This window comes from Siphateles boraxobius, unplaced genomic scaffold, assembly GCF_051911475.1.
Source record: "Siphateles boraxobius isolate OS27281-9 unplaced genomic scaffold, OSU_SipBor_1 6, whole genome shotgun sequence".
Lineage (NCBI taxonomy): Eukaryota > Metazoa > Chordata > Actinopteri > Cypriniformes > Leuciscidae > Siphateles > Siphateles boraxobius.
In genome coordinates, this window is record NW_027509186.1 from 22,586,009 (window position 1) to 22,703,466 (window position 117,458).

Genomic DNA, 117,458 nt, shown 5'->3' on the forward strand with positions numbered 1-117,458 from the left:
GAAGCCCCGCGGGGGCAACCATTGTAGCAGACCGTCAACTGCTGTTAGCATTCATTGACACCCATTCACTTTGACGTCACTTTGACAGCGAATAACTTTACATCTGAGGCGTCCAAAGACTTCATTTGTCCATTATTTATTTCTAAAGAAACACGACAATGTATAAAGGGCTCCATTACTTTGTATCTTAAGCTATGGCCCCGTAGAAGCCGTTTTTGTAAAAATAGGTACAAAAATTTGCAAAGATATTTGACATGAGGGTGAGTAATTTATTTTTTTATTTTTATTTTTGGGTGAACTAACCCTTTAAGAAAGCACTTGCGATGCACAAAAAATGTCTGTAGATACAAAATAAAAACCTCAAGAACCCACTTACTTTATGCACTTGTGTAATCTGCGCATTAAAAGTCTTGCAGTATGATTTAACGTTATTTGCTTGCTGTTGGGTGTTGGTAATCAGCAGAGCAAATTGGGAGGCAAAGCCCTTATTTTCCACAAGAGATTCTCTCTCACTTACTGACATCCTCATGAGGAATACTACAGCAAAGAGGACCGAAGCAGACACATTTCCAGCAATAAAACATGTAATTGGTTGAGTGTCATTTAAATTGCAAGAGAACGGCTGAAGTGGTGATGCATTTTTTAAACACTGTGGTGTTGAGGATTGGATGTCTCGCCAACATACTGTGGCACTTTAAATGCATGAGGCCTGGCTTATGTTGTTATAAAAAGCGTAAGATGATGTATTCTGAGAAAAGGCATCAGTGTGTAGGCCTACAAAGAGAATTTTTTTTCTTTTCATATTCATGCTTGAAAAGCTGAGAACTATAATCAAAATTTGTTTCACTGCACTTTAAACAATGGTAAAGTGATTTTTTGGGGGACTTTCTATCATGGCTCACTGATTTGACCTTGTGTCCATCAGCTGTGTTGTGTGTAGGCTAATAGACCGAACTCAATCTGCCTCATACTGTAACAGGTTAAATTGCATTGTATCTGTATGTGTGTGTGTGTGTGTGTGTGTGTGTGTGTGTGTGTGTGTGTGTGTGTGTGTGTGTGTGTGTGTGTGTGTGTGTGTGTGTGTGTGTGTGTGTGTGTGTGTGTGTGTGTGTGTGTGTGTGTGTGTGTGTGTGTGTGTGTGTGTGTGTGTGTGTGTGCGTGTGTGTGCGTGTGTGTGTATAATATTAATTTAAATACTATCTATTTTTAAGTTATATATACCATTAAAAATGTAGGGGTCAGTAAGATTGAACGAAAGACATTTATAATGCAATTAAAAATCTGTTCATATGAACTTTCATGGTTTCCACAAAAATATTATGGAGCACAACTGTCTACATCATTATAGGAAATGTTTCTTGAGCAGCAAATCTGCGTATTAGAATGATTTCTGAAGGATCATGTGACACTGAAGACTGGAGTAATGATACTGAAAATTCAGCTTTACCCAGGAAGAAATTATTAAAATAGAAAAAAAGTTATTTTAAAAAATCACAATACTACTGTTTTTTGTGTATTTTTTGATCAAATAAATGCAGCCTTGGTGAGCATAAGAGGTGTCTTTCAAAAAGATTACAAAATCTTGGCGCAGTGGAGGCGCAGTGGATAAGACACATGCCTTTGGTGTGAGAGACCCGGGTTCGAATCCACTGTGAGACACCTATGTGTTCCTGAGCAAGACACTTAACCCCTAGTTGCTCCAGAGGCGTGCGACCTCTGACATATAGCAATTGTAAGTTGCTTTGGATAAAAGCGTCAGCTAAATGGATAAAAAATAAGTACACTATTAATAATCATTTATTATTGTATAACAATGTCTGACACAAGGAATATAATTTCTGCCCTCTCTACCATGTGTTGAGAATCAAACACCTCATAGTGAGGGGATCGGGGTGGTTTGAGGACGCGAGGTGCAAGATAACCTAGCAGGCCTCGTCTGCTGTAATGCTGATGTCATGGCGTCTGCTGGGGGTCCAGGACGAGACCGAGGGTCAGTGGAATGACGCGCTCCCAGTTGACTGGACTGCTGTGGGTCCAGAGGGATGGAGGAAGCGAGGCGGGATGTGGTTGATTTTCCCATGTTCCCATCCCCTAAGTGAATAACCCCTTGTAAGAGCAACACCAACTCAAGATGTGCTTGTGCTGATGGGAAGTAACCACAGACCAAGCACCTCGTCGTCTGGCTGTGCTTCCCAGTTTAGATAATGTCAGAATGTTCCAGTTCTCACTGGAATCGAGGTCCTAAATGTTCTACTTCAAGTCTGGTTTGGCATTACATTGTCATTAATTTAAAACATGAATGGATTATATATATATATATATATATTGGTTTGACTGTGTATATATATAGCCTGTATATAGTCAAACCAAAAAATATTCAGACACCAGAAATATACCAGAATTCAAACCAAAAATATATATATGATGAGTAGGGATTTACCCACCACACACCTCGTGGCTTCACATATAACATAAATATATCAACTCATGTTTTAAATGAATGGCAATGTTCAATGTTTTTGAAAGAAGTCTCAAGCTCATCAAGGCTGCATTTATTTGATCAAAAATACAGAAAAAACTGTAATATTGTGAAATATTATTACAATTTAAAATAATGGTTTTCTATTTTAATATACTTCATATTAACATTAATATATATATATATATATATATATATATATATATATATATATATATATATATATATATAAATAATTTATTTCTGTGATGCAAGGCTAAATTTTCATCAGCTATTACTCCATATCACATTTTATTCAGCAGGTTTAAAATTAAATTTATCACAGAAAAAGGTATCACAGGTTCCAAAAAAATATTAAGCAGTACAACTGTTTCCAGCATTGATAATAACTGAGTATCAAATCAGCATATTCGATTATTTCTTAAGGATCATGTGACACTTGAGATGATGGCTGATGAAAATTCATCACAGAAATAAATGTTAAAGTATGATGTATATTCTACAACATTTGGATGCATTGAGGGGAAAAAAAAGGAAAATTAATATAAATAAATTTCTTTGCCTCATTATGCAATGCACAACCAAAAATGAGAAGGCTCTTATTTTGTTTACATTCATTTTTGCTGATCATTCATTTATTTACTTTTCATGTGTGCTCTAAAATTAAACTAGGACAACATAATATGCTCGGACCCGCCAAAACACACACTACAACATCAACTCAATTTACAGATCTACCTCTCAATCTTGACCCTCCGACTATATGGACTCTACGACCTGCTCAGTGACCTGCTATAAATGATATTGTTGTAAGGATCTTGTTCACTGGAGGAGGCTTTGCGTCTTCACGAGGAGCATCTCCGATTACAAAATACATCTACTGTGCTCTGTTGCATGGGGAGCTTTCCCACAGTATCGAACCTGAGATGAACTTGGTAAAATAAACGTAGAAGGGTAAGAGAATACCAAGCCCATGCCTTCCAACAAAATAGACTGATATGTCACTATAATGAATAATAATAATTACATTTAAAAATAAATGTATATATACGTTTAAAATGTAATATTTTATGTAGATCTTTTCTTATTTTCTAAAAAAATAAAATAAATACTAGGCAGTAGGCACATACATCAAAGTTTACTGCAATTGAATATCTCTACCAATGTTGCCAAGGAAAAATATCCATTTGATAGGCATTGACTTTTTGTGAAACATAATAGTAGCGGGACTGTTGTCACAATGGGAACTATTACAGGTCTTTCAGCAAAATGTATTATATTTCTCTTTGATAAATTATGAACTGTAATTTAGTTTACTAACGTATAAATTGCAGCATATTAAACGTGACAACTTGCCCCGACTGACATTCATGAAAAAATACCTCTAGCCTGTTCCTGTCAAATTATCACAGAGTCCCATAGAAAAGCTGTATAAGTGCACCCTCTGCTGACACAAACATGTATTACAGACAAGAGTTCTCCAACAAACTGCGACTTAGAAGTCTTTCCGGGTCAAGGTTGATTCCGTTCCATCCATTCCACATGAGTATCACGTGTTAACATGGACACTTGGATTTGTAGCAAATTATTGGTGACACTGGCATAAGAATACGTTTATTTTATACTGTTATAGTAAAAGCAGAGTGCAGCTATGTCGCAAAATGAAGACGAAGCTTTTGAACAGACTTCAGTAGCACAGAAGAAAGGTAACTAGCTAAGACGTTCAGTATGTTCATTACATACAGTAGTAAACTCGAACATGTAAAATAGAATGTATCTAACTTTATTTTCTAATTACTTTTTTTCACAGTTTCAAAGTACCAGTGTCCGGATGATTTTGTGGCAGTTTCATATGATGCCTCTGTAAATAACTCATGGGACGGAGATGAACAGAAGGAATTATGGCTCATCAAAGCTCCAGCTCGTTTTGATCCTAAAAGGTACAAAATAACTCTGAAATTAACGCACAGGTTTGCTAATCTTCTGTCATAATTTGGAACCAATCCTGATGATAGTGCCTAACAATATGATTTTAGTAATGAGTAAAACATATAGAACACTTATGGATATAAAATTAGAATTTTAATTGTAATTATTTTAGAATACAATAATAATAATAGTATATTCCTTCAAAATTTAGACATTGGTATTTAAAAAATGAATGATAATTAAATATTGACAATTTATCTTTGTAAATTCTCCTATGGACTAAAATAAAAACATAGCAAAATTATAATTTCAATCTGTCGATTGAGGGTAACTGCCTGTGGGATTCAGAAGTTACTGGCTTAATGGTTTAAATGTATTTAACTTCAATATATCTCTTCTCTACAATATTATTTGTAAAATGTATATTTTAAAACAAAACAAAAACTCTGTATTAAGCTTTGCATAATTAAAAAATAGCTGTAATATGGGGATGATCAATTCAATAATTGTTGTTTTGTGTCCTCTGCAGCTTTAAAGACCTCAAACTTCCCATATCAGGGCTGAAAAGGGTCCAGTCTTGTGGAACGGCACCTCAGATCTACAGCGTCCTCAGTGGCAGGACGGCACCATCAGACCTCCATCTGCTTGTTACCAAAGGGAAAAAACAGAAGACTTCTCTCTGTTCCTCCGGCTTCAGTGGTGTCCTCAAGATCTCTGAGAGCTACGGAAACTGCAGTGAGAACCAAGACCCCATTCCCATCCCGGCCACTCCAGCTCCGCGCATCCCAGCTGGTCTCAAGCAACGTTTCCAGCCTTTTGGTAGTTCCATTGCAGCTCACATGAAAGATGCAATCACTGTTGTTTCTCCATCTACACCCAAGAGAACCAGACAGGATCCGAATGAGGGCGAGGAGCGAAAAAAGAAGAAAAAGAAAGACAAGAGGCAAGAGGACAGTGAAACTCTTTTTATAAAGCAAGAACAAACACAAATGGACTGTGATCAGTTAGAGTCATCTGAACTTATGGAGGAAGAGTCAATGGAGGAGAGGAGGAGGAAGAAGAAAAAGATTAAGAAAGAGAAGGAAAGACCGAGTGAAGACATGGTTGATGAAAGTTTAATATCCAAAACAGAGCCACTGGATCCTTATGATTATAATGACATCCCAGGGAAAACTAAGAAGAAGAAAAAGAAGACTAGTCGAGATGAGTAGACTGTCAAAAGAACTTGAAATGCATTTTTTCTGTCATGTTCACACATGCTAACTGATATTTTACTGTCAAAATACAACTAAGAAATCAGTATCTTTTACTGTGTCTCTCATAAATTAATTCAACGTTTCTGTACAACACTCAATATTAACTAAAAGCATTGTTTCTTCTGATTAAAATCATTATTTTGGTCTCTTTTGTTTTATTGTACTGCCATATAAGCAACTGCACATTGCAGTGAGTGCTATGTGATGGACATGAAAGGGAAAATTCACCCCCCCCAAAAAAAATATCCTGTCATTTATACAACATTATGTCTTTCTAAACAATGGCTTTCTTCTGTGGAACATAAAAGAGTATATCTAAGAAGTGTTTGTCCGAAAGTGTTTTGAAAGAATGACAGAAAATGTAATTATCTATTCAAGGTGAACTGTGCTAAGTGTTTTTTTAAAAATACTTTCTTTCATGCTCCACAAAAAAAAAATAGCAGAGTGTGTGTTTTGGGGTGAACTGTCCCATTAAATACTGCGTTCCTGCAGTACGTGCAGTTCACCGGTAGGTGGCGGAAAATCTCCCTCTGCTGGTGGAAGCGGTGAAGGTCCTCCGCTTGTTCTGCACTGAGGTATGGCCATGATTTCTAATGAGCACAGGCACGTTTGCCGCTTGCAAAATGAGTTTCTCTGCCCCTCCCACTGCGCACATGCAGGTACTGCTGAACATCCCAGAGTCCAGTGGGATCACATGAGGAATTTCATGTACTCGCTTCTTCTTTGGTCAGGTATTTAAAAAATGTTGCACCTGCTGATTCTGTAATGGAGACGTTTTTGTGAACTGAACATTATCACAAACTCCCTCTCTATATATAGCCTAGATAAGTTAGTGCCGTCAAATCGATGAATCGCATCTAACATTAAAGTTTTTGTTTATATAATGTGTGTATTATATTTGTGTTCGTGTACACTTATGCATATGTACATAGCCTAATAATATACACATAAACTTCCTATTAACAAAAGCTATGTTAGAAGCGATTCATCGATTTGACAGCACTTATATATAGGCCTATATATATTAGAGCAAATCGATTAACCGCGATTTATATAGCATATATATATATATATATATATATATATATATATATATATATATATATATATATATATATATATATATATATATTTATGCATTTAGCCTACATGATGCACATAAAGAACTCCGAGACTGCGTGGGTTATGTTCAAATGTGCACCTGTTTACAGCACTCACATCGTTTGGCATTTATTTTCTGAGTTTGAGTCACAGAAAGACAAGTGGTTTGTCATCACCTATGATTTTATCACAGAGGCGGAGACGCTAATCACGTCCGTGCACGCGCCTGTAACTTGTTTGCCTTGTTGTTTTTTTTGTCTTTTTCTATACACCCGTCAGTTAAAAAAAAAAAATCCCGCGGAATGCCATAGGCGTTATGAGATGCTTGAACATTGCTGGGTGTCTGGTGAGGCAGATAAATAATTGAATGCAGTCTGAAGTTTGGAAGCAACGTGCCCAGACTGTAAAGCACAGCGCGGGGCCCCTGTGTGCCCTAAACTGATGCAAACGATAAGGTTCGGGTGGGGGTGTAATGTTTTTTATTTTTATTTTTGAGCCAATCTCATTTGTGCACACCCTCCCCCTCTTTACTGCAGCAATTCTTGTCTCTCTCTCTCTCTCTCTCTCTCTCTCTCTCTCTCTCTCTTTCTTTCTCTCTCTCGCTCGTGCTCCATGCGGCCTGCAGCTTTTGGGGAGGGGGGTTGGGGAGTTACCATATCAACGCGCACTTGCCAAGGACTACGGAGCCTCACATCTATAGGGACCTTTCCTTTCTCCAATTTCAATATAGTACTAGTACCCACCAAGACATATAGGCTTACATCATTTTCTTCTTGTCAAGAGGCGGAAGTCAATATTTCTTCTTGATAATTCCTATTGAAGTGTTTGTTTGGGATGAATTACCGCGCCAGGAACTTTTTTGCATAACTTACTAATAGGTTGACGTGACTCACTCAAAGCAATCTATTCCAAAATGTGTCATTGAGCCTCCTCTGCAGCAGCAAGGGATTCTGGGAGCTTTTCAGCACAGCATCACTTCATAAGCCTCCTTTACATTTCAGTATAAGATGGTGTCAGAAATACAGGATTGTTTATTATTTGATTTATCATGACAGCAAGAGTGCAATTGGATTTGGCTCTTGCGTTACATAGAAGAAAAAGAAAGTATTACATTAAGTGTGATCCTATTGTTGCTATGCGCACACTCAAGTCAAGTCAGACATATGTTATAAAAGCAGCAGGTCTTTCATCTGGTTGTCATGACAACCCCAATACCGTTTTTTTCCCTCATTGTTTCCTTACCCTCCTCTATGACTGTGTTCGTGCTCAAGGACTTGGTTTTCTGTCAAGGTCCAAGATGTGTTGCATGAATTTTTATTTATTTATCTTTATAAAAGACCAGCCTTTCAACTCACCTTTTGGCTGAGATGATAAAGCCAGTGGAGTCGAGATCTTCCAAACTCAACAGATGCCTGTGCTTATTGTGCCCAATTTAACTAGCTAACTTGCCCAATCTATTATCTGTGTATGTATGTATGTATGTGTGTATGTATATATATATTATATATATATATATATATATATATATATATATATATATAGCCTACCTTATAAGTACTGTCAATTAATCACTGTCAAAAAATAACTAATCAAATTTTTTTTGTAATTAATCGTGATTAATCTCACCTTACATTAAAGTTTTGAATATATTTTTATTTTATAATAGCCCTACTTTCACATTGAATCTCCAAATTAATTTGTAAACAACATAAAGACAGTAGCCTATATTTAAATTTTTTGTTTAATGGCATCTTTTTATGAATGAAGGCCAGTATCACTGATATACCAATAATGATACTGATGTCTCAATTTTAGCCATTAATTGTAGCCATTTAACGTTACAGTATAATTGAAACAAAGCTATCAATTTTAACATTTAATAGGCTTTACATTTTGAATATAACAAATTTTAATTTAAGTGAACTTAAAACAGTCTTCACATAAATCCATTATAAAGAGATAGTTCACCCAAAAATGAAAATTCTGTCAGTATTTACTCACCCTCATGTTGTTCCAACCCGCAAGACCTTCGTTCATCTTAAGAACACAAATTAATATATTTTTGATGAAATCTGAGAGCTGGATCACTCCTCAATAGACTTCTAAGGGATTGACACTTGCCAGCCCCGAAAAGTTATTAAAGACATCGTTAAAATAGTCCAAGTGGCTACAGTGGCTCAATCTACAGTGGCTCAATCTTAAGTTTATCAAGCGACGAGAATACTTTTTGTGCGCAAAAACAAACAAAAATAACTTTATTTCAACTATTAATTTCCTTCTTTGTAGGCCTCGAGTCAGTTAAACTAGTGTGATTGCGTAGTAATACGTCACACGTAGGGTCACTATTGGCCGACGCTGGTCATGTGTGTGATGCCTGTGACGTACAACAACAGAAGCGTACGCTATTATACTAGTGAAGTGACTTCGAGGAGCTGCCGTTGCTGCACATGACGCTGATCTGACACACATCTAATTCGGCTATATTGTGATGTGGCAAGGCAATACACTCAATTTAGCTTAATAAAAACCATTACATTTGTTGAAAATATGCCATTTTCTCTTACAGCCTAAACTAAAACCCAACTAGCCTTATTTAGTCTAGGGCCAGGGTTTGTGGTAGCGACTGCATGACCCATTAGGACAGGCCGGCACTGTCTCTGCTAGACATGCTGTGTATCCATCTGTCCAAGGGTCACTTACTCCCCATCGGTGCCAAACGCACGCTTCCCTCTGCGCGGCTCTGACATCTTCTCTGTTTCTGCCTCTTTTGGCTTGTCGAGATAAAAGGGGGGAGTGCAGATGGAAACTGGGTCACTTGAGCTTTTTATAACCGCATGGAATTGTTGTTAGATTTAACCTTCAGATGCTAGCTGTTGTAGCTAAAACTGTGGAAATACGAGGGGAAGATGTTAGTAAAGTAGGCTAATTGGAAGTCAAATTTGTGATTCAAATCAAATTGACAGGGTTTCCCTCTCTGTGTATAGAAATGTTGCTTAGAGAGTGTGATTATTTTGTACTTTTTCTGTCATTTGTGTGAATTGGGATATATATCTGGACAGTATTTTCCAAAAGTAAGTAAATTGGAGAAACCACTGGCACCAAAACCATTGGCACTAATGATCTACTTATGATTGTTTTGGCAAACTCGGCCCTGTAGTTATTTGCATGGCAGAATGGTATAGTGTTTCAAAATAAAAACATTTTTACAAAGTATTGTAGAATAAAACTACTAAATTTGCTTCATTTATTCACCTTTTTAGGTATTATCAAACCTGTTTTGTTTCCAAAATTTGACATTTGGGCCTATCAGAGTTAAACAAGATATTCAAGTAGAATTCTAATTTATCATTTAGAAACAGTTTTTGAATTGTGAAAATGCATGGATTTATCACATTAAAGTTACAGTGAGCTATTGCTATTGTAGAAAGGCTCCGATGTATAGCCTAAATAAAAATAAAGTCACATCTGATGAACATTAACTCTTTCTCTGCCAGCGGGTTTTATTTTATTTTATTTTATTTTTATTTTATTTTTTAAAGTTGCCTGCCACCCCCAGCATTTTTGATAGTTTTCACAAAACTTGCATGTCCCCAGAATATTTTAGTTGTATAAATATCTGAACATGCAATATATCAAAAGAAAGAACAGAGCCTCTGTTTTTTTTTAGTTTTTTAGTTTTTTTTAAATGTACGTTTTATTCTTGCTTCACACATTGCTTGCTCCACTTGAATATGGGCAAGTTTCATAAAAAAAGTAACAAAAAACTGAGAAAGACAACAACGTGCATATGCTTTAACGCTTGTTTCTTCTCAGATTCTGTACTCTTTTAGAAGATATGTAATAGCGCCCCCTACCATACAACAGTGAAAACACGGGAAATTCCGTCAATAGAGGGGAAAGAGTTAATAGGCTGCACAGTATGGTAATGTCAAATGAAAGTCAATGCGTTCTGTTCTATGCGCATGCTGCAGGTTTGTCGTCTGCCGCTTTAAATGCTCGAGCTCTTTAAAGGAGGCTGGATTCTGATTGGCTTTCAATGTTTTTATTGTTTATCAGCTGGAAAAATCTTTCTAAAAGTGATGCCAACGATTTTGTTTCTCTTTGCAGTAATCCATAAAGTTGTGGTGTTGCTATTCTTTTATACTTAGAATGATTTTTAGAACTATATCTTTATCATTGTCGTTATAGTTATCATCCTTGGTGTTAACAGCCTCAAGACCAAAAAGGTGTGTTAAGAAAATAAATGGGGTCAATTTTGATTATATGTTGACTTTAAAAACGAGTAGGCTATAAGGCTGGAAGTTTGCTTTTAAAGGGATAGTTCACCCAAAAATGAAAATTCTGTCAGTATTTACTCACCCTCATGTTGTTCCAACCCGTAAGAACTTCGTTCATCTTAAGAACACAAATTAAGATATTTTTGATGAAATCTGAGAGCTGGATCACTCCTCCATAGGCTTCTACGGGATTGACACTTGCCAGCCCCGAAAAGTTATTAAAGACATCGTTAAAATAGTCCAAGTGACTACAGTGGCTCAATCTACAGTGGCTCAAAGTTTATCAAGCGACGAGAATACTTTTTGTGCGCAAAAACAAACAAAAATAACAACTTTATTTCAACTATTAATTTCCTTCTCTGTGGGCCTCGAGTCAGTTAACGTAGTGTGATAGCGTAGAGCTACGTCACACGTAGGCTCACTATTGGCCGATGCTGGTCATGTGTGTGATGCGTGTGACGTATAACAACAGAAGCTTACGCTATCATACTAGTGAAGTGACTCGAGGCCCAAAGAGAAGGAAATGAATAGTTGAAATAAAGTCGTTATTTTTGGGGGGTTTTGCGCACAAAAAGTATTCTCGTCGTTTGATAAATTTAGGATTGAGCCACTGTAGTCACTTGGACTATTTTAACGATGTCTTTAATAACTTTTCGGGGAACAAGTGTCAATCCCTGAAGAAGCCTATGGAGGAGTGATCCAGCTCTCAGATTTAATCAAAAATATCTTAATCCGTGTTCAGAAGATGAACGAAGCTCTTACTGTGCGTTCACACCGGACGCGAATAGCACGTCAAATTCGCGTCTACCGCGTCTAGTTTGACGCTTGACCACTTTGTGTTAATTCGCGCGTCAAGAGTGAAACTGATAAGCGTAAAAACAAAAGTTTGAAGCGAAATTTACGCGCGTCAGAGGCGAAAGTTTCAAAAGTTTCGAACCCCGTTGGCGGCCATCTTTTCACAAGATGTCTGTTGTTGATGGGTCATTTATCGAGAGAGTCACCACTCTGTATTTGCTCTGGAGAGCAGAACAGCGGCGTAGGGATCATCATCGCCGTATTTGGGTCCACCAGACCCTTCGGAGGCGAATCCAGTTCGGCGAGTTTCACCATTTGCTCCAGAAGCTGCGCCTGAATGACGGCCTCTTTCAGCGGTACATCCGCCTGTCCCGCGCCCAGTTCAATGACCTGCTGTCCCGCATCGGAGCGGGGATCACCCTCGCCCTCACCCACCTAATCTGTAATTTATTTTTGTTTTGATGATAAATGGAGCCAGCCTAGGCTACTACAAAAGTGATTAAACTGTCCTGTGTTTTTTCCCCCTCACACAACACTGTCCAGACACGAACTATGTTCTTGCACTAAAGTATGTTGGTTCTCTTTACATTAGAATAATAATAATGTTTCATATAATCTAGATTAGATATGGAATAAATAGCATACAAAATGAATGTCTAATATATTAAAACCAAGTTTTTATGTGGTAAAATATTTACTTCACCATGTGACAGCAGCAAGCTGGCTCCTGATTGGTTAACGCGGCGTGAATTTGGCGCAGAAGTTCAGATTTTTCAACTTGGGCGGCAGACGCGAATTCGCGTCAAACACGTGAATGCACAAAAAGCACTAAACAAATAATTCGTGCGTAACGCGGTATACGCTCAATTCGCGCCATACGCGTGAACTTGGCGCGCGAATGAGGCGAATTCGCGTCTACCGCGCCCTACGCCTCATTCGCGCCGCAGGAATTTTTTGCGCGCGTAACGCGTCTTTGCATTGACTTGACATTGAAATCCCTCGCGCTAGATGCTCTATTCGCGTCCAGTGTGAACGCACCATTACGGGGTTGGAACAACATGAGGGTGAGTAAATACTGACAGAATTTTCATTTATGGGTGAACTAACCCTTTAAGGTATGGCCTACTTGCATAAAGCTTATGCAGTCAATACTGATTGTACGCACTTATAGACTACTAGTGTTTTTTTTATCAGCAAGCTGTGATAGGCCTACTGTTCTTTGGATTTCTACAGCCTACTCTGGCACTTAAATTCACCATAAAGGGCTACGGGACACACATACATTCACAGATTCAAGGGCGATTTCCTCCTTACAACTCACCATAAAATGTTCCTTCTTTATATGGTCTTTCAAAGTGCTGCAGTGAGTTGCTTTGAAAGGTCACAAGAAATGTATTTTGTCCCCTTGTGGCCAAGTAAAAGAGATAAAAGGTTCCCCTCTGCATTCGGCCTGTCTTCAGTGGGTGTCACCCTTCTGGGGGACAGGAGTTGGGGAGGCAGAGCGTAGAGCAGCATTTCACCTCAGTGTCAGAAATGTGGTTATGTTTTTTTAAAGCAACTCTCTTTTAAATAGGTGTTTAAAAGCTTAGTTTATTTAAATGAGCTTTTATGAAAATGAGACAGATGCTGGAAGAGATTCAGTGCTGGAGCTTTGTCAGTGAGCCTTGGCTAAAATTACTGTAGGCCACTTACCAGAGACTTGAGTGTCCACAATGAGAGTTTATCATCAGAGGACATATTGTGCTCAGTCAGAAGGCTTCAACCAGTTTCTATGGTGATTATAAAAAATAGCTTGCTGCGTTACTGATGCACGCTGTTTACTGCATTTATGGCTTTATTATGAATCTATACTTTTATTTCAGCCCTACAGTATAGTTTAGCTTGCAGATCTGGAAATGGCTGTGTTGCTTGTCCAAATATCGTTCTTTTTACTCCACTAAATTTCTGTCAAGGTCCTTGAGTAGAAAGAAGTAACGTCAGTCATCCGACTTTTCATTTTCAACCACAATACAACCTTTGAAAACCTTTGGAATATCATAAACCTGAATTTTGATAAGTCATACAAGTCTTCCAACGAAGCTCAACTTCGGGAAGAACAGGATTAAAAAGAAGTTAACCACGACACTTGCACAAGGTTTCGTAAGTCAGTTCCCAGGAGAATTATTAATAATAAAATATTAATAACTGATTACATTGTATTCTGTCAATCTATGCTTTATTTCCTGCATGTGAGTTTTTTGTTGTTCTAAGCATTTTTTGCATAATACAATAAAACCTTTTGTTAACTACTGTATGTGCTGGTGTTTGCCTTTTTTGCCAAATAATTTTGTCATTTTAAAACCTTTCTTCTTCCCAATATAACACCCTGAAAAGCAAATTGGCCTTTTGGCCACTACTTGTTATTTTGTTTGGTATGCACTTTGATTTCAATTTAAAGTTTTCCATCTAGTTAGTTCCAGAAAGTCTTTTATCACAAAGACCCTCCTCCACAGGCGTGTAGGTTTATCATTGCGTGCCGGGTGTCTCTCACCGTCAACCTACAAAGAAAGCGTGGAGAGATTTATTCAAGAACTAAGACGTTTCTTATTTTATCTTGCGTCTTGGGAGCATAAGTTGTTGTCTTCATTGTACTAGTCATATCTGTGGCAAGCAGTGACCCAATTAAGACTCGAACTTGTGCATTTATATCCCTCATTAGCCCAGCAGGGTTCATCAGTGCTAACGTACATCACCTATGAAAGACTTTTGAGATAAACTTCCATATACGACAGCACCAAAAGCTAATTACAGATATAAGCAAGTATTCATGGATAATTAGAAAAAATACACACTGGATATAGATAAGGAAAGCATGACCTATATGCAGGTTGCTTTGTAAGTTCACTCACTCTACTGTAATTTATCATAAGAATGGCTTGGGCCTCAGCAATATACTGTAAAAAACATATTTATTAAAGCATATGCTCATGAACATAAAGAGAAGAAACAACAACTGCAGAAATGCAGAACATATCATATGTACCATAAAATTGATAAAAACAAATCACTGTACACGCTACAGTGCTTTAAAATCACAGCTTTGCATTGCAACTTCCTTAATTTATTTCTTTATCTTATGTACATATAGTCATAAAACACTGATGTTAAAAGTTATTCCTTATATTACGAACGATCTCTAGGATAATTTATCAGCTTCATTTGTTAGAAATATTACAACATCAAGAAACAAAAAACCATACAAAACTATTACAATCATTTTTAGTGTTTTCCATGAAATTCCCACTTTATGAAATGTTGTACTCTTTAAATAAAGAAAACGGGGAGCAAAATTAAATCAGAATTTAGAGTTTTTTTTTTAAATACCAATGATGATGTCTTTTAGGAAGCCTGCAGTTTTCTTTCACAGTAGAATAAAGAAAGCATTTTCTTGCTTTTCAAATTGCACTTGTTTAAAAACAAACAAGCTGATGAAAAAAATGTGTTAGAAATGTAGATTAATTGGAGTGATTAATCAATTGTTTTGTCACTTTAGAACTATTTTGTCAAAATACATGTTGCAACATTCAAATAAATATATCAAAGCCATAAAAAGGTAGCTTATAAAGTTTCGAACATTATTGCTGATAAAAGGACATATTCTTATGGACCACAGTTAGTTTACCACCATCTGATTTGGTTTTGTCTTAGAAACAGTATACAAGGTCAGATTTGTACATTGAAAAAGGAATATATATATATATATATATATATATATATATATATATATATATATATTGTATATTCAGTTGATATATTTTCATACACAAAGTAATGGGGAAAACAAGGACAAAGTGCTTTTCTACTGTGACTCAGATTGCTGACTTTAGTTTTATAGTCTTTGAGAGGGCCAGACCTCGCTTTGACGTGACAGCTACTCTCTATATCAGCACAAGCCTTCATGTATCCGAGACACACTAGCTTTAAATTGATTAGACTGCGTCACACTGACTGATTCTGTATCCTAGCTGTTTTTAAGGAGTCAGCCCTATTAAAAAGACAGATTTCCTGCTGAATTCATGCTGTTGACTTCAGCTCCACCGCACAGGCAGAAACCTGTTGTGAAGTCGAGGAAACAAGAGGGACAACTTTGTTTGTGTAGATCTGCGGCTCATGCTCACACAAGGCCTGTTTGCAGCCAGAAAGCTGTTGCTCAGATTGCAAATCAAAATGATTTACTCTTACACATTTGTAGAGACAGATGTCTTCAAAAAGTCTTCAACTTTTTTTTCTGCACATAATTTCATTTTATAATAATGCATCTGTAGAAATGTGGTACTTCAGACATTTTGATGTCATACAAATCTATAAACACTGAACAGTGGCCCCACAAAGTATTTGGACACTTAGGCCCAGTTAAAATGATGAAAAATATAAATGATAATTTATGATGAATATAAAAATATAAACATTTCAAAAAAGTTTTCATTTATTAAAGAAAAAATATGATATTTATATATATAATATTAATATAATATATAAGCTGAATTTTCAGCATCATTACTTCACTACTTCACAGTGTCACATGATCCTTCAGAAATCATTCTAATATGGTGACTTGCTGCTCAAGAAACATTTCTGATTATTATCAATGCCGAAAACAGTTGTGTACAATTATTTTTCAGGATTCTTTGATGAATAGAAAGTTTTAAAAAAAGCATTTATCCGAAATAGAAAGCTTTTGTAACATTATACTACCGTTCAATAGTTTGAGCTCAGTACAAATTTTTAATTTATTTTGGGGACAGTAAATACATTTATAATGTCACAAAATCTTTCTATTTTATATAAATACTGTTCTTTTGAACTCTCCATTTATCAAAAATGTTTCTTGAGTATAAAATCAGCATATTCGAATGATTCGAATTATTTCTGAAGGATCATGTGACACTGAAGACTACAGCAATGATGTGTGTGTGTGAATATATATATATATATATATTAGTGATGTCAAATTCATTAATCTAACATAAAATTTTTTGTTTATATAATATGTGTGTGTAGAAATTCATGTATTTTAAGTGTGTTTTAAATGTCCAAATGCTTTTTAGGGTCACTAGAAATAATCTTAACTTAAAAAATTTGCAACAGATATCATTCAACAAATACACATACAGGTAAATGCAAAGACAGTCCACCTTATTAAAAATAGCTGAGAGAGGACGAAATGATCTCCGGACAGAGTACTACGTGTTCTCCCTTGAAAAACGCTGGACTAAGGACTGGAGATCTTTGCACATGTTCCACAGGTCTGCTTTCCAACTCTAGGGATTTATGAGAGCTGAGAGCATTTTCTTGTCTGCTTCGTGCTCTCTCTCTTTCTCTCTTTCTCCCCCTCCGCGAAAAGCAGGGGAGCAGAAACAATTAGGTTTGCTTTCTGGAACAGCTGGGCTGCAACGAGCCTGTTGGGTTTGAGGTGAGGGGAAGGAACCGAGCTGGAGCGGGGAAAATCAATCATGGCCTAAGGCTGGTAAAGGTGCACAATTTGCGAGATTGGATACATTTGAAATGATGGAGCTTCGGCTACACCAGCTCACCATTCCCAGTGGATACAGCGAGAGGGAGTGATGATTCCACTTGAAAGACCTAATTATTCATCATGACAGTTTCCATGTTTAAAAAGGAGCTCGGAGCTTTGGGCCGAGTTACGGATGCAGATATAGATATCATAGGATCGTGGCTAGATTATGAAATCACTAGGCCTACTTATGCATGACGACTGGTGCAGAAACATTCCTACGTTTTATTTTTTTTTTAATCAGAGCGAGACATCTAGAATATGCCTGTAAACACTTTTAAATCCCTCAACGTGCATCATAATTTTGCAAAACCCTATTAGAATTGAACGCTGTCTAAAAGACCATCACTAATAAATAACAATCAAGTTGAGCCGTTTTGTCTGAACACTGGAGATACTTCTTTAGTTTATGGTTGGTTTGGTGAGACAGGTTTTAATCATGCGGTGAATGTTAATTTCCCTGGGGTCTCCACCACAGATCAATGTGCTGGAAGCCAACATGAAACCAGTCAAGCCCGCTGACCGATGACTATATTGGGATTTTCCACGGTGCTTTTAGCTGGTGTTGGCTTTGGAGACATGTTGGGAAGGTGAAGGTGGTTTTTGCAGGTTGGATGAATTAGTGCACAGAAAAAGTGGGTGAATGACAATGATCAAGAGACTTTATCATGTTTTTGAGATCATCTTGAATTGACTTCAACCTGAAACCACATGCATTATGAGCAAAACGACCAGTGGCTTTGCTTTATCAAGCATGTAATGGCAAATTACATTGGATTATATCACAAATGCTGCATTTGCATATCAGTCACACTCAAGACACCCATACGAAAAACTATTTTGTCAGGCTTATTTCACTGATACACTGTTTAAAATGTTGAAGTGTAAAACTTGATTTTTTTTACTTTATTTAACATGTAGATGGCAGTTCCTTTAAAGCTTCTATATCATGTATTTCATATTCATATACTGTTTTAAATAAAGGTTTAATGAAAATCTGTAAAAATAAAAACCAAAATTGATACTGTTCCCCCCTCATGTAACTTACCTCATGACTGCGAGCTTTACAGTCAGTGGCCCTTCAAACTCTACCCACGTGCCCCTGATACTTCCAGTATATCCTTTATTTCACTGCCACCATATACAAATATAAGCAAATTCTATACAATGACGCAAATTTTTTTTGGACCACATTCCAGTACCTTTCTCCAAAATATGTGAGATGAACACTGACATCAATGTAGTTTATTATTAGCAACTAAACGTAGCTCTAACTTTACACTGTACCAGCCATTCTGACATTTAAAAAAAATTATGTAAGTCATTGCAAAAAAGAGAAACATGCAATGTTTCCAAAATGCCTCAGTTAACACATAACTCCATATTACATAGAAATGATCAATTAAAATGAAGTCACTTCGAAAAGGACGTAATTATTAAAGAATTGTCTTTGAACTCCTACACATTCTTTCAACAGCGTTGGTCTCGTTAAGGTTGTAAACATTACAGCATTTTGCTTGCTCCTTTAACTGGGTGCATATCATTCTGTTGTTGTTGTTGTTTTTTTCTTGAAGAAGACTTGATAAGCAATCATACATGGTAAATTGTCTTTGGGCTCCTTAAAAAGCTTGAGAGAGAGCTGGGTTGCGGTTCTGTGAGATCACAGAGTAAGGTAGACTACGTAAACACCCTGAGAGTCACTTGTCTGTATTTTCTTGATTTTTTTTTTCTTTCTCATTTTAAAAAACATTATAATTATTTTACTAATTTGGGCCTGGCCCCGGCAGCCGGTAAGGGATGGTGGCGGATCATGAGTGGAGGGTGAGTTGACTGGCGACCGCCTCATTTGCAGGCATGAGAACAGTGTTAATGTGGGTCTGGTCGAGTAGTATGTTATCGATGGAGTACATCACATGGCGTGGTGTGGCGAGGGAATGGCTCGTAAGGGAGGGGAGGGGGTAGTGGTGGAAAGAGGTTGGCAAACGGAGGAAGGGGAGTTATGGACGATCAAAATCAACTAGGTTTACATGATGGGATTCAGCTATAACATCAGCAGGTTCCATTGGTAAATGGAAACCCAACAGGTTTTAGCTTTAGGTGGACAGAAGACATAACACCCACCCGGCCAAGCCTCTCGCAAGCAGTCGCATTCGTTCATTCGCTCGCCCACTCACTCACGCAGCATGGCCCCTCCCCCAAGACCGAGCACATGGTTTCAGGCACGAACTTGCAATGTGTTATTTGATGAAACTGAGTGTAGTGGGAGGTGAAGAATAAGACAACAGAAGACAGGTGATGGTAAAATGAACATTTATAATGACTGCTGTTGCTGTCGGAAAATAATAACCCTTAAATAAAAAAAGTAAAGAGAAAAAGAAAAGGAACGACTTAATAGATATTAGCACTAAATTGCTGACTTCACTGGTAATCCACAAGTCAAGAAACACAACTCACTATTTCTTGTACAAACACAATGCTACAGTTACATTAAATATTTAATACTTTTTTTAAGTCAGTTAATGGATGATGTTAAAACACTAAAATACTAAAAACAAAACAGTAATTCATCTTTCCAGTCATTCCCTTTTGTCTAGTTTCTTGATGCCATTTATTAATAATGTATAGTAGTTTGAAAATAAATAAGCTCATGAAGGGTTATCAGAAAACAAAGCTGGCAGCATAGAAACATTAGATGTGGAGCTCAAGCATGGTTGAGACGCATGAAAATGATCGTTCGGCATCACAGAGAAACATTTTCGTCTCGTGAACAGATGCTGCAATGGTCAAGACACCTAATCGACACGTATCACAATTTACACTCAACACGTCTGATATGTACAATGAGATTAGCGACTAGCATCAGTTCAAGCTAATCTTTATCTACTTTAGTGGTTAGTGGTGATTATGCATTATTTGGAGGGGCTGGATCCGGATTTCAGTCTCAGTACTGTGTATGTGGCTCTATAATCATCTTCAACAAGACTAAATAATTCTAAAAAAAAGGAGCTGCTTTAGTTTAGTTTAGTTCAACTTCACATCGCCGGCTCATAAGAGCACTCCACAAAAGCGAATTTATGCTGCCAGCCCCATTACGATGAACATGTTTCTGGTTACAGTTCAACCAAATCTGACAGATATTTACAATGAGAGAAAATAATGAAATCGTGGAGGAAACAGTTTGGATCTTACTGATGTTTGTGTGTGTGTCTTTTTTATTATTATTATTTTTCGTCCCCAATGATGACTTAAAAAAAAAAAAGAAGAAAGAAAAGTAAATCCAATCATCTCAACTAGAATTGCACAGTCTCAAAAAGGTTTGGAGATGGAATGGAGATTTTAAGTCCAAACATTTGATGAACATAGAAGGGGAGGAAGAAGGTCAATAAAGTTCATGAGGGGTGAGAAGTTCAAAGTTCAGAAGACAGAAGATGGCTGCACGGCTGACGTTTACACACTCCTCAGCTTTTTTGAGCATGTTTTTATGTTAAAGGAACAAAAAGAAACCTGCCGTTAAAATGGATTTATTTTCTTTGCTTGCGCTTAATGTTTTCCATCGAGAAAATCAAATGGAGAGACTCGGGGGTGAGGAGAGTGACAGTGCCCCCCAACATTATGGCACACAATCAGTGATGTCCTGGAGGTTGAAGAGATGACAGAGAATTAGGAAAAGCAGTTTATGAGAGGTAGCCAGCTGTGTTTTTACCGTGTTAATCCAGGTCTTGCTTTTACTGCTCGCTTTTTGGGTAATGTTGAGGCGTCATGACTGACATCATGTTATGGAGAAACATGCTGGCTTCATGGGTGCGTCCAATGGATGTCCAACATACAAGAGAACTCAAAAAGTTTGGAATGGTACTGTTTTTGTTTGGCACTCAGGAGAAAGTCTGGGAGGGTGTGAGGGGGAGGTCGGCAGAAGAGTGGGGAGTGGTTGGAAAAAAGGGGAGCAGTGAAAGTGCAAAAGGGAGAAAAAGGGAGAGTAAACAGGATACATATGAATGACATTTTTGTTATACTTGGTCTAGGTTAGAGAGTGTCGTACAAATAAAAACAGGAAAATAAAAAAGAGAACAGAACAGTGATATGACAAATGTATTCTAACATTGCTGGTGCTTCAATGGGTTCGAGCTCAAAAGTGACCCGGGTTGTCATCTTCTGATGGCGTGGGGGGCGGGGCGAGGGGGGCGGGCTTGGACTGGGGGGCGTGTGGGGTTTGGGAAGAGCGACGAGCTCTAGCCATGCGCCCACATATAATCAATGACCTCCACGACATCATCTAAACCATAAGTTTGCATTCATCTCGACTTAACAGCGTGTGACAAACCCAGTGACCTGGGAGAGGAACGTGGGCGCGAAAATGCTAGACGCATGCACAAAAACACAACTGCGCACAGGAACGTAGCTTAAAAAGCAACCATGACTAAGCACAATGCAATTTTGATAGGCCTTAAAGAGAGAGAGAGTGGGAAAAAAACTATATTCATCATATCAGACATGCCCTTTTTGGCACTTATTAACATTAATATTATTAATAAAAAAAACACTGTCAAAATAACAACATTTCCAATTCCTGTAAAAACTATTCTGCCGTTTTTGGTCAGCTTCGAACATCTGGCCAATCCTTTATCATGCAAACAGTAGTGCCGCATCATTGCATTGTGACGTCATCGGAAAGTCCCGTCCCTTTCCTTTATTTGTGGTGATCTGAGGTAAAGGATTCAAGCAGTTTAGCAGTGTCATTGCATTTGTTGTCATTCGGAAACGGGGCTGTTCTTATCTGGGGTGGCGTGAAGCGCAAGAGAATTATAAAGTGCATATTCTCGTGATAATGAGTCAAGCTTTATGTGCAGTGATGGCAGAACAAGCTAAAGAACAGAAGCCTAATGATGTTGTTAGAACTGACAGCAAACACAAGCCCTAAAATCATGATCGAAAGAGTGATATGCAAACTTATGTAGTGGTGAATACATTCACGACCATGTTTGAATGTTAATGTCGCTGAATTAACCCTCCGTTTCCAACTTTTCTCTTTGTTTTTCTTACAAATTATCACAAAACATTGATAAGTCTGTACAAAATGAGTGCTCATATTATGACGCTGAATATGACCATGGCTATGAATGATTTTGGTTTCTGTGGCCTAGTTTTCACAGGACAACAAAACTCCAGCTTGGTCTTAGCAAAACTAAAAAATAATGTGAAAAATGTGAAAAAGCTAATTTAATAGCTCGAACTGTTGTTGCCATGCAAAGATTTGTCCTTAAAATGAATGCACATTGCCTAATTGTTTTTTTTTGTATGATTTTTTTGTCTTCACATTTTTTTTTTAAATCCACGCCTCACTTGTTATCATGCAAATATCAACGTGCAAAAAAGATAACATCTATCTTCACAAAATACATTTTCAGAACTATAAAAGGCTGACTTAAGAATGCTGATAACTTATAAAACTTTAACCATGCTAAGCTAACTCGGCAGTCTTCTAGCCCCGGGGATGTGTGTTAATGGCCACATGGCACCCTGCTTTTGTTTGGCCTGCGAGATGAATCCATCCCTTCTTTTTAACAAGGACTAGTTTGTTTAAGGGGCAGAAAACTCTCAACCTTATAGTGCTAATGTCTATTTTTTGCTTCTCTAGTCACTTTACCTCCACTAGTTATATCTTAACTGTGGCTTGTTTGGCACTTTTCACATTTTTTTTCCCTCTCACTTTTTTTAAATTACAAAAGTATGTCTGCTCTTAACTAATGGTGTTTAAATCACATTTAAATCTGTAAAGATCTATTTTGGCACAGGTTTATTTAATCCATTGATATAGCAATTATTTCATTATCAATGTAGCATTTAGTTACACCTCTTAAAACTACCACATCCTGCTAAATTACTGATCAGATATGTTTTTAATCTTAAATTTTAGTACATCACTTATTCAATAGCAGCATCTTCACAACTTAAAAAATAGTATATGCAAATCTACTCAACATCTAGGTAAATCCAAAGCTCCTACACAGACAGAATAAAAGGACAAGACATGGCGACATGCTACTACGTATATTGCTTTCAGTACTCATCACATTTGATCTATTTTCCCAGTTACTTAAAAAAAAAAAACACATGTACTTTCAGTACTGAATACAAAAACAACAAAACAGAAAGCTGCTCCTTGACACTATGTTGGCACCATTTTATAGTTTTCACATTGAATTGTCACAGTAATATCTTGCTTTTTGTGTGTCTTAATCAAATTGAACGGTCATGTTACGATTCTTAACATAAAAATGATCTGGGGGATCTACCAAGACTGTTTCCACTCGATCAAGCTCTGAAGTGTCTGATGAAGTACTGCATCATAGGTAAAACCGAATGCACAGATGCACTCTAAAATGCGGAGGCGCTCGATTGCCATCGCTTTCTCGTCTTGATCTTCAAGTCTGAACAATAGTATCCCTTCATTTGAAAAGAAACACTCATTGCACCTCAAAAACGTGCAACTATCTTTCGGAGTACTTGGAGTCATTGCTGTTTCAAACGCTTGTTAGACCTCCTCACCTAGGGCACAACTGCTTGACAAATTCATATCTATGCAAACGCATCAAATTTACACGCATATACACACAAGTTCACACCATACAAACATTGATGGCTCGTAGTAAGTCCCTTGTTGAAGGTGTGATGTGCTCGAACATGATCTACGGCAATCTTCTAGTTCTACTCTGTAGGAGCATCTTCCCTTTCGCAATGTCAGTTTTGTCTAAGGGCAAGCAGACATGCACTGTTACACCAGTCATCGCCACCCATGGAGAGATGTGAGAGAAAAGAGGGTCTCTGGGTTGATGTGTCAGAATGGGGGTGCACAAAGGTAAAAAGGGGGGTTGAGAAGAGGTGAGGGGAGGTGATGGTTTTTAGATGAGAATAAAGAAGCCTCCTTACCAAACGGTTCAGATTTACTCTCCTTGGCGCTCCAATAGCAAAGGAGAGGAAAGAATCATAACTTTAGTCAGGGGGAGAGAGAGCACAGTTCTGTCTTTTTCTGTTGGTCTAATTCTTCTTTGGAAAATGCTCTCTGTGCTAACGTATACAAGTCTTGTGGTTAATGATGATCAGTTTGGTATTTTTAAGCTCATTCCAGCCGGTAAAGAATCAATATGTTGTTATAGCAGTCGTTTAGACACAGAATAGAATCGGAGGACACATAGTTTAAACATACAAAATATACCATCCTCTGCCCCTTCACGATAAATATACATGGTCGGCTGGCGGTTAGTTAGTGCACAATTGGAAAGTTAAGGTTGGATACTGCAACATGATGCCAAAAAACTGCTCAGAAGAGTCTGACCTCAACCTAACAAACCATCCAGGCTTCCTTTCCGCCCTACACTCTTATAAATAAAGGTTCAATGTTGGCATCAATGGTTCCATAAAGAACCTTTATCTTCCAAGGAACATTCCCATTGTACAAAAGGTTCTTTACGGTGGAAAAAGTTTCTTTTGGTTATTAAAATGTTCTTCACACTAAGGAAAAAAAATGGTTCTGTTCAGAACTGCTCAATGAAAGGTTCTTTGAGGAACCAAAACTGGTTCTTCTATGGCATCGCTGCAAAAACTCCCCTTTTCGAACCTTTATTTTTAAGAGTGTACGGTAAGTGAAACATTGACTCCATGGAGGCTGTTTTAAATATGAGACGTTCCACTTGAGTACATTCCATCATGGTGATGCATCAACACGATAACAATATAGAAACCCTGACTTTTTTTGGCCTTCCATCACGGCCTCCACACTTCACAGTGCATTAAGACGAAATTCAGTGTACTCAGAAAATAGAAAAAGAAAATAGGACCTTATTAGCAGCACATAAGTCACACATGGGTAGTTCTGAACTGCACAGGAAGATCTTCACATGGGCGGCCTGTTCAGTATAATGCAACCAGAACCAAATTGGAACTGGTAACTTGGGACGTTTATTAAAAAATGTGGAGGCTATCACATTAGCCACATTAGTGCAGACAACCTGGGACTTCCAGTGCAGACCATGTTACTAAGCAGCCTGTGCCGATCAGAATTTGTTCGTAGTCGTTCAGTAGTATGTGTTCATGAAACGCCTCAGAGCTCTGAGGGCCAGTTTCTGATTTGATAAGGAATATCTACGCACATTTTCCAGCACATTTGTGCAGATATTCAACTGCAGCGGCTCAAAGTGCACAATGTCTCGCACTGCAGAAGGGCAGCATAGAGTAAAGACGGGGGATATGTTTTGGGACGTTACAGAAAGAGGTTGGCTTTTATATAAAGTCGTATTCTGATACACTCCCTTGGACTTGTGCAAAGACCTACATTCTCATTCAGTAGATATGTGAATAAATTGTCTAGTCCCCACTGTGATTTCAAGTCTGTGTATGTTTAGTTGTATTTTCAGCATTTAAATCTGGTAATAGTCTGGTGAGGCTGTGTTTGTTTTGTTGTATTAATATCACTGTACAGTACATCTGCCCCTATTCTCTCTGTTGGTGCCGACGGTGCAGTTATCACTGGACGTTAAATAAGACATATATTAATGGACACACGATTCAATCTACTTAAATAAAAAACTAAATCCAAAATTTTGTCTTTACATTCATGTCAACCTGAATTCACAGATTAAGAAAAACAAAAAAAGGAAATACCTCATTTTTTATGGGTGAAATCATATTAATAAATAACGTTGATGGTGATGATAATTTGTAATAATAATAATAGTAGTAGTAATAATAATAATGATAATAGTATTTGTATAAACACCAGACCTCGAATCCCATAGAGAAATGCCACAAACTCTAGAAGCTCTGGTACGAAAGTTTCAGGTGCATTTAGCATTCTGGCCTATGTCCGCAACATGATCTACAAGCTTCCCTTATGCTAACAACATCTTTAGTGGCAATGGACCTGGTCGAACTGGAACCCCAGGTCAATGTCTAGTGACGCTGGGACCCCTTCAGCAGCCTCGGACCCCTTGCCCTATCCTGCCCAGCACGGGGAAGGGTCAGGCCGGCTGGGATCGTGAGGGCTGAGGTGAGGGGGGCTGGGGTGGGGTGGGATTTGGAGTGTCACAGACTGGGGGGATATATAATCAGTCTCAGACCCTCATGGGGCATGGGCGAAAGGGAGGGAGTTAAACTAAAGACTAAAAATAAAGAACAAAAATCTGTCAGCTAGGAGGGGATGGGGGTGGGGAAAGGGCCGTTTCCTGGGATTTTTCCACCCCATTGTCCCCCATCCGACCACCTTGCCCACCTGCTGGGAACTGCAGCGCGGCAGCATGCCAGGTTGAAATGCCATTCACTGCTGTCCAGAAAAATGCACAAAAAAACCCAAACAAACAAAAAGAAAGAAAAACAAAAGAAAATCAACCAATAAAAATTCCAAAAAGATTCAAACTTAAGAAATAAACCCATATTTACATTTTACACATTTTTCTTTTTTCAAATTTTCCACGTCGAGAGGAATTTTTTCCCTCTTTTTTTTAATACTGAGATTTTTCCCACAAAGAATGTGGCTGATTTTCGTCGTTTTTCGCGCCCTCCATCTTTCTCTGTATCTTCCCCATCCCCCACTCTTTCTCTCTCCTTTTTTCATACTCCCTGTTTTTAGCCCAACTTCTGCGGATTGGTGGCCCTCACACCCTGCTCGTATGTGATTCGCTGGCTGATAAGATATTGGGCTGCCTGTGTAGCGGCTGGCGATCCGGTAATGGTAACTTTACGATTTCTGGTGCCAGGAACAAACTCTCCCTTTTTTGAGATCTGAATGCGGGCTCCCGTCAGTTCTTGGTACTCCACAAGCGTTTTGCCTCCCTTCCCCAAAATGGCGCCCACCAAGTTCTCCGGCACTGCAATCTCCACCACATCTTTAGCCCCCTCTGTCAGCTTCTCAGTGGCCAGTAGGGAGCTCGCCACCAGCGGGGAAGCGGCACTCAGGTAGCCATTGGTGGCTCCAGTGGCGGCGGCGAGCGAGCCTAGTGTGAAACCTCCCAGGCTGGCCGCCGGATGGCCGGCGCCGGTGGACGCATCATTGGCGTAGGAGGCTAGCAGGTTGGCGGCCGCGGCAGCAGCAGGGTTAGCGCTTGCAGCCACAGCGGCGAGGACTCCAGAGGCAGCTGCAGGGTTTAGCCCCAGACCCAGGGAGTTGGTATTGTATCCATAGCTGGCTAATGTGTTTAGTGCGGACGTGATAGCCAGCAGGTCATTCCCTGAGAAGCTGGACATGGTGGTGGGGAAAGCACCCACTCCAGCCAGACTGGCCTGCCCCAGGAGACTGGAGGCCGTGGCCGCCGCCGCCGCGGCAGCAGCCGGCATTACCTCTGCAGAGTTGGCGTACGGAGAACCAGTGGGGTTGGAGTTGGCCACGGGGCCGGAGATGTTGGAGTAGCTGATGTTCAGACAGCTGCTGCTCTGCGGGTCCTCCTGGATCTTCTGGACGATGATCTCGACGGCCTTGCGGTTCTGCTCGGGCTCTCCGCTGATGGTGACAACGCGTTCCTGCAGGTTAATACCTTCGGGTTTCTGAGAGAGCTGGACCCAGGCACCGGACTGCTCCATGACGGCCTTCACGGTGGCTCCACCCTTGCCGATGATCAGCCCTGCCGTACTGTTGGGGACTATCAGCTTGGCCTGAAGGAAACATAAGCAGAGAGGCTGGTGTCAGTTAATGAGTCACTCTAGAAGTCTAGGAAGTGCCATTTCTCAGTTTTGGGATTTAAAAGTAGAAAGTGTGAATTTATTTTTTATCCACTGGGAGCCCATTAGTTGCAGACCAACCAATGTCTTTGAACACAAACAACTACTTTTGCGGAAACTGTGCCTGTATCTGTTTAAACCAAGCCTGGCTTTTAGACTTTACAGTGATTACTTTGCTTCAAGTTGCCATTTCATCAATTGCTGTATCATTAAAGCATTAATCAAGTTGCATTTGACAGAAGAGCTTCATCTTGTAATTTATTGCAACAGTGTTCTCAGTGAGTATGTTTTTGATAATGTCTGCGAAAACAATTTCCTCTTTAATAGAGGGGGGGGGGGTGTAAACAGTGGTTACCATGGTTTCTTCCCTACCTTAGAAAGGCTTGCGCCTCTGATCAAGCAGTGACTCACGCTGGTACTTTTTACCAAAGCTTTACACAGTGCATACCGATCTTGTTAAAATGTTGCTAAAAGCACCCTTGATAAATGTGGTGGTTAAAATGATTTGGGATTTCTTGCCTAAAAAATATATGAATTTGTTTCTATGTTCCATTTTAGGTGCTGTTAACTGCGTGCGTAGTAACCAAAAAATGAAAAACAGTATAAAAGGATTAGAAACATTTTGTTTAAAAGAGTTTAAAAAAAGAAGTCTAGCCAAATTAGATTTTTTAAACTATTTTATTACACTCACTCAAAATATTTAAAAAAGTTTTTTTTACGCAATTTAAATAATAGTAAAATGCCATCAAATTGAAATGAATAATCCTTACGTATTTTAATTGAATAATTGAACAAACCTCAATCAATTACTTTTATTTTTCAGTGTAGACTGCTATATATCATATTAAAATACAAAATCTGAAAAACAAGTTTAGCTGAGTGTTGGTGTTGTTAACTATAAAACTATTAAAAATATGTTTCACTAATTGAAATAAAGCTAAAATAAAATATAAATATTAGATAATACACTTTAAAAACGATAAGAAATGTAAATAACTAAATTAAATAAGTTGAAGTACTAAAATTACTAAAACTAAAAGTTAAATAAAAAACATACCAAAATTATACTTTTTTTTTACTAAAATTAAAATGAATTGATTGAATAATAAAAAAAAAGCTTATTCAAATTATTAATAAATACTATATTAGTATATAAATAATACTGAATTGACACTGGTTTATCTGAAATATATAAGAAAATATAAATATTATTATATTAGTTAACATTACAAAAGAAGAAAATACTGCAGCACTGATGAGACCAGAAAATGATGTATTAGAAGATAAATATAAAGATGTGTTTTGTTCTTGTACTTCCTGAGCAGTGAATCACTAGGTAAAAACAGGCTCCTCCTGAAAAGCATCGACTCCCAGGGGTCAGTGTTTCCATGGAAACTCAACTCCAGCATTCAAGAGGGACTGAAAGGGAGTCGGAATGATGCATAGCAACCAACCAACCACCCTTCCACCCCCCACCTCACATGCTCGCAACCATTCACTTAAAAACACCAGCTACTTGTGCCATAACAGTGCGTATGCTCATACACTACCAACAATTCTGCAAGAAAACATCACACACTTTTTGATTTTCACTTGTGTAACTTGACATATTCACTTATTAATTGAACTGACAAATTAGCGATTGATCTCTTTGATCATTGCCGGATACATCTTACTGTAGCATTGTGAGAAAACAAAATATGCGGTGTGGTGTTCGCTTTGACAGTTAATTACTCTGTATAATGAAAAGCCCCAGTCCTCCGAGAGCGCTTTGACAATGCTGGATTCAGAATATTTGCACTGTCAAAATGACAGATCGAGAGATGAAAATTGTAAAAAGGGGAGACGAGAGGAGCGGGTAGATGTGAGTGAAGAAGGATGTGTGTTTGTGGGGGCGTGTTTTTGTATGTGTGTGTGTGTGTGTGTGTGTTTGTGGGGGCGTGTTTTTGTGTGTGTGTGTGTGTGTGTGTGTGTGTGTGTGTGTGTGTGTGTGTGTGTGTGTGTGTGTGTGTGTGTGTGTTTACGAACAAAGCCAAGGAGAGACTAGAGGAAAGGAGAGAGAGGTTGGGGAGGGGTGGTGATCGGCTCAGCCTTTACGTTTGTTTCTTTTGTGAGTCGCTTCGTTCTTTTCACTCTTTGCCTCAAGGTCTGCTGAAGCTCGCTGCCTACAGACATGTCTTTCAGAGGCTGTGTAGCCTTGCCACTGTAGCTCCAACTCTCATTCAGCTCAACTGAATTAGCATAGAAATGAAAAACTGCCGACAGGTAATTTCATGGACTCCTACATTCACCTTTTATCTTGCTAGAATACACAGAACCTTGTTTAGAGAACATTTTGAGCAAAATCATATTCACAATTATCGTGCATTGGAAAACAGATTGTTTTTGGCACTAGAGATGTACTGTGTTTGATCAGTTCATATACAGTACAGTCCAAAAGTGAAGTTAGCAGATCTATTAGCAGATTCAAAATTGAGACCTTTTGTATAAAAGAGTTCACATGATGTCACAAATAATTTAGTGAACCCGAAATCTGAAATATAATTTTTTTGCTTTTACATCGTTTCTTTTGTCACTTTGTCAAAATCCTAAAACTTTTTGCCAGGCTTAAATTGGATTTTGTATTCATGTGGTCTTTTAAAAAAAAATCACTAATAAAAATCATTAATATATTAATAATTACACTTCTAAACTCCAGATCTTGATCTCAAATGTTCATATATTAACATTTTTATTAAATACGTATACTGTGCGTATACTATTCATTAATATTAATTAATAAATATTGAACATAATAAATAATGAAATTAATAAATATTAAATTCTTCCAAATAAAAAGACTGATAATAATGCCTATATACACACTTCGTTTAAAAGTTTGGGCTCGGTATCATTTTGTAAAATGTTTTTGAAAGTCTCTTTGCTCACTAAAAACACTGTGAAATATTTTTTAATACACTTTAAAAGTTAATTGTAAATCTAAATCTTTTGTAACATTATAAATGTTTTTACTGTCAATGTCCTTGCTGAATAAAAGTGTTTTTTATTTGAAAAAGTCGGTAACACTTTTTTCACAGTGTCATTATTACGTTACACTTAGTTACTATAGTAATAACTATAAATTATGCATAATTACACGTAACTAACCCTAAACCAAACCAAACCCAAATCCTAACCCTATAGTAAGTACATGTAGTTACTTAATATTACTTAAATGTATATTTTCAGTGTATCAAAGACACCTAAAAACCAGAAAAGGCTTAAATGAAAAGAAAATGTATCTGAAAATAATTAATAGAAAATAAAATAAAATAATAGTTTAATTACTTTATCTGATCAATACATCCATATATTCCAAAAATATTATTACCAACACTCTTATACTAAATATCCACAATATGACACAGATGACTATTAGCATCATTAAGTGGCATTTGTTGCTACTTTTAGCAGATCCAGCTCCTTCCTCTTCCTTCTCCACCTCTTTCTTTATGATGCCATCATTTGCTATGATGGCATTTGGCAGTAGAAGTGCTGATAGAATCGAGCCTGTTGGGTAGGAACTGAGCAGTGTCAACACATATTCAAGTTAATTTGACTGAATGCATCCAAGTGCTGAGCTAGAGGAGGTGGATGCCCGCTTCGTCTATCTATAAAAGAGTAAACGGAAGAGGAGGCTGAGACAGAGAAATAAAGAGTGCAAGACAGAGAGAGAGAGAGAGAGAGAGAGAGAGAGAGAGCCTGCTGCTGCTGCGCCACCAGTCATCTGGGACTAGAAGCCTTTGATGAATTGTCGGGAGGATGCTGCAGGGGGTTGTGGGTAATGGGCAATGAAAGATTGGTCAGCCATGAAGGACATGTATGCACTCCTTATGCAGACTGTGTTACTTTGTTCTATTCCTGCTAAAAAAAAAAATTAAATAAAAAATAATGAGAGCAACATCTGAGGCTAGCACAAATTAATCAAAGGATATAGTCTCGTTCTGTGTGTGTTTTTGCTGAACGGGCAGATAAGGCCCCGGGAGTCTTCGTATCCGGCTGCACATTATAAAAAACCTTCTGCCACTGAAAAAAGCAGTTCAAACTTCCTCTAAACTCTTTCAACTAGGTGCTACATGTTATTGGAAAAAAACTTTGCGATATTTACTTTTTTCGGCTATATGTATATTGCAATATGAATAAATGCAAATTTGAAAAGCTGGAAAATTCTTGTTTGATCCTGAAGACATTTTTAGTGCAAACCATACTTTTATGGCTGAACGATTTGGGATTTTAATATAATAGATAATATATTATTATATATTATATTATATTATTAAATAATATATTAAACTAAATAAGAAAGATACTGTAATATTGTAACTGTTGTACTGTTAAATGAAAAATTAAGTACTTCATAAAATAACATTTGTGATTTTTATTATAATTCTTATTAAATAACATTAAACAAAATAAGAAATATATTGTAATATTGTACCTGTTGTACCATAAACTAATAAAATCTAATATTTCGTAAAAAGTATTTTATGAAACTTGGTACTTTGCACATGGGCAGCTCGTGGATCAGTGAAGTACTGCATCATGGATGAGCAGTGCCATATATTTATTTAAATTAAATTGCAGTCTGCACGATTTGATAATCACACTAAGATATATTTCGGTATATCGTGGAGTCCTATTTTCTACTGATGTGCCAGCAATATGTACCCAGTCCTGAAGGTGACAAGGGGTCTCAAACAATGACCCCTGGCGCATCCCACCCGACTTGGCCACACAGCAACTGTTTCCCCCCTCCCAACCTCGGTCTCCGAAACAGTGCCTGACTCTAGAGCCGTAGCTGTTTGCACTTTGAAGTCTTAAGCGCTTGCCTTTGGGTTAATCGCCTGTCTCCTGATCCCGGGCTTAGCCGCCCATCTCTGTACAGCATCTGCCTGTGTGCTCTGGCTGCTGGCATTGACAAAGAAAAGAAAAAAGACTCCATACGAGTTAAAAATAACACTCTGTCCTCCTCCTCCTTCTCACCTTGGTCTTATGACTGTCGTGAGAGGTTGTTGTTTGCTAGCGAGGGTCCTCTATGAGTGGTCACACTCTCAATTTTCACTCCCAATAATTCTTTCTGTCAGGCTCAGGCACAGCAAGTGGTTTTATATTTTGAGCACAAGAGCAAAATGCAACGGCCGAGGGATTACGCCATTTGAGCTTCTCAATGAATTTGTAGTGCCAAGGAAAACAAATCATTTTAACTCTCAGCTCTTTAGACTGCATTAAAAAGCCCCAAATCACACGAGTGATGCTCACAAAAATTACAGTCTATCCCGTAATGGCCAAGCTCATAGTAAACTAAAATAAGGTCCTTGGCCTCTCCAAAATCCAGTGTGCTGCTCTCTTCAACATTAAACATTAATATTTACAGTCTCAGAATGTAACAAACATTCTGAAATCTTATTTAAGGGATAATTTACCCAAAAATGAGAATACTGCCATCATGTACTTTTTTTCAAACCTGCATGACTTTCTTTCTTTCTTCTCTATACAATAAAGATTTCTATACAATAAAAATGTGTCTATACGATAAAGTCACCGAGGTCCTAAACAACATTGGATCCCATTAACTTGCCATTTTATAAAACAAAAAAAACCCTTGAAACATTCAAAACCTTTAATGTGTTCCACAGAAAAAAGAAAGTCTTACAGGAATTAAATGAGTTGAGGTCGACCGATTGATTGGTTTCGCCGATTGATTGGTACAGATAACCGAATGCTGGAACCATCGGTTATCGGCAAAAATCCATTCCGATAGTTTTTCCGCGTTGCGTCCATTGCTGGAGCGGCTGAGAAGGTTCTGCTGTCATTATACAGTACGAGAGCGGCTTCTAGAAGCAAAACAAAAACTATCACTGACACCTCGTGGTGTTTGTTTTGACACATGAGGCTGCATGCTGCACAAAGACAGACACTTCCAATGTGGATTTAAAACAGACAATGAAACAGTATATACAGTACACTACAGTACATGTACAGTGCATGAACTGATGTACACTTCATATCATTATAAATTAATTAATTTGTTGATTAGATGCTGCCTTAGTGGTGAACAGCAATATGTTTGCCGTTGAGGCGGAGAGGAGGCTAACATTAGCAGTACCTCAAGCGGTTAAAACAATGTGACAAAAACACACGCAAGCCCTACCCAAATGATTAAGGTCACTATTGTTACCAACTATTTGCATTAGTTTATACCCAGCTGATTGCTTTTATGCATTCGTTATGCAGCGAAGTTGTATATTTAAAGCTAGTGTCATGAGAAAGCAAACTGTATCGTCATGCAGCCAACAGAAACAAATAAATAAATCAGGAATGCATTGATTTCGGGGGTTTTTTTTATCATCACTGTAATACATATTTTGTTATTTTGATAATATAATCATCAAGTGTTCTAAAATAGAGGTAAATGAAGTGTTAAAGTATACATATAATACACATTTATCTAATTTCAATGCTATGGCTTTTGTGTAGATATAAAGATGACCATCTTTATGCATGATTGACAATAAGAGTCCATTAGTAACATTAACTAAGGTTAATACAAAGTACTGTTCATTGTTAATTTAAACATTTATCAATACATTAAAGTTGAATCTCTTAACATTAGTTGATGCACTATGAACTAATATGAATGATCAAGGTATAATTTATATATTTATATTTTTTATATTTAAAAAGTACAGTACATTTTCATGATTCAGTACTGTTTTAAATTTTTTGTAATAAATTTCAGCACTATGTTATGTGTTATGTTTGGTTTCATTCAGAATTCATTTTAAAAACTATTGGTTGATTAATCGACTATAGGCCAGTGCAGTCCAACTTTAAAATCCACAATCGGGCGACCTCTAGAAATGATGACAGAATTTGGTAAACTATACCTTGAAGCTCATATATCACTTATTTGCATGTTTAAATATGTTTCGATTTTTAAATAAGGATATCTACATAAAAATAAACTTGCATCAGAAAATATCCATCTGAACATTATGATCTAGTCTTGACACAGAAACATCACAGATCTCTTCAGAACTCAAACGCAGAGCAACACCAAATGAAGTATGCATTACAAATGCATATTTAATGAAGATTTATTATTGATTTTTATGCCATTTCGGACAGCTCAAGTCCTGCATCCATCAAAGAATGTTACAACTCATATCTCCAGGGGTCTGGCTCAGGATTAGAGATGTGCGAGCTTCGGATAGAGAACATCCTCTCACACATAGACAATATGAGATCACCACAGTCCAATATCAACGGGACGACCTGTTTTTAAGGTAGGTGTGACACTTGCTGTGAGACTTGATATAGACATGTCAATTCTTCTGAAATAGCCAATATGATCCCTGATAATAATGCTCAACATTCTGAATTATTAATATCCTCTTGTATCATCCATCGGACATGTGATTTCAGAGCTTTATTTTGCATATATTGTAGATTGACAAGAGTATTTTTATGAATTTTTAGTGGTTTCTGGTTATAAAATAATGTTTTGAAATGATTAGATCACAAACTAAGACATTATTATAGTGAATATATATTTGGGTTTGTATTTGAGTGCAATTTGTAGTACAATAACTATAAAATTATGTCTTGAAATTAGTTAAAAAATTTGTTAGACCATTTTAAAGCTGAGAAAGCTGTGAAATTTAAATATTTCACTCACAAAAAAAGGCATTTCAGCCAATTAAATATTTTATTTTATATAATAAAAAAAAGAAGATTTTTCAAGACCTGGTTAAAAAAGGCATAAAATATTTTAGCCAGTCATCATCTCTCCAGAGACCGGAGCAGGGAGGGGAGGGAAGGTTGGGCTATCGGGCGGGAGATTTTTTTTCTTCTTCTTCAATTTTAGACGTTATAGCAATTTTCCTGATGTCGCTTTTAATTTAGAAGATGAGCCGGGAACAGCAGTGTTTCGCTTGGCTGTCTCTATGTGTGTGTGCGGGCGTATTGCTCCAATGAGAACTTTTATTAGATTCATGATGCAGGATAATTAAATAGGCTGGCTTTAGTGGTGTCATGAAGGGAAAGGATGGTTTGAAACAGCACAGCCACTTAAGGCAATCCCACTGATCAATATAATAGAAGTAAAGCTGTGGGTTATTATGAAAAAGGCCAGTGATGCATGTAGAAAATCATTCTTTTCTCTTTGATGTAGAAATAGAGAATACAGAGAAATTGTTCCATTTTTCAAAGTCATAAGCGAAGCAGGAGGAACCGTTGATGGTGTTCCTGTGCCAAATCAAAATGTTCATGAATACTATGTGAATAAGCTTCAAAATTAATTTCATAGCTTTAATGAAAGTCCAGAATATGCGTTTCTTTTCTCTTTATTGCTTAGCGAATTATTATAATTGCCATATGCAGTACTGTAGATTTTCAGTTGAATAAATTACATTGGGATTGATTTGTTTGGGTATGCAGTAAGTGCATTATTTTGCTCACATATACAGCATTTGCCAGCTCTTCAGTGACGAAAATGGCCAACTGCATTGATTCACTGTGTCTACCTATAGACAACATTAGGAACTCTTACATTCCTCTGCATTAATGGTCCATTTCCTTTGTAGATAGGAAAAACAGGATGTGGGAAGCAGGCAGAGGAAAGGATCAGAGGAAACCTGTGCTGTCAAGAAGAAGCCACTGAAGGCTGGCACTTCAACATTTGAGTTTAGTCAAACTCTGTTGGAAACAATGAGGCGTCTATAACAATGAGCCATCTAGATGACCAGATTGATTTCCTGTGCTGATGGGTGTGTGGATTAAGTTAGGTGTCAGCCGCACTCCTGCCCTGACCATTTGGTTGCAGGCTCAGCGGTTGACGTTCCTGACCCTAAATCAGCAGCTGTCGCTTAATATGACTTTAATTCTTGCCATCTATCTCTCAATCAGTGTGCACTGCAATGAGATACATGCCACGACAGCCGCACGTGTGGTGACAATTGGAAAAGAACGCAAAGGCAATGCATGATCAAATGACATCAATCACAACTCAATGTGGCCAAAACCGGACTGGCATTGGCAAAATTCTGACCAGCGAAAAGTAAGATAGATCATCTAGTACCAAACGAACTAAAATATAAACAAAAAATAGACATAAAATATAAAAATGACTTTAATGACTTAATATTATGTGTATGTGTATATGTGTTTGTGTGTATATATATATATATATATATATATATATGGAATCTTTTAATTTACTATATATATATATATATATATATATATATATATATATGGAATCTTTAAATTTAATATATATATTTAATTAAAATATATTTAATTATATGACTAAAAAAATATTTAAACGATATGGTGAAGTACCAATGCCTATTGATCAGTCTATCTTTAAGATCTGATCAACTTTTTCAAGGACAGTTAGTTATGACTCAACTGTACATCCTCATATAGAACCTTTTTAATATATCACCAACATCTAAACTCTGTATGTATATATATCATACTCATACAAAATTATAAACAGTTTGTCATATTGCAGAGTGCGGAAGAATGCAGTGATGCTGTCCCAGCAGAGACAAGAGTGTGCACTAAACTGAGATGTGTTGCTCCACTGATAAGCCCTATAATTACATGCATAAATAATTAGGTCGACAACTCTGCAGGGCTAAGCATCTTGGACTTATGTTCTAAGAATTCAGGTTATGGCCCTGTCTTCACAGAAACTGCTCAATAAGCACAAAGAAGAAGCTTCCTTAATGCACAGGCTTAACTAAAAATTAAGAACAGAAAACGGTAGCATGTCATAAATTATTCATGAATACAGCCAACTCTGTCTCTTTGTCCTAAGGGTGATTTAATTAAGCAAATGATAAATAAAGGAGAAGAATCATTGATGTGGATGACAACAATGCAGGAGCCCAGCAGATCAATGGACCATAATGATGAAGTGACCGGTGGCGATAATCTCCTAAACAGATAGCCGGTACACAATCAATGACTTGCCTAATTGGAACACACTCAGAATCTTCGAGAGTTTGTTTGCTTGTATAATGCAAAGGCCAATCCAAGTGGGGATTGTTTGACTGAGTTAACAGTTTATTAGAAAGGATGATATAATAAAAATGTCCTTCCTCACACTTAATTTCATTCTGTGGCTATATTCATGGGTCTGTTTACTTGTGCTTTATCACAACCTATCAAATGGGAATCAGATCAAAACAGAAGTGCGATTTTTTTTAAAAATTTTAACACATAGAATGAATAAAAAGGAAGTTCACAATCTTGTGCATGTGCTCTGCAATTCTGCAAGGATAGAGAGGAAACTGGAAATGAAAAGAAACAGGAAATGGGGCGAGTTAAAGGAAGTGATGCCTCACCTGTTTGACACGGTCAGGGTTGACTGTGGTCTGTGGCTGAAGTATACTAACTGGCTCTGTTTTTTGAGCGCTCTGCGGCATTTCCCGCACCTTCTCCGCGATGAAGTCATGGACGCTATTCAGCGCCTCTACAGTGCCCTGGATCAAGCAGACGCGCTCTGTTGTTCCTGAAGGACACACACAAAGAGAACTCCAGGTTAACCTCAGTGTAATTTACAGATGTTGTCCAAAGTGTGCTGTAAAATGAATAAGAAAATTGCAGTGCTGTGATGAGATGAGGGCAAAATGAGCATGTTTTTCCTCATTATAAAATGTTTTACATGTGAATAAATGAATAATTGTTTTTAAAATGATTTTTTGAAAGTAAACATTCATTCAGGTTACCTCATGGGGGCAGCCATATTTAGATCACATGACCAGCCAAAAAATACTTATTCTCAAATGCGTTCTCTTCCAGATTAAATTAGTAATGTCAGTATAGGTCAGTGCGTAACAAGTCGTCCAAGACGATTGCCATGTCATCAAATAAAATATAATATAATAAACCACCCCAATAGAATTATTGCACATTGAAATATACACATGTAAACATAACATTTTATATATTAGTGCTGTTAAATCGATAAATTGCAATTAATCGCATCTAACATAAACGTTATTTGTTTATATAATATGTGTGTATATATATTGTTATATTTATCTAATATATGTGTGTGTGCGTGCGTGTCTGTGTATGCATAAATATACATATACACAAACATTCATACATACATATATATATATATATATATATATTATGCATACATAAATGGGTGTGTACACACAGACATACATACTACATATGATATATATATATATATATATAATATTTATACGAACATATATTACATAAACAGAAACTTTTATTTAATATGCGATTAATTGATTTGACATCACTAATATAAATATAATATATAAATATGTAAACAATTATTCTAAATTAAAATGAATTATTCTAAATTTAATTTAATTAAAACTGACATTGGTCAAATCTTTTGAAATTCTGACTAGTGAAGAGTCAGATGACCAATGAATAATACACAACTGTTCAAAATTTGGGGTCAGTAAGATATCTTATTCAGCAAGGCCAAGGATGCAAGGTTTCAACAAACATATTACACAGCACAACTGTATTTAAAGAGCAACATGCAGGTTGGACACCCCTATATAGCATAGTGTATGTTGATGATAGAACAACTAGATTTCCTTAACTGGAGTAATATATATTTAGCCATTAACGATATTTTGAGATAAATTGTGATAAAATAACTTCCGCGTCTGTAAAGCACTAACCGGAAGTGACGATCGGCGAGGGAGTCTGGTCAAATTCAAGCTCAGATTACAATGGATGCGAATGAAGAAACCGAGTTCTCCGATGTGGACGAACATGCTTATGATGGCCCACAGGCCTATAATTATGACCCTCCTAGGCGAGATAGTAGTCAGGGGGATTTCAGGGGGAGGAACAATGGGCAGAGGAGAGAAGTAGAGTTGTGGTGTCAAGAAAACTAGTGGCGAATAGAGCAGGTGACTTGGTGAGTTCATGTAAGTTAGCACCGTGGCTAATGCTGGTTCATCTACTGTATGGCTAGTACCTTGGCATTTTGCAATAAATCTGCTTTAGCAAACATACGTTCGACCTTGTTCTTGATTAAACATCCATTTAGATTGTCTTAATTTAAGCCAGCAACGTTTTGTTTTCTCATATTCTACGCTAACAGTGATTATGCAGTCCATCCAAGCTGGTTAGCAGTATCTACATTGACTAAATACCATGCCATAACAACAAATTAATAATGACAATACCTAAGCTACAATAGCAACAGTCTAATGGCGCTTTTCCACTGCATGGTATGGCTCAGTACGGTTCTGCTCCCTTCGCTTTTCCACTCCGTGGTACGACTCAGCTTTATCTCGGTTTGCTTTTCAACTGCAGTTAGTGATTCCATTTAAAGCAAGCCGTACCGTACCATGCAGTGGAAAAGCGCCATAACAGTCATATCCCATCCGCGACTCCATCAAATCTCCAGGTCGATAATTCTCCGGAGTGAAATGTGCGCCACAAACGACCGAGTGTGTGGTAACAGACGAGGCAGTGAAGTCTGCTCTCTTCACCTGCACAAAACGCACCCAAGACCGAAAAGCCTTGTTTTTCCTAGAAGGAAAATGATGGACACGATGCCCTGACAGGCTGGAATTCGTGCAACTAGCACAAACACAATAATTTACCATTATGGCTTCTCTAAAACTCGATCTACACCAACTACACCAACACCCAACAATGAGAAAGCTGACCGCGAGCTCTTTTATTTACCTCGGCCTACGTCATATGACGCGTTGCTATAGCGGGAAAGGCGTATTCCAGAGCCTAGTACATTTTCATCAAAATCTCAATATCAAATGAGATCTCATTAGTAATTTCTACATATGTGTTTTTAAAATACCTCTGCAGACAATTTAAAGTATTAATTCAGAAATAAATTCAACCCTGCATGTTGCTCTTTAACATTGATAAATAATAATAAGAAAAGTTTCTTGAGCACCAAATTCTGAAGGATAATGTGCACTGAAGACTTAAAGAAATAGCACTTTAAAATGTATTTGTCACCTTTTTCAAGCTCCCTAGTACTTTTTTTTAAGCATGTTATGTCCCATGTCCCATTTCTATAGTAACCCATAGTTTTTTTTTTACAGCTGCTGGTGTAAGACTGAGGTTGTACAGCATGTTTTTGCAATTGATGGTGTTTGGAACTGAAACGGGGATGGAATGCTTTTTTCCTTACATAGAAGTAGCATAAAATATCACCAGCTGACAAAATCAGAAATGGCTGATAAGACTTACTTTCTGTTTTTACTCAACTAAATGATATAATATTATAGTGCACTGTTTTTATGACAGGCATGTACAGAGTATCAGAGTAGTATGTGTTATCAGAGAGTGAATCCGTCAGTCAATAGGTTATCAATCACATTACACGAGAGACTACAGACATTGTGTTAGGAGGCAAACAAGCAGCATTAAAGCATCTGCCCATGTAAATACCATGGATCTATGTACATGCAGACTGAAGTTATGGGAGCAGCTGCAATAACTGTCGCCTGGCAAAGCTACTATTTTTGGCAGCCTATTCACAGAAAGCCTTCCATTAGACGCCCCAAAGTCTCCACTTTCAATTAATTCTGATACAATATTGGCAATTCGACTCCAGCAGTTCCACCATCTCTCCTACAAAACATGAGGAAGTTCAGTGCATGCACACACATACAATCACCATTGATTAACTGTGTTTTGGTGCAGACTCTAAAGGAATTAGCCGACTGCAGTTCTCTGATTGGTTACTAATCCTTCTACATTATAACAATTTGCCTGAAAGCGTGCTTCTGGGATATTTATCATACAAAACCCACACAAAATCACATTGCACCATAAGTGAGGCAGTCAAACGTTGCCATTCAGATACAGAAATAAAAACAAAAGCCTAAAGTAGAAGGGAAGAGGGGGAAAAAACGCAACCAGACTGATCCGAAGCCAGGATCTCTTGGCTCCCGAGAGGCTGGGAAGAGAATCGGCCCTTATCGGCACAGTGCAGTTGGGTTTTCCGGTTTCCTTTAACCTTCTATTGTTTACAAGCATGAAAATAATTGGGTTTGGTCCCAGACTAGCTATATGAAGCCGTGTTAATACGCTCAAATTGAGGAATCTCAGGATCATGGATGGGATCCTACAAAAAGAAAAGGAAAAAAAGCTTTGCTGAGCTCCCGACAGCTGGTGGCCCAAGAGTAATCTTTGACGGACCAATCGGGGTGGTAGATTATTAGAGCAGAGATCACCATTGTTTTGGCAGGGAGACGGGGGGGGGGGGGGTAGGGTGTGTACCACACCAGTCAAACAACTGTCAGAGATGGAGGACTAGTTTTGAAACACTACTTATGTTTATGGTGTGTATATATATATATATATATACGGTATACACAAACAATGACCATTAGTTGAACTCAACATGCACAGGCGAGGTTATAGCATACAAGCAGAAAGCTTATGTGATGTGTTGACTGTCTGGATGAAGAGTTCCTGGAGAGGTTGTGATGTGTCTGTTGTGAGATACTCAGCGGGATATAAGAAAGGGGTGGGGTGGGAGAGTGTTTAGAAAGAGGTCACTGAGGATCTTCTTTCCTCTTGCAAATGGACGGGACACTTTATGACACACGTTTAAGTTTCTGCTCATGGAGCTTATTGAAAGTGATGGGCAGTTTGCTTTACCACCCATCCAAACACATAAACACCCCCCTCAACAGCGCTCTGCCTCCTCATTAAGACACAGCAAATAGTAAGGCTGGGCAATATTATATGTATACACAATATATTTTATATTATTTGGTTGACAATATAAAATTAACCAAAATTTACTTATTTAAATGAGAGAGAATTGATCAAACAAAAACTGGAATGGAACGTATAATACATACAACTACTACTGTTCAAATGTTTGTAATTTTTCTTTTAATAATTGTTGATTTTTCAGCAAGGACGCATTACATTGATCAAAGTGAGAGTAAAGAATTTCACAGTAATACAAAAGATTCTATTTCAAATAAATGGTTCTTGTTCATCAAAGAATCTTAAAAAAATGATCAAAGTTTGCAAAAAAATATTAAGTCGTATATAACAGAATATTATAATAAGATAATAATAAAGGTTTCTTGAGCATAATTCAGCATATTAGAATGATTTCTGAAGGACCACTGTGAGTCTCTTTGAGATTGTAGTATATGTGTGAGCTTTGTGCTAGTAGCGTTTATGGAAACACAATAAGCTTCAATACAGACCAAGAATTAAAACTAAGAAAAGGTATTGGGCAGTGCGGAGGTGTTTTATATAGTTGCCTAGGGAATGCCTACTTGGCTGTTCACTCTTGTACTAAATTGTTTTTATACAGTTGTTAAGTCGATGAGTCATTCATTCCTTGTTCTTGTTGCTAGATGGAGCTCCTCTTTGGTGATTTAGCTACTGAGAACATCATTACTATTATTGTTGCATGGGCTATCCTATCTTTCTTCACAGGAATGCCAATCTTTTTCCCAAAAGCATGTAAAACAGAGGAGGGGCCTGTTTTCTGTAGTTGCATGAATGATGGAGTGTATGGAAGACTTTTCTAAAGAATAACTCTAACATGACTTCAAAACAGACAATGCAAGTCTATAAGGGCCACTAAACAAAACCACATGAGCATGTACAAAACATTAACATGTAGCCTACTATATGGAATGGAATGTTAGCTCATTAAAAAAAAGAAGAGCCAATTAAACGTGAGGTATGTGAGGTAATGCAGAGATCCTGCAAATTATTTTGAGAGAGAACAAAAACATGGTGGCTCATAGCAAGGGTGAATATTTTGGTACTAGACAGATAAATCTTATGTGTACCCAAGGACAGCAGAAAGAGGCGTATAGATCTGCATTATTTTGTTGGTCTATGTACAGACGTCTATAGCCAGACGTTGTTTTTAAGGTGTGTCAGGTTAAAAATAGTCTAGCAGAAATGTGTCACAATGTGTCGAGCTCTGTCTAGCTGTTTGAAAAGGAGAAAGCGTCCTGTGTGAACGCCCTCTTATCTCTGCTGCTGCTGCTGCTACGGATGGAGAATCAGTATTGGTGCAATTTGCTGTTACATACTGTAGAAAATGACGCCATAATCAATCCCCCCAAAAAATTTTAGGTTTAGGTTTAAAAAAAAAAAAGGTTTGCATGTAGTCTGATTCCTTGTTTCCAAAATTATAAAAAATATATGGTTATGATAATAAATCAAAATAATCATGTTTGATTATTTGTGCTAGTATTTGTGCTTTTGATTATCAAAATAATCAAAATAAAAAAGTTTTTTGACAAAATTATAAAAAGTGATTAAAATTAATTAGGCTTCAGAGATGTAGAATATGGTCATGCGGAATAAGGCATTAATATGTGCTTTATAAGTACTAATAAACAGCCAATATCCTAGTCATATGCATGCTAATAAGCAACTAGTTAATAGTGAGAATTGGACCGTAAACCAAAGTGTTACCAAAAATTCATGAGCAGGTAGATGTTTCCTAAACTAGATGCCGAGAGCTTGTCCACTGGAAGAATAGTGCACTGTCATGTAGATCACAAATGCTGATCACAAGTCCCACAACACCAAAAGCTGCTAGACGGATTGACCCATTGATTGACAAGATTCAGATTGGGCTCTGAACCTATAGAAATGCCCACAGCAGGCTCAATAACCAATTAAACTTCTGCGTACCACATGACAAATGAGACCAGCTGCCGGGACACATGGAGAATCTTTCAGAATATACATAGTATGGGCTTGTCCAAGAAACATCTCTACGCCGTATCTCAATACGAGCAAATTTTGTCAAGCTTCCTGATTGCCTCCCTCTAAAGAGTCCAACAGCGGCCCTTAGAGATTTCATGAACATCCAGCCCTGCCTGTGGACGAGGTTACAGATGTTTCCTGGCTTTGGTGTTAGAAGAAAGAAAAAAACGGGGGAGAAAACGAGAGCGAGAGGAAGAATGACTTGGGGAAGTGGGGGGAATAAAAAAACTAGCCATCTCCCTTCCTCGGTGACTCGTATTTTCCTGTCCGCCCAAAGGGCGGCTGATTGCAGCCTCCACGTATGAGTCCCACAGGAGCACAAGGGCCATTGTTTTAGCATGGAGCACCCACTACAAGATGAAGTGTTCACTGCAGAGATGAGAAAATTAAAACAGGGGACACCTGGGTCCTGTTGGTGTCAGTGTGCACCATTATGTTAATAACTACATGAATGTTTGGGATGAGGCCAGTCCAGACATATGACATAAGACACATCACCACAGCAACTGGCAGACCCTGAAAATATTGTGGGGCAGCTGCTAATGACGTAATGTGTTTTTATTTTAAAACAGAAAGGACCGGGTGTTGCATGTGCTTTTGTAATCATGAATAGTAAAAAGGACGAAGAAAGATGGGGATTGGAGATTCGGAATGAGTTTCCATTCAAATCTCTTTATGCTGTTTGAACCGGTATTATTTAGTCTGTCAAGCTGGATGGACGCTCCAAATCCAGACGTTTCTTTATGGGCCTAAACTAACCCATGTCAGCAGTCACTGGGGCAGATGGCAATCTCACTTTCCAAGTCTTCTTAAAGGGATAGTTCCCCCAACAAACCTTTGTTCCAAACCTTTATGACTTTCTTTTTTTTTTTTTGTGGAACACAACAAAAGTTATTTCGAAGAATTCTTCAACTGTTTTTGTCCGTATAATGAAAGTCCAAAACAACATTGTGCCCTATTGACTTTCATTGTATGTACAAATAATCTTTTCAATGTATCTTCTTTTGTTTCACAGAAACAAGCAAGTTATACAGATTTAGAACAACACGAGGGTGAGTAAACGATGACAGAATTTTAATTTTTAAGTGAACTTGAATCAGTTCGACTTTGCCTTTCCAATGCAACAAGCCTCTCTAAACAGCAGAGGAAGGATAGAAGGGTCTCCAAAGAATAACAAAGGACCTGGAAGAAAGAGTGAATTCCTCTTCAGTGATGTCACTCTTATTGAGAAGTGCTGGGTTTGTCCACCCCTTTTCCTCAGTTTGACCTAAGCCGTCCCCAGCCCCCCACATCTATAGTGACGTCGCCATGGACACGGGGCCCATGTCGTGCAAACAGCTGAAGAGATGCCTGGCCTGGGCTGAGATCCTGTCCTCATCTTTTCCCTAATGTTCTCTCTCACCCTCTCAAGACCTTCCTGCACACCCCTCCAAGACCTCACAGAAGGACAAAGAGAGAGCAAGAGACAAAACAACATGCAGTGAGTGAGAAAGAAACACAGTGAGGAAGGGAACGCGATTAAAGGGAAAGCAAAATAAATTCTTTATCCAATATGTCCAATCCACCAATAAAGAGAGGAAAGTGGGGGTAACATTACTCACAGAGAAACTAAACTCTCTAAAAAGAAAGATGAAGAATGCAAAAAGAGGTAGGAGATGGGAAGGGGGGGGGGGGGGGTGTCTAAACTTTACTGCCAGGTGCCTAACACGGTTTCAAAGGCTCTGGGAAGCTTTTCCACTTTGGCTTAAAATAGGATATTTTCCTCAACTGTTGTAATCTGTGCATTTTAGATGTGATGTGATATATTTAGGGCTTTCAATTTAAGAAATGTAATAAAAAATGAATTAGTCACGCCCCCCTGTCCATTCCATAAAATTCATTATTGGAGTAATACAAGCTTGAAAATCCTCCGTAATGTTCTTGAGTCATACACAGCATGCATTCTTGCATTTAAGAGCAGCTGGGAAGAATAGAACAGAATAAAAAAAAGAGAGAGCAAGGATCTCTAGACACGTTCTTCAAAGTGGTGCTCAAGTGCGAGATGCTGAAAAACAAAGCATATGGCAAAACATAAATAATTAAAAACAACAACAAAAATTATTTGAAAAAAATCTGTGAAAAAACTCACAAATGTGTAACCTACCTACATTACTGTTCAAGCATTTGGAGTCGGTAAGATTTTTTAAATGTTATGTTATGATCACCAAGGCTGCGTTTATTTGATCAAAACTCTAATATTGTGAAATTGATGACAACTTGAAAACTAGCTATTCTTTATTTTAATTATATTTTAGAATGGAATTTATTCCTGTGATGGCAAAGTTGAATTTTCAGCATTATTAATCCAGTCTTCAGTGTCACATGATCCTTCAGAAATCATTCTAATATGTTCATTTGATGCTCAAGAAACATTTCTTATTATTATTATCACTGTTGAAAACTGTCGTGCTGCTTTGGAACAGAATTTTTAATTCTTTGAAATATATATATTTTGTAACAATGGAAAAGTACTTTCCAAAAAAAACAAAAAAGCAATACTATCCCCAACTTTTGATTAACCTCAAACCTTTGAATGGTAGTGTTTATCTATTAACATCTAAAATAAATGTGTAATGTTATGTAATGTCTTTGAATTATCTTCATTTGTGTGCAAATACTTACGTATATATATATATATATATATATATATATATATATATATATATATATGACATCTTGTGATCATTCAGAATAATTAATTTCCATTTCATGTTACTAATTCCTTTAAAAAATGTAACCGAGTGACTTCCCGTATATATTTCTTACATTTCACATATGAAACGAATAAAAATAAAGACTGGGTCCATGAGCTTAGACACTGACTCACGGTTGATGAGGAAATGACTCGAGAGGCAACCGAGGCCAACTCCACGGGTGTGTTATGCAGATTTCTGAAGAGGGAACTGCATTCGGAGATGGCTAATCTCAAGGGACAGAAGAAAGAAAGAGACACGACTGCCAAAAAGGGTCGTTTCAAAAGACATTTCAGTCTGTAATCCTATGTGACTTGGTTCTTAAACTCAGATTTCGCAAAACTAAGCACTGAAGATCACAACCAACTATTTACTGTCATAAATCTGTTGCATACAAACCTTCAAGTCAAATAAGAATGTGATGTTATTTCTGGACGAATACCTCACATTCTGATTCGCAACTCGCAAACTAAAAGTTTAACAAACTAGCCTGAGCAGCGTCTCACTTAACACTCACGAATGTGGCGTTTGCATCATCGATAGCTGCATGAGTTATGTCTTCTAATAAAAATATCAAAAGGTATTTTCAGCAGATCTTTTTTCGAAAGAGTTACAGCCCCTGATTTACGACTGCTGATGCTTAAACAGACCAGTTGCCTTTGCCTTGCAGGGGAATGGAGAGAAGGTGTAAAATCCATAGATGCTTTAGTGTTTGCTCCTTGTTAGAGCCGACCCTGCTTTGCAGCCAATGAATTTACTGCTGAAATGATTTCAAGTGTTACACAGACTATGGTTTCAGTCAGACCTTCCACACACTTGAGAGGGATTTTAATTGTTTCTTGTCATGTGCATTTAACACTGGGACTGAGACTCCATTACAAATCTGGATCTGTGTTTTCTGAAGATTTATCAAAACCATTTATCCTCAGGAGGATCTTGTGGATTTTAAGTTAGCACTTTGGTCCAGCTTACTTATTGTAACGAGCAACCAAACTGCTCAGCCAGATCCAACACGTCTGAATGTACACTAACCAGCGCACAATGCCTGACTCACGTGTCAACATGCGCATGCAGTAATACACTGTTTGCCTGTCGCACACCTACATAACAACTCTTCATTTTTCACCATGTATCAATTCACTTCAAAAGGTGCTTGAATTAACCCATAATAGCAGGAATTTTATCACGCACAAACTCACACATGTACACTGCCTGGTAATCCATAGTGCATTTCCAATCTCTAAAGGCCGGTAACTGGAGCTGGTGTGAATTCCAGGCTTGCACAAATGATTCAAACAGTGACTGATGGTCATCTACATTAGGGTCTAGAGAAAAGAGTAACCCACTGGCCCCCATAATTCAGTACATAGTATGTGGACGACACAATTAAGATCCCTGCTCTACTTCTTTCCTTCCTTTAAAATGAATAATGAAGCTGTAAGAAAGCTGTAGAGAGGAGAAAACTGAGCAAGATGATAGAGAGGTTGTGTCACAATGCTTTTGTCATCACATTCCATTTAGCCCCATAACAGGCCCGAAACTCTCGGGACGCTTGGTAAATGTCCATCAGTCCCTCTGTTTTGTCTACTAACAGATTTTTGTGCCTTTCAAATATTTCAAATTTGCAATGTTGCCATAATCATGTACGTGATCAGCTAAGGACAAAAGTTGGAAGGAAAACCAACTAGTTGTATGCTGCTAACGAGTAACTGGGACTGTTACTTGGAAAATTAACACTGTGCCTTATAATATAAGAGAGACTATATGAAAGCACCAAACAAAGAGAGCTCTGTTTGCAAAATTAGTTGAATTTTTAACCAAGTATCTTAGTAAAAACTCTTAGCAGTGCACTACCAACATTAGCCTATTTTGATAACCAAGGTACTGCAAGGTAATGAGAGTGGAGGAGGATTAAGTTTACGGCATCAGAACAATCCTATTAGAAAAGCTGATAGAGTAAGATTATGGTGAGCATCAGGAAAACGTGGCATTAATATTACAATATCAGAATGCTAACGTAGCATAGCCTGTTTGCGACTCTCAAAACACTTCCTTCTTAAATCTGCATTTAAATGCTTTTCCCGTCCACATACTCTGTGTCCTCAACTCGTTGAGCGCATCTCCCTGTGGAGGTATTGGGTTCCACACAAGTGCTCGGAGCCCAACACGCACCTGTCTCGGCTTGCCTGCTGTCCATCAAAGATGTCTAAACATTGCCCGCCTGAACGATAGGCAGATCGAGTCAGCTGGCATGGCTGCCCCATACAACCTACAACAAGACCATCCAAACCTGCTGCCTCATTCCCCCAACGCTTTTATGTCAAAGCACTGCTAATTGCTATGAGTCCTCTCCGGTCTGGGCCTCTTCCACTGGCCTGTGAGTCATCTCTTCCGAGCCGATTGAGCTGCCGAGGCCTGAAGGTCCAGGGCCAGCTTTCTGCTCTGCTTCTTTATCAGCGCTTTCAGTGTCTCCGAACTATGAGCCAAGATTCAGTTTCCAGCCCACTCCTTATCGCAACCCTTTACCACTAACTTCTTTTATTTATTTTTTTGTCTGCTACAAGAGACCACTAGAAGAGCTTTCTGTTTTTATTCTTCAGTGCCATGTTTTCAGTTTTCTAATTTTCATAATGTGTATTAATCTGCTTGAGTTTACTCAACAGTTGACCTTATCCATAGCAACGGGAGAATGCCAGTCGCTTTACATCATGCACACAATCTGTTCCTCATTTCGTACAGCTGGAATTCAAGTGAGGCAATGGGGTTGAGGAGCCAAGCAAGGCCGGAGAAGTCAACCTGAAAATGAGAAACCCCCACCACCTTTTAAGACTCTCAGCACCATGAGAATTTACTGACAGGCGCACAGAAATACAGAGTGCTTGAAATTAACATGCACTGAATGCAATTGCCAACATATGAATGGATCTCGCATGTGCATGCAGATGTGCCGACAGAAGGCGTTTGTGTAATACAGAGCTGGCGGTCCAAGAAGCAGCCACATCACTTCTCAAATGTCGGTTGGGTTGAATTGAAGAATTGGCTCCTTTTCAAATCAAAGTCTAAAAATGAATTGAATTGGCTACACCGCACAAGACGTTGAACTGAAATTTGACCTGGAATGACCAGAAGAGAACAGAACAGTTCCAGAACAGAACAGTTCCGGTATTCTTTACATTACATTTCCCCATAGGGATTTAGAAAAAAATCTTTGTTAAGGACATAAGGTCGTGAACCAAACCTTCCAGTTACGAGGTGAATCGCAACTAGGGTTGTAACGGTATACCGGTATGGCGGTTTATCGCGATATTGACTTGTACGATTATCATATCGTGAACATTTGCTTATCCACGGTTTTGGAAAAAAAATTAAAGCAGATCTCAAATGCGCATATGCAACTTATTTCCACTTGACTACTCCACCTATACATGTGCACTGGAGAAAATGTCTGAGACTGAGGCTGTGAATTCTTCGGAAAAAAAGTTAAAATCTGCAGTGTGGGTATACTTTGGGTATCCGAAAAACGAACGTGGGTTTTTCCTTGAAGATTGATATCCAGTTGTGTCCAGAAATATGGACGAAGAGTGGCTGCAAAATGAGGAAATATGTCAAATATGTTCTCCCATATTCGCGAACACCTTCCCTCCCTGCAGATAAAGTTCCATTTATAACTTAAGTCCATATTATTTACGTGTTGCTGAGGGAATTTACAATATAACGCAGATGTCACGTAAAATGCGCGATTTGATAGATGGATGAATAAATCTAAAATATAGCTGTGCAATAAATAAAATCGCTATATGAGTGTGTCTATTAAACAGCGCAAAAAACTGTAGATCTATATTCTGCTTGTTCAGCGTGTCTGTGTGAATGAGCAGCACCGTTTCACCTAGTATATACTCAAGTATGTGGGACGCTCATGGTGTTTAAAGCGTCTGCCGTCTCACTCACTATATAAGGACGTGAACACGAACATATCCAGAGCTGCTCTGAGAGAACTAAATGAGCATTTCATAATTTTGTTGAAAATAATCATTGTCAAATACACTCTGACTGAAACTCATAGGAGTTCAGTACAACCTGTCAAAATAAAAATTATCTTAAATAATAATTAATAAATTAAGAATTTTATTAATTCAATTGATCAAACATGTTTGTTCAAATGGGAGATCTGCAGCTTTATTTTTTCTTTCTTATTTTTTCAAAAGGTAGATTAAAAAAGTTTGTTTTAATAAACCATATGTTCAACCAAAAAACCCTATCAGTTTTCATTAATTTAAGGTTCATTGCAGCTGATAATAATAATCATTGTTTAATACCGTAAACCGTGAAACCGTGATATTTTCTGAGACTATTATCATACCGTGAAAATCTCATACCGTTACAACCCTAATCGCAACACAACAAACTTTGATTTTAAGCAAAAAAGTAATTGAAGAGACAAAGGTACAAGAATGTGTATTTAACACCTTAAATGAGGGAAAGAACTATAATCCCATGAAGCATTGCAAATGACAATCAAATAAAAAATGATGGATAAATATAAAACTGTTAATTTATAGAAACAATATACTTAACATTTATTGCAAAATATTCCTATATATATATATATATATATATATATATATTTACTGACTTGAAGAAGCAGATCATCCGGGTACTTTCTGCCAACTCTGTTGTGAGTACTGTGAATTCGGACATCCTTGTTTTATCATATACTGTTTTTCACCTACTATATAAGTAAGCGATTTCTGATCTAGCCTTGGTGTGATTTGATCTATTCTCTGATTGGAAGAGATTTCTTTGCAGAAACATGGGTTATGTAGTTTCTCACCAGGATGCCAGCTGTAAAAACAATTATTTCAACAATACATGACTTCAACAAAAGCGTACGTCGATTATCAACCTCGTAACTCATAGTGGGTCTGTCTTTAATAGTTTAAAAGTTATAGTAAAATATCGATTCCCCTTTGGAAAAAAATAATGGCATTTTTACTTCCGGAACCCAGCTGTTGCACTCTATTTCAGTTCAAAATTGATATTTATCCCAATTGTCTCATTTTGCATTTCTCCTTAAAAATTTGTTATATGAATTTCTTTCAATTTCAGTTCTTTTTAAATCTACTTCCTTACATTTGGATTCGAACTGCAATTGTGCATCCTGTTTGCTACCTCAATTAAAAGTCAATTCAAATTTCAATTCAAAGTAAACAAGAATTTAAAAGACATTCTCAAATTAATTGTGAACAATACACAACCCTGCAGCACAGACAATCATGACACTGCCTCAGGTCTCCACTACAGCAGTCAGCTAGTGCAGCTCTACAGACACAACCGAGGGTTACTTTACTTGCTGTACAATTAGGATTCAGCTCCAAAGCCATTTTAGGCCGCCTTAGGTAAACCTACAGCTCATGTCTAAAAGGACGTGATCAGCACTGCCTGTCAGGAGAAGTTTCATTTAGCTGCGGCTGCCAAAATGCGTATGTAACCAGAACCATTATTAAGATCTGCTGTGGGATTTTCAGGAGTTAGCAAACGCCACTCCGAATGAAGAAGCTCCCCGTTAGGAACACAGAAACATTACGCTTGTTTCTTCGGTTAAAGGGTGTGGGTGTCTTCACAATTGACTTGGCTTTCATCCTCCTTCCTGAAATTTGGCATAGAGCTCCTGGCACTGGCCAGCAAAACCCTGTGCAGTAAAGTGCTAACATTTCATGACAAAGGAGGCTCTGAAACGCTGCCCCCTTTGCCTGCACCTGCCCTGCGTGGGCAAGGGAGATGAAACAGTGGGTACGAAGGTTGAAAGCACTGATTGTGAAGTCTTCAGTGCACGTGTGGTTCTTCTCCTCTGCTTCCAGTTTTTCCTTAAAACTGAGAGGTTAGTAGTTAAAGACAAACAGAAATCTTTTTAATGCGTTTAATCCATGCTTATTTGCTTGAAGTTTTTTAGGGAAAGCCTAAGTGGTGCATCAACTAAATGTTTTGGGGAACATTTGGCTTTGGCGATAGCTGAGAAGCAAATAGCAATTAGCAATCAGCAAATAGCAATTAGCAATCTCCTTTGTGTCTGCGGTCGAAGGTTTCATGTGACTGAAAAGGCAACATCATACAGCCTGGTTGCAACAAGAATAGCAAACTATAATCTGCATCTTTGTTTCACTTGACTAGTCTAGAAATTACAACAACAAAAAAGAAAAAAAAAACACTGATACATTTGCATATATATTTTTGTCACTGATTTTAAATATACATAAATATCTATCTATCTATATATATATATCATTGACAAAAGTAAAAAAAGGGAAAATATATTTAATTGTATATATACTTTTTTTCTTGTCAATGATAAAATAATATTAATATGTAAAATACTTTATTCATATATAGTTTGAATTGTATTATATAAAACAATATACATTCATATATATTCAATATTTTAACTATATAATTATATAACTATATATGATTTACTTCTTTTTTATGATTTTGTTGATGGCAAAAATTACAGGCACAGCTTTATATTCAGAAACAACAAAAGGTATCAAATCAAAGTGACAATTGGTTGAGATCAATAGGCAGCACCCCTCCCAGTCCTCATGCTATATTAATTCTAGAAGACCATGGTCACATGACCATCTCAAGAGGTCCCCTTGAGGAACAACTGTTCTCCCCAGATCCCAGCTGACCCACAAACAGCTCTAGCAACCTATGCTTTAGTGCCAAAGATGATCAAATAGGCTGTACAATATCTCTGGACATATATCAAACAGCAGTCTTGCATTTAGATATCTGCGCATGCAAATTCCCAATTGTATACTCTCTAACCCATAGTTGACGCATAGACACACACTACTTCTACAAGGCTAACGGGGTCAAAGATAATTAGCCGTGGCCGATCTGGTGCAATTAATACGAGCATACAGCCGCTGTGTTGAAGGGAACGTTTGGACAGCTGACGGGGGACGAAGGAGAAATGAATCACTAGTCTGGTGGGCTCAAGGTGGTAGTGAGTGTATGAGAGAGGGAAAGGGAGTTTGGGGGGTCATTCAGTGGGGATTAGAGATTTTGGGAGGCAAATGGGCGGAGCGGGAGGCAGCTGCGGAACTCAGTGCCTTTAGAGGCTCTGTTGAGGCACAGAGGGGGAGCTTTGTCCCCTCTGCGAAGAGGCTGGATCTGCTCCAAAAAGAAACCCACCGCCAACACTCAATACTCTTCTTTGTCATCCCTCACCACCTTCCGTTTTAGAGGAAAGGTGCCCCCCTATTCTACACAATGCAGCTTTCCATTGTCCTAATCTTATGTAAGGGGCTTTTCTTATTTAAGCCCCAAATGTCTCAGCACAAATGCTAAATTGCCCCAAATGCAGGACACAGGCATTAAATGATTTTGCACTTATAACCTCATTATGCAACGGGAGGGCAAGCCAGGTGTCATGATGGTGGATCTACGATTAAAAAAATGTGCTGGAGGCTTTTGTGTCTTTTGATTGTGCTTCAGTGAAAAAAATGATTATTAATCAAATGGCTTTATTAACATGGTGATGTTTGAATTTTAATTAAAGATTGCTTCTGAATAATAATACTGTTGATTAAGAGTCAGAATATTTTTTTATTATTAATGATATATTAATCTAAATGTTACTCAAAATTATTTGCATATTTATAATTATTTTACTGGCAATTTTGAGAATATCTATTTTATTTTAGTTCAGAAATCTAACGAGAACCTTGTTGAATATAGTATTTTTGGTCAAGTAAATTTCAATTTTCAATTTCATTTTCTGTTTATTTAATATATCTTTTACATAACATTTACTATATATATATATCAATGCTACAACAAAAATGATTAAAATCAGAAGGTATGGTTGGTGTTTGCGTTACGCTTTAATCGGCCAGTGAGAGCAGCAGGACATCTGCCACCGCTTTTTTTCCTTCGCGGGAACTTTAAAATGGAGGCCATGCCATTATGCGATTGGCTGTCGGAGTCTAAGGCCTCTCTACGTGACTGGACTGCATGAGCATCCATCCTTACTGCGGCTGACTCTCTCTCTCTCAGACCACGCATCTGTCTCGCCCTAAGCCCAGAGGCAAACATCAGCAGAGAAGCGAGAGACATCTTTGTCGCCTGTCTACCTGCCTGCTGTAGCTGGGAAACAGAGAAAGACGGCTATAATGATGATGGTGGAGGGGAACCTCTTGCCTCTAGAGCCGTCACTTTAATTCCCATTTCTGAGGCAACCAAGTGTAGAGACTAACAAAGCATGCTTTGTCTCTAAGGGGGGAGTGAGAACCCGTAGGGAGGAGGGCGTGTCTGTGACAAAGGGGGATGGGGTGTGTTGGCCCCGTCAGCTCTGCACCAAACCCCAGGAGAGGTCCCACCTTCGTGGACAGATCCTGTGCACCTTGCGTACAGCTATAAGACATGAGACTCACAATCTAGACAAGGATGGAAAATCTGCTGTTTTAAGATCGTTTATAATTTATTTGAATAATTTAAAACTTTTGTTTACAATAACAAAGGAGGGACTTGTTTACCAATGTAAAGCAAAAAAAAATGGATGGTATTAAAAAAATGAAAGTATTACAAATTTAAGAAAACAAATGAAAATTTACATCATTAAATCAATTCCTGTACTCGTGCCAAAAAATATATCCACTTATCCAAATTGATATACATTTACTTTACATTTATAAATTATTTTATTCACGAGCGACTCACTTTTACCAAAAGTTGCACGTAAGCTTATCTCAGCAAAAGTATGTAAATATCCATGCATATAGATAAAATCTGTTAAGCTCCTGCTTTGCTGAGCTTTGAGCGTGGGGGGTTGGTTTTTACTGATGAGCTCATCATAAAATGTGCAGCAGATGACAGAGTGAACGCAGCGAGAGAAGAGGATGGCTGTCTCCCACTGACACATTCATCATCTCTACACCACTGACAGACTCAGACAAAAGCACAGAGACAGGCCCACTTATGTAACACGTCACAGGACTCCCACTGACACCCTGGATGCATTTCTACATAAAAAGGGACTTGTTCGATACAACTACTACCACTACTATGAGTTAACAGATATTTGCTACTCATTATGATTGATAATTATTTATTTCACAGCATTAGTCAGTTTTCAGAGACGGATATCTAAAGAGCTTGCTGGTCGATTTCTGATAAGATGCTGATGTATGCATAATCATTTATTTTATGGCAATTATATGTTGAGTAATATAAAGTATAATTTGTATTCTGAAATGAATTATATATTATATTATAATTATCTAATAAATATATTTATATATAAATAAACTACATGGATATATACTATAAATAACATTTATTATACAATTTAAGGCTCTGAACAATAATAATGCTGCTAATCTCAAAATCAGCAATTAAAAACTGCTATATGTACATAGTGTTAAATAAATTCAGTCAACTGAGATTTACACGGTGCAAAGCACTCTCACTTTTGCCAGTCTCCTATTCACTCTTGTTTTTTTGTCTCTGCATCATCACACACACACACACACACACACACACACTAACACCTCCTCAGCCAGATGGGAGACCAGCCTGCGCCTGCACCTCCCCCCACACTTGAGGAGCTGTGTCGTCAACAATGTCAAAAGCTTCTATTGTCATTATGAGTGGCCTACCACTCTTTGTCCTACACAGTTTAGACCCATCATTGATCATTCAAACAATTAGATATTCAATCACTCCTCCCCCTTCACTGTCATTCCCCTCTCAACTTCTTTCCATGTCTGCATCTTTTTGTCCTAGTGTTTCGCAGGGACCAGACATAACTGCACCGTCATAAATATATCAAATCCCTTGAAATTCTCTGACAGAGACACAAACACTTCGAGTCTAATATGAGAGATGACAGGAGTGTCAGGCGGTAAGCTCAGTGTCAGAGGTTATTATATAGACCATGGGAAGGACTAACAGATGGGTCAAACATTTGGAGGAATATTTTTGGCTCTCAAATCCAAGATCCTCCTTGTCAGAATCCAATATTCTGCACATCGCCCAAGCATGGGACTGTTATTGAGGTCCTAAGCTTTGTGCCCATAAGCTCTCGCCCACTCGGTGCCTGGTCTAATGATGCACAGTCTGAGGGATGACAGACAGGGAACGCCGCTCAGAACTACAGGAATGCTGGATTAAAGGCTCTCAGATCTACAAAATGGTTTACCATTATCTCATAACTGGCTTCAGTTTCTAGGACTGACATCAGCTCATTTGTTTTTACAGTTTCCATGAGAGACTATTAAAAACAATCCAAACATGTTGCATGATGAGAATGTGTATTATAACAAGCACTATGCGAAATACTGGTTCCGGACGAGCAGGACCATATGCAAACGCTGCCCGTTGGAGGATCTGAATCGAACAATATTCAGAAAGCTGTGTGTATTTCTTTCATATATTTTGACTGATTTGATCATTCTAACATATTTTAAACAAAGTTTAAGTCAATTCAGCAGTCAATGAGTCTAAATTGGTGCTGAAATTCAGAAGAAAAAAGAAAGATTAAAGTAATAGTTTCCCAAAAATAAAAATTCTGTCATGTTGTCCCAAACCTGTATATTAATATCAGTATTAATCAACCAATATGGGTTTTTTAAGTAATATGCCGATATGATACGATATGATCTATATCATATCGGCCATCCGATATATATGATATCACATGATTAAATATAAAGATAGTAAATAACAAATGCTGCAACTAAATGTATATTTATTTTACATTATATTTACAAAATTAGAAATCATTTGAAAATGAATATTTTGATATTTTTTTTTAAACTCAATAAAATAGATAAGATTTACATTTTAGATAGTAACTTCTTTATTCTAGTAAACTAATGAAGACGGAGAATGGAGAATCCTGTGCATCTTATTAGCTCTGTCAAAATAAAAGTCTCAGTTCATACATACAAATGTATTGGCCAATGTGATAAAAATGTGGTAAAAATATCGGTAAGCTATATGACTGCCTTTCTTCTGTGGAACACAAAAGAAGATATTTTCAAGAACGTATCTGTGTTTTTTGTCCATAAAATCAAAGTCAATAGGTTTTTTTTACTTCCCAATGTTCATTCAATTATCTTTTTTTGTGTTCCTCAGAGGAAAGAACATCATACAGGTTTGGAATGACATGAGGGTAGGTAAATAATGACAGGGTTTTCATTTTTTTAAGTGTGGGTCTGCAGGTAAGCCTCAGTGTTTCTGAACCAGTAATGCGAAAGATCGCACTTTAATGTTCTGTTACTCACATCCCCTCTCGGCGCTATTGAATCGAGGTGAAAATTATCAAAATGATTTAGTCAGTGTACTTCCTGGGTGGAAGGAGATTGGCTTTTCAAAATTGAAGGGAAGGCACCTGCTATTCTCTTCAGTTCTCATGGTGAATTTTATCCTTTATCCTGTCTATTTGCAGTGCAAGGATCGATCAATAGTATTTATACTAAGCCTCATAGAGATCCACTAGAGATGTTGGCCGACGGAGGGGGAGGGCTGGAGATAAAGGACACGGCACCACTCCCATGATGCAAAAATTGATCCATGGAATAAATTTGCAGTTTTCTATTAATGGCAAGTCCCTCTGAGGTTTTTTATTACATCTGACGGAAAAGCCGCACATTACAGAAGCAAAAGTACAACACCCAAGAGGAAAGAGAAATGAAAGAGAGGGGGTAACCAGGAAGATACCTTTGTGAAAAAGATCTACACATTAGCTTTTTCTAGAAAGAGTACTTAAATAACATACCTTAAAGAATATACTTTTCGGGCACTTCATTATAATGTGCAATTTAATAAAAGTGTGTTAGAATTTTCATATATATTAAATGCAGTTAGTTGTATGTCTTGTATTTAAATATGTTTGTACTATTATGTTTGTTATGACGAAGTTTAAATGAAAGAAAGAAAGAAAGAAAGAAAGAAAGAAAGAAGTCACATTCTAAAGATCTTCCTGATGATCACTGAAAAAGGTCTAGTCATACCTAATTGGAAGCGTCAGCAGGCTAAGTGGGCAACATGCTAATTATATCACAAATGTACTTTGATGTCCTAGCATCTTCATCATTTTCAAGATCACTGTCTGCAGCCATCACTCCCATCATCCCCCTCGCTAAGTGTTTCTCTTTATATCGCTCTGTCTATGATGAGACTCTGGTCAAACTGGCTCTGGAAAGCAAGGCTCTTTTGTATAAGACGGTTTGACTGTGTGAGTCTCAGGCACTGGCTGGCACTGAGGGCTAGCGGCCACAGAAGATGACGTCACATGCCTGAAAAAGAAAACAAAGCCACAGGGATTAAGGGTACCTCGTCTCTCCTCCACAACCCAGATGCCGACTATCCCGCCGCCTCTCTGACAATGGCTCTTTTACATGCTAAAGATAATTAGCATGTAGGCTAGCACATAACACTAATGGAGTTTACAGACAGACTGATTAACTGACTGTTATTAAGCACCGAAATGTGTTGAATCATTAATTAGAACGTGCAAGCTTTAAGACATAGGCCTATTGACATTTTAGGAGTTGACAATTTCAAGTAGAATACTGAACAACTAGCAACTTCACCTTGAAAACATAACACTCCTCGAGTGTGAATTTTTTAAGTTTATCCGACTTCCACAGGCCGAATCCAAGACACAAACAAGTCACATAATTACTTGCTAACATTTTCTAATTTAGTAGAAATAAAGGCTAACTCTTTCATAAATCTTAAGTGTTAGCAATCTCTTACAAAAAACATTCTGTGGTGGTATACGCAGTGATGATAATTACTAGGCACTTTGATATGGTATTTACATGAAACATTGTAGAAACACCATCCAAAAAACATAAATGCCCAGTACGTCCTTGCAAATAATAAATATTAATTATACTTTGTAAAGATGTCAAATTAAAAGATTTACTCTAAAGTACATTGTTTTAATAATCTTTTATCGTACTTTAAAGTGCACTGATTTTTATCCGTTGAATAACATACTAAAACACACGTAAAGTACATGATTTTAATTTTAATTGTAGTGTGTTATTTAATATTACATTTAAAGTAAAAATTTTAAATTTACTAGGCAGCAACATCTTTAAACAAATTGTTTATAACAAAAAATACATGACTACACTACAGTGTATTTTAGTTTACTATGAATACTTGGCAGTACACTTTAACCATATTTCAAAGACAATTATTTCAAAAATAATTATGACTGTATGTCTGTAAACATTACATTCAGTTTTCACTTGGGTAAATTATTTTAAAGTACATTATATCCGTACTAAGTACTCTTTATAAAAGAATGCTAAAGTTTACTTCTTTTTCACAAGATGGCTCAGCTTAGCAACACTAAGGTCATCGTAAATAAAAATGTGAGTGAAAGAGGCTGAAGAAAGGGAGCAAAAACAAATAATATAAACACACAGAAATCTAATTTCTACTCCTAGATTTGTAATATTGCGGCTTTTCATCTTTTGGCCACAAAGCTTAGGTCTTAAGCAGATTACACAGCAGCGAAATCAGTAATGTTGATAATGTGTGGGGGAGGGCAGCATGGCTCTCTGGGTATTAAACACTGAAAACTGCAATCACGGTGCAAGATTAGGAGCGAGCTTTAATATTGTGCTACATACTGCTGAAAGGGACAGAGGCTGGATGGGGATCAGTGACTTGAACAAGGAAAAGTCAGAGTGTACACACACAGTCAGGAAACCTGAGAGGAAGAGCGCTGGCCAATCATAAAGGAAAAAAGGATGATGCAACTCTCTAGACTCATATCTGAAAATGCTGTGAGAAAAAACGAGCGAGTCTTGTGCGTTAAAATGTGACTTTTAGAGCAGTTTTTTTTCATGCAAATGTTTGTGGAACATAAGCCTTTAAATTCAAAGTATTTTTTGAGCAATTTACCCAAAAAGTAAAATTCTGTGATCATTTGTTGACCCTCATGCTGTTTTTTCTGTAACCTGTATGACTTTTTTTTCTGTGGATAACAAAAGAACATATTTTGAGGAATGTTTTTAACTGTTTTTCTCCATACAATGAAGGCCAGTAGGGTCCAAAATATCATTGATGTTTTTTTGTATGGACAAATTTTAATAAAATATATCTTTCAATGTTCCACAGAAAAAAGAAAGTCATACAGGTTGGGATGAAAATAAGGCTAAGTAAATGACTGAATTTTCATTGTTGTGTGAACTATCCTTTTAAGTAGTGGATACCTAGTCTAACATTTCGTTCATGCATTTGCCTAAATTTGCATGCTATTTAATAAAATGACAACATAATACATTTAGCGTAACATCATTCAAATTGGTAATTTACCAAAAAAAATGAATTCTGTCATCATTTGTTCACCATCACGTTGTTCCAAACCTGAATGATTTTCTTTCCTCAATGGAACACAAAAATATATATATTTTGACCATATAATGGATGTCTCTGGCCAGCGCTATTTTGTCCAAAATTAAATGCCAGTGCGGCTTCTATCACAGATGATGTCTTCAGAGATGTGATGTGCTTACTAAAACAGTTTAGAGATTTAGTTATACCGGACACTTCTCTCTTGAAAAGAGATAGAGTTCCCTCCTTCCCCACCCTGAGAGCAGCACAGCAGGTGGATCTTTTGACTCGCACCCAAGGAAAAGCTCAAGCTAATTTCCATACAGATGCCCCCTTCACTGGAGAGGAAGAACTCCCCCCCCCCCCCCCATTAAGCACTCAAACAACCTAGAACAGCACCGGCAACTTCTCGCCTACGTTCCTCTCCCTTAATTCAGTAGCCATCACAACTCCCCGCTCTAGACATTGGAGCACTCAAGGTTGCCAAAACCAATGAAAAAAAATAGGGGGGGGTAGGAGGTTTCTTGCATTTGGCATCTGCCATGGCTGGCCATTGCTCTGTGCTTTGCATCCCAAGGGAAAAGGGACAGAGGTGCCCTGTTGGACATGCCAACGATGGGAGGAAGAGCAAATCGCACAAAGCCCTTTTAACTAAGAGCCCAGAAGCCCCCCACCACTTCTCGTTTCTTCTGTCACCCTATCCCTAAAAACATCTGAAAGAATTCCAACACACACAGACACAAAACATCTCTCTTCTTCTCTCTAAATATTAATAGTGCTAGAAAAGGAGTGTTCAAACAATGTATCGGCATTCATTTGAGCACTGAACTTCATACTGAGTCTCTCAGCTCATTGTCCTCACTTGATCTGGCACTATGTGCAACCTGAGCTCTGATAAAGGCCATATGGTGTGGCCGCAAGCCTAAAGGTGACAGCGCCCCATATGATTCTCATTAAGCACAAGTCGCAGAGACTTTGGGAACGAGGTACCTTTGGTAATGTATTAGCATAGACTAATAGCATAGATTAATTAAGATATAAAGCAATCCAGGTGCTTTAAAATGTGTACTGTTTAATGACTGGATGGTAGAGTAGAGCAGTAAATAAGAGGAGGTTGATGAGGGTTCCCTTCAAGGCTTTCTGGAATTAGGAGACTTACCTGGGTAGAAGTCTTTGGATTTGGACAGCTTGATGGTGGCCCCTGTCTCTTTCTGTAGCTGGACAATAGTCTGACCACCCTTGCCAATGATGGAGCCTGCAGCGTAGCTTGGAATCAGCACCTTTAAGAAATATTCGCCTTCCTCTGGAAAAAGAGAAAGAGAAAAAAATTAACTCCGCAAAAGATAACCAAAATCTGGCATGTACAATAATAATAAACAAACAAGTATACAAAACAAACAAATATAAATTTGCAACAGATTTTAAAAACATATATAAAACCATATACTGTAATCTAACATTAACAATACTTAATACTACTACTACTACTAATACTAATAATAATAATAATAATAAATATTTGCAATAGATTTTAGCATTTTTTAAACATTAATCTGACATTTACAATAATAATAAATATTTGCAATGGATTTAAACTTTTTAATGTAATCTGACATTTACTTTTAAATTTGAGATTTACAAAATCCATGCAATCAGTTTTGTAGACAAATATAAATTACAACCTAATATTTTAATGACTTTTTTTAATGGATGAATTTTAGCAGGGAGAGTGAAGGGAAAGGCCGTCAACAAGTGCCTGGGATACATGGGAACTTCTTTAATAATATATACAGTTTAAAAAGCAACCCAGGTGGCACTTCATGAATTTGGTTGAATGCCCAGAGTGTGCAGAGCTGTAATCTATGCAAAGGGTGGCTACTTTAAAGAAGCTAAAATAAGATCGTTTTGATTTTTTTTTTTTTTTTTTTGGCCACTACATAATTCACATGCTTCCATTTGTGCTACATCATAGATTTAATGACTTTACTGTTATTATTCTGACATTTAGCTGGTAGTGAATTTTTAAATAGCTTTATTTCCTATGGCCTAAAGCATCGAATTGTTATCTGAAAAAAATAAAATATGACATAAAGCTTTACCATATGCTGATCAGAAATATCCAACAATTACCAAGTTGGCAAACTGAAGTGAAGACTTAATGGAGATAAAATACGGCTGCAGAGAGCAGATTCACATTTTTGCTAGACACTTTAATGCCTGACTTATGAGAAAAAGCACATCTTGCCTAAGTGGCAATCAGACAAGGTAGCTATAAATAAAAGTCAAGCTGAAATACTAGACCAGGAAAGAACTACAAGACTACTATAATAAGATAAGTGGACTTAACGGGTTGTAATTAAAGCTGAACCACAAGTATTAATGCTTAAGTTAAGCAGGGCTGCTAACAGTCAAACGCAGAACAAAAACTCCAGTGCAGGTACAAGAACATTAAAAGTTATGCAAGTTAGGAAAGGGATGAGGGTACATTTTGTTAAACATGTCAATCAAAATAAATGCAACAGAGGGTGAATTTCAAAAGACGTATTAGTAGACTCAACGATTTAGTAGATTTCAATGTAGACATTGTAATGTGTAAAAGTAGCTATTTATAGCAAGTGAAGAGCATGGCACAATAAAATATAGCACAAGACATCCTGATTTCCCTTCCCTCTAGAGGAAGGTCAGCGAAGGTTTTCTTGAAAGTGGAGCAGCGGTGGGGCAGTTAAGCGCTTCATCTATTGTTGGGCTCTACCTGGATGCAGCATATCCAGGTCAGCAGAAGCACAGTACATGGTCCCTACACCGTGACTTTAACATGACATTGTATCCCTCTGCCTGGGTCGCTTGGGTATGCGCTTAATATTCCACCACAATTAATCTGTGTCGGCTCCCAGAAGACGGCCGCTTTAGATTAGATTGTTATTCTGGAGAAGCAGTTTATCTTGTCAAGCTAGGCTGATGGCTAGGCTAAACTACATGCAGTTGCAGCCTAATACTGATGATTGGGTAAAAGTTATATAGACTATGGAGTATTAATCTCAGAGTGCAGCTGGACAAGCAAACAAGCTAACAACAGCAACGACGGCAGGGATGCGTGGCATGCTTTGGTCGAAGGCCCGACTTAACCGCATCACTGACAAAGTAATGACAACATGTCTGTAGTTACGTGTGAGCCAAATTAAGAGAAGAGTAGGTGTTCTGTTAACAAGATGGACGTCACAGATAAGATAGTTTTGAGCTGGAAATCATAGAGAGGATTAGTATTAGTACAGGAGATTTGTTTTAGTTATAGATTTTGATTTGTTTGGTTAAAGAGACAGTTCAGGCAAAAATAAAAATTCTGTCATTATTTACTCACCTAATTACGGAGCCATGCACATGAAATGTGGACAAATATATAGATGTATATCATGGCCACGAATTAAGAATTAATTCCCACGATTTATTAATTCATTTAAAAAAAAAAACTTTACTCATATGTCATGTGCGGGACCCCGTAAATGATTTTTTATTTTTTATTTCATGGAACACAATGGAGTAAATTTGAACAATGTACTGATCTTTCTTTTTCATGTAAATTACAATGAATGGGGACCGGAGATATATCGAGCTTGAAAAAAGATGCACTATAAAAGTAGTCCATATGATTTGTGTGCAGGTTCGTGTGGCGAACGGACTGAAATTGAATTTGTAATTCACTGACAGTTGACGCCTCCACTGAGCTGGTAATCGATGAGGCTGCATCAGTGATTCAGTGAATTGAACTAAAGAACTGAATTCGAATCTGATTCGTGAATGAATCACTCAGAATGGTTTTGTGAACTTGATCTACCGATTAATTGAAAATATTTGTCTTTGACAATGATTCTTAACGATTCTGACATAATTTAAACAAGCAAAATCCATTTTCAATGAATAATGACTTAATGTCTGTTTCTCATACAAAGCTTTTATGACTTCAGAAGACTTCAAAGATAGTGCACAAGTTATATGGACCACTTTTATGATACTTTCATGGTGCTTTTTTGTCATTTTGGAACTTGACAATCACAGTCCTCATTTACTTTTATTATATTTAACATAGTGGCCTGGAAATTCTTCAAAACATCACATTTTGTGTTTCATTGAAGAAAATATGTCATACAGGATTGGAACGACATGAGGCTGAGTAAATGATGTCAGAATTTTCTTTTATCTATGGGTGAACTATCCCTTTAAGTTAACAGTAGGCAATGGGATGATTTGAACAATCGTCTTGAGATAATCTTGTTAGAATCACATGCCAATGGATCTGGATGTGCAATGAAGCGGATCTCTACCTAAAGAAGTATAGTCTCATATTTAGCCACACTAGTGCTGGATGCCACCAGATTATGAGTTACATAAACAACAAGGGAATAATGGAGGTTTACTGCGACATAAATAAATGTACTCAGAACTAGGCTCATGAACGGCTCTAAATGACAAGTCCATATTTTTCACTCATGTACTAAAAATTGCTGTTGTTTTCACACATTATGAATAGGCGGTTCAAACTGTGTCTACAGAACACTACAGATACATGCTTTTCTGCAATGACCCAGATTTCTCATAGAGCTAAGACTGTCCTCCTTTTGATTTGGATGAGTCTAAATTTAACCTTGATTAATATGGCGTGGGGTTCATAAATAATGTGTATCATGCATACATAAGTATTCTCTCTTCAAAAAGCATCTAACAAAAGTCTGTCATAAATTGGATCACGGATGCATCCAGACCGGCTATAATTGACATTATCTACTCTAATTAATGTAACACATTAGACACAAGATATTATGTCAAGCATCACATTTTCATAACAATATTAGGCTGTTTTAAAGGTTACATATTTTACTTTAATTATGAGCAGCAAAATATTACAAAGCATTGTGGCGGTTATGCAGTGAAAAAAAAAATAAAGAAAGAAACATTATAGAGTTAAAGGTAGACTCTGGTTTGCAGATAACAAGATCTGTACGTAATTTGGGCAGAAAATTAAACATTACCGTGAAATCCGACAAAATCTGATGAAAATGGAGGATCATGGATGGCCGGTTGGTTGCATCTCTCTAAAAGAATGTGAATGAGAAAATTAATCTTTGAGGAAATGTCAGATAGAAAAACAAAACAAAGTGAAACATGACAGAATCAATGACAGAGTCTACCTTAAAACCTCCTGCTCTAATTTGTGATTGTGAATGTTGACGTCATGGATAAATATACAAGATGCTCTAATCATGAACTTTATAATAATAACTTCTTGGTCTCCAATTATTTTCACAATTATTTTAAATTAAACATGACCTGATAACAATGTTCAATGGCATTGAATTGTTCTACATTGAATGGCACTGTAAATTCAAAGATTATTCCAGGTTTAAAACAGAGCTTGTGGCATAATGTTGATTACCACAAAAATGAATGAATTAACTTAGTCCTAATTTTCTTTTAAAGAAACAAATTAGTAAAGAGGGCCAATCTCGTCAGTCCTGGAGAGCAACAGTCCTGCAGAGTTTTGCTACAACGCTGATAAAAATTCCCCTGCTTGTAGCATTCTAGTAACCCTTCAGACCTTGATCAGCTCGTTCAAGTGTGTTTGATTAGGGATGAAGCAAAACTCTGCAGGACAGTGGCTCTCCAGGACCGATGTTCGCCACCCCTGGAATAGCCACAAAACACTATGCGTACTAACATGATTTTAGTGTAGAAAAAAAAAACCTAACTAAACTTCTCTGTGTACAGTTATTTCCAATTTTTCAACTTAGTTTCCATGAAATGTCTAAAGCCCTAAAATAACTGTAAAAATGAAGATAAACAAGAACTCATGTAAGTGCTTTTATATTAAGCTTCATGTTTCTGCTTTTAAATTTACTTCACTTTCATTTTAAGTGCCTCACTGATTTACTGCTTCTTTTCTTTTTAAGAAAATTAGGAACCAGTCAATAAAAAAATAAAATAAACATATTGCCACAAATGCTGTCAATTGAGCTTAACTTGAACTTGGAATATTACTTTAAACAAGCCTATATCAACCATAATCAGTACATCAGAATAAAAGGCATTCTCAGTATATTCTCTTCTAAAACATGGAGCATCTGCAGCCCAAATTTGAGTTGGATCAAGCATATTTCCTGTCACTTGTCAACACAAAAGCCCTGGCTGAGAAAAATCAGCGGATTACACTACACGCATATCCGTAGCAGTGCCTTTGAGGGAAATGAGTCCCTCCCATTGTGCTACACCGGGAACAAAACAAGAACCAGTAAGTATGCTGTTTTTCTTTCCTTCAACTTAATTCATATCTTAAGTCCTCGTCTTGCATGTATTTATGATTATACTCACTCACTGAGAAGTCAGAATAATTAATTTAAAAAAGTACCAAATGGGTATTATTTATAATAAACCAGTGGGTGTAAACCTATGGTGTAAACACAAATCATTGGTTGCAAGAGACTCCCAAGAGACCTGTGGTTCAGAATAAGCAACATCAGCTTGAGGATTGAAGCTTCCTGAGAGCTTATTTTGGGGGCCTTTCAAAAACAGACACAAAGCAATGAATATTTTGTTTTTTTGTTTTCATTTGCTTTTGATTTTTAGTCTTTGACAAATCGATTTATACTGCATTAGATCTCAAATTCATCATTGGGTTAGAAAGTATTTTTGCTTAAGCATAACAAACATCTAATTTTAGTGGAGTGATGAAAGGACCACTTTCCCTGCACGGCTGTCCAAGCAACTGCCTGACCAAAATGGCTTCCGATATAAACATTGCAAACATACTCCTCGCTTTCTGCTGCACGTGAGAGAAAGCAGCATGCTTTGTTCTAACAAGCGTGAAGGCTTGAAGAAAAGCTTTCGCATTGCTTCTTTCATTCATCTCATCCACATTCATCTCAGGTCCCGTCCTCCATTCCACGGCAGACAAGCCGAGAGAGGCGAGCAAATCATCCAACGTGGGGCTGCCTTTCACAACGCCCTCCCAAATCCTCGCCATCCTGCATGAGATTTTTTGACGCAGTGCATTAAAGAAAAAACTGAAGCAGCGCCCCCTTCATTTTGAAGTGATCGTACGGTGATCAATAGGCTGAGGGTTGCTTGGATAATCAATGACTTGCCGCTATTGATGGAAGATGGGAGAGATGGATCCGGGAAGGAGGAAGAAACGATTACCTCGACCCATAATCATGATTAGAGGCGAAACAAACAAATGATGGGGGAGCACAATGCAGCGCACCCTAAATGTATTTTCTGCTGAGCCTATCAAAAAACTGCTGTAGAAAAGACTGTGCACTTAATCTGAAAACTGGTGGGAGTATTGCATTGTAGGATGTGAGTGAACAAGGTGGGCGACAGCAACGAATCGGTTATTGGTCCCCCGTATAAATGTCTGAATCTCCAAACACAGCTGGCAAATCATGTTTACGTAACGACCCCTTCGAAGACGGATCCTGCGTCTATTTTCTCATCCTGCGGGTAGAAATGCACAAGCGAGAGAATCTAAAAAAGAAGCTACTCACGGGTGGCGAGCAGCATCCGAAAATGTCTTTATATAGTAAAAGGATTGTACATACACACACGTTTTCTTGCGGCCTCAGAGGGTCACAGTCCCCTCACGCCGTCCAGCTAGGACATAAATCCTCTATAACAACCTTTTGTAAATGGAAGCACTGTCCTGTGCCAATTCATCCATTTACAAAATTAAAACATTACATCTTATGAGACAGCTCGGGAACGTGGAGAGAGGCTCTTTGGTTAACTTGAAGTCGAAGCCTTAACGATCAATTGGCAGGAAAACGATTCTTGTTTTTAAGCCAACTGACTTTCATCTTAATGTCTATAACTTTCTTTTCAGGGAGCCTTTGAGACACAATCCTTCGTCTTCTCCCACAATCATGATTTAATCCGCTAAAAAAAGTTCAAACAATATGCAAGTCATACAAAATATGAAACTAATATTACATTTATGAAAACATAAAATCAAAGAGTAAATGTCCAATGAGAGAAAACAAATTAGACCTATTATTGTAGTAGGACTTGTTGTCAGTTGCCTTTCCCGTTTTCAGTATGCTAAGCTGGATCCATGCAGTATGCTATGCTCAAAAGTAGTTAAAAAAAAACCTACATAAATGGTTCAGATTCACACTAACTTGGCCAAAGATCTGCCTGTGTAACTGCTCGTGTTTAAAAATGAACCACAAAGCGGAAACTACGGTAAATGTAAACTCTAAACATACAATGTTAATACGTGTCATATTTATCTATTTTACATGACATAACTAATTTGACTCTTTTAATATAAATATAAATTCCATTCCACATATTTATCAACATGTCTTACCAACTCTTAGAGATACAAAACACTAAATTAATAATAATAAAATTATTTCAGCATTTGTATTTGATCATTTTCCAGTAAGTTAAAAAATATGGATTAATTAATATAAATATCTATGCTTTAACATAAAGCAACAATGTTATATTAAAATACTAAATTAAGTTAACTGTTTTGTAATATTAATACATACTATACATCCTATAATACAAATACATTATTTTGAATAAATTGAAATAAATGAATTGAGTATTTGAATAGAATCGGGGATTCTACAGCTTTTGGTTAATACATTTCCATAGCTTTTATACTACGTAACAGGTTAAGGATTTTAAAAATCATTTTATACAGATTGCATGGACAAAGAGCAATTTCTAACAGGCGATCTTTGATAGCTAAGCATAACAACACAAAATTGTATATTATTACCAACAGAAATTTCCATTATCCTTCCATGACATTTCCAGATTTTATTAATTTCTTTGTCATTTGCAGGCCTGGAAATGACAATATTAAAATTTCCCTTCCATAGCTGTGAGAACCCCATAGAATAATCTGCCTTGGTAAATAAATTCCAGTGAAGCCTAGATCTCTTAAGCATCAAAGTCTTTTCATTTGAGCAAATGGATCTGCAGGTTATGCCTCCCACGGGTCCAGCATGCTTCTTCTGACTGACAATTCATTACGCTTTCAGCATCGATTCTTTCACATGTAAACATCCGCCAATCACTTCATCTATGCGCCATTATTAACCCTATAACTCTAACTTCAAATACTTATTTCACTTACTAAATAAAGGGTTTTAAAAGAGAAACAAGAGATTCTTGCACTTTAAAAAAAAAAATGTTGGCCTTTAATGAAAACACATATTGACCTCAGCCAATCAGTTGAGATATAATGTTAATATTGTTAATAATAATATCAAAATGCTCTGCCTTAAATGTCACAGAGTTCAAAAAGACCTCAATAAGTTTTCCTGCTTAATGGTGATTTAATCATCACAGATCAGAAAAACAATGTTTTACACTTTTTATCTGCTAAAAAAATAAGATCTACCAATCGGCTGAAAACAGTTAAAGAGTTAAGAAATACAAGCTTATTTAGTTTTTAACTGATTAATTCGATGACTAGCCTGCATAACAGTTTAGCAGACAAGTGTAGTGCACACAAGACTTCTTATGGCATCTGCCGGAATGCATAATAAACAAGCAAGCATGGGTCCAGTAGGCTATAAACAATAGACTACAGTAAAATATTGAAGGATCAGTGCACATTCAAGCACTGAATACATTCGGAAATTTCGAATATCAGTGATGCAAGTGAAGCATGCAAATGTGTACCAAATGTTGAGAAACATTTCATATTAAATATTGTAAGTAACTGGTAATAAAATTCATAAATGCAATTGGTATAACAATTATTATCACTATATTTGTATTTCTCATCCAAATGTTAGATTATCGTTTATCATGCATAATTTGAGTTTTCATGGGCCAATTTTTAAAATAAAAGATTCAAGGCACCAGAGCAAGGTCATCTGTGGTGATAGAAAGGATGCGTAAACGAGCCATGTTTTCTAATGTTTGGGTACGTGCTCATGATATTAGCCTATATTTAGGAATGCACAACCCGTTTTTTCCTTACATAAGCCTTTAATTTAGGAATACTTGAGGATGTGTTTGGTAAACGACTGTCGTAAGTGCGTAAGTAAACGCAACCACCAATTCAGGGTCACTTAAAATGGACGCGAACTGTAAATATGAATTTAAAATCTCAGATGCACGTGTCTGGTGATGCATGACCACGTTAGATGGTGAGATGCTTCGTGGAAATCGAAAATGAATGAATACTTACGCCATGCACGATTTTGCTTTCATCTTTCCCATTGGGACTTACATCAAAGCACTTGTCTTTGGGAAGAGTCGCTAATTCATTGCCAAGTGAGTTGCCTATGTAGACAGCAGTTGGCTCTTACCTCCTGTGTTTGTGCGTTTGGTGCTGCTGGCCTCCGTCGGGGTCTCCAGGGGTCTTTTGCGGGAATCGGGAGGATCAGACTCCATGTGCGGCGGTTGATTGTGATGATGCGGATTGGAGAAAATCCCGTTTTGCTGCACTGCCCCACCGGCCATCATTTTTTATGAAGAAGCTTTAGGCTCGCTCTCGTTTCCCCTACACGCGATACGCAGATATGTTGTTTCTGAATGTGAAACCACGATGATATGAATGTTTGGGGTGCGTCGATCCTCCGTAGCAGCCTAGATACAGAATGACAGACGCATTGATATCCAGTGGCTCGATTTTGCTCAGGCTGTAGGGTACTGATATTATTGATAAGAAGTGATGTGGGAAACGTCCTCACTCGTGGCTCTGCGATGGCGCTCTCCGGCTGAAAACAATATGAGACCTCAGTGGTCAGCAGAACTCAAAAGATTCACTGTTAAAAATTTGGAAGATGCGCGAATAATAAATAGCAACGGGAAATGTGTAAGAGTCGAAAGGGAGAAACGGCGGATCCCGCATGCAGGTGGTCAAACCCCTGCAGATAGAGCTGGACGGTGTTGAAGCGCTGGACGAGCGCTTGAAGGAGATGCGATGTTTTGTAGGCTCTGACTCGGAGATGCTGCAGTGTTGCTTTCAGAGCATCTTTGCGCGTTTCTGCTGCTGGAGCGCGGAGCCGCGGGTGACGTCATGCGAAGCCGAGTGCGCGCCTGTCAAATGTGGAGGAACTAACACGCCCCCTCTAGCTGCGATTGGTCGAGATTTGATTTTCTCCTTGCAAAGCGAAGTATAAATCCTGCTTGTCACATGACAACACAGACAGGAGGAGGTGGTGGAGATAAAAATGCGAGAGCATCATTGAAAAAATAGGGAGAGGGTTGTGGAAAAAAATTAAAAAAATAAAATGCGCAGCTCGTCTCTGTCTAACACCAAAGAGTTCTACCACAGTATATTATTATTATTATTATTAGGATACAATTAGCCTATTATTATTGTTGTTGTTATATATATATATATATATATATATATATATATATATATATATATATATAATGATTTTATTAATGATTACTATTAACTAACTATTGTTATGATAATCATTATTATTTAATTTAATTTTTAATGTTGTTTTATTATGATCTTTTATTATTATTTTATTTGACCTCATTATTGTTGTTTTTGCTGTTGTTGTTAACAAAATGTTGTATATACAGGCCTATATTTGAATATATATTTAAAATGTACATGTATTTATATAAATATCTTATATTATGAATATTTTTAATGTAATTTGATCAAAATATATTATTAAATAACCATTTATCATTATTATTAACTTTAATTATTCATTTTTATTATCATCATCCTCATTATTTGTTTTTATTTTTTAATGTAGTTTTAATGTAATTTTTATTTTTATATTTATTTAATTTTAGCTTATTATTATTATTATCATCATCATCATCATTATTGCAGTATTTGAGCTTTGAAAACTTAGTATCAATGAACAAAATACTACTTAACTAAAGCTGAAATCTGACAATTTTAAGCAACAATTACAATAAAAAGAAATGGATGATAAAATATGATAAAAAGATTATCAAAACAAATGGATACACATTTTTTGACAACTTTGATTTTAAATTACTAATAAAAATCACTTTAAAATAAAATCATAAAATTGAGTATAAATGAATGGATATTAACTGGATGGACTAGAGGATGTTTTTCAAACATAGTGAATACATATTTTACAGTATATAGTGTCCTCAGTGCCCAGTAAGAGTCTCTATATCCTCTTGTCACACACTCACACTCCTCCTGTGTCAACACATCAGGGCCGGAGGCGAGCACTTCTCTATTTTCCAGATTCGCATCGAGGTGATGCTGCGCCGTCTACTGCATGAACACAAAGAACCACCTCACGCAATTTCACATTTCTGTGGAAAAACTCAGCAGTGTGCCAGTGTTATCTGAAATACATAAGCCTATGCTCAGTGTGAGTGGAGGTATGTGGTAAACCAATACTGAGACATTTGAGTCCTATTTGAAGTGGGAAAATTGAGCAAAATAAATTACTATAAAACACTTCTTTTGAGCCTGGCCATCCATGAAATGCAATCAATGTGAAACAATCAAACTCAGTTGCTTTGTTTATTCTACCAGCAACATTCTAGAAAAGCTCATTACTCAGGAAATAAAATGGGTGATTATTTTATTTAAACTACAACGTTTTAGTAATGTGAGAATTAGGATACATGATATTGCTTGAAAATGGTGTGTGCTTCCACGGATCCAGCCGAATACAGGGATGGGATTGGGGATGTAGTCAGGCTAGAATCATAGAGCATGTTCACATATGCTATGGTTTATCCGAGTTACATTTAACCAATATGAGCAGATGCCACAGAAAAAAAGAAGAAAAAAAACCCACAGAAGAACCTCTTGAGCTGCATGAACTAAATACAAGAGAAATATATTTAGTTCATTTATTCTACCCTAATCCTTACAAAAAAGTATATATATATATGTATCTATATATATATATATATATATATATTCGGGCTGTGAAAAGATTAATCGCGATTAATCGCATCCAAAATAAAAGTTTGTGTTTACATAATATTTGTGTGTTCACTGTGTATAATTAATTTGTATATATAAATACACACACAGGTATGTATACATTTAAGATTTTGTATATAAAATATTCATATTTATATATAATATAAATTATTAATAAATATATACAGTATATACATGCAAATATTTCTTAAATATATACATGTGTGTGTATTTATATATATACAAAATAATTATACACAGTGCACACACATATATTATGTGAACACAAAGTTTTATTTTGGATGCGATTAATCGCGATTAATCTTTTCACAGGCCTAATATATATATATATATATATATATATATATATATATATATATATATATATAAAAGTGTACTCGTTTATTTTCCTGAAGAATAAACTAAATCTGTGTGATATGTAAACACTTATATGCACCATATATTTATATACCAATCTGACAAATAAATAATAGACTTCCTAAGACTATATTTACGTACCATGAAACAAACAAAACAAAAATCCCGTTCTGTTTACCAGCAACTCATTGCACGCAAATGTTAATTTCGGACAGATGGTGGTGGCTAAAGCTCTCCATTCCTGCAATATGGGTTTATGAGCTTTCACATAAACCTGTGCAGTTTTCCCCCTCTGTCACACTAGTGAAAGGGTGATATCTCGTCAAGGATGACTTTCAATGCATCACACCCTCCCCCACGCAATGCACATTGTTTGAGGAGGGAACCCCATCTGCCCCCTTCTCTATGAAGAGCACCCACAGTATTGTTTCTGCAACTAACACAGAAAAACCTTAAGAATTAGCCAGACCGGGCAACATCTGGCATTAAATTCCACATTTATTTATGAGCAACAACATGGCACTATGCAGGTTTAAAAGGAGACAAGGGTATTTGATAATTAATCTGGCACAAACTAGCTTTTTTAGAATCATTATCAAGTTGTTTTTACAAATAAACCCAATGAGAATACTGAGTTACTCCCTAAACATTGTTAATATCAGCCTCAGCTAGAATAATAAATATGAATAATTTGTTTGTCAGATTGCGACACACACAAGAGTCTCCATCTTGTGGGTGAATTGTGGAAGCAGTCAAAGAGACTGAGAAGAGCTAAGAGCTGCTTCTTTGTCCAGTGTTTCCTGTCAGAATGTAAGGTTGCAGAGACGACAAACACACCAACTCTAAATACAGATCTAACAATTAAATGTAATACACATTTTTATTCTGTCCTCAAACTCTTCATATTTTGATCCACATTATCTAACTACAACACAACAGCAAATTCAGTAATTGTTCCATATCAGTAAAAGCGTCCACACTATTAAAAAAACAACGTTCTTAGAATTGATAATAAAAGAAGCTATTAGGAAACATTGTATTTACTCAAGTCAGTGCAGCTGTGGAGGTTACGCAAGGTTACTGTCCTCTTGTGGCAAAAGGACAGACACATTTCATTGTAGTTTTCATGTGACAGTAAAATTTACAGCCACAAGAGGGCAGGTGTTTTACAACAATTTTTTTGTTGCTTTTTTTTTTGCTTTAAAAATGTCCCATATACCCTATATATACTGTAGTAAATCTTATTTCCGCAAAGCCAACAAGGTTGAAGTTCATTACAAGGTAACTAATTGCGGTATGCAGAATCAGATATGTTCCAATAGTGTTACCTTGTAATGGAAAACCTTGTTACCTTTGCTTTACTGAAATAAGATTGACTATACTTCAGAGTTTAGTGGCACACACCCTTATTACAATTCCAAAGTTAAAAGAAGTTAGACTTTCAGGGCAAGGTCTAAAAGGTTATTGGGAAAAGCCATCAAAGAAAGTAGGCCTGTAATAGTCATAGCAGTTGGAAAAAAATACAGAAACTTTTCTCATTGCATAAGAAAAAAAAACAAGGACCATGGCAGCACTATCACGTATAACCACTATAATGTCACAAATTGGAATTTCAGAGAGCAAAGTTTGAGAATTTTTTTATTAAACAAAGCAAGACAAGAATTCAGAATGGGAGATCAATAATATAAAAATCACAAGAACTGAAACTCCCCAAATAAAAAGTAAAATGCCAAATACACAAGGACAAACACATCCCTACAAGACCAGCTAACAATGATGTAGTGACAATGATGCTTGCAACATCAGTGTCATGGATTTAACTCCCAGGGAACACACTGAAAAAAGCATATTCCATAAAACATTTGTAAACTGCTGCGGATAAAGTATTCCCAATAGAATAAATGTGAAAAGCATACCTGGGGAACAACCAGGAAACATCAATGAGGAAAAGGAAAAACAACATACTACAAAACAAGAGTCTATATAATAAAACAACAACAACTACAATAACTATTAAACTATGTGACAAATAGACTTTGGAGGGGCCGTGCACAACTTAGTTATTCAGACCAATGGTAAAGTTTTAAATAAATTTGGGTTATTTCAGTATTTTTTTTTTTGTAAATTAGTAAATTATATATATATATATATATATATATATATATATATATATATATATATATATATATATATATATATATATATATATATATATATATATATATATATATAAAATCTTTTTTTTCAGTGTATGCTGCTTGGTGTATTTTGCGAGCGCGTTCCCAAAGAAAATGCCAGTTTGTTATTTGAGGTTTAATTAAGTAATTTATGTATTTATTTTTAAACTCGCTGACTAATGTTGGGGGAAAAAACGAAGTACTTAATAGTTTAAGTTTATTCGTGGAAATTAACCTGGAGTACCACGCATATACCATGGTATTCATCAAAATGCATGTGCCCTCCTGAAGCTCGAGAAAGGAGGGTTTTCCCCAGATATGGCAACCTTGACAGAAAGACACGCGATTTTACTGGATTTCCTGTTTCCGGAATTCCGCACGGACTGACTGGCTGTCGGCGAATGAAATAAACAAAGACTTACAAATCAGACTCCAACATCTCCTCTCCTCATCTGCAAACATGGACACTGGTGCGTATGTGTAAATATTGTCTCTCGGTGATCGTTGGTGCGGGCTGAGGGCTCAGAGCTTCACAAATGTTGATGTGAATGCAGTAGCATTGTGTGGCTAACTAGCCAGAGCTGTTTACTACTACAGCTGAAAGTGACTAAGCAAAGATGTGGACTTTAAACTCTTGATGGCTTTTGCTCGAGTTAAGTCACTGGAGTGACACTTTGTATGGGTTAAAATGGGTGCTTACGTGTAATTATTTGAAATGGAAAGGTTTGTAGAGTAAAAGATAAGCTAAACACCGGCAAACTTCAGAAACAATGAAAGGGAGTCAAACTCAAGTCAAGAGAGCTGGCTGTCAATCACTTCAGGCAGAATCTGACACTGCCATTATGGCTAACCTCTTTTGTGTCCCATGGGCAAAAAGAAAGTCATATAGATCAACATTTCTTCTCACCATTCATGATTATGCAATTGATTCATTCATGAAAATGCTAGTGAATGTTATGTTGAAGTAAATGGGCAGTGTCACACTGTCACTGTTCCTGTTGGACAACTGTGAGCCCTTGTTTTGTATTTGTGTCCTTGTTTGTTGCCCAGGCCTGAGTCTGGAGAAAGCATCAGCTTTTGTCAAGCGGTTCCGGTCGGAACCTCGATATCTGCTCGCCCAGAACGTCTCGACTTGCATTGATCCTTTAGAGGTGTGTCTTCATCGGCAGACAGTCCAGGACACAGTACACATCTTCCAGCACAGCATTCCCACAGAGGGCAAACCTGTTACCAACCAGAAAAACTCAGGTACCTACACAAAAATAAAGTTTTTCACATGAATTGTGCATCTGACATATGTTCAAAAAGATGTAGTCCCATTTGAGTGGGGAGTATCAGTCATATCAAGCCTAGAAAAACCTACGTAAATCAATTAAATGGAAATAGTAGCCGAAAACTTGTGTTTTTGCATGACGTGAAGTTCAAAACTGCTGCTTAACTTTTTCTTAAGAATCACCAAAACAACTTAATTTCTAGGTGCATTACTTTCAAAAGACACATTTCACATGTACTAGATTTGGAACATGGAAGTAAACTATAGCAGGATAAACTTTTATAGAAGTACATGGGAGTAAATTTTGAATAATTATTTTGAAAAAAGGCCATTAATACATTTCTGTGACTTTCCAAAAGAAGAAGAAAATATATACAGCAATGAATTACAACGGCCAGAAGAAGAATGTCAAATTTACAGTCACTTCCTCTGCGGCTGCATAGAAACCCCCACACAGCATTTTATATTTTTTTTGTCATTTAATACAGGTATAATATAACACAAAGTGTAGTGTTATAAATGTATTATATAAATGTATATTAAAAAACGTTCTATTCATCAAAGAGTCCTGAGATTTTTTTTAGCATGCTTACAAAAAATATTAAGCAGCACAACTGTTTTTAACATTGATAACATTAAGAAATGTTTCGTAAGCATCAAATAATGGTGATCAAAATATGTTCAAATAGAAAACAGATATTTTAAAGAGTAATAATATTTAATAATAATACTGTTTTGATCATAAGCATAAGAGACTTGGTAAGCATAATGTTTCAAAAACATTGTATCGACCCCAAATATTTTAACTGATTGTGTATCTTTTTTTATTAATATTAAAAAATGAATATATATATATATATATATATATATATATAATAGATTAGTGTTAATTATTGCACAAATCCACCAACCTGTCTATGAAGGTTGTCCATATGGCTGAAAATACAGTTTAAATGCTTTCTTGTCAGATTTTGACCTGACCTCACTGTCTATGCTTGTTTTTTTCCATCAGGGAGATGTTGGATCTTCTCATGCCTCAATGTCATGCGTCTTCCATTCATGAAGAAGTTTAACATTGAAGAATTTGAATTCAGTCAGTCTTATCTTTTTTTCTGGGATAAGGTAAGTCAGCGTTACCACTCCTTGTTTGCATCACAAAATCAATGTTTAATTTGAGAATTGACTACTTATTTGCACCAGGCTCTAAGGTTATAATTCTTCTGTGTGTTGTTTTTGCTGTGTATCGCCTTCTCTCATTGTGTTAATGGTAAAGGTCCAGTAAATCCTCTTTTTGTGCGAGATGTATTGTGTTCCCTGTATGTTTGTGACCCACTGTGTCCCCTCTTTGCCCCTTCACCTTGATGGTACACTCTCCCCGATTATGTGTATTTCTGTTTTTGTCTCAGGTGGAGAGGTGCTATTATTTTCTGCATGCCTGTGTGGAGACAGCCCAGCGGAAGGAGTCAGTAGATGGCAGATTGGTTCAGTTCCTGCTATCAAATCCTACCAATGATGGTGGACAGTGGGATATGCTGGTTAACCTTATTGGTCAGTTTAGCTCTGTTGCACTGATGCAGCTGTTGCAACTAAACTCACATTTGTTCAGGGGAAGTAATTATTCTCAATTGCTAAGTGATCATTGATATCCATATCGTTCACTTTAGTTTAGACCTAAATTGGTTTAAAAATATGAATTGACATTCTTCACTTTCGAGGTGCATTTAAACTCCTATTTGTCTTTCAGAAAAATACGGTGTCGTCCCTAAGAAATGCTTCCCCGAGTCTCACAGCTCAGAGGCTTCCCGTAGAATGAACGACATCCTCAATCACAAGGTGGGTTCGACGTTACTCTCAACCCTTGAAAGCTACTCTCAGTCAGCAGCGTTGTATCCCCTCAAGCTTTCATGTTGACATTTACCGGATGAGGATTTAGTGGCTGTGTATGAGCTGGTGACTCCGTCATGGAAGCACTCTTTGACTCAACGGATGAGCAGAGGAGAATGTCACTAAGGTCACTTCCCTTAGATAATTGAGGAAGATGGCCGTTTTGGCCAGTGTGACATTTAATAAAGAATTAAAACAAATATGAAATAGTATGCCAGAAAAGACTAATCAAATGTAACCATTCTTATTTAAGTATAATTTATATACTATAAAAAAAAATTAGTTAGTTTTTATGTTTATTTTTTCAGTTTTCTCTGCTTTTGTCATTTTTATTAGTTTTTTAAAATTATATTTCAGTTTAGCTTTAATTTTCAGTTTTAGTATTTTAGTACTTAAATTTATTTTTAATTTGAAGTATTTGTAAGTATTTAAAAGGCATAATTTTTAAGTACATTATTATTTTTTTTTTAAAGTTTAAGTTTTTCCTTTAATATGTATATTTAATTTTAAGTTTTAATTTAATTACACCAAATTATTTTTAATAGTTTAACAATAACAATATTGAAGGCAACGCTGCAACCTGAAAAGATTCAAAGGCTGAAAGCAGATCCGAAAAACAATCAATGACTCAAAAAACGTAATATGATCCAAAAATGAGTTTTGTACCCCTAGAATGGTCTTATATCATTTAACACGTTCTGTAGCATATATTAACATATTTTTCTTTTGAATCGCTTTTATGATTTGCATTTGTTTGTTTGTTGCAGTTGAGGGAATATTGTCTAAGGCTGAGGAACATGGTGGCCAGTGAAGCCACTAAAACTGAGCTGTCTGACACTATAGACACCATGATTGAGGAGGTGAGTTAAATTTCGGGGCTAACCCGTCCTCAGTTTAATGACAATGGGATAGTTCAGCTTAAAACAAAAATTCTGTCATTTTTACTCACCCTCATGTTGTTCTAAACCTGTATCCTGTAAAATGCATGTGCACGTCAATGACGTCATTAAAGATCCTGGCAACATGCTGATTTATTTTCTAATAATAATTCTTTTGTATTCATCATAAAAAGATAACACCATATGGTTGATAGGTTGTTATGACATGAGGCTGACTAAAAATACCCCTTTTCCACCAAAAAAGAACGGGTTCGGAACTGGTGCTGGTTCAAAGTTGGTTCGGAGTTGGTTCAACTTGCGAACCTCCTCAGAACCTGTTTGTTTTTCCACTTCTAGAGCGCCCAGCGAACGACGTCGTTACGTCACTGTGTACGTCGCTTTACGTCTCAGCTAGAAACGCTTGCAAGTACAACATTACTTTGGGATTATCTCTAACTCGTGAACCAAGAAGGCTTTAAAAACAATTGAAATATGTAAGTCTTTTAATCTTTTCCTTTGATATGTAATCTTTTCTGATTAGTTATGTACACCTGTCTTGTCTTTTTTTCTCTCCGTTTATTTGTTCTATTTTGTGACTGTTTTCTTCTTTGCTTACATAAGGTTTTCAATAAAAAAAAATGTAAAAAAAGCTAGAAACGCTTGCGCCAACTTCAAGCATAACAATTACAATGGCGGACTACATCGTGTTTCTGCAAATGTTTCTCCTGGCTTTGCTGTCAGAAAAGATGTTTAGGACACATCTAAACCCGCCCCCAGCCCCCGACGTAAGCATGACGTGGTAAAAGAACGGTTCTCTGGTTCTAGTCCAGCAAAGAGTTGGTGCCGCTTTGGAACCAGTTTTCCTGGCCGAGAACCGGTTCTTTGGCTGTCGAAACACAAAGAACTGGTTCGCGCGCAGGCACCGGCTCCGAACCGGCTCTCAAAACGCTTTGGTGGAAAAGGGGTATAAGTGAACAAATCCTATTTTCGGGTGAATTATTCCTTGGTGCATTTCTTTTATGCCTGTTGATGGCGCTGTTTCACTGCTGATGAAACCACCACTTGAGGTTGCCAGACAATATTGCAAGGTTATCCTTCGCAGGCTTGGCTGGCTGCAAACTCTTGCATATTTCACATAAACTGTATGAGGACTGTCAAGTTTACTTTTTATAATTATGGGATTTGCAACTGTTTGTTCCTTATCAGCAGTTGCCAGCTCTGAGAATGTCCCTGACATATCAGCTCTCAGAAACATAAATGCTTTTCTTAAACACGTTTCCAGAATCAACAAACAGACAGGCAGTCTGATCACAGTTTCATAATTTATTCTATAAAATTGATCCTAACTTAAAGGTAAAGGTCTTTTTTCAAAGATCAGCATATACCTGGGGTAATATTTTAAATGCAAATATATATAATACAGTGCACAAAATATATAAATACAATATAAAACCGTAAAGAATTTGAAATATTTAAGATTCTGCAATACTTCTAGGTAAGCAAATTTACTATGCTGCTAATATTGAGACTTGAACAAATAATTAGTAGACTTTTAAATTTGAAATAGCCTCATTCTTTTGGAACCTTCTGTATGTCAGACTGTAAGTGATGTACAATGGTGACGTAAGAACTTGATCTGACAAAACATGGACATCAATAATTAAAAACCATTTAACGCTAACCTGAACAATAACATTGTCAAGCACCTGTGACCCAAAATGAGCACATACAAAGCCTGCCCTGGTTTTGTGAAAACCTGCGGATGTGTATTTGAACGTATCTTTTGTATGTTTGCTTGCATTTTTGTGGGTGTGACTGTGAGTGAGGCAAGAGCGAGCTAGACAGAGAGAAAGAACAAGTGCCTGCAGGACTTGATGACAGAATGTTCCACAAACATGATTGCTATCGCCCGGTGCCTGTCGTTGAGTGGCAAAGGCAATCTCAGTGGCATTATTACTATACCTCCACCATCTGTGAAGGGACGACGCACAGCACGCACGTCTTAAGTTAATATCACTAAGCTAGTGCTTTGCGTTTCTTTCACAGGACAAACATATGCCTGAGTACGATCTGCTTCCCTGTAAATCTCCTCTCACCCGCTTGTGTGTTTTCCTGTATTTGATGGGATGTTTGTTTGTCCACCTGGTGTTGTTTTGTTTTTTCTGTAACGCTTCACTGGCAGAGGAGTTGTTGGGAAGTGTGTTTGTGTACTTAACAGGGACGTGGAGAGATGTTGCTTTTATCAAAATGGTGAGTTGCAATGGATGATGGGGGGGGGGGGGGGTAATATAATATATTATTTATATATGTACATAAATAAGTACATATTATTTATGTAATTAAGATTGGATGCTAGTCCAGCATAGATGAAATCGGAGCGGTGGTCTTGCACTTTGAACTTGTATGAGAGTCATAGGTTCATAATCGGCCTGTATCATGTTTCTTTTTCTTTTTATCTTTCGTTCCAATCATTAATCACTAGTAGATTAAAGGTGCCCTTTTTTAACTGATGTGTTGGCAGTGCTGGACTGGACAGTGTCTCTGACAGATCTCTGTGTAGCAGAACACACCTGAAAGTGGCTCAAACACACAATGCCTCCTTGTAATGCATTCACTTCACACCGATGGAGACTCTAGAACTTACCCATTTTAAAATATTTGACCTGTCATGTCTAATTTCAGTTTATCCAAGAAGCTTGGTGCAATCGGAGGTTTCCAGCGTTTGATATATATATATATATATATATATATATATATATATACACACACACACACACACACACAGGTTGACTGTGATGACTGCCCAGCCATTAAATGCGAGGTGTCCATTTACAGCATAGACTTTCAGATCATCTTCACACCCAAGAAGCTCCCGAAGCGGCCTCACCTCAACGCTTGGCCCTTTAAGCTCAGCTACAGTCATGTCTTCTTTGTTTATCAGCATACATAGTTGTACGTGATGTCTGATGAGTGATGCCCACTCTGGCCTCCGTGTATCTTAAACTCACTGGACTGAATATAAGAAAACCCTCCCATAGGGAACGCAAAGTCATGAGCTACACGTTTAGTCTGCTCAGTCTGGTTCACGTGTACTGTAGTGGTGCCCCCCTGTGCTACAGTGTGAGTCAAGCTAGTCAAGTCCGTGTACTGCTGGATTTGTCTGCCAATTTCTTCATATTCTTCAAGAATTTTACGTATGTCTGTGTTTGTTTCAGGTATGGCGCCCTTAACCCCCCTTGAGACAGATCTGCGATGTGTTGGTGTCAGATAGGTTTTGTCAGTGGTGGGTGGATGTAACGCAGTGTTTGCATCAACATCAGCTGTAGTAGTGCAAATCTGTTTTGCTGATTTTACAGTCTCTTGCAATGACAACAGTTAACTCATACCTTGGTCCTCAGTCTCAAGCAAGGATTTACTTGACTTGAAGGCATGGATGTACTCGAAACAACCCTAAGTGTCCTCCAGGTACAGCTCAGATGAGTCTTTAACTTGTATCCTGCAATGTGAAATAGTTCATCTGCAGGCAGTCTGATCAGGTCTTTTCTGATGTCCAACACGTTTCCTCGTACGATCTGCCATGCCGTTGCTCTCCGTCGTCCTTCCCGAAACCGCTTAACTTCAGCATGAAGACAGCCGTCTGTTCAACCCTCTGTATGTGTCTCGTACTCTCGTTTTCACCGTTGACACAGCAGTCGCCGTCCTCTAACCCATGCGCCACCTTGTCCCACTGTCCAGGAATCTTTGCATCCTCCTAGCATCACATGGAGTGGCTCCCGGACGAGCCCCGGAGAATCTGTTGCAGGGCCTGGCTCAGGAGACGTAAAGTGAAGAGAATGGGAGAGTCGCGTCTGGTCTTTCACAGCTTCTCTGCAGATATGAGGAAGCATGTGCAGTTCGCTGTTCTGTTTGCGATTCCCTGGCATGACAAAATAAGAGGCCTTTTTAAAATTTTGTCCATATAGTTCAATAGACATATGTTAATTTGCAACACTGCATAAAGGAAATAAAGCAACACAATCAGTAAATAACAATAATACTGAGGAAAACACAATTGGAATCATACTTTGTGTTTATCACAATTGTGTTGTATAAAAATTCAATTTTCTGTCATATTCTAGCTATGATAGAGGTATGTGCAGGATTATTATAAAAAAAAATTTGTGGGTTGAGCTCTGGTTCATTACTGTGATGCATAATTCTCTGCAAAGACAAACTGAAATTCCCTTGAGGAATTTTTTTGTTAAAAGGGCCATGTGTCATGTTTACAGGAAAAGTTCAAGTAAATCAATCAAATGTATTTGTCAGCTGTTCACAGTCATGCTCTTAATTATATGTTGGCATGCGTTGTGTCATATCTCCCATGTGACGAGCAGAAAGGCAAAATTTTGACACTCTATCCCTCGTTGAACTCCATACTGTTTACTTTCTTGCAAAGCTGTGTTTGAGAAGCAGATGCAAACAACACAAATGACAGGATCAGTGCTGTGGTCTCGGTACCAGAGTCTGGCAGCTGTATAGAAGAACAATGTTTTTTGATAAAGAGCTTGTAAACAGATACACTTCCCTTCACACAGGCCACTGGAATCGTGCCGTGTTGTGTTTTCATACGTCCAGCAATTTGCATGGCTGATTGCTTTGATGTGAGACAGCCAGCCTTTCCTTTCCTTGTCAACAAACACCTGTATGCCATAATCATACCTGTAGCCCCTCGTGCCCACATGAGGGCATGTTTTGTAAGTCAGGAGCAGGTGCTTGTGATCCCAGATAAGCCAGTATCTCAACCCACTAGACTGAGAGGTGACGTGTGTGGCATTGGATGAGTCTGACCGTGGGTGACCTTAACCTTCCTCACGCCAGTCCCACTCCACTCCATTGTATTTTTTGTTGATTTTTTTAAATAATGTTTTGCCTTTTTACTGGTGTTATTAAGAGGGGCAATGACAGAGAAATATCATAAGCCATATTTGATCTCATAGTGCCCTGGATGAGCACCAAGCTCTGACCATTAGGGGGGGGGGGGGGGGGGGGGGGGATCCTTATTATCCCAAGTCAAGGCATGACAGATCAGCCAGATGATATGAGATTTAATGCTTTTGGTTGAGACACTTTTTTTTTCTTAAGAAAAAGCTCTACATTTTGCTGTGTCGTGCTCATCTTCCTGGCCTGTGAGCCAGCTGCTCTTCCCTGGTTGTGCCTCTCGGCTCTTCCTGCTGCCCTGTGGCCACCCATCCTCAGACAGGTGTTTCAATATTGACCTGCTGGTTCTGTACTGACGTCAGTTAGCCTCAGCCATTGTTTTGCGCAAGCTGCACTTTTCAACAGGCAAAAAAAAAAAAAAAAAAGAGGCGCCGTGTTGTTTGGACGGTCCTGCATGTTTATGTAACCTGCCAAGGAGGAGAGAGGATGTGAGAGCGTGCGATGCAGAGGCTGTTTGTGCGGTTGGTTTATCTGGGTCCAACGCCGGGTCAACAGGGAGGAAAGAGGGCCGGGCGCCGCCGGTATTTACTCTCCCTCTTGGAAGACTGGATAGAGAAAACAAACTGTAATGCTAAATGGTTTTCTTTCCAGGATAGGGCTGGAATAGGGTGAGAGAGAACAGAGAAGATTGGTTAGAGAAAAACTTTTTTTCTGAAGAGTACGTTATTGACATATCTTTGGTTTATTCACCCTTGTGTTCATCCAAAGCCGTCTGTGGAAGCCAAATTATATTTTGTGGATGATTTATACTGTCAAACTCCCAATGGGACAAAAAAGCACCGCTAAAAGTTGTCATTTTTATCATATTTGAGATTTATTTTAGTTTTTAGGATTTTTTTTCTTTTTCTTTAGTTTAGTTTTATTTACTACAGTTAATTATAAGAAAAATAACAAAGATGTCAAAAGCCATGGCTCTGACCCTTTGGAATAAATGATTTGAGTTTTGCTAGAACTTCTAAAAGAAATTCAGCTATTATTCTCCCAGTTTTCCCTTTAAAATCTTGTACAAGCCTAAATGGCATTGAAAAAACATCTCATGACTGAAAATCTTATGTGTTCTGAATTGCTTTTATTGTACTATTGTACTTCTACTGTGCAGTTTTTTGAGCTTGACATTAAAACACTGTACATTCTGCAAAATATCTTCTTTTGTGGAACGATGTGAGGGTGAGTAAATAACAGTGGTGTAAAAACCCAAAAGGTTTTTAAGGCATGTTATATATATATATATATATATATATATATATATATATATATTTATATAACATTATTATTTACTATTTATTCCTGTAAAGTCCAGACAAATGATATCTCACGTAGTGTGAATAGAGTCGACCAGAAGTCTTTGTAAACTTCAGTTGGTGTGGCGCATGTTTCTCCTCAATCCACCTACTTGTGTATGCCAAAAGAAAAAAGACAGGCGCATCTTATCTGTCCATTTTCTTGCCTTCCTGCCTGCACGTTTGTGATTGACCAAGAAGCGCGTATTATCAAGGTCAAGTTAATCTTGGCTAAGAGAAATCCGCGTTCCAATATGTAAAGTCGAGGCCGCAGTCAGGAGAGGCCAGGAAATGCCTGGGATTGGAGTAACAAAGGCTAAGTTCTGAGAACTAAAAACAGTTTGAGTTCAGAATAAAGAGTACCATAATCAAACATTAGACGCCTCACACACAGTGTTTGTGTTCTTAGTGCTCATCTCAGCTACATCCAGTCAAAGCCAGAGTTTTCTCAATAATGTGGTTTGTTTTCCCAGGTCTTATTTAAGATATCACATCCATATGTCATCCGTCTTTAGATTTCAAACTTAATGTGAACTTTCAATCAACCATTTTTGAATTTTGGATGCTTGTTAGATGCCGTAAAGCTTGAGAGTTTCTAAAATGTACACTAATATTCAAGTTTGGGATCAGTATGTTGTTTTTTTTATTCTGCAAGAATGCATTAAATAGATCAGAAGTGTTGGTTAAGACATTTATAATGCTACATAAGATTTCTTTCTAAAACAATCCTGGAAAAAAAACAGTCAGTTTTAAATTGTAATAATATTTCACAATATTACTGTTTTTAGCATTAGGGAATCAATCAGAATTATTTTTATCCATGGATGAAATCCATTGATTGTGTGAATAGTGGCTATTTTTGATTTCGTGTGTCTTTTTTTCTCTTTCATTTAATGTGTTCAGGTGTTTCGAGTGGCCAGTGTATGTCTGGGCAGTCCTCCAGACACCATCTGTTGGGAATACCGGGACAAGGACAAGAACTTTCACCGCATGGGCCCTTTAACTCCTCTGGAGTTCTACACACAGCACGTCAAACCACTCTATAATCTCCAGGACAAGGTACAAGCAGCACAGACTACCTCAGCTACAGTATTACGCCGGTTTCACACTGCAAGCGTTAGCAGAGCGTAAGCAGCGCAGGAGCAGTGCGTACGGTGAGCGGAAGCAGGACACGTGCGTTTTGCTTTCACACTGGCAGTTTGTGTAGAGACAGAGTAGCCTACTGAGTAAGTTGGCATTGCTTTATTTCGTTTTCAAATACATTTAAGAAAAAAGACTTTTCAAGAAGCTTATTTTATTAATTAATATATTATATAACGTTTGGTTAATCTTTGTTTTTGTAGTTTGGGCAACAAGTTTGTTTTTGGACATTTGTTTTCTTTTTAAATTGATGAAGGACATTTGATTGACTGTTTAAAACACAATAGATATCATCAATGCGATTTTTGGGTAAAGCTGCTGTGTATTTTGGCCATGATCAATGCATTGTCACTTTAATTCAGCGTAACCGGCGCGGCAAAAATAGACTGGGCGCCGAAACTATCGCGGCACTGCTGCTCTTGCTCTGCCCCTGCTACGCGCTGCCGCGCCGCCTCTGCGTGCGGTGTGAATGCTCTAATCTGCTAACATGGGCCCCAAAAAAAATACGCTCTGCTAACGCGTGCAGTGTGAAACCGGCGTTAGTTGCCTTCAGTGTGTTGTAGTCCTCACTCACAGGTTGTGTAATTTCTATGCAGATCTGCCTCGTTAATGACCCTCGGCCCCAAAACCCCTATGGGAAGCTGTACAGTGTGGAGTTTCTGGGCAACATGGTGGGCGGCCGCAGAACACTTTACAACAACCAGCCCATCGAGCTGCTCAAGAAAGCTGCTGCAAATTCCATCAAGAATGGAGAGGTAAAATCAACTATTTGATAGGTTGTTTGAACAACTAGGCCATTGTATATTAACATGATTTCTGAAGGATCATGTGACACTGAAAACTGGAGTAATGGCTGCTGAAAATACAGCTTTGCCAAAACAGGAATAAATGACATTTTAAAATATATTAAAATAGAAAACTATTCTTTTAAATTGTAATATTATTTCACAATATTACTGTTTTTACTGTATTTTTGATCAAATAAATGTAGCCTTGGGGAGCTGAGGAGACTAAATGATATTCTTGAAGCTGTTACAAAAGAAATGTTTTGATGGTTGTAGTACAGATCAATTTAAAAAAAGCGCCATCTTTAAAGCCCTACCATTGAAAAAAAAAAACTTGAAAAAAAAGCTCACTAACCAAATAGTCTGCTGCTGGACAACTTGATCATTGTCCCATCCCTATTTCCAACCGCATATTCCTACATGAGACATAATGAGTCTGTTTACACCAAGTTTGATCCCACTAAATGAAAAAAGTATAAATTATTCATAGAGAGATCTAGTATTTTCATAGTAATGTGCTGAGGTTTACATGCCTAAGTGTTTTTTTTGCCATTCAAACAATTTAGAAATCCCCAATTTTAGCAGTTGCAATATCTTGCTCTCTGTCTGGAGTTTTGTTTGAAAGTCTTGTTGCACATGTTTGTCTTGACAAAGTTACTGCTGGGATTTAGGACAGTGATGCTGTTGTTTAGCTAGGGTTTTAGGATGAGGATGTTAATAACTGAGCAGCTGAAAGTGTATTTTTGTATGTCTGTATTAATTAATGTCTTTCTGGCATCAGGCGGTGTGGTTTGGCTGTGATGTAGGCAAACATTTCCATAGCAAACTGGGCATCAATGACATGAATGTGTGAGTATTGCCTCTTCCTTCAGTTAAATAGCAAGACTTATTTCTGAATGTGTTTGTGACTAAGGATTCTCTTTATATTTTTGTAGGTTTAACCATGACCTAGTGTTTGGTATCTCAGTGAAAAACCTATCTAAGGCGGAAAGGTTGATCTATGGAGACTCCATGATGACCCATGCCATGATCCTTACTGCCGTTACTGACAAGGTACTGAGAGAACAGCATGCTCAAAAACCTAAAACACACTGGGGTTGGATAGTACAGAAATTTGAGCAAGTTATTTAACAACCAGTATATCGCATAGGTTATGACCCTGCCTGCTCATTAACAGCTCTGACAGTCAGTGTGACCTAAAGATTTTTTTTCTCCCTTTCTGCAGACTTCCGGCCTGTTTTAATTATCAACAGTTTGTCTTATTCCCCTCATAAGTTGCCATATGCATATCCAGAGTTCACTATTCTCTTCTCAGCAGCCAGTATGCAGCCTCAGTGTACATGTGCTGTAAAACAAAGGGCTTCTTCACCCTGTCTATCAATCAGTAAAAGATAGCCCAGGTTTAAAGAGCAGCTAGATGTTACACTGTGTGAAATATACACTACTCTTCAAAAGTTTAGGGTCATTAAGTTTTTTTTGTAAAATAAAATACTTTTGAAAAACTAATACTTTTGTTCCACAAGAAAACATTAAAGCTGCAGTCTGTACATTTTTTGGGCTAAAAATTATCCAAAATAAATTTTTGAGCAAGTACATAACCAGCCACTGTTCAAAACTATCTGCTTGCCTTAGCTCGATTCTAAACGGTAAGCTTGTAATAATTTTTTTAACTCCAGTGGTTTGCACAAACTTTGCACGGTTTGACGTGATATGATAAGTGATCATTAAGATTTAATCTTTAGATTTAAAGCATTTACTGCAATGCTTTTTTTTCCTTAGTTGGTCAGAACAAAAGTGGATGTTACTTGTTCAGATGACATTTTCCGGTGAAAATTCTTATGTTGGTCATACTTTCAAAAAGTAGAATCTGTGATTCCGAATGCCAGCATCCAATCCGGCACGGTGACTGACAGCCGCACATTCTCCTCAAAACGTTAATTCATCCGCGCTGTGCCGTGCCGAGGCACAACCTATGTAAAGTTGATAATTCTGTGAATAACTGCAATTGCAGATTTCGAACAGAGATGGCGACAAGAGGACAAACTACGGACTGCAGCTTTAAATTGATCAAAAGTGGCAGTATATATATATATATAAAAAAGCATATTTTTAAATAAATGCTTTTATTTATCATCCTGAAAAAAAATGAATCATGGTTTCCAACATTGATGATAATAAGAAATGTTACTTAAATCGGCCCCTTTAGTATGTGGCATCCCTCAGGGGGCGATTTTGGGACCACTTTTATTGTCCATATATATATTTTTGGATTCTATTTTTCAGTTTTATTCTCCAGTTGGTTTAGCAAAGAAATCTTCTTTAGACCATGTTTGTGAATGGTATAATGACTTTAAGCTTTGGCTGACTAATAATTTCCTTCAATTAAATGAGAGTTAAACAGAGATTCTGATTGTGGCCCTTCCACGTCATCTCTATTTACCCTGGCCGGTTGGTTAGGTCCTTTAGCGCTTTGTCCATTGGTAATAGTTCACAGTTCAACCGTTACAAACATAAAACCTTTTCATTTCAAGCCCACATCTATCCATTGTGCTAAACCAACCAATAAAACTGTCGTGTATGGGATGGTCTTTTTCTCTGTTTCTTCACCGTTGTCTCTCGTCCTCAGAATGGGAAGGAGGAATGCTATGAGAAGTGGCGCGTAGAGAACTCGTGGGGAGATGACCGTGGGAATAAAGGTGAGGGGTCGCCATCTGTCTGACGATTACATGTGCTTCCTAATTTACAGATATTTGGCTTTTGACATTGAATAATTCAATTTGCAGCAGGATTAGCTCTTGGGGCTCCTTAGTACACTCTTCAGTGACTCTTGTCTGAGAACACTGGGAGTCGGATATTTTATTTAGCATGGGGTCTGTTCTGGTTCTTTCTGATTTCAGAGGTTTATAGCACGCTGTGTGCGCTATTCTTGTCGGGCACATCTGTAGACCCGCTCACAGCTGGACCCAATGTCCATACCCACTTTCTTATTTAAAACAGACGCTACATCGAGGGGCTGTTTAATTAGCTCTGGCGGCCTGGAGAGAGAAAGAGTGTGTGAGCATTTTCTTTCTGCTTCCTTAGACCTGCATTCCTCAGAAGATTATAAAGGTTTTTTTGGCCTGCTCGTTTATCGTAGAAAATGATTCCTTGCAGATTGCTTCATGTCTGCATTTAAAAACTTCAAAGTTTGCCTTAAAGATGAAACATGTCCTTTTTTTCTATGTTAAAATAGTTTTTTCTATGCTGGTTCAATGTGAGGAGACAACTAAAAGTAAATTTTCATTGGATCACTTTCTCAAAGAGTGTAATCGCCATGGCTTTGTGGTGTTTCTAAGGCAAGCATTGCTATTTTTAATTTCACTTTTCTGTCAATCAAAAGTTTTGGGTCATAAGAATTTCTAAATTAGTAATTAATACTATAATACTATAATAAATACCCAAAATTCAGGTGTGTCATGACAGGAATAAAATGCATGGTAAAATGTATTAAAATAGAAAAGTTATTTTAAATTGTAATAATATTTCACAATATTACTGTATTTTTTTATCAAATAAATGCATCCTTGACGAGTATGAGACTTCTTTCAGAAACATTAAAACATTTTACTTACACCAAACTTTTGAAGGGTGATATACTTGAGGAAAGGGTTTTAGGATGTGCAATACTTTAATCATTTGAATTACCTAATGCTAACTTGGTTAATCTTAAAATAATAATAACAATTAAATAGCTGTTAAATTCTTTAGCAAAGAATTTAACTTTAATTCTAAGCAACTGCCTAAACAACCACCTAGCAACACCCTAACAACCATTAGGACACTAACAGTGCCAACTCCAACATCCCAGTAGTAGTGCAGAATTTACACGCTTCACGTTTAACCTACTGACTTTCATAGAAACACCTGCCAATGTCTTATAAAACAGCTGTCTTACAGCACACTGCGTATTTAATAATACATGGCAAATAGCACCTAATCACAGCTGTTTATGACCTCAAAAATCACAGCTGCACATAAATCAGGACTTTTTGTGGTTTTCGAGCAATATTGTTTGACAGTTAGATGAGAAGGGGAATTTAAAAAATGTGTTGTTGAGGTTGAAGGGGTTAAGGGCTCTCAAATTGGTCATAACAGTTGTTTCCCTTGAAGATTAGACAATAACATGATATACTCAGGGGGACCGGGTTGACATTTCTGAGGGAATGTCTTTGGGCTGTATTTCTGCCTCATTCCTACCTTTTTTGCCTGTTTACATACCATGGCACGAACGTGAGTTTAAAGAGGGGTATTTGTGTAACTGATTTTGACCGAATATTTATAATGTGTTCAGTGGCTCACTGGGGGCCCTGAAGCGTGTAGATTTTATGAGTGTAAAAGTGGAGTGATGAATAGAGATACAATTTCTTTCAGATCCTTTATGTCCCCCAGGAATGGATGATTTTTATTGCAAATACAAAGACTGCTTGCTTCATAAATAAATATGATGTTTTGCAGCAAAAATTCTTGTTCTTCAGATTTATAACAATTTGTCACTAAGGCTTGGCCCAGGCTCATTAAAAGTCCAAAAATGAAGCTCCATTCACACACATTACAAGTATTTTGGAGGGGGAGAAAAAAATCACACTTTAATTACCAAAGCATTGAGCTGAGGTACCGATGCACAGAAATCAGACATGGAAATTCAAGCTCTACTGCTCTATTTGTTCTAGTACATGTTCTGCTCTGTTTTACTAGGTCTGATTGCCCGGTTGATGCATCTTAGAAAAACAAGACATGGCTCAAGAGCGAATGCTGTGTAAAATAATCCTTATCGACATTTACTTCCTGCTTTTAGCAAGGGAAAACTTTCCTGATGTCAAGACTTGTTGCTTTCTTTAAGCAATTAAGAAAGGAACTGGCTTTATTGGGAGCCACTGTCAGACACATTCTGAATAAAAAATAATGTTTAAATGTGTGTTTGCTTGTTTTAAAATCAAACCTTGTCAGTTTCGAGAGGTGAGAACAGACGGGCGATTAAGACAGGGTGTGGCTCTTTCCCTCTGTGAGGAACAATGAAGAACATACCGCACTAATGGAATCGGGATTTCATTTGACATCAGATTTGGTTAAACACTGTTTGCTGTTTAAGTTCTACTCACAAGCCTAATCGGCTTTCAGAGTGTGACGAAAAATCCCGTCTCACGAGGCGGGCACTTAATCGGACATCTCTCAGGCCTGGACCTCATAGTGTCATATACTGCTTAATTACACGTTTAATTAGCCGACTGAGTTCTGTCCAAACCTAGTGAGCTGGGCAATCTGAAGTTTCTCAAAAGAGCTTCTGCTGCTGCAAATTAAATGGTGTTCCCCTTCTTTTGCTCCTCTCTTATTTTACCTGTTTATCTCTGTCTGGCCGTGCCTGATCTCTGCCTCTTCCTGCAGGATATCTGATCATGACAGATGAGTGGTTCACCGAGTATGTATATGAGGTGGTGGTAGATAAGAGTTTCATCCCACCTGAAGTGCTGGACGTCATGCAGCAAGACCCCGTCGTCCTCCCGGCCTGGGACCCCATGGGAGCTCTGGCTTAACCACTGGAGCCAAAGGCACCAGTTTTAGCCTGACTCTGCCTCCAGCTGGTTTTTAACCCTCCCATCATCTCTCACAAAAAGCCTGATCTAGATAAAAAAAAATAAAGTTTTTTTTGTCTCTTTTTTATTATCACTGGAGTCTGAGTGATGAGTCATTTCAATGTGGCGTTTGCTTAGTGGTCACCTGCTAGCATTCCCCTATTTCATTCCGGCATCTTTCAGATGATATATTACAGTACTGTTCAAAAGATTGAGGTCAGTAAGTTTTCTTTTTCTATAGTTAAATTTCAGCATTGATAATAATAAGAAATGTTTCTTGAGCAGCATATTAGAATGGATTCTGAAAGAGCATGCGGCACTGAAGAGTAATGATGAGTAATGATGCTGAAAATTCAGCTCTGTCATCACAGGAATAAATTACATTGATTTTAAAATCTGTTAAAATAGAAAGATTATCAGGCCGCACAGCATATGTTAAATCGTGGCTCATATCTATGATATTATATGCTGGAGTTCACATTAGAATATGGGTTCAGAAAATGTTACATATGAACTCCTAATGTTCTTAATTTTAAAGCCTCACATATGCTGAACTTTTTATTCAAGTCGGAGTCAAAAATCAGACAGTTTTAATGGACATATAATACAGTAGTCAACATTTGAAGTGGATCAAAAAAGTTAATCAAAGTTGTCCTAAGACAAGAATGCGTATTGTTCAAAATTCATGTATAACTTTGATGAAAGTTTTGATCCACTTCATATGTTGACTAATGTAGATCGATTTGTAATTAAACTTGAACAAATTGAGTTGAGTCAGCATCCGTGTGTTAAATCTGATTAAGAGGAGTTAATGGCTCTCAGTTAGTGACACCCACATAGAAAGAAGGAAATAAACATGAGGATATAAGGTTATAAACAATGTTTTTTAATCATGCACCTACCCTATTCAATATAAACTAATTCATAGTTGAGTTGAGAGCTTATATATATATATATATATATATATATATATAGTTTATATATTGATTTAATACTTTATTTAAAAAAACATTTTTTTTTACATTTTATTAAAATATATAATATCTATACAATATATTATTTAAATATATAAAATACATTTGGCTAAGTTAATACATTCACTAGTCATTTACGTTTTCAGGGCTTTTCACAGTGTCTTCACTATACAGGTCCTTCTCAAAAAATTAGCATATTGTGATAAAGTTCATTATTTTCCATAATGTAATGATAAAAATTAAACTTTCATATATTTTAGATTCATTGCACACCAACTGAAATATTTCAGGTGTTTTATTGTTTTAATACTGATGATTTTGGCATACAGCTCATGAAAACCCAAAATTCCTATCTCAAAAAATTAGCATATTTCATCCGACCAATAAAAGAAGTTATTTTAATACAAAAACAAAAAGTCAACCTTCAAATAATTATGTTCAGTTATGCACACAATAGTCAATACTTGGTCGGGAATCCTTTTGCAGAAATGACTGCTTCAGTGCGGCGTGGCATGGAGGCAATCAGCCTGTGGCACTGCTGAGGTGTTATGGAGGCCTAGGATGCTTCGATAGCGGCCTTAAGCTCATCCAGAGTGTTGGGTCTTGCGTCTCTCAACTTTCTCTTCACAATATCCCACAGATTCTCTATGGGGTTCAGGTCAGGAGAGTTGGCAGGCCAATTGAGCACAGTAATACCATGGTCAGTAAACCATTTACCAGTGGTTTTGGCACTGTGAGCAGGTGCCAGGTCGTGCTGAAAAATGAAATCTTCATCTCCATAAAGCTTTTCAGCAGATGGAAGCATGAAGTGCTCCAAAATCTCCTGATAGCTAGCTGCATTGGCCCTGCCCTTGATAAAACACAGTGCACTAACACCAGCGGCTGACATGGCACTCCAGACCATCACTGACTGTGGGTACTTGACACTGGACTTCAGGCATTTTGGCATTTCCTTCTCCCCAGTCTTCCTCCAGACTCTGGCACCTTGATTTCCGAACGACATGCAAAACTGAGCAACAGTCCAGTGCTGCTTCTCTGTAGCCCAGGTCAGGCGCTTCTGACGCTGTTTCTTTTTCAAAAGTGGCTTGACCTGGGGAATGCGGCACCTGTAGCCCATTTCCTGCACACGCCTGGGCACGGTGGCTCTGGATGTTTCTACTCCAGACTCAGTCCGCTGCTTCCGCAGGTCCCCCAAGGTCTGGAATCGGTCCTTCTCCACAATCTTCCTCAGGGTCCAGTCACCTCTTCTCGTTGTGCAGCGTTTTTTGCCACACTTTTTCCTTCCCACAGACTTCCCGCTGAGGTGCCTTGATACAGCACTCTGGGAACAGCCTATTTGTTCAGAAATTTCTTTCTGTGTCTTACCCTCTTGCTTGAGGGTGTCAATGAAGGCCTTCTGGACAGCAGTCAGGTCGGCAGTCTTACCCATGATTGCGGTTTTGAGTAATGAAACAGGCGGGGAGTTTTTAAAAGCCTCAGGAATCTTTTGCAGGTGTTTATAATTAATTAGTTGATTCAGATGATTAGGTTAATAGCTTGTTTAGAGACCCTTTTCATGATATGCTAATTTTTTGAGACAGGAATTTGGGGTTTTCATGAGCTGTATGCCAAAATCATCAGTATTAAAACAATAAAAGACCTGAAATATTTCAGTTGGTGTGCAATGAATCTAAAATATATGAAAGTTTAATTTTTATCATTACATTATGGAAAATAATTAACTTTATCACAATATGCTAATTTTTTGAGAAGGACCTGTAGTAGAAATATTATGTATAATGCAGGCAGGTTGTACAGTTTTAAAATGTTATAATATACTGAGTATCACAAACTAAAATAAATTCATGGTCATATCTCTAATATTTTTGTTTATTTTTGAGTCTTAATTCACTATTTTTAGCATTTATTTTGATCTAAACAACAACAAATATGTTTTAATTTACTTTTTAATTAGCAATAATAATACATTGTATCTTAGAAGACCCTTAATATAGGCATTTCAGATATTACATTTCTTTACTTTTTTTTATCTTGGTCACATGAACCATGGTCTGTTGAGGATCAGGCTGATGTCTTAAATAAAGACCTGCACATTTTGGGCTGTTCACCAGATTATATCACACAGCAGCTAACTGACTGAAAATATATATATTTTGCTAGGAAATTTCTTAACAATTGTATTTATTTAATTGAATGTATTGTTTTTATTTTGCCGAAGCAATTTGTCCTTCATGTGACTACGATTTTTCCATTTTTAAATGCCTCTAAACGGCAAAGTGCCTCTTTAAGACTTAAACTGAATGCCTTCCAACAACATAAAATGATATTATCAGACTATTTTGCATGGATTTAATACAATATTTCCACTACCGTGGAGAGATGGTATCTTTTTGAACTTTGCGAAGACTGTGGAAATACCAGGGCCTCACAAAAGATTAAAAAGTGTGGAAGGGGTTTAAAAGACCTCTGAGGAACGGTACCTTTTTGTTGGCTGTTCCATGGAACAATTATGCCTCTGAGTCCTCATCCTAACAAAAAGTGATTCCAAGAACTCTCTTGGTGTTGAAATGGGAAGATACTCTTGACTGGATGTTTGTGCCCTTAATTCTTTCACATCCCAATCTGCCACTGTTAGGGAAAGTTAAAGGGGAGTGCATTTGTCACAGACACAACCTAAGCTTCTTATTTCTCTCCTTAAAAATCTGTTTCACCTAGTTTAGATACCTCCACCCCACCCGTCTGTTTCCCTGCTGCTTTTCAGTTCATTGGACTTGTTGCGGATTATCCTACTAGCTCAGACAGATTGGAAAGACTCTGTGTTCTCCACACTGTAAGTGTGTTTGTAATATGTCTGTCAGAGACGTTTGGTTCTTCAAGAAGAGATGTCTGTGTGCCTTGTGTGTGTGTGTCTTTGGGGATTTAAAACAGGTTTGTAGCATCTATTAAATCTAGCTACAAGACTAAGACAGATTCTTGGGAACGTTTGAGACACAATATGATCAGAATCTTTAGATGGGCAAGAAAACTGGATGATGTAATGGGTCCTCAGCAAATGTTCTTGGTGCTTTACATTATTTATGTGCTTAACAGTGTGTGTTAAATAGTTAAATAAGTGGGGGAAATAGTTTTTATTGTCTCCTCCCACCATGGACCCTGAGAGATGCTGCAAAAACATCAAATTAGCATGAGCTGCAGAACTCAACTTGACACCTGTAAGGTAGGTCAACGTTTTTGTATTTTGAGGGGTCATTGACTATAAATTACATATACCTTTCATATGTGAAGATATTATTTGTACCTGTAAAATCCAAGTGTGTCCTGCAGCGTCTCGCAGTAGCATACTACAAACCACGCCCCTACTAATTACGTCCCCAATAATGTCAATCGGAATGTTGTCAGAGCCCCTCCCTCTGAAATCGCTGATTCTTGGTTTTTAAGCTTCATCCTGTTTGTTTTCATCAGTTTTTAAAGTAGGCTATTTTAATTATGAAACTCTACAGTAAATTTTATTTTATAGAATGGGTAGGTTTTTAGCTAGAATTACCATGTATTCATTTGATAGTATATTTTATTTTATGTTTTACAACTAGCTGTTATTTCACACTTAATAAGATTCAAAAGAAATATACACTCGTTTTACAAACATTTAATATATTAAATAAAGAAAGAAAAATTAATTTACTTCAAAAGATTGTTTTAGATAAGGACATCCATGCTTGTTTCTTCGCGAGAGGCGTAGGCTAACTTGTTGTAGTAGGCGTAATTGGTTTGTAGTACAGCGGGACGCAGACAGACCCTTCTGGTAAAAATTGATAATTTGCCTGCAGTTATTCACTGCTCTATAGAGGACGCTGTTTCTCCCCAACACATATCCAGAGAGCATTTCTTTCAATAAGATAGCAGATTGAAGGAACTCACAGATAAATATAGACAAAGTAAAAGATTTGACATTAATTAAATAGTATGGAAGAAACTGGAAAACACCTCAGAACGGTTTTATCGAGGTAAATATAAAATAATAATAATAATAATAATAAGATCTGTGATAGGGTTCACCTGAGGTGGTTCTCTGTAGTATTCACTGGTTAAGGTACTATTATTATTCCGATTAAACGTCCTGTCTCCTTCGGTTCGTTTGTGCTGTCATCAGCCAGCAACCCTTCTTCTGTCCTGATCCCTCTGTCCCGTCTTCTGTTGTATCTATGGTCTATCTATACGGACAATCACAACAATAAGAGATTAAGTAAAGTCTTTTCTCCTCAGATTATGGTTTACATTGACACAAAAAGATGCTAGTACGATTTTAAATTATAGCTACAACAACATAGGTATGCTGTTTAAAAGTATTTGGACAACTTTGTTGAACATAGTGGAATATGTGACGCAGTAAGTTACACTTTTACGTAGACACCTGTGTGGACTTTATACGACTTCCACACAAACAAAAAATCACCTACGAATCATCTGATCAGTTTCGGGTGGTCAGTTTGGTCATATTATGTTGATGAAGCATTACACATAGCCTACTGTCTTTTTCTAACGCTTTATTATTGATTTCCATATCAAAACATTTGGTGCTAATGGTAACAATTCCCATGGCTCAAAGTGCATTTTGACAGATTGTACGTAGAAAATCACTTTTACTTTCATTTAATAATGCAGCAAACTGTTGGAATCTCTTCTTTTTTACTTTTTTAAAACAAATCTGCATCAATTACTTCACACTGACTGGATCAAGCTGTCCTTGACCTACTTTCTCTGTGTTCGAAAATGCAAATCTTCAGTTATCATCTTACATAATTTGTTGCGTGTGTGTAGCCCTGGAAACCCCTACATTATGGCGAAATATGACATTATCCAAAATCCTTGTCCGTGTGGGTGTTTTTTGAAAATGTAAAAATGCAGAAAGTATTGTGTGATGGGTAGGGTTTGTAAGGGTATAGAATATACAGTTTGTACAGTATAAAAATCATTCTGTCTATGGAAAGTCCCCATAAAACATGAAAACACAGAATGATATGTGCCCGAGGTTATGGCTTTTATTCAAGTATACAATGCATTTGAATAAACTATGCTAAGAAAAGAACAACATGCTGTATTAGGAAGGTTAGTTTGCTGATAAAGCTGAAGAGTCAGTTGTGTTTTACATGGCATTTAATTTTCAAAAGGTGATAGATAGGTTTTGTGTCCATCACTAAGTTGTGTGTTTTCTGGATTGCAGATTATTAAGGAGAACAGAAGGGTAATGTATATTTATCTTTCCCTGTTGATCCAACCCTTATTGTTTACGTCTAATATGTAGTTGTTACATTATGTACAGCTTAAAAGTCATTGTGGAAACCATGTAGCGTGTTCATATTTATCTCTAAAATCTTGTTTACAATTAGACTCCCAACTGTGTGCGTAATTCACTTATTTGCCATGGCACTTAGAAGATTAATTGAAAAACAAGGCCTATATTTTAACTGTTTTTAGTCTATTTGTACAGTGATCTTCCCAACAAGATCATTGTTTACATGTAATTGAAAAGGCCTATATACAGTGAGTCAAAAGTCTAGACACACTTGACTAGATTTTACATTTCTCTTGTGTCTACATATATTATAGATCATATTATGTAAAATACATATATACATAAAAATGACATATCTGTGTGTGTTGGACTGGATAATAAAGGGAAAAAAGTGCCCACCATAGAAACTCATTCAATTCATTTTTGTTTTCATAATTTTGATGACTTTACTATTATTCAAAAATATGTCATAATAAAATAGTGAAGAAGTGTATCAGTTAGTGTATCCAAACTTTTGACCTGCATGTGTATAAAGATATTAGCGATTCTTTTAAACTAATAGGCAGTCCCTCTTAAACCTGACGTCAATTAAGTAAGTCAAATATCTTAGTGGGATTTTGAGAATGTAGGTCAGGGTTCTTTTGACACAAATAAATACTATGTGGATATGCATGTGATGAGGACTGGAGTTCTCCATTCATGCCTTTAGTGTTTTGTATGAACAGATGCTTGGTAGCAGGGATCATAATCATATCATTGAGCTTAATTCTATGTGACTACATCTGAAGTGCCTTAAGGTGACTACCACAAAGCAAGTTTGGTAGCAGAAAAAGTAGAGGAAGATAGAGTGAGTGAGAGAAAGAAAGAGAGCAGGGGTGAAGGGGGTGTGTCTTGAGTGCTGGGCTCCCAGGGATGGTTTTGGTCACCACCCTAACACAGACCCCCACAGAACTGCTCAACCGCAGCACGGTAGGGTTGTACTGTGCATGGTGTTTGTGGCTGCGTGTGTGTTTTAACGAAGCGATTTGGGGTGGCAAGTCTTTGCTTGTGTGTGTGTCTGTACGTGCCTGCATGTGCAACATGAGGCATTTTGATGTTTCTGTGTATGCCGTTGATTCTTTGTCCAAAGTTTTATGTTGATTTATGTAGTGCTGTGAAATCGTCAAGTTGTACTTTAACAGACATTTTAAGTTCATTAAAATGTGAAAGTCTAGTTCTGCTGTAGTGGAGGTTTTTGAGAGCCAAGAATAACTAATTGTATTAGGTCTAATGATGCTACAATGGGACTGGAAGTGTTTTATCTCAATATCTAGTGGTTGTAAAACTGTTCATATTAACTTTATTTCATTTGGCATTTATATGCATGTCGGACATGTAATAATGAAGATTGTGGAGTAATGATTTTACACACATCTGGCTTGAGGTCCTGGTAATCTTGTGATCCTGGTAACCGAACAAACTCATACCATAACAAAGCTGCACTGATCTTGACCTTGGATATGATCTATAATTATGAATAATGGAAAGAAAGAAAAAATGAGACGAGGTGTCCTAGACACTCAGCATTAAGAGGGTTGATTTAGGGTTTGTAAAAGAGAGCAGATTTGTGGGTTGATTTAGTGTGTGCAAAGAAGAGCGGGCGGAAAGTAGCAAAGAGATACAGCTGTAAATAATAAAAATCAGGCAGTTTGCCAATCAGATAATCTTTGTCCAGAAAACCATCCTAGGTAAAACTAGTAAATCAGTGTTATTTTATCATTTTATGATAGGAGGATGAGTGGAGGCAGCTCAAAAAATGTAATTTAGTTTTACATTGTCATTATTTTTTAATTAAATGATTGATACTATGGCATGATCATTTAACTTTAGCTTGTTCTTTTTTTTTCAATTAACTTTTTTAATCATTCCACATAAAAAAGTGTATCCTTTTCCTTTATGCATACCCATGTTTGACGATTCAACTTTTACATTAAAACTAATTGTATTGATAAGTTGCCATGCTGGATATGCGCAAACATTTTTAACATTTCACTTTTTGTCTGATTTTAATAGTGCGGAACGCTTTCCACCTTCTCCATAGCCATCATAAAATCATTAATAGCATTTGTCTTTTTTTCAAAATGTGTTTTAGCGGAACAAATTATTCACTTTGAATAAATAATAAATATTTTTGGCAAGAAAAAAATATCCCCTGATGGAAACTAAATGAAATGCGTTAGCTGTTTATAATTAGGCAATAGTATGAGGAAAAGTCAAGCAGGGAATTTTTTTTATTCCCCTTTCAATTATTCCTGACATTATTATAATTATTATGTTTTGATGTATTGGTTAATATCTTCTCACTCTGGTCGCTGTGCCCACCTGCCTCACAACTTCAATTAGTAATTACAAACCGCTTTTAGAGAACGCTAGGCGGAAAGAAATGCAGTTGCTGGAAGCAACTTACCCTCCAGCTAATTTTAGATGTTGAATCACACTTTTATTAAAATGCAATATAATATATTTGTATTAAATAATAATGGATTGATTGGTATTGATCAACAAGTGTTAAACTTGTTTGACCCTTTATTTCTGTCCTTAAATACAAATAAAAATAGTTGTAATTAGTCGATCTTTTACATGAGTTTAACATGTTGTAGTGTGCGGTATTACTTAACATTCACGTGTTGCACTGTTTAATGTATACACACCAGTGTATATAAGATCTGTTTAAATTAGTGTCAATTAGTGTCAAGTGCATGTTTTTGGTTTATCTGTGTGTAACATCGGGTACAGTCTCTTATTGTAATTTGAGTATCATAAGTGTCAGGCATAGTGAGAATAAATATGCGTCTTGGCATCTCCCTAAGGCTTAAAGTTGCTGTGGCATGTACAGAGTTCACTTAGCGTTTTACAGCCGTGTTTTAAGGGTATATTTAATCAAAATCTTCAGAAACCTTGCAAAACAACATATGTTTTTTCTGTCAAAGATGATGTGTGACTTCTTAACAACACTTTTTATGAGAATGACACGGGTAAATCCATGTTAAATTCCCCTCTTTTTGTTTTGCAGCTGGGCCTGAGCAGTCCTTCCTTGTTTTCCCACCTGAGCTTGTTAAAACATACAGGTTAAGGATCAGTCACCCTCTCCTTGCTGTCTCCATCCCAGCCCGCTCTGTTCCATACCCAGCCCATCTTCTCCAGGCTCTCTATCCCCTCATGGGCACGATATCAGCCAGTTCAAGAGGACCACCTTCTCAGCCCTAACAGCAGTCCTCACCATGGAGATGAAACAACCAATGATGATGGATAAAGAGGATGGGGGAAAGCAGGAGAAAGAACAGGAGTCGCAAGAGAATGGCAGGCTGGTTGCGGACAGCGTTGCGGAGAAGGTTCCGAAATCCTGCTCTGGGTCTGGGCAGGTCTCCAACGGTTATCCCAGCACATCCCCACAAAGTCCCAGGGAAGGTGCAGGTGCCGGGACAGACAGGGGCAGCACCCCTGGAACATTCAGGACTCTGGTGGTCCAGCAGACCAGCCTGGATCCACCTAGGGAGACCTGGAGCAAAAAGATGGACTTCCTGTTGTCGGTGATCGGGTATGCAGTGGACCTGGGAAATGTGTGGCGCTTTCCCTACATCTGCTACCAAAACGGAGGGGGTAAGGTCAAAAGTGGGGAACACTAGGCAATAGTGCTACTGAAGCTGCAGGCAACACTGAGACAGATAAGTGTGATGCACTCTAGAGGAGTTAAACAAATATTGTGTTGCAATCCAATTAAAAGAAAGATTTCCGTCTTAAAGACAAGATCAACTAGGTACTGTTTGCTTAAAAATAACAAATAGACAATGGGGAATTCTGCTGTTGTCTCTGCTCTTTGTGTGATCCAGCTCGCATCTTCAGTGCAAACAGGCTTTAGTCTCCTTTCATTGAATTTGAAGTAATAAAATCTTTGTAATTTCCTGTTTCACCATGCAAGGGGAGTGCATGAGAGATAGAGTGGGCAAGGAGACACTCATCGCATCCAACGCCAATAATTGTGGCTCTCATGGTTGGGACTTTCTCATATTGTTTAATAATCTGGCTCACTGCTACTCAATCAACAGCTATCTAGCGTTCACGTCAAAAGCTCACGTATAAAGCTTTAATCAAGCACAGAGGGCTTGTCTGAACAGGAACTTTTTGTGTATGTTAGCACCTTTTATGCTGTTTTTGTAAGTATAATAGTGCTTTCAGGATGTGTTAAGACCAATGCAATGGAACCGTGAAGTTCAAGTTGCACTTCCTGTTTAAATCCTTGTGCTTCAGGTGCCTTTCTCCTGCCATACCTGTTGATGGCTATCTTTGGTGGCGTGCCTCTGTTCTACATGGAGCTGGCTTTGGGCCAGTTTCACCGCAGTGGGTGTATCTCCATCTGGAAACACATTTGCCCCATCTTCAAGGGTAAGAAGGGTTCGCAACACAAGACTCAGACTTCTGAGACAGAGGACCCGAGTTAACACTCAGACAGATAGTGGCAGACTGACATGTGCTGGGCTGATAGTACACTCTCCCTTGACATTCTTCTAAACTTCTTACCGATTTCACTCTCTCTTTGTTGATAGCCAGGACTCTGTTATGGAAATTGTCACATTTACCTGGTAAAATGCCAGCTGCTTAAGAAACTTAATTATATGTAAATGGAACTTGGTCCTAAATGTCACCCACTCCCTTAAAGTGGAAGGTGCTTGAAACCGAGTTAGACATTTGTTTTTCCTGTTCATTTCCAGGTATAGGCTTTGCCATCTGCATCATTGCACTCTACATTGCCTTCTACTACAATACCATAATGGCCTGGGCTCTCTACTACCTCCTGTCCTCCTTTCGAACCACACTGCCCTGGACCACCTGCAACAACCGGTGGAACACTCCCAACTGCACCCACTACCTGTCCACCGACTTGAATGTCTCCTGGACCGAAAACTCCATCTCTCCTGCTGAGGAGTTCTATATGTAAGTGCATGTAAGTGCAAGTCCAGGTTTAAAGGAGAACTCCGGGCAATTTTGAAGTTAATCTTGATCGTTATACCTTTGTGAGTACTGTTTATAGAAAAAAAACGAACCGGATTGGTGCTTGCAACACGGAGCTGTTCCCGCAAATCCCCAGAGCTCCCACTCAGCTAAAACGGCAGTTATGGGGACAGATACATAAAGAGTGTCTTTGTGCTTCTTAACAGACACAAAATGCAATTAAAATGTCTGTCCAACATGAACAGGGCCCTCACATGTGAACAAGATGCGTTTAGCAACTTAGCCATTGTTTAAATTCACCTAAATAGTGTTTTAGACGGCTAGCTGTAGTCTCGCGCTGAAGTCCCGTGGGAACTCAGTTGTAGCCAAAGGTAAATAGCAGTGTGTAGGTGGGAGGAGCATTCTGTGTGAAGAGTGATGATGGGAGTTGCTCACAAGTGAAGAAGAAATGGTTTGCGTTTGTGCCGTTCCGAATTATGGCAACAGAATACGAAAATACAAGAACTTATTTTCATCGTCTTCCTTTCCATGACCTCGAGATTCTGCACTTGTGGCTAGTTGTACTTCAACTTGATGTGCAAACTCCCATACAAGTAGCCTACTACGCGCTAAAGATTACCGCATTTGCAGCGAATACTTTGACAAGGATGACTACACAGACAAAACACAGCGGGGCCGGTTGAAGAAAAAAGCAATTCAGTGGACGAAGACGGGTGTAACCACTGTGGAGGTAATGTAAACTTTATTTATCCTTCCATTTGGGCGCTGTGTTGTGTATGTTTAGTCATCCTTGTACGGCACAAACGCGAACCATTTCTTCTTCACTTGTGAGCAACTCCGATCATCACTCTTCTCACACTACGCTCCTACGCACGCTGCTATTTACCTTTTTCCGGCTACAACTGAGTTCCCACGGGACTTCAACGCGAGACTACAGATAGCCATCTAAAACACTATTTAGGTGAATTTAAACAATGGCTAAGTTGCTAAACGCATCGTTCACATGTAAGGGCCATGTTCACGTTGGACAGACATTTTAATTGCATTTTGTGTCTGTTAAGAGGCACAAAGACAATTTTTTATGTATATGCCCCCATAACTGCCATTTTAGCTGAGTGGGAGCTCTGGGGATATGCGGGAACAGCTCCGTGTTGCAAGCACCAATCCGGTTAGTTTTTTTTTCTATAGACAGTACTCACAAAGGTATAACAATCAAGATTAACTTAAAAATTGCCCGGAGTTCTCATTTAAAGGGATAGAAACTAAGAACTTTGCCTTCACCAGGCTTCATGTACCATTAAGAGACTTTTGTGTTTGAAAGAGGAAGATCCCGAAAGATGCAGGGGGGATTGGGTTGTGTATCCTCTGCTTTAGGATAGATTTAGAGACTTTATTTTGTTGATTGCTCCCATATGTTTTATGTGATGCCGGAATTTCCTGTTTTCCATATAAATGTTGCTCCTTGTTCTTACCTAACTGTCCTGCACTCATCAGTCCTTTCCTGGAAGATTCACCTTCACTGTAAAAAAAAAGTTGCTGCCTCAAATTTTTAAGTACAATCAACTTGGATGTTTAAGTAATTTCAACTTAAATTACATTAACCTGACTTAAAAAAAACAAGTTGAATCTTGTATAACTTATAAAAAAAAGTTGCTTGACTTATTTTAAAGAGTTAAAGCGATGTAAAAACATACATTGTCCTATCTTATTTATCATATAATGTTTTACAGTGTTCCGACATTTAGTTTATTATTCTGTTGCACCTTAATCTCACAATAGTAGCTTCTACAGGCATGCCTTTATAAACGGTCAACCAACTTCTCTCATGTCCTTAGACGGCAGGTGTTACAGGTTCATCTGTCCCCTGGTCTTCATCAGCTGGGCTGGGTGAGCTGGCAGCTAGCCCTCTGTCTGTTGTTCATCTTCACTGTTGTCTACTTCAGCATCTGGAAGGGGGTCAAGACATCTGGCAAGGTAAGATATGCAGAAAACCTCAAGGCATGGGGAAAAATACAACCTTGACTTTAGACTGTTGTTCAACAGCTGCACCCTTTGTTTAGCAGCTTTTTCATGACTCTTTCTGGTAGGTAGTGTGGGTGACGGCAACCTTTCCATACCTGGTGTTGCTGATCCTGTTGGTAAGAGGGGCCACCCTGCCAGGAGCATGGAGAGGAGTGATCTTCTTCCTGAAACCTGATTGGAGCAAACTTCTAACCACTTCAGTGAGTGGAAACTAATTCAGCCATTTTGTATACTAAGATATTGCACAATCTGTGTTGGTTGATGTGTCTGTCTTCCTCCAAAAAAACATACTTCTTGCCATCTGTCAGATATGATATGGATGAATGAAAATCTTTACAGACAAATCACTCCATCTGTGTTTTTTCAGGTTTGGCTTGATGCAGCTGCACAGATCTTCTTCTCCCTGGGTCCAGGCTTTGGTGTTCTCTTGGCCTTTGCCAGCTATAATCCTTTTCATAACAACTGCTACAAGTACATACCTCACATTCATACTGTCATTTTCTATTGAAGAGGAAATACGGCAATTATACGCTAACACAGGTCACTAACTAGGTCATCACATCAGGTTGAATGATTCCGATTGATTAAGGCACTGCTTGTCAGAAGCCTATCTTTATTTATTATTAGGATGTCAGTCAAAATCCCGGGTTAGGCACAAAGTGGCCTGCTGAGGTCACCAATCGGAGGTTCGAGGCTCCAGTATGTCTGCAGATGGTCATTTCACCTCTCCTTCGTGCCAGTAAAAGTGTACTGAAACATATACACACACACAGATACACCGCTTCTTCAAGGTTGGAATTTGGTCGAGTTCTATCTCTGACCAGGAAACTTTCCCAAAACACACTGATAAGATCTTTTTTTCTCTCAGAATGGGGTTCAGACAAAGTTTGTCATTATTTTCATATGATTAAAGATGAAGAGTAAAAGCAAAAGCCCTGAGTGACCTCATACCCCTTTTCCACCAAATCATTTTGAGAGCCGGTTCGGCGCCGGTGCCTAATCGCGAACCAGTTCTTTGTGTTTCGACAGTCAAAGAACCGGTTCTCGGCCAGGAAAACTGGTTCCAAAGCGGTAACGACGTCGTTCGCTGGGCGCTCTAGTCAGTGGAAAAACAAACCGGTTCTGAGAAGGTTCGCAAGTTGAACCAGCACCAGTTCCGAACCAGTTCTTTTTTTGTGGAAAAGGGGTATCAGTGACATAGGCTAACAGGGTCAGCTAGAAGAGTAAATTTAGGTTTTAACAGGTGTTAGGTGCTTCTCTCATAAACACAAAGAGAAAATGAACAAACATTCCCTGGCACCATTTTTATTCCTCCTGCAACTTGTTGCCCGTGTTTCTATGCAGGTTTATATAATGCCCTGACAACCAGCCACAACACCTTTTCATAATCACCAGTCAGATTTTCTTATTATTTCCAGAAATTGTCGTTTTATTATCTAGAACCCTTTTTTTCTGTTGCTCCCTGTTTGAACTCTTATGTTATTATTGGTCCCTTTTCTTTTAGCTCAAATCTTTATATCTTTCTTTGATTTTCAGAGATGCATTGATCACAAGCTCAGTGAACTGTTTGACCAGTTTCCTGTCAGGCTTTGTGATCTTCACAGTGCTAGGCTACATGGCAGAGATGCGCCACCAAGGTGTGGAGACTGTAGCTAAGGATGCTGGTGAGCACCACCTTTCTTTATACTTTCTCCCATTTCCATTCAAATAAGTATGAATTAGAGAATTTTTATTTATTTAAACCATAATACCAAATAAATCATTGCATATGAAAGTTTCTGAAAAGCCATACATTGTGATATGGCCGTTTAGATAGAAATTACATTTAATATACCTGTGCTGATTGAATGCATGTGTTCGAAGGACCCAGTCTGCTCTTTATCATCTATGCTGAGGCTATTGCCAATATGCCTGCAGCTACGTTCTTCGCCATCATATTCTTCCTCATGATAATTATGCTGGGGCTGGATAGCACGGTCAGTCTTTCTTTCTTTCGAGACAATTTTCTCTTAATGAATGAGCTTTTTTCCCTGTTTACTCAGCTTATTGTCTCTGAATTTAGTATGATGTATGTCAACAGTGTTTCATTACATTAGGACTTTAGTGCGCATAGTTAACCCATTCCTGTCCTTATAGAGATCAAACTCACAATGAAGTCATGTTAGGCATGGCTTATTACAGTCTGCTAATTAAATAACTCCAAATGTAGTCTAATTTTCTTTCATTATAATGTTTGTCCCTGTCAAAAACCACCGAGTTAGTGCTATATTCACCGTAAGGAGCATTATTTGGATTAATGCCTGTACAGGTTCAATGGGTCCCTGACCTACTTTTCTATCATCCCCTGCTTTTCACTACAGTTTGCTGGTCTGGAAGGTGTTATTACAGCCATGTTGGACGAGTTCCCCCACCTGTTGGCCAAAAGAAGAGAATGGTTTGTTCTCGGCCTGGTGTGTGTCTGTTATTTAGGCGCCCTCTCGACTCTCACCTACGTGAGTCTAACAGCACAGCTAACAAAAATCTTGTTTCGTATTGGAGGTCTTTAAACATTGTCCAGAGACCATACTTGGAATTTTACCAAAACAACATGTCATTTTCCAAAGTGTGCACATTCGTTTTTCCTTTTAATACTGTCGTAATGTGTTTGTAGGGAGGTGCGTTTGTTGTTAAATTATTTGAGGAGTATGCCACGGGCCCTGCTGTTATCACCGTAGTCTTCCTCGAGGTCATTGCTGTTTCCTGGTTCTATGGTAGGTTTTGGATTCCAGCTCAGTCATTCAAAACATCCCTTTAATTCATTTTGATATGTTCTGCTGGTCTAATTCAGTTTCGGTTTGACGCAACTAAGAGCAAACAAACTCTTACGTAGTTTCTTAATGAATTGTCTAGAGTAGCCAAGATCATGCCTAGAGGCAAGTTTATACATGCTGTTAGTTAAAGCTGGAGCTAGAAAAGTTTTGTATTACAGTTCCTCAACTCTGTCAAAACTCTTCAAGACTGTCTGAGCATTGCTGTTAAACCTCCTAGCTTGTGTCATTTATATTTCTTAGTTTTGGACTGTGTACCCTTTCCTATCCTAGAAAATCTCATTTTAGTCACTGCTACAGGAAGAGAAGTCATAATGTCAAACTATAAAACTGTTTAGTCATTCTATCACTTTATTCTCTGCTGTTGTCCATCTGTTCTTTCTTATCCACCTACCATCTATAAGTCCCAAAATGTTATCATGCACTTCAATAGTTTCGTAATCCGATATGCCGCTTCAGGCAATGTGCACTAAGTGTGTTTGTAAAATACTTGCAGGGACGACACGTTTCTGCAACGACGTGCAGCTGATGCTTGGCTTTTCCCCTGGTATTTTTTGGAGGGTCTGCTGGGTAGCCATCTGTCCCTGCTTCCTATTGGTCAGTCCATTACATAACATTTATGCATCTGGTGACTTGCATAAGCAACTTATATTGCTTTCAATGAATACATTGTATCAGTTTATGCATTCCCTAGGTTTCATACCGTTAATTTTGACATATGCTACGCTGCTTGGGTTATATAAATCCAGTCCAGAAAGTGCATTCACTTACAAAAACATTGAAATAGATTGTTGGCCCAAAAATGAAAATTCTGTCATTATTTACTCACCCTCATGTCATTCCAAACATGTATGACTTTCTTCTTTTTGTTGTTGTTATGGATTTTTTTCAACTGTATTTGCCCTTACAATGAAATAGGGATGCACCGATACAACTTTTTAAGGGTCGAGTACGACTACCGATATTTTTGTACCTGCCTTTGTACCTGCCTGTCACAAAGTTGTCAAAGTGCTCAAGAAATCACAGACAAAAAGACAATCAAATTAGTCATGAAGTGCAAAAGAAATCACAGAACAAATGTTTAACATAACACTGAGTAACAATGTAATCACAGCCGAAAGTGTAAAGTGAAATATTAGAGTGTACTATTAAATCTAGCAACACTATAACTGCAGGAAGAGTGTTCATAAGAATTAAGAAATATAAGCTAAGGATATACGTGAGGTATCGATCTTTGGTATCGGGGTATTTTTACGAGTACGAGTACGAGTACAAGTACATGAGCTTGGTATCGGGCAATCCCTACAATGAAAGTCAATGAGGTCCAAAATAAATTTGGAACTTATGACTTTAAAAAAAAACTATTATTTTTTTGTTCCACAGAAAAAAGGTAAGTCATACAGGTTTGGACCAACATGAGAGTGAGTAAATAATAACAGATCCCAGCATGTCAGATATGCAAATACAGTTTTAGAGAAAAAAAAACAAAACTTTTTTTTCTTTTTCCCATTGTTTCCTGCCTGTAGTTCATTATTGTGAGTTTCCTGGCATTCCCCCCTGAGGTGAAGCTGTTTGACTACCTCTACCCTTTCTGGACGACAGTGCTTGGCTACTGCATTGGAGTCTCCTCCTTCATCTGTGTGCCTTCCTACATGGTCTACTATATCATCACCACCAAAGGAACCTTCAAACAGGTGAGCCTAGACAGACTAAAACATCAAAACACGTACATGACTGTATCTGGTCTGATCAGCTAACATTTAAACGCATTACAGCAGCACAAACACAATTATGCTCCAATGCATCTGTAAACTTTCTCTGTTTGAGGCGTGAAGATAGACATCAAAGGGCCTCATGGCTGTCAGTCACTACATGCATCCATACAGTGACTTTGAGAGTGTGTGTTTAGTCCCAGGATGTGTGTTTGGCAGATGGTGAAAAATGACACAAGGTTAATCTTTGTTGCTTCTGTGATATAACTACCAGTGCTTTTAGCATGTCAGGTTTTGGTTGAGTAATTATGTGTCTCACAGAGGAGAGGTTTAGCCCACAGCTGTTCACTATTTAACTGCTAAAAAATTGCAACGCATCACTTAGTGCATTGTGTAATCCACCTATAAGCAGTCTCTAAGACATTTATTTGAAGTTTAGCTGTTACTGTCTTCACTTGCTGTAGCTTTTTCAGTAGCTTAAATGTTTTCATAGTTCATGATGTAAAATCTTTGTGCCACTCTCACTGCTTAACCCCATAGCGTCTCCTAAAAAGCATTACCCCTGAGGCTTCGGGGTCCAGCGGCCCTCAGAGAGACACTATTGTCATCACCAATGCCGTGTGACGCATATCGTCCTCTGCTGGACATGTAGCACAAACGCAGCGGGCCCGTGGCCCCTGTAAAGGCCCCGGCCTACCTCCCTTCACACCTCACCCCAGAGGAGTCTGCTACCTGTATTGTGTGACGGTGGGGCCAGGCCTCCGAATACAGCTGTTGTTTATTGTATTCTTACCATCCATGTGTTACCAGTCATCGCTCATATGAGTTACTGACCGACGTGGAAAGTTCTTGAGATTGTGTTTTTGTCCTTCCATTGTTCATTATATATATGTGTGTGTGTGTGTGTGTGTGTGTGTGTGTGTGTGTGTGTGTGTGTGTGTGTGTGTGTGTGTGTGTGTGTGTGTGTGTGTGTGTGTGTGTGTGTGTGTGTGTGTGTGTGTGTGTGTGTGTGTGTGTGTGTGTGTGTGTGCATGTATGTGTATATATATATGTATATGCATATGTGTGTGTGTGTGTGTGGCTCATGACTTTATATTCACTACCATTCAAAAGTTTGGGGTCAGTAAGATTTTTTTTTGAAAGATACTACTACTTTTACTCAGCAAAGGTGCATTAAACGAATCAAAGGTGACAGTAAAGACTTTTACATTGTTACAAAAAAATCTGTTTTTATCGTTCTATTCATTATAGAAATCCTGAGGAAAGTATATTGTGGTTTCCACAAAGATACTGTGCAGAACAACTGTTTTTTCAACATTGATAATAATGAGAAATGTTTCTTGAGCATCAAATCATCATATTGGAATGATTTTCTGAATGTTCATGTGACACTGAAGACTGCAGTAATTATGCTGAAAATTCAGCATTTTACAATTGATTAAAATAGAAAACAGTTATTTTAAATTGTAATACTATTTCACAATGTTTTTTTTATCAAATAAATGCAGCCTTGGTGAGCATAAAAGACTTCTTTAAAAAAACTAAAAAAATCGTACTGCTCCCAAACTTTTGACACTGGTATAAATCTGTTCAGTGAAGTATGGGATAGGAACATGAATGGACGCATATACATATATGTATATATACATATATATATATATATATATGTTTTCTACAATCATTTGTTTTTTAAATACTAACTAAATACATAAAGATTGCTATATTATGGTTTTGTGACCAATTTCAGGTATATTTTACATGTACACACATTTATATAAGGCCATATTCTTTATTGTTATTACAGGAATTTGTACAGTAAGTATGACTTCAATGAATCTGTTTTTGGTTTAGAGACTGAATCCATCACTAATTATGGATATATTGTCTTTTTTTCTTACTTTAAAAACGTTGTGTTAATTTTTTTATTATTTTTTTCATTTCAAATGTGGTGTAGGTTGCAGTTGTTCGTTTTAAATGAGAGAAGCAAGAGCCCAAATAATTTTAGTTTGGGTCTAGATGTTTTTTTTTTTTTTTTTTTGCACAGGTGTGTTTATGTGTATAAATGAGTGTGTTTATGTGTGTGTCTTTGTCCACCAATCCCGTATACTGTATGTAACAGTTATTAAGTGTTTAGCCTAATTTTGGTGGATATGTACCAACTGTCAGACGTATGTGTATTTATTTGTGGCGCATTTCATTCACATAATGCTTATTTTGTTTATTTACAACTGGAACTCTTTGTCTGCCTATACCAATTTCCATTTACATATAGCATTTACAAGGATGGGACCAAATATTCAGGACTGGGGAAACCAAATGTATTAGTCTTAAGACTCGTTTATTGAAAAACCCACTAGCATGCTCCTCAATATCAACAGGGGGCTCTGAGCATTTCTTCTTTTTTTACATATTTCTTTATGCGAGTTACACAAAGTAGAAGAAACCAAAAACTAATGTGCTTGTTTCAAACGCCTCAGCCTTGATTCAGATTCATTTCATAAGGAAAAAAAGGTGTGACTGGACATCTAAGTATGTGCATAATTATGTAATTTGTGAGTCTTGCTGTTTGTGCGGTCCGATGTTCTGTTACTCGTTGATTTCGTAGAGTGGGAAAAATGTGAGGAAGTCGATTTCTCTGTCGAACTGACATGTGTGAGCTGTGCATTGAGGTAGAAAAGTAATAAGCCATGGTCAGTTCCGTCAGTGTGTGTGTGTGTGTGCATGCCGTAGACGTGAGTCTATATTGTGCATCTGTGTGTTTGGGTGTGTGGGTGTATGTGTGTGTGCTTCAGTCCAGTGCTGACTGTTCCTCTTCTTTCTCAAAAGAATTTAATATTCTGTCTATCAAAGTATTGAAAATATATAGTACTAACTATGATCTATGTATGTCGCCAAGACTGTTAAGAGAAAATATGTATAGGACAAAGACATATATGAATTAAGAGATATAAAATAAAGGTATATGTATAAAGGATGTGTGTCTTTATTGCGTTTATAATACAAGTATGGAGGTATTTGACTGCCCTTTATCGTGTATTTTTACTTTCAAAGTACAGAATTTGTTGCTTACACAGAAGAAAAAGTACAAGAAGTACTGAATAATTACCATATTCATATATGTTATTTTCTTTAAGGTACTTCAAGCATGCCTGGAATTATCATGGTATATTTTTTAATGTTTTCTAAGAAAGATAGAACGTTTTTTTAATAATTTCTTTTAAAATGTAATTTTAAATTTATTCTATTTGTCTTTTCTTATTAAATATTCAACCAGTAAATCATAAATATACAGTTCAAAAGTTCGGGATCAGTAAGATGTTTTTAAAGAAATGAATACTTCTATTCAGCGAGGATCCATTAAAATGGTCAAAAGTGACAGTAAAGGCATTAATAATGTTTACAAAATGTTAAAATTAAAAAAAATATATGTTCTTTTGAACTTTCTATTTATCAAAGAATAAAAAACAAAATATTAAACAGCACAACTGTATTCAACATAAACTTTTTTTAAATTATTATGTATCAAATCATATTAAAATGATTTCGAAAGGATCATGTGACGCTGAAGACTGGAATAATGATGCTGACAATTCAGCTTCGCCATATATTTTACATTTAATTTATACATTTTTATTTTAACCTAATTAAAAATATATTAAAATGTAAAAAGAATAGGCCCTATTTAAAATATTTCGCAATATCACTTTTTACTGTAATTCTGAATAAATAAATGCAGTCATAAGAGAATTTTAAAAAATCTTACTGACCCCCAAACTTTCCAACAGTGGTCATGAAAATTATGACAGAACATAAAATAACTGAAATAAATGAAAAATTCTTTGACTAAAATTGATTGCAGCTGAATCATGTCTAACTTTCTTGAACTAATTTGTGATTCACTCTATCCCATCTTTGGAAAACCCACTTATCCCACACTCCACCCTGAGAGCCTGTTATCAGGTGGGTTTGGACACATAAATTAGGTTTTGCTCACAGACATTATAAGGAGCAGACTGCACACATATACACATGCTTCTACTTTCTCCACCACAAGTCACAGAGACTCAGAGCTTCTCCTCGTATTTACATGAGCTATCAGTCATCTTCCTAATTCCCTAGAGGAGACACTCCACACAGTGAACCACAAGACCATTTTCTGCTTTAAGAGATACATTATCAAACCAATGGAAATAATCCGGCTGCATTTACGTCTTAAATGATAAATCTAATTTTCAAACCGGAGTTCATGTGTTTTATGGTGAAATTACTTCATTTTGGTGTGTTTTTAATGGTTATATTATTCTTAAAGGACTACATTAAACATATTATTACCAAGTTAATACCAAATGTTATCTTTCATAATAATACTAATTTATGAAAATTAA

The 117,458-nt window shown here is 37.5% G+C and overlaps 4 protein-coding genes across 5 annotated transcripts; 3 read left to right on the forward strand and 1 right to left on the reverse strand.

Annotated features, from left to right (window-relative positions):
- The first annotated feature begins 3,991 nt into the window (after window positions 1-3,991).
- Window positions 3,992-5,983, forward strand: polr1g (RNA polymerase I subunit G). The gene is made up of 3 exons (XM_077208230.1): window positions 3,992-4,185; window positions 4,290-4,419; window positions 4,938-5,983. Exons 1-3 carry the CDS (start codon window positions 4,131-4,133, stop codon window positions 5,617-5,619), a joined length of 867 nt encoding a protein of 288 aa, XP_077064345.1. The 5' UTR covers window positions 3,992-4,130; the 3' UTR covers window positions 5,620-5,983.
- A 17,187-nt stretch (window positions 5,984-23,170) lies between these two features.
- Window positions 23,171-73,002, reverse strand: nova2 (NOVA alternative splicing regulator 2). Of its 2 annotated transcripts, XM_077208231.1 has the most exons (6): window positions 72,692-72,959; window positions 72,308-72,587; window positions 67,007-67,069; window positions 63,142-63,285; window positions 38,493-38,659; window positions 23,171-28,032 (listed from the first exon to the last, which is right to left on the reverse strand). In XM_077208231.1, the coding sequence occupies exons 2-6, from the start codon at window positions 72,462-72,464 to the stop codon at window positions 27,010-27,012; spliced, it is 1,554 nt and encodes a 517-aa protein (XP_077064346.1). In that variant the 5' UTR covers window positions 72,465-72,587; window positions 72,692-72,959; the 3' UTR covers window positions 23,171-27,009. The 2 variants fall into 2 exon arrangements, with proteins under 2 accessions (XP_077064346.1, XP_077064347.1); XM_077208232.1 differs by lacking the exon at window positions 67,007-67,069 and having other exon boundaries at window positions 72,692-73,002.
- Window positions 73,003-77,787: 4,785 nt separating this feature from the next.
- On the forward strand, window positions 77,788-95,370 carry blmh (bleomycin hydrolase). The gene is made up of 12 exons (XM_077208233.1): window positions 77,788-77,920; window positions 78,501-78,698; window positions 79,736-79,845; window positions 80,130-80,271; window positions 80,468-80,556; window positions 81,375-81,467; window positions 88,646-88,801; window positions 89,479-89,637; window positions 90,449-90,516; window positions 90,603-90,720; window positions 92,294-92,363; window positions 95,089-95,370. The coding sequence occupies exons 1-12, from the start codon at window positions 77,911-77,913 to the stop codon at window positions 95,235-95,237; spliced, it is 1,362 nt and encodes a 453-aa protein (XP_077064348.1). The 5' UTR covers window positions 77,788-77,910; the 3' UTR covers window positions 95,238-95,370.
- Window positions 95,371-104,665: 9,295 nt separating this feature from the next.
- On the forward strand, window positions 104,666-114,296 carry slc6a4a (solute carrier family 6 member 4a). Its single transcript, XM_077208234.1, has 13 exons — window positions 104,666-105,182; window positions 105,831-105,965; window positions 106,292-106,514; window positions 108,368-108,506; window positions 108,620-108,754; window positions 108,922-109,025; window positions 110,091-110,218; window positions 110,418-110,530; window positions 110,915-111,046; window positions 111,205-111,304; window positions 111,858-111,958; window positions 112,888-113,055; window positions 113,614-114,296. Exons 1-13 carry the CDS (start codon window positions 104,804-104,806, stop codon window positions 113,695-113,697), a joined length of 1,941 nt encoding a protein of 646 aa, XP_077064349.1. The 5' UTR covers window positions 104,666-104,803; the 3' UTR covers window positions 113,698-114,296.
- Window positions 114,297-117,458: the final 3,162 nt, after the last annotated feature.

Coding starts and splice junctions, on each gene's coding strand:
- polr1g (XM_077208230.1), top strand. CDS start 4,131: ATGTCGCAAAATGAAGACGAAGCTTTTGAACAGACTTCAGTAGCACAG. Junction 4,186..4,289: donor TTCAGTAGCACAGAAGAAAG/GTAACTAGCTAA, acceptor TTTTTTTCACAG/TTTCAAAGTACCAGTGTCCG. Junction 4,420..4,937: donor GCTCGTTTTGATCCTAAAAG/GTACAAAATAAC, acceptor TGTCCTCTGCAG/CTTTAAAGACCTCAAACTTC.
- nova2 (XM_077208231.1), bottom strand. CDS start 72,464: ATGATGGCCGGTGGGGCAGTGCAGCAAAACGGGATTTTCTCCAATCCG. Junction 63,286..67,006: donor AGATTTTGTCGGATTTCACG/GTAATGTTTAAT, acceptor CTCTTTTTCCAG/AGGAAGGCGAATATTTCTTA. Junction 28,033..38,492: donor ACCCTGACCGTGTCAAACAG/GTGAGGCATCAC, acceptor TGTTTCCTTCAG/GCCAAGCTGATAGTCCCCAA.
- blmh (XM_077208233.1), top strand. Junction 80,272..80,467: donor TATGCTGGTTAACCTTATTG/GTCAGTTTAGCT, acceptor TTTGTCTTTCAG/AAAAATACGGTGTCGTCCCT. Junction 92,364..95,088: donor AGATGACCGTGGGAATAAAG/GTGAGGGGTCGC, acceptor CTCTTCCTGCAG/GATATCTGATCATGACAGAT.
- slc6a4a (XM_077208234.1), top strand. CDS start 104,804: ATGGAGATGAAACAACCAATGATGATGGATAAAGAGGATGGGGGAAAG. Junction 108,507..108,619: donor GGGTCAAGACATCTGGCAAG/GTAAGATATGCA, acceptor TCTTTCTGGTAG/GTAGTGTGGGTGACGGCAAC. Junction 108,755..108,921: donor GCAAACTTCTAACCACTTCA/GTGAGTGGAAAC, acceptor GTGTTTTTTCAG/GTTTGGCTTGATGCAGCTGC.